Genomic DNA, 144,179 nt, shown 5'->3' with positions numbered 1-144,179 from the left:
GATGATGATGATGATGATGATGATGATGATGATGACGCTTGTTCAGATGACACCAAAAGCTGCAGGTCAGGCTATCTTTGAGAGTTCATTGCTAATGGTAGGTTTATAGAGTACACTTGGCAGTGCTATGTATTATTCAGCTAACTGTTAGTAAGTAATATAAGTTACTTAGCTGTTTAAATATTTAATATAGACTTCAAATTTTGTGGATTGTTTTTAAAATAAATGTGTCATGGTCCTTGTTTTTAACTCGATTGTCAGTAATCTAACAGGTGTCACTCTAAAAATGACTTTCTTTAAACAACTTATCTCAAAGGTTAGACTAATCTTATGTTGGGTGTAAACTGTACTGTTGTTGGTCACTTGTCCCGATGGCCTTGAAAGTCAAATTCAATGTTTTTGTTGATGATTTGATTTATTGTAGCCATTTATTGAATCCATTTTAATCTTCTCTACAGCAACACCAACTCAATTAACCAATCCAGTCAAATTAGGGACCGGATGGGAGATTCTACTCTCAAGTCTCTCCATAGAGGTAGTCAAGGGCAGATTCTCCAAAACCCCAACCTGTTATGAAACCTTGCACATCTCAGGGCATTTCAAAGATTACATGTGATATCCTGGCCTGTATTTACACTTAGCAGACAGGATTTGATCTTGTACAGAAGATGTTGCTGTAACCTTTTAAGTTTGTTAGCTGTTAAAACTGTTCAAGATGTGAATGTTTAAAGAGTTGTTGGCTGATTTGTTATACTTGTAAAAACTGAACTGTCACATAAGAGGGAGCACTTCACACAGCCTCTCCAGAACATGCACTTACTCTACCAAATTAACACACCTGATTAGTTAAGTCATATTGCTCAAGTATGCATGTTTTTGGCATATGTTTGACACATCTGAAGTCTAACATATTCCTGGTAAACAATCTCTCCACTCAAAGAAAGAGTTAAATGTGAACTTCACCGTACTCGTTTTATTTTCTCAGACTGTTACAGCTGAAGGGGATGAAAGTCTTTGCGGTATTGCAAAACATCTGTCAACCTCAGCTTTAATATAAAATTCTGGTGTACATGAAGTTATTTCCTTTAGGTGAATTAAAACAAATCAGAATATCAGAAAATACATACATACAAATGTGGCAATTAGAATAACTTTTGAAGGTGAAAAATTACTGCAATGTCACTAAAGGCAAATACTTTAAACCCCTTTATGAAATGCAGTTTTACTACAGGTTTATGTATTGAACAATCTAAATGTGTGATTTCATTTTTCCAATTTTCGTCCATAGTTATCATTTAGATGTTCTTAACAGGTGTTCTCACTTGGTTGAAAACAACACTAGTGTTCTTGCTTGTAACAATTTCTGAACAGCAGTGAAGCAGCCGTCCTGCTGTCCACTGGTTTCACTACTCTTCCTAATGTGGGGAAAAGTATCCATTGACTTTGTATTGCTGATGATTTTTGTCTCATTAGCAATTGTCTAACACTTTGCTGAGTTTCAAAGTTAGTCATTCTTATTCTCAGGTCAGTTTGTTCACAGAGAAACTATAAATATTGTAGCCAAAGGACTGAGACACATCTCTTAAAGTTGTCATCAGTCAGTGAGCATTATGTGTCTGGGACAAAGTTGCTGGAGAGGTCATCACAACGAAGTCCACTGTTTCCCCACACAATATCAGGAATGTCATACAATGTCCATAATCCATAACCATACTATTTAGTAATGTTATGCTGTATTAATTACTTGGATAGATAAACAGTAGGCACACTTTCAAATATATGCTGTTGGCTTCTAAATGAACTGATTAAACATGCGAACCACACTATTCATTAAAATCACATCATATTTGCATGTACCCTAGTGTTATCTGGTCCAGCCAGCACCCGTAGCTGGTTAGGGGTTATGACTGTAACCTTGGTTCTACAACAAAACTTATTTGAGAGAAACTAGAGGAACAGGATTTACTACAGGAAAAGCAGTAAATCCTTTTCCCTCTCCCTTTAGTAAAAATACCTTGAATATATATACAGATATATATATATATTATAAACATGTTCTACAACACATGAAATGACATATAACATGAAAACAAACAAAAAGGTGAGAGCAGCTTGTAGGACGTAGCTATACTGCAGTGCCATCTTGGCCAAGATCTTCCACAAATGAGTAACCCTAACATTAAAGTTGCAGTGTGTAGAATTTAATGGAATCTAGTGGAACAGACTTTGCAGAAATAATATTCATAAGTATGTTTTAAATTATGTATAATCACCTGAAAATAAGAATAGTTGTGTTTTTGTTACCTTATAAAGAACCCCTGTATATCTACATAAAGAGTAGGTCCTCTTCCATGGAGCCAGCCATGTTGCACCACCATGTTTCTACAGTAGCCCAGAACAGACAAACCCAACACTGGCTTAAGAGAGGGCCTTTCACCTTTTCTGTGTGTTTTTGCAGCCACTGTACGTTCTCCTACACATTTGGAAATTTAAACACTGGCAACACATGACCAATTGAGCATAGCTTGATTGGCTAGATGTTTGTTCGATTTGAGACATAATCCATTGCTTATCCCTGGTGAAAATGACTTATTGAAAATTGAATTAAAAGGCAAAAAATTCTGATAAATAATTTCAATGAAAAAAAATGAGCCATTGTATGTGTTCAATTGGCTATTTAAATGTCAATATCTGGCAGCTTTGCTTTCATACATTTGATAACACATGCACAAACAACAAAAAAAGGTTTTGTTTCTTGCTTTTGTTTTTAATATTTGCACCGGCAAATATGAAATAATTTCAAGCACAATTGGAGTCATGAGAATAATGGGCAATTAGGCAACGCTGAGAAGGTTTGTCATGTGCATTAATGTGAAAGTAATGTGAATTTGTGTTTAGGGCAGTGAAGCAAAGATAAACAACTAACAGTAACATAACGGGTTCACTCGTTCCAGCAGGACAGCCGTGCATTACATACAACAAACAGGAGACTGCCTACACAGCGTTATCCTGCATGTAGTATATACATCCAGCATGGTCACCCCATGTGTATTCATGCAGCGTGTTGTCTGATGGGATGGTGAGTGTTCACTGGTACAACTGCGCTTCGGTGACCACAGTTGTATCAAATTCATTTTCGATACAAAGAAAAAGAGTTTGTGCTGCAGGTTGGAATGAAAATTCAATAGTAGTGGTGTTCAGCAAACAAAGAGCTGCACATCTGAATGAATACAACACACACACCAACTTTTGTTGTGTTTCAAAAGCTTCTCGTGATCTCTCGCCTTAAACCCTTTGATAAAAAGAGTCGTCTTGATCTGTGTTGATGCAGCCGAGCTTTTCACTCAGTATGCTTTGGTTGTGACAAAATTCACTATTTGTGTGTGTGTGTGTGTGTGTGGGGGGGGGGGGGGGGGGGGGGGGGTTGATAATGATTCTTAGTATTGTATGGTTGTAGCTTAATAACTTTTTATGAGAGCTTGAAAAAAATACATGTAGTCTGTATTGTATATTACAGCTGAAATATAATCTGTATATTCAACACATAAATAGTATGTTCAGCTTCATCTCTCAGTAAGTTGAGGATTAAAATAACACTGATTGCAACAACACATCAAATCTTACACAGAGCAGTCTAACAAAGACTGTATATTAATGTTGTATGACTGAATATACCCTTAACAATGATAAATAGAAGAAAACATACATTCACAGGCTCCCAATAATGTGATTTCATCAACTTGTTGAGTCCTCATTCATTTGCTCTGTCATTCCCCTTTTTGTGAAGTATTCTTCACCTGAAGTACATCATGATTGAAAGCAGTTGAGCTAATTCTCAAACCAACTCCTTTTTCAAGTACCTTCTGCCTCTTTTCCCTGGAGGTCATTGTGTGATATTGGATCACTTGAAAAATGAAAATAGGGATTAGCAGTATTTCTGCTCCATATACTGTATCTCACTATAATGTTCCTTTTTTTTTCTTTTTTGTGGAAGAAAACACTAGAAAGACATTTTGTGTCACTTGGGCAGAGTACCCAGTGCAACAACTCAAAAAAAAGGATTTCTGTCTGTGAACCGACGCATGCTTCATCAAACTTTAATCACTCCCATGTGGCGTCTTCCTTTAATCGAACGCACTCAGTTCTCTCACTGAGGAGGTGGATGAAGTAGAAATGTGACAGTTTACTCTTACAGATGTGTTTTTATTTTTTATTGTAAAAATTTTAAATGACCTGACATGATCTGTAATATCCCCTCTGGCTCCTTTGTCATATAGTACGACACACTCTGTGCTTTCCCGTGATAAGCTTTCACCAACTAATGACAACGTTATACTCATGGTGCAAAAATCACCTTGAAAATGTGTCCTGGGAGACTGTGTATCTTACTGTGTGAGACGACCAAGAATGATAATAATAGCTAGGCTTATCTGCTGAATGAGACAAGTATTCATTATTTTCTGGTTTAATTTCCATTTACATTTGAAGTGCTGTACTGCAGAATTTTGTAGTATGTATTTTTGCTCATCCCTGACTCAGAAATTAATTAAAAATTACATTTAACTTCTTAACTGGAGCGTCTAGTGGCCTAGAGGTTAGGATGTATACCATTTAACTGTGGCTGGGGACCTTTGTTGGATGTCTTTGTCTACACTGCCTGCTTTTAAATAAAGGCAAAATATCTAAAAAATAAAAAAGTCTGACTGTTAGACTGTAAAAGTACACCAAGGCAAAAATGTTTAGAACAAGTTATTTTGACTGCATTGGTTGTTGCATTAGCACAGTGTTTAGCTCTGTCGCCTCACAGTAAGAACCCAAACCCAGCCAGCTGGGTCCTGTTTACATGTTCTCCTCAAGTATGCGTGGATTTCCTCAGGGTGCTCCTTTTTCCTCCTACACTCCCAAAACATGCAGGTCTTGTGAGTTGGAAAGTCTTAATAGCCTGTAGCGGGTGTCAATGTGAGTGTGAATGTGTTTGTCAGTACGTGTTAGCCCTGTGATAAACTGGTGACCTGTGCAGGGTATATAACACCTATAGGCTGCCGTCCCCCGAGACACTCGTGGATATAGAAGATAGATGGATGTTACATGTCAATGCGCATTGATTTGATGCATCAATGAGATCCTAGTGAAGGAGCAACTCCATCATGTTTATTGGAGTCAGATAAGTCAGACACATCAGATAAAAGCATAGTGTCAGTTGTGAGATAAATAGACAGAATGAATGTATATTTTGTGTTTATTACCTTTAAACTTGCATATGAAATATCACTCAAATGATCAGGTATGAATAGACTGTTGAAACTCACACAACATGAGAGCTAAAAGCAAATGATTCTGTCTCTAAGCACCTGTTGAATTCAGAAATGATTATAAAATTAAATCCAGAGGCTTTGGCACATAGAGGGTGTTCATGGAAACTACAGTGCAGCATGCAGTGAACTTAAATACAATTACAGAGCATTAGTAACAAAATGAGTATGAAAACTAGCATTACTTATAGTGTTAAGCAGAGTATATTCAAGAGTTAGATATATCTTATATACTGTTGACTATATTAAGTATATTGAATTCCATCATAATCATCACAATGTGGAGTTTTTCATGTGTTTTACATATAAAACTTTTACCTGCCAAGTAACTGTACAGCCATCACATAAATGTTGTGGAGTTGGAGCCTTGAAATCTTGGAAATACAGGGGAATAGAATATGCACAAAATTGAACTGCTCAAATAAAGCTGCAGCACAAATAATTACCTTCTACTTCTGGTAAAAAGTCATTTTTATCTTTGCTTACTCTATTTTGTATGAGTGGCCAAACCATCGAACTGTATTTGCAGGAAATTCTAATTCTGGCTAGCCTCTAAATCTCATTTTCAGGATAATTTGGGTGAAATGTAATTTTCAGGCAAATGTCTAGTTACAAAATTTATTATTGAAACAAACTGAATTTACATTATCAGGAGTTGTGGTGTTTCATTATAACGGCCTTCTTAGGAAAATACTGAAGTGTTTCCACATTTATGAGTGAATTCTAGTTAAACTGCATAAAAGTGGCTAATTTGCATTGGAGATATGCAACTGCAGTGCGGTCAGTGGGTTTCATGAGGCTTCTTGATCTAGAATGGCAATTAACAGCCATCTCTTTAGATGGCTGTTAATTGCAAATGGATGAGTGCTTTGGACACAAAGTGTCACACACATGTGTCCCCTTCCCCCCAAAAAAAACACTAAGCCCTGCTTCCTGCCACTCAGGCTACACCAGTTTAAAAAAAAAACCCAAATGGTCACTTGTGACCGTGTAGCGGTATCATACAATGTCAACAATCACGTCTGCATTATGCAAAAAGTGGGTAAACAACAGACTGAGGGACACAAATTGGCTCAACACCAGCTGTCTAATTAGCTTTGTGCTGATCTTGAAAAGCAAACAAACAGTGAAAGCGGAACGTCTGAAAGCCGGCCAGGCATCAGTTCTAAGAGTTCTGTCCCCCCCAAATCAGACGGGGCGCTCCAGTTCTGCTTGCATGGAAAGAGAGGGAGGTTTTAAATAAGACATACAGATTAGATCATACATTAAGTTCCCAGAAGATCTTCACTTGGTTTTTTTGGAAACACTGTAAAGACTCACAAGAGGCTTGGGTAGAATTTACATTTTAATGAAGCCGTAGCTGATTGCTATTATGCTGAGTCCCTCACAAACTGCTTAGTTTAAGGTTACGTGAAGCACAAAAGAAAGCATGTATTCTCTCTCTATCACACACACACACACACACACACACACACACACACACACACACACAATAACAGCCTGATGCACATGTGTCCACACAGACCCGCAGATACACACACGCCCCACTAATTTAACACACTCTTGCTGAGAGGTTGTTGCAGAAACAAATTGTCCTGTAAACATAGGGAGAGAGCAGGGAGGACACCCAGGGGTACATTACATCCTCTCCCAGCACAATGTGTCTGGAAAAAGCATTTGCAACAATTTTCCTGCATTAGAAAATGTACAAAATAGAGGCTTTTTGTATTACATAGGACACAGGGAAATCCAGTCTGACAAAAATAGGGAAACAGGGAATATGGTCTTCTTTTTTGTTGCAACATGACAGTGACAGGCACAGTGATGAGTAGCAGGAGCACCGTGACAAGTGGCACAGCGGCGAGTGTTGCTGACAAATTTTGCTCGGCGAAAGACAGTATGTATCATGTCAGATCAGAATCGTCAGGACTCGTCACTTCACTGTCATTCAGCAACAGCCTGTGTGGGAGTGTAGACAAATCCAAATCCTGCGTCGTTATCAGGCACACTGCAGTCGGAGGCGTGAGTAATGATTAGTCACATACAGTGGTGGCTGCTATTCAACAGCCATCACTGAAAAAAAAGATGGCAGTAATGGCAACTTGAAATTCCTGCCGTTAATGACATTTTTGGTGAGTAACATCAAGCACACTACAAAGGCTGTTTCATGCGGTGAAAAACAAATCCAGCTTGTGCTTTGGGACTCCTGCCAGTCCTAACGCTGCTTTAAAAATGATCAGTCCCCTCCCTTGCAAATGGCATGGGCTGCCATCCTGGCACACCCTAGAATAAGAGAAATCTTATCGGCAGCACCCTTCTTATCGCTCAGCCCCAGTGGAAACTATTGCCAGGTAGCAGGTTGTCATATGACACACAGAGGCTGTGACAAGCCAGAGCTCAACATAGTTTGCCACACCACTGCCAGCTCCCATGTGATAATACATAACACAACAGTACTGCAGGGTCTGAGATAGCACCGAGGGGAAATATGAACCCAGTGGTGATTTATATCTGCCTTATTAAAGAGCTGACCTTGACCGTGGGGAAAACTGGATTAGTCTGATTTTTAACAAAGAGGCGGGATGATGTTATGCTGTTGAAATGAAGAGCCTCTTCCTTTTCATGCTCTCTTCTTCTATCCCACCCCTCTTTCCCCCTACCCACCCCTCTCCTCCACCCCCTGCTGTCTGTCTTACTAACATCCAGTGTTCATTGTCCTGTTAAACAAAAGGAAGGGCTGATGCAACAGTCTGTGTCCAGGCGTCTCCCTGGCACAACATAAACACAGCAGACACTGACTCGCTGTGGGGTAACACAGCTCGAGCAAACAGCACGTACGCACACACACACACACACACACATCAGCTATGCTACCTCCATGACAGACAAAGCCTGATGAGAGGATCCTTGAGGTGATTGAAAGGATAAGTATATCCTGCAAGCTGCAGCTCATGGCAGGTATAAATCCATTTTTCCCCAATAGAAATACTTGAGCATGTAATTTCTGACTTTTTGAAGACTTGCACAAGAGAGCTTTCTGTCCAAGACTGTAATCATTTTGGATAGGCCTACATTTACTGACTTTGTGGGCCTTTCATAAACATAATTAAGCTTGTGAGAAAGAATCCCTATGGCTCTTTTTATCCAAGCATGTTGAGACACCTTCAGTATACAAAGAGCGAAGAGAGACGAACCCTGACTAGCAATAACCTTGGTGATGGTGACCTGGGGTTCGGTTAAAATCCATTTTGAGCACTGGTAATTGTAGAATGAGAACTGATAGTCTCAGAGGATGAAGGCCAGTTCTTGAATAAATGAATCGAGAGGTATTTACATCGCTGAATTGACTGTGGGGACATTGAATTGACCCTACATTATAGGGTCACTTCTCTCCTTTCTCTTCTCCCACATGGAACATTAGTGCTCCTTTTTTTCTTTTTCTTCTTCTCCTCTTTTACCCTCTTCATCTCCTCCTCTCCTCCCCTTTCCTTTCTCATTTTCTCCCCCCTGCTCTGGTTCCTCTACACAGCTCGCTCCTTTCCCTCACCGTTAGACGTTATCTCAAAGACCGGATCACCATGGCAACATTTAGTCACATCGTCATCGCCCACACTTGTATTTGATGGCTGTTTTTATTTTGGAGGGTTTGTCGATGCACCCGTACCTCACTGGCACATCGCCAAGTAACCTGTTCTGGTGAAGAAGGAACAATGTTGCCATCTGTTGGTTCCACATGTTTGTACACAGCGAGCGACACTGAGAAAAAAATAAAGCATCCGGCACGTCTGCTATGACTCATGACAGGCAATCACATGCCAATTAAGACTGTCGGCTACATCCAAGATCTGTATGGCTCAACAGTATTCCACAAGCTTGAAACACACCTAAGCCATATATATCCCCCACTGAAAAGGTCAACACGCACCATAGAATATCTTCCCCTTGAAAATAATAGAAATGGAAAGTAGGTATTGAAAACAAAGATGCTGCCTTCCTTTTTTTCCAATTTAAAAAAATGCAGCCATACACATAATGGTGGTATGATTCAAGTGCAGCTCAGTTCAAAGTAGAGTATGACTATCTTGATGGCATGTTGGTTTTTTAAATCTGAAAAATATTTGGGCGTACGACCAGGGCGTACATTTATTCAACACCTGCCTTATTGTATACCTCTAAATGAAAAGAGTGCACTCTTGCAGCAGGGTACCAACTAATGTGAGAGATAATATATTGGCTGAGATATTGGCTGAGTGTTACCCTTGAAATCTTGGATCTGTTTCTGCTCTCTGGAGGCGTTAATTAAGTTTGTTTTTTCCCCCCCTAAGTCTTACTGTTAAGTGATGTAATACTTCATAGTCACAAATAATTTTTCATGTGGGACGGATCATTGCTCTTATTATTCATTCTGCACACCGAAGTCCGTGCCAAAGAAAGGATGTTATAATGTTTACCTACATTATCAGGATTTCTTCCACAGATAGTGCAAAGAATGATATTCCTCAGTGCTGAGGTGCTGGAACAAAGCTGCTTCTTCCATCAGATAATGCAGTATTGCAGGTAAATAAAAATCTGCTCAGATCTGGTGGCAGATGCTGGAGGCATTTCTGCACTGGCACCATAGGTGGGGACCCCTGCTAAGGCACAAGCCCAGGGCTACATCTTAATTATTATTCTGCAGAGCTGTTTAGTGAGAAATCTAATTTAACATTTTTACAGTCTGATTTACAATATGGCTTGTCCTCCAAAGATAAATGACCATGTTGCACTGACCAGTCACTGGCACACAACTGTGTTTGCTTTCAGGTCCCCACCAAGAAAAGACAGCAGACTTCCAGCTCTTGGACTGTAAAGCTCTGCTATTGCTTGCCAGACACTGGGAAATAAAAGAGCCAATTGGCCTGCAAACGCTCAGTGGTCTTCTGTAAATTGAGTGAGTATTGTCTTCATGAGCCCTGCAGCAGCCGAGTGCCATATAGTGAATTTAAACAAAGCTGTCAGGTATGAATACAATGTTCATGTTGTTGTTTTTACAGTTGCAAATGTGTATCTGATTTAAATAAAGTATGTTTACTATAGATGGATTCAAAAGAATGAAGAATTGATTGAACATATTTCTTCAATATATATTTCTATCAACTGTTTCAATTTTTCCTCTTTGATTATATTTGGATTCAGCACAGAGCTTTTAAAAAATAAAAAAGATTGTGGAATATTTTCCATTTCATTTACTGTCAAGTACACTGCATTTTTAAAGTTTCCCCACCAAAGTGCTGCTATATTTGGCTGCATATTATAACACCCTGCCGTGAGGTAAATGATCCCCCCAAAACCATGGCTTAAAACTCTGAGAAATTGTCTGCATTTTATGCTTTGCAAATTAATGCAAGCACCTCGTTTCCTTTCATTATTTATTCATTGAGAGCAAATGTTTTTCTCTGTATCCTTGCAGAAGCTTCTTTTCCCTTCAGAGGACAAAGATAAAGTAACCCAGGTATTATTTTATGAAATAAAAAAGACCTAGAGAAATACAGTTTTCACATTTGCACTCCATATACCCTCCCTACTAATACCAGATGGAAAACATCATCTTGACACAAAGGGTTAAAAATAATAATTCTGACTTGTTTTTTTAATTATTACTGCATTTTCCATGAGGCAAAAAAACTATCCCTGTATTTTCAGGCAGATTTGCATACAATTTATGGAGATTACTAGTACAAGAAGACCTTGACTGTTGACCAGTCAGTGTGACTCAGGGATCAGACTCAGATATCTTCAAATATCCTCAGAATCACTAAAATATTATGTAACTGTAATGAAAGCCACATGAAGACTGCTTAGAGTTCATCCTGACTTAGGACCCCATTGGTTGCAAACATTCATTAAACTTTCTGTTTTTCAGAAAGTATTGAACTGAAATGATCTTTAGGAATACATTTTTAAAAAACTGTAATAACTATTGTTTATGTCCTCTTAATGAGCTCTTGGTTAAATTTGCATTCTTCAGAACAGCTGCTCACGCCAATAATAATCTACAGTAACTCATCACACCAGTCACCAGACCTTACACAACCCCATTTAATTAAGCTGGATTGAGATCCTAACATAGACAGACTGCACTCATTGTTAAAGCTTTTCCTGAAGCTTTAAATGTCTGTTGTACTAGGCGTCCTCGAGACTGCATTGATCCTTTCGGGTATGTTAACCTATCAATGCAGAAGGCTCTCTGCATTATGATTAAGCACATGGAAAACATCCTCGTTCCTCACTCAGAGGTCAGAGAGAGGCAGCTACAGTAAACCACAAAGCACAGCATGGAGCAAAACTATGACATTAATATTGATGAGACAGAGTTCTTGCTATGCCATATCTATCATGGAGCAAAGATGTGCTGATTAAGTGTGGCTGACAGTAACGTGAGGGCTATTAAGCCTATGGCACATCTGGACTATACACAGGGTCCGAGGTATTGATAGGGACACATGGTATATAAGGGAGGCGAGGGGAAGGGGAAATAGCCAACCGTTGAGGTGCAGTGTAATTAAAGTGCAATGGGCTCTTGTGGCACTGGCGGGCTCCTTGCCACGTTTCCCATTGACTTTCAACTGGACGAGGAAGGTCACCAGCAAGGTGTTTAGAGCAATCTCCACAAATTGTTGGACTGAGGCTTGATAATCTCCAAGGCTTTAATGGATCTCAGATCTGTTTACCAAGTGAGTGCACCTTACAAAGTCATTTGGCAATTGTTTTACCCTCTAACACAATAATAGAACTGGAATTGGCTTTTTGATCAATGACATCAGTGGTTAAGTTGATATATTCAATAAGCACGACAACCTTGAGCCTCATAGAATTACTTTTTGCGTTTATGTGTGTGTATGTGTTTATGTGTGTGAATTACAGTGAGAGGGAGGTGGACCGTTTGAACTGTACTTCTTAACTGTACAGAGCATTACCAGGAAATTATACTTCCACACTGAACTAACAGCGGTTTTACATTTCTCTTTAATATGTCATTAAATTGTTTTGTAGGTGTTTCTCTTCTGTTGTTTGACCAATAGAATATTTGTGAGTAAACAGCTATTTACATACATAAAGTGTATAATGAGTCTGTTCGGTGCTGGATGTTTATCCCAAACTCCCCAGACATTATTACATTGAAGTAACTATAATTAAAAAACTAAACTGCTGAGCATACAGTCGTTTAAAATAGTGAGGAGGAGGATATGGAGAGTGTGCTGTGCTGTCTTGTCATGTGTAAGAATTATTGAGTTTGGCTGGGCAAAGGGAGCAGTGAGTTCGAGGAGGAAAGGGACCCTGGTCTCTCTGCCTCAGAGTTGATCTAAGGGCTGTAATGTTTCCTCTGGTCTACTCTCAGGCATTAATGGTTGAATGGATAGGATTGGACATGCCTGAAGACTCAACCAGCCTCGAGATTCGCTCCCAGCAAATCTCAACAGCCTGCATCTTAAGCTCAAATAAGCACTGTGGTCACTGCCCTCCCAATAATTTGAACAACTCCCAAGTGTAAAACCCCTCTCTCATTTGTAGCTCATTTATCAGATAGTTATGCGGTTTGCTAAGACAGAGGCAAATTGAAAGAGAGAGGGAGACAGGGAGAGTGTGAGATGACTACCACACAACCAACTAAATAATTTCACGTCTACAGCAACAGCTCTAATATACACATTATTTGAGGAGTCAACAGCTAATAGTTACAAATGGTTATTGCCCATAAGAGTTCAGCCTTTCAGACTAACACAAGGAGAGGGGGAAGGAGGAATGAGCAATATGGTTTCATAAGTCTTTAACAAGAACTACTTATGACTTGTTACGCCGCATTGCAGCTCAGATACAGTTGTGAAATATCCACCCTTTGGAGCCTTTTAAGACAGGATTTTTTTTTTCCTGACATTTCTTTGTCATCTTAATTTCCCTGCTACAATATCCATAATTCACAGTGATTTTCCCGGCCTCCTTGTCTTTCCCATGTGAAAAAGTTGGGAGATGGATTCCCCCAAGTTTCATGAAAAAGTGTCAGATTCTCAGGCGAACAATGAGAACACTATTACAAGACTTGGCACAGAAAAGCCTCAAAGGCCTTGACACAAAAGCCTGTACAAATTGAGAAGATAGAAGTGCAAACTCATTAGCTTACCAGGTTTCCAATCACAGCATTTTTTATATGCTGGATGTCTCTGTCTGCAGAGCTCTCATCTTATGAGAGCCATTTTGCACAACTTCAAAGGATTCAGTTCTGCCTTAGAACTCGTGGATGATGTTTCCAGCACTGATATATTTTGTCAGAACACATATACGGCAAGATATGTTTCACCTTTAAAACCTCCTCTATTCTTGTTAATGAATTTGGCCCAAAACCTCCATCAGCAGAGCATGACATCCTCCCTTCTACTTCCATTTTAGTGAGCACAGAAAATGCAGCATTGTTATGTATGGCCACTCGCTGTTCCCAACCTATTTTGTGCTTTTGCTTCAGTGTGACAAACTTCCTTCACCACACTTTCTTCAAGCACTTTTAAGAGTGTGAATTTATCTGTGCCCATCCAATACAGAGCTAAAAGACAGCCAAGATATTTCCCAAATGGCATGCATTACAGCACAAAAACAATACTTTGCGTGTAGGGCAGAGGAGAATTGGAATCTTGGATGAAGCAGCCAGGTTGATCTTGCTTCAACATGCACTTACTGCATGGCAAATTTGAAAAGGCCAAATCTGAAACAGCCAAGTGATTCAGCATTGTAACAGGTAAGGAGTCCTTTGTATTTGACATCAGAATACCTATGAAATCACATGCCAGCACTATGCACAACAAAGCAGAGTTTGGTGACAAAAAGTCTCAAATCCCTCTGTTAAATGTGCTTTCTGTGATGCAAATAAAAACACATTTTTTGACATTTGCTCTCCTCCGTGTCTGCTCTCTATAAACTCAACTGAATGTCTCAGGTCATGCCGTATCGAGTCTGCAGTTTGAATATTATGATTGCACTAAATCCTGGATTCATTTACGGAAGTGACTGGATTCAAAACTGCAGCCATACGCACATACATTCATTGCATCCCAGCTATCAGTGTGCTCCACTTTTAATCGTCCCCCTGGGTACACCATATGGGAGATGCTGAAAGATATACTGCTGTCATTCCTGATTCTGTCTTTTTTTTAATGTGCTGCCTCGCACAATAATGGTGTAGGTAAGATATTACCCTATTATCCCATTAAGGTTCGTACCTCAGAATCTGCAGCGTTCATTTTCAGACAGCTCGTCTCCTGCACCATTTTCATCCTGCTCTGAGAGATGCTCCTCTGCAATGCTGCACTACCATCTGGTGGGAACCAACAGGCAGTCAGTCGCAGCAAATGTTGTACTCTCCTTCGCCCTCTCCCTCTCTGTAACGGAGATTGATTTCTCTGTCTGTCACTGATGACATTGTACGACTACTGTGTTTAAATTAGCAGCAGTCTGATAAAAGAATATAAATGAATCAAATCTCCCAGGAGTTAAAATCTTCTAATTCATTAACAGAATATATTGAAGTGCTGTAGCAGTTACAAAAGCTTCATTGATATGACTTAAAATTGACAATGACCTGTGATAGCTCCCATTTATGATTAAGCTGTTGTTTGGCAGTGTGCTAGAGGAGAGTGCTTGACTCTGTGCACAGCAGAGACAGCCAATAGCCACAGCTGTTTGACTCCTCTAAAAGACAGCACAACATATTATGTAATGCAATTTTGCATCAACATTAATAGCAGGCAATTGTGCAGGCAAACCAGCCAGCTGGGATGGGTTTATATAACTGCCAAAAATTGATAAATAAAAGAAAAATGGGCAGCCTTTCCTGTAAGGGGCAAATTTGCAGGGAAACATGCCTTCTTGCAGGCACACAAAACCCATAAGTTATCCTTCTGTGCACGTGGTCAGCCTTGAGACAGTTTAACAAATTGCTATGACATAATTGTAATATTGCTTCCAGTATGTCAGATTGTTAATCTGTATAGCTTGGCTTACATTCAAGTTCTGTATATTGAGTTCAATCATTGGTGAAAGCGCTCTCACACAGATTCATTGAATTAAACCTGCATACATAAAGAAGATGGAGAATAGCTTCAAGCACTTTGTATGTACAATTTGCATAATGCCTTTAATTTTAGTGCATCCTTTATTATACCCGAAGGATAGTTCGATCAGCAGACTATAGACATGCACACAGTATGTATAATGGATACAGTGGATAAAGGATTACTAAAGCAAATATGTTAACAACGAAAACTACATAATTTAACACACATTATCAAAAGCGTGGGTCTATTCTTAAGAGATATGAAAAGGTCACAGCTGGATTTGTTATGACAGACAGATACTAGCGTGTGTGATAGATAAACAAATTGAACACAAATCCTCTCCAGAGTTGTTAACAGGGTACATTATGAAAGTCATGTTGAGATTAGGTTAAAGTATGTATGATTAAAGCAGCCCAGGAATCTGTCTTATTCTTATTATTCTTATGTTTCTTGACTGTGAGATGAGAGGATCTTGAAGCATTCTGGATGTCAGTGCTAAACTTGCTGGTCTTACAGATACTAAGACACACATAAAGAGCTAGGAGTGGTTAAGGAGACGACAGCAGCATCCTGCTCTGTAATAACAGCTACACTCAAGCTCCGGTGAAGTGTCATATACAAGTAAATATTTCATTCGCTGCGTCAGTGGGTATACATTAACCTGAATCGATCCACGTATGTCCTGGGTTGATATGTACCATGGTTAGTGCTGTGAATAGTAATCACACTCTTTAAGAAGATAGACAGTCTCTGCTGCCACCTACAGGTGTTGAGGTCTACTCTGCTGGCTCACTCATTCTTAAAAATGTCATGAATGTTTTCTACTAGAGGACCTGCGGCAAGCAGCCTCCTCTCTTTTTCTTTCATACACTTCACGGCAGACTAAAGCATCTTTGTGCAATCTGATGTGGTAAATGTACCCAATCATTTCTGATTGTTTCAAAGAGGGAGTAAAACCTAGACTTGAATACGCAGGGTTTTATATTCACTCAGCTGCAGAAAGCAGATGCAGTGTGTACGCACTTGCCACGGGGAAATGACTTGCAATCTAAACAGCTGTAAATTTCAGCTGTAGCGCGGCCTCGGCCTGTGTCAAGATTTTATAACTCAGATTGATTGGGATTATCTGCTGTGACTGACTGACTCCACTCGATGGATCTGTAAAAGGAAAAGCATCATGCAGGAGCTCAGCTCATAAAGTGTCCATGATAGATAAAGCTGGGTTCACTGGTGGCTGAAAGGACCACGGCTAAGTCTTAGAGATCGTACTGTGCTAGTGATTTTGGAACTGCACACAAGCAGCATTTTATTTCCCAGAATATAACGCTTGAATCACCTTTATTGTTGGCCTGCTGGGCATGTTGAACCTGTACTTCACTGCTACAACAACTAATATTACTACTTCAGATACGCCCTGCTTCTTTAACAACCTGTGCAACTATCATCCTCTGCTGTGGGCCACTGGGCATATATTCTGTAAAAACTGGAAGTTAAGCAACAGTTATTATTCAATTTTCATGATTTTGATTTCAAATATACTACAGCTCAGGCCGAGAGTGATTTTCTTTTAAGTGTTGTGCCAGTTAATGTAGTGTAGTAAAAAAGGTATTTTGTTAAATGGATTGGAAAACTGAGTCACACTGGACCCTTATTAGCAGCAAACAGCATGCTCCTCTACCTCAAATAAGGTAAATCTGCTTTACAAAGTGGTGTTCATTAAGGCGCTGTTTACTGAAAGGAGTTTTCCACTGAGGGGAGCCAATCAGGACCACATCCAACTGTGATGTGTTTACTGGGATGACTGATTCTCATGAATCTGAACTTTTATCAAGTTGCAGAAACTTTAACCATTAAATCTGAAGTAATTGTAATTGCTTAGGCATCTTACAAACACGTCTATAATCATTACCTCTAAGGGTATGTTCAAGACAACTTGGAGAAGTCCAGCTTTTTACCTTATAGGACATTAGCAAGTTCACAGGAAATATAGGAAAGGAGAGCTGGAGTATGATGTGCAACAAAGGTGTCTGGAGACTGAGGAGATGGAGATTATCTGGTATGTGAGCTAAACCCTGAGGCTGCTAGGATGCCTCAGGGCAACTCCAATGGTGGTGTTGTTGATAAAGGTGTGGTGGAAACCATTTCAAATGGGATAAAATGGACAATCCCACATTGGTATCTTGATGTAATTTGATTTTTTTTTTATAGCTTTAGAACCATTTCAGAACATAACACATTTAGTGACATAATTAAAATAATAAAGACTCATTCGCATTATATTCATTATAGGTTTGGGAATTGTTTTAATTGTGAAAGCTACAAATTTCAACTTACATGTTGTTTTTGTTAAACTGATCATTTGATTTAGTGAATGATCAAACCAGCCTTCTTTCAACTAATTAAAGGTACAAGGTTAGAACTCTGGATTACATTTGTTAGAAAATGTTACCTAATTTGCTTGCAATATACCTCCTAGCATGCATTGCAGCTTCTTTCCAGTTTGAATAAAATTACAGGCTTGTTATGTGCCTTTTCCTGTAGGGATCTTAGCTGAGTCACAGGTCTTAGAACTTAATATCCATTTCAGCACGTACTCCCACATTGATTAGTCACCTCCTCCGCAGATGTGAAATCTACCTTTCATTACTAATATTGATCTGAATGTGGCTGTTAGCAAAAGATGCACTGGTTTGAATGTCGACACATAATAAACTAAACCTGAAAATTGCTCTTGGAAGAATGAATGTAACTGGAAAACAAGTCTGACCAGTCAATATAACTGACTGGTTGCTGTGTGGCAGTGGTGGAAGTTAAAGGTGAATTCTACTACTTTTACAAATTAAGTTCTTTTACTTGTCAAAGGGAATATTCTACTCTCTACTCAGCTTGTGGAACCAGTTGTATTTCATGTTGTATGATGTCGTTTGAGAGCCACAGAAGACACTATACAACAAAGAAGGACTGAGTGTTGCACATTTGAACCAGCCACACTGACCTGTTTTGGTCATTTTAGCAGCTGTGTCATTAGATTTGGCAATTTTTGAGATTCATTTAGCAAAGTTGTTTCAACAATGGAGCCTGATGAAAAATCTGCCCATTTTGTGGCCATACAATAGCTCCTCTCCTTTGAAGAGAGTCACATACACTTGATGAATCTGCAATCTCCTGCTGGCTGTGGTGTTGGCTCGACTGCATCCAGTGTTTGTGAAAGCATTGCACGTAAAGTCAACCACACAGCAGCCAGACCGACACAGGTAACTAACTGCAGAGTATCAGTGGCACAAGTGAAAACTGCACAGTCACCCAATGTATCTCTCAAAAGGGCTGGACTGGATATGTGTTTTAATACCAATCATAAGACCAGCATTGATCACAACTGAAAGCAGCTTATTCTTGCGTGTCCTTTGTTGAAATTAAAATGAAAAAGAAGGCACTAACATTACGGTTTAGTTATAATCTATTGGTAACATTATGTGTAATTTTGATGACGTTATTCAAAAAGTTCAAAAATTCACTGTTCACTGTAAACTCACTATATTCAGTACAAGCAAGATTGACTGTGGCCAATGAAATGACTGCATATTTACAGGATTAAAAGAAACAACAACAACTGATGTTCCTAAAGTGTAATGCACAGAATAGTACTAGTTAGACAGTTCTTCAAGTCTGAGCTTAGCATGTACATTTTGACAAAGAAATCTCCTTGATGAGGTTGAATTTAAAATGATTGTGTTGTAATAATTAATGACATGTATTTGGAAATGATTTGATTTTGTATTTGATTGGAGTATCCTGAAAAGCTGCAGAGTTTTACTTTATTTATAACTTTCTAACATTGGTAAAAAAAAAAAAAAAAAAAGTGAGTGGGGCTCGGATTGTCATTAAGAATATGTGGGGCTCGGACTTTGATTTAAAATATGGGTTTTTTTGGTTTTTTAAGATGAATGATGAATTCTAACAAAAGCTCAGGTGGAAGAACTGTATGTTTTCTAACCGAGGAGTGTCTCTGATCTTATTACACAACTGTGCGCTGTCACAAACAACTGTTCCATCTAGTCTTCTTTACCACAATTACAATTCCTCTAAACGCTGCTGTAAATACAAAATGGTCGCCATTATTACAAATGACCACAAGAGGGCAGGCGCGGCTTACAAGTACAGCAGCCAATGATGAAACAAGACTACTATAGGTTTGCGTTGATGGCAGTTCCTTAAAAGACAGCTGGATTCACTGTGAAGTTTTCTTCCACTGCTTTGATGGAGGATATCACTTCCTCTTTGTCTTGCACTTCATCTTGCAGGGCTGTGTAATATTGGCTCAAGCAGATCAGCACCACGGACAGAGACACACGTTCAGCACCCTGGAGAGCGCTTTACTCACTGATGAAGGCTGAGATGAGATGATTCTGTGGTAAGGCACGAATCACTCAAGGGAATGTCTGATGGAGTGAAAAAACAAGCTCATGATTTCTGTTTTACACTCTGCTGCTCCACAATGCCATAGGAACATAACACATACATGTTTCAGATAAATGAATACATGGGAGGTGAGTGTAATATTTTGGGCTGCTCCAGCACATAAAAGCTGCTTTATTCCTATGTTAAGACAACATTTATCTTCACGGTATTGTGCAGAGCAACAGGCTCCCTGCTCAAGCTCGCAGAGACCAGATGAGACGGGGCAGGATAATTCAAGGAGTGGTAGCTATCCGGGATTTCCTCAAACTGAAGGGGGAGATGGGGGGGGCGGGGTGGGATTTCGTAATCACTCGCCCACTACAACAAGGATGGCGTCACTACTCATACGTCAGACAGTCGTGGTGGTAGTGGAGGGTGGGGTTCAGGGGGCGTTGAAGAGTTGGTTTTTAACCCTTGGCTGAGGCTGTAAATCAGCTCAATGAAATGTGGGTAAATGTATAGTATCTAATCACAGCACAAATAACGCAAATTGGTGTGTGTGATGGTCTTCTCAGACTGTCGTTTAGTCATCCTTAAAGCATCGTGACCGGGAGGGGTGGTCGATATTCAAGTCGATGGAAATCGGGACTCGACCTATTCTGATTGGCTGAGACCTGTCAAATACACGCTAAACTCATGAATAGTGATAGTTTTCATTTATATAAACTAGCAGAAATCAACTAGTGTTTTAAAAGCTGCTCTGGAAGAATATTCTAATATTTATTTGCCCGTCTGGTTAGTAATAATTATAATTATTTAGCGTATCTTTTGCTGTAATGACTATATCGAACAACACAATGCGTGCTTTTATTTTCAAAGCATCAATTTACTCCTCCAGCTTGTAAAAATCAACTGTGCTAAATCGACACACCCCCATCTCTTCCACAAAATGGTATCACCCGTGGATCACGGTGATGTTTGGTTAATGCAGATCGTTGCATGTCAATATTGGCACCCCACTCATGACTCAGATGTCTTTAATGTCTCCAACCTCACGAGAATTAAGTCTATAAGGAGGCAAGGTTAATGAACTACTGGCCTACTGTAGCAGTTAAAAGTAAAGGCCCAATAAATTATGAGACATTCCGGTTATTACATCTACTCATAACTTAATGAGGTCCATGACAGTGATACCAGTTATTAGTCCAAATGCAGCAGCGACTTTTAATGCAGAATGGGGTCCAACAAGAATTAATGTGGTCACAGTCAAGTGGGTCAATAAATATTAAACAAACAAACAAACAAAAAACTCATAGCATCATTTTATTTATTCAAATTTCACAAACAGCGGAACCTATAGACACACTGACAAAATGATGAAAATTAATAAAGTGTTTATTATCATGTCATGCATACAACTGTTCCCAACGTGCAGTGGACACAGCACACTCATTTAAATCAGACCCATAGCGCTGCGTATTCATTTTCAAACAATTTATTGGTGCACAAAAAGTCCAAATATTAAACGATCTACTTTCGCAATCAAATCATCAGGATATAGTCTATACCAAAATCGATAACTCACTGACTTAAGCATGTACTGTATAACATATGAGAAATCATCATATTGAATACTAATTAAATATGTTTTAGGCTTTTGAGATCAAGTTAGCGTCAAAATTGATTAAAATAAAGTCCTCATTTTGATCATTTGAATATTTTCAGATTTTATGGAGACGTTTCATTCAAAAATGTAATTCTTCGATCATCACTGTGTGTTCAGTACAAAAGGAAAATGGCAGTTGCTTCCCACATGTGTACAATGTGTCCTCAAATTATTATTTATTATTTTGTCATGGACATTGGGTCTAAACTGTAGCAATAGTGAAGGAACAAAGTGACTGCTGTGGCTCTGTTAAACTCATTTTGCTGGATGTACCAGTTGACATCTGGAGTGATCAATAGTGGAGGGAGCCGGTGACGGTGAAGAGAGGGGAGGGGGGCGGAGTGGAGTGGAGTGGAGGGGGGGGGGGGTGTGGGGGGGTGTACGTGATAGTCTCAGCCGCGCTGTGAAGGGGGCCGTCCCTGTTTGTGGAGATCATCCCGAGGAAGGCCCACCTAGTGATCATTTGAAGATATCTCCTCATTTAGACGATACTTTGACTCGACTGAGCGACAGAATCATAAGGGGACAAGTCGAAGGCGATTTGTAAATAGGTAAGGACTCCTTTTTTTTCTTACATCCTTCAATAATGTTATTTTTTTTAAGCATATAGAGGTCACCACCACCATTTGAGGACCATGCATGTAAGCGTCGTCATCAGTAGATATTGGTTTGCTTTCAATAAGTTAAATCATTTTCACCCACGTTCATAGTAAATGCATCTCAGTTTATTGCCAGTTGGGATTATGTAGCAAAAGCTCAGAAATTCAACTAGGGATGGATGCAAACGTGAGAATCAATGTGTGTGTGTGTGTGTGTGTGTGTGTGTGTGTGTGTGTGTGTGTAATAACTAAAGGTTTGACCTGAAACATCCAGATTGGTACTCTGATGATGCTTTGGTGCCAAATACAAGAATGCCATCCGTGGTGTTGGGTTGCATCTGATGCTGATGTATGAAAATGCTGTTTGTGTGTGATCGGACAACCTCACATTACATCCACGTACATCTACGTTAAAACCGTGACGCGTGCAGATATGATAGTGAAGATCGTGCCTCCCTTCCCCCTCAGCAACGTTGTGTAGCTCTTGCAATAAATGCCACCTTCTAGTATATACTGTGTAGCCCCTTAAAAAAAAGGCCTGTGCTTTTTCTATTCCCAGGCGCAGTCCTGTCAGCCCGCTGCTACAGAGAGTAGCATTACAAGCGAGCAATAATTAATGAGTGCCTCCACAATTAACCATTTCATTCAAATCTTTTTCGCCTTTGAATATTTAATGTATTTGAGGTTGTGAAAAGGGGGTTGTATGCATGAGTGAACAGAGCGTTTGTACTACAGGCTGATGGCGGGACTGCAGCTGTCAAGGCTCTACCACAGGAGGCGGTACTGCCTTCTTTAACCAAAACGTATGGTCTCATGATATAATAAAAATCCATAAGTGTTTAAAGGAATATATAGAAACAATATGCTTAAAGCTGGATATTAATGATAGGAGGTATTTAATGACATCATCCCCTATAATTAAGCTAAAGTCCACATGTTGATACACAGTGACAGTAGTGAATGGTGACTGATAGTATATATGGTCCATGTCTCCACAGTAAGCTCGGCCAAGATGGATGTGTTTATGAAAGGTTTGTCTAAAGCAAAAGAAGGGATGGCTGTAGCTGCAGAGAAGACCAAGGAAGGAGTCGCAGTTGCAGCAGAAAAGACTAAAGAAGGCGTCATGTTTGTAGGTAAGATGATCACGAATCTCTGTTTGCACTTTATTCCCTGTTTATGCATATCTCAAGCCCATAGAGGTTGCCCGCTTCATGCAGGAGCAGAGAGAATATTTTATGACTTTGCTCATGCAGCATTCCCATATGTCCTGAAACAAATGGTTAAATTATACAATAACTTCCTTTAATGGCTGAATACATAGTAGCAGAACGCTGCTCATCTCATACATGAAAGAAACCAGCAGGCTGAAACGTTATCCTCTTTGTTCACTGTTATAATACAGTTAGGTGGCTATATTATAGCTGCATGGCTTCCTCTGTGTGACTACGTTTATTTTATTGGACTATGGTGTGCAGCTCACATTAAAATTACCAATATTTCACCATATATAGACCATAGCGCATAGCAACAGTAATCCCATTAATCAGTCAGACCCCCAGGTGATCAATATCTTTGTTTTACTTATGAATGCTGATGCAGCATATCATTAATTACATCTGCAGGTTTACCCATTAGATCAAATTTATAACCATTTAATACTATTAATATCAGTGGTTTAAATAACAATGCAGTTGGATAGGGAGTCATCTTTGATGTAGATGATGTGATTCGAGGCTCTGAATGTCCTTCTGCCCTGTCGCCTGACATGACTGGGTTACAGGCAGGAGATGAGAACAGGGTTGGGGGTGGGGCAGCAGGATGGTGAGAGCAGCTCTTGCCACATGTCCGTGCATTGGATGGCAGCAGATTGTAAAACAGCCTCGTCCCCGCAGTCACTTCCTAGAGACAAACAGACGAAAGGCCTCTGCTTTTGTCTTTTTCAGGGCAGCCTAATTTGTAACAGGCACCATTACAGATATCTGCACAGATTAGTGCGTCTGTCTCATAATTCTGAGTGCAGCTGTGAAGTAGACAGCCCAATTGATTGCTCTTGCTTTACTTCATTCAAGTCATTTAAATAAATCACACGTGAGACTTCTGTTAGCACTGAGGAAAACTGAAGGTAGACACCTGAAAAAATAGAAACTGGCAAAACACAGTGTCAGTCCCTTTGTGTTCATAACCTTAAACCAGACCAACTTCCACAGTTGTCAGAGCCAAGTTGAATATCAATTGTGCTTGTAAAGGAAGTGCTATACATAATTAATTATCTGTACTAGGGCTGGGCAGTTATTCAGGGTTATTCTTTAATGGTGTCAAATCAATGAAAATGTAATGTCATGATAACCAGTTCTATTGTCTAAATATTTGATACCAAGTTCAGTAAATTCAAATATTGAACAAAATTACCTGTACTGTGTTTTAGACACTATAACAATAACTCTAGGGCTGCAAAGAACAATTAATGTCATTGTCCTTTAATCTAGATAGTATCATCTTGATTTTTCATCATCTGGTCTGCAAACAACTGTCCAAAACCCAAAGATTTACTGTTTATTGTTACATAAGACAAAGAAAGCAGCAAATGCTCATAATTAAGTCTGAAACTATATAATGTTTGGTATTTTGCTTGGAAAATTACTTACACAATTCGCTAATGATCAAAATAGTTGTCAATTAATGATCTGTTAATGAACTAATCCAGACTAATTATGTCATGAACCATGCAGTCAAGTGTAATGAATATCACTTGGTCTGTTTGATTTCATATATTTCAACAACTCTATATTACAAACATCCCCATGATGGTTATGATAAATATGTTCTTCCATATCAGCCAGCTCTCCTTGTCAGGCTACAGTTGGTCTGTCAGGGGTGAGTGAGGGGGGAGGGCAGGGTGACTCAGGGGATGCAGTGCTTGACAGAGGCCCTGGAGCCTGCCAGGCATTACAGAGGGCCCATATTTCTGGTGACACCCCTGCCGGTTTGACAGTCACCAGCATGTACCATTGATTCAGTGACGGTGTGTTTTAGATTGATTCAAGAGATGTTGGGTGTTCCAGGAGGAGTTGTCAGACGTGTCTGCAGTGAGATCGAATACAATTACTCTACGTACAGTATTTATCACCGTGTTCCTGTCACTCATCAGCAGAACTGAACATGTCAGGCTACAGTCATAACACGTGCAGGCTCATTTCATCATCTCCATGCTATGTCTCAGCCTGTGTTGTGCCTATGGTACACAGAAAGGGAAAGGAGCATAACTGTAGCGTCTCTGTGCTTCTGTGTCCTGCTTGTTGAGCGTGGTTGTGCCCTAGAAAGCTGTATATGATTTGCTTGAAGGCCCCTCTTGGAGGAGGGGTAAGAGTCATCTGATAGGTCTGTGGCCCACCTTTTGACAGCTGCTGCTGCTGCAGCCCGCCCACCCAGCTGAGCTGAGCAGTCAGCCTGAGTGAGGCGAGAAGGAAAAAACCCTGCTGTGCAAGATGCCATTTATTGTCACAATTAATAATCTCATTCATACAGCGTCTACCCTATAATGACATGGTGGAGCGTTACAGTGTATACAGTATACATTGCTGCTTTAAAAGCAACAATTATTACTTTTGGTGAATCCTTGCACTCACACCATATCATACTCAGTTTAATTTATACAATTATACATTTTACTAACATTTGTCAAACATTATGACAATCTGCAGGTAATGTATTTCAGTTGTATCATTATCACTGATGCTAATGTATATTAACAATGTTCAGTTCACAATTATTTCATGCATGTAATAGAGGAAGTTATATTATAAATTAACTTCATTTTTTGTGTTGTGCATCATACTTTTTATGTTCATTTAAAAGCTGAAACTGCTAAAAGTGATAAATATCTCTGCTGTGCTCCTAGCAGGTGCAAGCTAGGCACCTAAGTAATTACATTTGAAAATGGAAAACTACCTAGATGACTTATATATTTTTTTTCTTACAAAGGGTTTAGCCTTTCACTCAACACTTACAAGAACCTGAAACAATTTTTTAAATTATCGTAAAATCCTGTGTTGATCGAAAATGTTGCAAACATTTCTCAATGGGAGTTATTGTAACTGTGGGAAATGGATATATGTATGGTGGCGGGTATATGTCTGTGGTATGTTTGGTCTTGTAACCTGTGAAAGTGTCTGTGTAATTTCTTGTGGCTGTACGGAATGTGAAAATGATTATCCTGGAAAGGACAATAAATCTATCTATCTATCTTATGATTCAATTCCTGGAAAACATAAAGCTTAAAAATAGAAACTGTTATTAGTAATTCATAATAATTTCCCTTCACAAAGATAACCATTAGTAGTACTGTAGTTATAGTTCATTTGCTGCACTTCACCAGTGAAGTAAAGCTCTCAAATGGATGCATCTCTCAGATGTATGTTTTTCTTTGAGAGTCGCCTTTTGTAGAGACAGTTCTGTACTTCATCATCATTTCGCCTCTCCTCAGTCTGCTTTTAAAGGCCCTGAGGGACCAATAAGGCATATGACTGCTGCACAGTAAAGAGGATGAACAGGCTTGAGTGACCAGGACCAGTGGGCACACAGTAGGTTGCCCCAATAGCTCAATGGTAAAGTGTAGGTCTGACTGAACAATGCTTGTAGTTTAAAGCAGCTGTAGAGTTTAATAACCCCTCTGTAGAGAAGTGGCACAAATCTCAAGTGCAGCAGACAAGATTGTTCTCTTGTGCTTGTAGTAAACTGAATATTTGACAAATATTACAAAAGGAAATAATAAGCACATTGTAAAGACATCATCTTACAGACATTACACAACCGCAGTGGTCAAGAGTTCACTTATACATGTGACACTTCAGATGATTTTCTTGGACATTACCGCTTCACTACTTACATATAAAACTAATTAGTCGTTAGTGACAGTGCAAAGTTAATGCTTTAAGTTATATTTCACTGTTTATCATGTGCACAGTTATACAGGATGTGCTGCAATTTAATACTTATATTTGATTCTATATTCAACTTTATCCTGCTTCACACAGTTTCTGCTCTATTTTGTGTCATCAGCATGTTTTAGTCTCACAGTTAACAGTTTCACATGAACACTAATCCCTGTTTAATGTCTTTACTTGGTTTTAATCATGTTAGGGATTTAACATACAATGCCATTTGAGGCCTGTGTGGAAATGGTGAGCAATTTAGATACGTTGTGCAGCTGATGAGCTCTGCATTAAGAGAATAATTTGTATATTTTCCGATAGTATTTTCTATAATAGAGATAACAGAGATGATGTCACTGGATCTGTTGTGGCAGGAAGATCTGGACGTTGTTAAGACAGAAAGTTACATTTCAGCCCCAACCCATTCAACCAACAGCATCACTATAAATTCACTTACAAAATGTCACAAACTGCAAGATCACTGCTCTAGTCATGTAATAAATGTTTTGACACAGAGTTTCAGCTCCTCATAGAAACACAGTCTGCTTCTAGTCTCCTCTCAGCATCAGGTGCTTAGTCCAGTGTGAGCAGCAGATTAATTAAAAAAACGAAATGTGAGCATTGCACATCAGCGTGACTTTTAAAAGAAGATGGCATCTGGAATTATTTACAAAGCATTCTTCCTTCTTTTTTCTCCAGCTACAGGCACCCTGGTAGACTGCCTAGCTTGCTTATGCCTAAAAACAGCCCTGTCAGTGTTGCTTTATTTTTAAATTACTCTGTTTTTCTTCATGTTGGCATACAATGTCATAAATTGTGCTGTTAGATAGATGATGTATGACGTGTCAGGTTGGAGAAAAAAAAAGAAGCAAATCGCTCAGAAATTGTGCATTTTAAGTAGAAGGCTGCCAAAAAATCAGGCTGCATTGATAGTAGTGTTTCAGTGGTTAAGTAGGACGTTTCTGTATCTACGCACATATGAAATAAGACGAATCTTAAAATGCAAAATGCAAAATGATTTTCACAAGAGCCTGTACCTTTTTCTAATGAATGTCTTTTTTGTCAACTCAGGTAACAAGGCCAAAGACAGCGTGGGTACAGGTGAGTTTTCTCTCTGTTTTTCTAAGCTAAACATCATTAGTTGCAGTAAGAAGCTCATTATCATTGCAGCAACAAGATGCTTATTGCTGACTGGATAATGGGAAATTAATTATGAGGGGTGGGGAGGTTGAGTGTGTGTTGTAGGGGGGCATGTGAAAGTGGTCATTATGAAAGATAATCAGTTGAGAAACAAAAGAGGGCTAACATATGCATGGTTTTAATCTGTCTGCAGAATTTGTGGAGATAATGTTACACGTGTGTGTGTGTACATGATGTTTGTGTGTGTCTCCGCAGTGGCTGAGAAGACCACTGGAGCCATGGGGAACATCGCTGCTGCCACTGGCCTGGTGAAGAAGGACGAGTTCCCTGCAGACATGAATGTATGTACGCCATTACAAACACCATCAGCTCCTGTTAGTTTACACCCTTTCTTTTTCTTCATCAGTCTGCTCCTGTTACCACATTAAGTATTAAGTGTGTTCACGCAGCAGCTGTTGGAATTGAGTCGCCTCTCAACAGTGAAGTCATGTTAGAAGTGTTTCATCTGTGTCGTCCTGAAAAACAGACTGAAAAAACTTAAATGCATGCAGAACCTCAATATAATCTGTGGTCATTTGAGTACATGCAACAAGGATTGCAATCATCATTAATCTATCAGTTGTTATTTTATGATTGTTAAGTCTATACAACTTTGAACAAAAGAAAAGAGAAAAAGAAAAATACACAAAACAAAAGTTAAATCTTGCTTGTTTTGTCAGATAAACTAAGATAATAAGTGTAAAACTATCCTGGCTTTTAGACCCTTGTATCACATACATTTCCCATAATGCAACTCATTAATGTCTTTCTTCAAGCCCTCCCTTCCTGGTCTAATCCTAACCTTAACCAATGTGACACATGTCAAGCCCCACACCTCCACTTAATAAAGCAGGCGTTCTGTAAAAAAATAAAAATAAAATAAAAGCCCAATCTGTGATAACCAATCAATATTTTATTATTACAAATATTCAATATATTGAAAGAACTTGATCTTTTTTTTTGAGAAAAGCTGAATAAATGTGCTCTCTTTCAAGAAGAAAACAGATCAGAGAGGGTAAATGTCTTGAACTTACTTATTTACTTATCCTCTTCCTCCTGGCTGGGACATTAGGCCTAAACCTAATGCCTTAAACACCCTGCTGTAAATCAGTGAACCGGTGAATCTTTTAAAATAGAAACTAATCATTATTAAGTGAAACTATACTGCAGCCTTGACTTGGCACACAGAGTTGTTTTCACTCTTTTAGGTCTATAAAAAGACCATTGTTGCTCTCTTCTGCGCACCACTATTTCATTATTGCACCCTTCCTCCCCAATGACCTCAGCTGTCTGTCTCTGCTCACATCAGTTTGCACATACAGGGACATGCGAGGAGAGAACTGAAGCTCATGGGTGAATGTTGGGTCTATGTAAATTAAAGAGTACAGACTAGACCTGCTCTATGTGAAATTACCCTCAGAGAACTCGTGTTGTGATTCGGTGCTATATAAATAAAAATAACTTGACTTAAATGACCTGACTGTTGCGCTGTCAACATGCTCACATTTCGTCTATCTGTGTCAGACTGTCAGTGAAGGGGGGAGGTCCTCGTCCCGTCTTAAGCCTTCATCCCTCAGAGTTGGACTCTTTTCACTGACTGGCGTATAGTTAATCTGACAGCCTGCTCTAACAAGCTTCTTAAATGCACTATCTGAGTAATAAGACTACTTATTTCAACACCCAGACAACAGACTGTTGAACTGCTGACATTGTTACTGAGTGTGTAGCACCATGTTTTCAGTTCTAACTCACGTATTCCCAAATATCCACCCATTGTAGCTGTATCCTGAAGATGTTTTAAAGAAGAAAATGTGTGTGTCTTGATAGCTAGACTGTGAATATTTAAAATAGCAATTGTTCATGCTCCAAACTAATATTTAAGTTAGAATACTTAAAAAATGTATCTGAAATTTAGATTTTATGGTTGAACATAGGTTTTTCTTGTATTTGAGTCCCAGCTGAATTTAAACTTAGGACCAGTCAGACACAGAACTTAAACTTCCCATTAGTTAAAACCAGGTTAACAGTCTTTCCCATGTTCGCTCTTTCTCAGACATTGATCCGTCCGATTAGGTGTGTCTTTGTGGTGGTTTCCCATTGTGCAGAGTTTAAGGCCATGCTAATCATGTTGGTGGGCTTACAACAATAACAGCAGCTCAATACAGCGAACAGGATTATGGTCTGCTCCTCTCTGACCTAATTGACTTGATTAGTGCTGGGTTTAAAAATAAATGTGTGGTGACCCACTGGCTTTGTTTTCAGGGCTTGTAGTAGCAGGTGCAGCAATGATGAGCGCTGCCTGCTTCAGAAAGCTCTCAGAAGGATGTAGAGTATATTTACGCCAACTGTGTCAAGATATCAAGTTATTAGATTTTCAGTGTTTTTCTCAAATATTGAAGGATAAGAGTGGTGTTTTTATATATTTTCTTATTGTCAATAAGTCCCATAAAAAGGCCCAAACCAACACTGAACTGAAGAACTAACAAGTATTGTCCTTGTGGCCAAAGCTTGATAGAGCTTAAAGGCCTTTTATCACAGTAGACATTGTAACTTGTCATTTTCAGGAAAGCACAGGTGTTACTAATAACATTAACGATGGCTCTGCTCTTTTGGAGTGTCCCAGTAAACCAGGAAAGTGTGACAGTGAGCCAGCATGCACAGTATCCAGAGCTCTGAAACTGAAGCAGCTAAATAGAATAAAGCCAACATTAATTTTATTATTTACACCTGTAATTCTGTGACATGTCAAACTGTCTTCTGTGCCTACTCATATGTGTGATAGACAACCCCGCCCACCACCCCTGCTGTCCAAAACCTATTATTTATACATCAATGAGCCCCCACACTGTTGCTCTCACTGTTGTGCTCCTTCATTGTGATGACCAGAAGTATTGCACTTTATTTTTCATTCAGTGATATATTGTATTTGATTTCTATCGTGGTAAATGTGTGTTAATCTTTTTTTTTTTTTTTTTTTTATCATTAAACCTTTTGACCTGTTTTTTTTAAAACATTTATATGTACAGTATGAACCAGTTGGCTTGGGGCTGAGTGCCACAGCCTGGGTAGGGAAGTCAGAAAATATCCAGAGAAAGGACAGATTATTAGTTTTGGTCTTTTTGTGGGATTAGTGTGAGTTATTTTAAAATATAGACTATAGCTATCCTCATCTGCCTATTTTTAAATCCTGTTTTACAACACATCTTTATTCCCTGGGCTTTTAACTCAGTATGCCTTTCTTTGCCCTTTTGTGTGTTAAACTGGTCTTACTGTTTTTATTGTGTTGTTTTATGGCTTCTGATTCTTTGATTGTACAGCACTTTGGTCAAAAATGCATATTATGAATGAATTTGATTTGACTTGAGGTGACTGCAAATGTGTGTGTGTGTGTGTGTGTGTGTGTGTGTGTGTGTGTGTGTGTGTGTGTGTGTGTGTGTGTGTGCTTCTGTTACTGTGCATATGATCTTTTTCATCTCTCTGTGTTTCTCCCTGTGTCTCTGTGCAGCCTGAGGAGTATGGGCAGGAGGCCATGGAGGGCCAGGGAGAGGGAATGCTGGAGCCAGAAGGGGAGACATATGATGAGACCCAGCAGGTAATCGGCCTGCACGACACAAAGCGCAACGGGTGTCTCACTATGTGAATTTAACAATATGTTTTATTCTTAACATCTTTTTCCATGTTTCTTTTAAAATTTAAAATTGTAACGCCTTGGACTGCAGTCAGAGATGAGTCCATTCATGTACAGTGGCTGTAGCCTCATCAGTATTCAGCAGCTCATACACATTTTAGCTGTATTGCATTTCAATAGCTCTGTACACTTGCCCTCCACTTCTGTCCCACACAAACACTACAGCTCACGCTGAAGTAATTCTTCTTTTCTCTCGAAATGAAAACAGAGGGGCTAACAAGCCAATTGCCACACAGCGCGTAGAGTGAATATAGCACCACCTACCTATACTGAGCATTGAGTGTGTGTGTCAGCGTGTGTGTGTCAGCGTGTGTGTGTCAACGTGTGTGTCAGTGTGTGTGTGTGTGTGTGTGTGTGTGTGTGTGTGTGTGTGCGCATCAAGGAAGGATGCAAGTCTGACACAGATGGGTATTTTGGGAATTTGGCTGTCAGGAGCGAGACCAACTGTGCAGAACGTTTCACTTTGGAAGCATATTTTAAATAGCGAATAGAAAATAAAGATATCACACATTAATGTTGAGGAGATAGATTTAGTTTTATATATAATTATTTAAAGCACTGCATCTCTTTAGCCAGATAGCTATTATGTTCACCTTAATTTTGTTCCTTGGTAAATATTAAAATATCCAGAATCATCTTCACTTGGAGGAAGATTTAAGATGAGGTTTTGCATCATCTCTATAAATGTTCAATATATTTTGTGTATTTGGCCAGATTTTCTTTTCATTCTCATTTCTCTGATTATTGCATTAATCATTTAAAGGAATGAAATAAAGGCATTCCTTAAGATGAAAATTAAAAGTGAATTTCTCAGAGGCAGTAGCTTGTTCCATGCATGTCCTCCTCCATCTCTCTCTCCTACTCCTCCGCATCTCTTTCCCCTCCCCCATCCTTTGCTACACTAGCGATGCACGAGCTCTCTCTATCTGAATGGGTGTGGTGATGACGCTCACTGCCGCCATGCATTATGGGTAATGTCAGGGTCTCCCTGCATTGCTGTAAATATGGAGTCTCAGTGCAGCGGTGTGAACAAGCCTTTTCATGGAAGATTTGGAGAGAAAAATCCCTCCCATCCAGTATCACTCCAGGTTTTTAGAATACATCACATGACCTGAGAGTATTGCACGTTCCTGAAGGCTGTGATATTTCTTTATGATCATGTGTGCGGAGGAGGCGTGTGCAGGGTTACAAGGATGCTGGGAATGTGCTCACGACATGTCCTTGAAGCTGTTGTAGGCTTGTGCTGCCCTCTGCAGGCTGGAAAGAGACACTGAACCAGCATGCAGCTGCGATGGAGTGACATCATTACTTTCAGCTGAAAGCTATCCTGTGTTACCATAAGCCTCTCACATATATGTTCTTAAACCGATTTAAGTATAATTGAATGAGATTAAGTTTTAATTAAAGTCTTACTGTTTAATTTAACCTGTGTTCTCTGTGCTGCAGATGTGATCTACCAGTCTCTTAATATCTGTTCTGTTTTTTCCCCCCAGGAGAGCCAGGACTACGAGCCAGAAGCATAAAAGCATCAGTCCAAGCCACCATCCAACCAGCAGCACAATAATATTTCTAACAATAAAAAGGACAAATGCTGAAACTATTACAATTATACCCCCGTTGCAAAAAACAACAAAAATTCAAGCATTCCCACTGAAAAATGTTCTTCCTTCAAGACAAATCTTTTATTATTATATATTGTAAATGTCATGTTATTAATGTAATGTGTTGGGTGTAGGTATTTATTGAGATGTAGGATTGTCCGCACAGTCTCATTTCCTTGATTCCCTCCCAATGAAATGAGACCAGAGCCAGGGCTTGTGACTTTGTACTTGTGTGTATCTGTATTTAGAAAATGTGCAATAGATGTTCATCATCTTCCAATGAGACGTTGGGAGTGGAAAAAATAAATATGTCCGGTTGCAAGCAGATATTAATACAATAATATCCTCTTAAGTGTCGACAATGCCTGTTTGTGGGTTTTTTTTTCTTTTTGCATTTCTTTTGAAACCATTTTTGAAGTAAGAGTTTTTTACATTGTATCTTTATAGTTGCTTGTGAAATCATTCCAGTAAACTATCTGTTAGAAATTGACAGAGTATACATGTTTGTGTGTGCGTGTGTTTGTGTGTACTGAGATTTTAACAAGTTAAAGTCAATATATTGCGTCTTGAAATCATAATGGTTGTCATATCAAAATGTGCTTTAAATTGCAGGACTTGTCAATATAAAGGTTTATGTGTTAAGCCAGACATACAAATCCTCTGTAAATAAAAAGTAAAAAAAGAAACCATTTGTTAGCGTTGTTTGATAATGTTTAAAATCACTTTTGGCATTGATCACTAAGATTTTCAACCACTTGTAACCACATTTGTTTGGGTTTTTTTTTTTTTTGCCCTGCCTGTTGGTCTAAATGAGTATCTATTATGCATGTTTCCCCTTTTTGCTCGCCCTTGTCTAGGGGTTTGATTGCAGGATGTGTAGAATCTGCTGAGCGAGCTCTGGCACTTGGCAGGACGCTGCCATAGTTGGGATGCCAGTCTGATGGGGCCTCTTTGGGCGGGTTTTGTTTGGATTAATCCGGCTGGAACGTGCAGGCTCGGTGCTGTCGGGCTCAAACAGAGGGTATTAAACAGCTGCTCCCGATGCTGTCGGCTCAGACGGATGTGTGGACACTGCAGGGACAAAGATAGGAGCCATGGCCTCGTTCAAGAAGTCCTTTGAGAGCCTGAAAGGCACGGGCCAATCGGCAGCAAAAGGAGTCACAGACACTGCAGGTACAGAACTAAACCTAGAAGAAGCCACAGGGCCTAATGTGTAATGTGGTAGATCCCCCAAATGATTGCAATTCTTAAATGCATAGCACTTTGAAATCCTAGAAGCTTAAAACATTCAGAAGAATTATTTATATTACAAGTCAAAATCTTCCAAAGCAAAATGTAAAGTGCAAGAGCTTTTTCCTCCCGAGGTTGTTCACTGTAAGCTGCTGTGGTGTGTTTTCAGTGCAGGCAGCTCAAGAAGCTGTGCAGCAGGTGGCAGACTCCTCCAAAGACACCGCCAACACAGGTACAGTGCACACTCTGCTGCCCAGAGAGGCTTCATGAGTATTTCTTTTCAACAGATAAGTGTTGAGACAAGCAGACAGAGGACGTAAATAACCTTGTTACCATATTAAACGTTTGACAGTTGATTAAAAAAAAGCTCCTAAAATGTAATATCTATAATATGAAGAAGTGATAGTAGATTTATTAGACTGGACGTGTTATAAAGCTGTTATTTGACTTACATAACATTATGTGTGATATTGGCTTTCAAAAATAAATTCGACTGAAAGAGACCTTAATGGAATCTGGTTTAAGAGACTGAATCCTCAAGATGTTACAGTAAAATAATAACGTACGCAAAATATACATTGAATATTTTAGATAAGAGCTGTTTTTTTAACAGATAGTTACTGAGGCTACAGTGCGTATGTGAGTTGATAATGAAAGGTTTTTAGTTTTGATGCTTGTCTTCCTGAATATTTCTTCTCTGTTTCACTCTTTGAAGCTGCTCAAGAAGCCAGCAAACAGACTCAAGCAGCCATAGGAAAAGCTGCAGACAAGGCCACGGACACCATCAAGGTGTTTGGACACAAACTGGAGACCAAATGATCCCTAAAATATAAAACTGTTCTGGCTAAAACTGAAGCCAACTTGTCTGGTTTAAGACAAGTAAATATGTTGGAATGGAAGCATGTTGGCATCCAGTCACCTGAAAAAGAAGATATATATCCAACATATATATATCCACACATTCCAAAGAAAAGCTCTATAAATTGTCTTTTTTTTTTCTTATTTTCCTCTCACCTTTTTCCACTTGTGTTCATGAATTATTATATATTTCATTACATGTGACTATTTTGGGAAATAAAAACATACACAAACTTGTTTCTCAGGTTTTAAAAATGTGATAACCTGCGACATAAAGTAGAGATAACATTGTTAGTAGCTGCTGAAGCCCTCTGTGTGTCATGCATCCTGTTTTGTTCTGTGGAGAGCGCTCATCAATGAATCACCACAGTCATTATTACCAACACATTGCTCAGAAGATGGCCTTTGGCAGCCTGATGGCTCCTGATGAGAATGTGATCAGAGCTGTCTACCTTGGCCCCCAACAGCACACCTCCCTCCATCACACTACGTGGTTGCTAGGCAACAGAACTCAGTGGCAGCCAGGGATTGGGGGAGGCCTTTGAATTAATGGTGAGAATACTTCTGTCAGTACACAATGTTCTGGCCAAGCTGCAGCCCACCGCTACATTACTGTACCAAGAAAGGGAAGATTCTCAAAATGAGAGAACTATAAACATCCTCGAGCCCACACAATTACTCGAGGCGAGCAGAATTACTGAGGCTCTAGAGAAATACATGTCGCAAAGCAGAAAGGTTGGAGGGAGGAAGGAGTATGAAAGATGTGGTGGTTCACAAGTGTGTGTTTGTGTGGGAGGTGTAGATCTGCCCCCTCCAGCAGGCTCCTTCAGCTGATATCCCCCGCTGTCTTTCATGCACTTTCACAGCTGCAGCAGAGCACTGTTTTTTTTAATATTTTACAAATTTCCTACACAAGACCTCATTTTACATTTTACCTTTTTACCTTGTCCTGCAATGTAGTGGTTCTCAAAGTGGAGTTCACACCCAATCTTGAAATTGTTCTGGGGGGTCTGCTGCAAAAGTAGTTTATTTTCAGTATTATTTAATCCCTAAGTAGCGCAATATTTTGGTCATGTGTTTCATACACATTCTGTAATAAAACACGTAAAAATCTTAGCCTTGCACAAAATCTCATCAAATTGGGGCTGTGGTCTAATTTGTGTCAGTTTAGGGGTTCTTGACTTGAATTGAGATCGACTGCTGTAATGAGCCTCTGATGTCCTGCCTCCACAAAAGGCATTTTGGTGTACAGGAGATACCTTGTTAAAAATGTTTTCTGCCTGCTTTACATTTGGTCCTTGTTTTTTTGTTTTTTTACAGTGAGAGTCACAGACACACCAATTGTATCTATTACTTAAAAGCAGGGATACATTATTAAGTGAGAAATCCCACCTTTGCATATTTCACCCTCCCTCCACAAGCCCTCATCCTGATTACCTGTAGAGACATGAAAGTTTTTATCACCAATTAATACCTCTTCTAAAATTTCTCATATCAATTCACATGTTATCTCTCTGCACACAGTAGCCATTGTGTTGCTATGAGAACCTGGAGTTAATTACTATGATTTACTGATGATGAGAGGGCTGAACAGAGATTTTGTCATTACATTACCACTCACTGCCAGAGCCCGACTGTGGTTTCCAGGGAAACTAGAAATCTGAAGCTTTTCAATAGACACAGCCACAGCTTAAAGAGCGAGGATTGCCTGAGATAGATTCTTCTAGAGACAAACCTTTGGGCACTGCAATAAGTATCAATAAACAGCGGGGATATAAGGACAGATAAGGGTCTCAATCAGCGGTGAGATTTACGATGTTTGACCTAAATCTGTGAGAGAGTTATGGAGAGACTTCCGTCTGACTTGGACTGCTGAGGTATGTCTGTGACTCGTGATCTCCCACAATTTGTATTATCTTGTTTGTTTTCATAGTTGACATTAGAGAGGGACACTGAATTCTTGTGCATGCTCTTAGTGATTGTGATTATGCTCAAAAACAGAAGTTAATTATATACTATGTGGATCTATTTTAGGGTAAAATGCAGAGAGAGAGATGATTACAATGTCAGATATAATCACACAGTAAAATGTTCGAAGTAATCTAAAATTTGACGTTTAAAATGCAGTTTAATCACGTGTTTGGTGCTTGTAACTATCCCAGTTTACAGCCATCTAATACACTTAATTCAGCATATGATTAGTAGTAGCAGTGACATAACAGTTGGTTACATATCAGTGTTTGGATACTTGACATCCATATCATATGAGAGAATATTTTTATCACAAAAACAGTAGTTGCTGATTACAAATTGCACAAACGGTGTGTCAGTGCTGTGTTGTTCCCTGCAGGTACGTCTACCACTTTAATGCAGAAACAGAATGGGAAGTCTTAAGGATGAGATAAGAGGTCTCAGCGAGGACCACCAGTCTTGCGAAAAGACAGATGATAGAGAGCATCCAGGCAGCTCAGATGGCACCGCTGTGCCCGAGGCACCTCAGATAAACACCAGTCAAGATTCAACAACTCTAGAGGACTATCAGCCAAAACTACACATGAATACCTGCTATGTTGAGGAGAGTGGTGGAGATCCAATGTCCAAAGATCAGGTGCTTTCAGGAGGGGTTTGTGACCAATCAGACTCTATACGAGTTACAGACTGTACACAGGCTGATGGCATCACTCTGACACAACAACCTGAGGCTGATAAAACAACATCACAACACAATGAGACTACAGTGTCTAATAAGTTCCTGCGTGATGGAGATGCCAAAATTCAGAGGGAAAAGTCTACGGAAAAGAACATGGATCAGGAGAGAGAAAAGGTGGCAAAAAATGAGAATATCTCAGTGCCTGTGCCATCAACTCCAGACCCCTCTGACCCATATTCTCCTGCACCTTTCGGGCAGCACCACATGCGCACGCAGGTCAGCCTGGAAGTGGTCCAGTGTTGCTCTGCAGCCACTAGCCCCATGACGCCTCCTGAAGGTGGACATTCCTTCTTCTTCCCCAGCTCTTTTGGGAAATCTGAACCTGTGGGTACAGATTCTAAAGATGCTGAGCTACAGGTGGGTCAGCATGTGGAGTTCTGCTCTGTCGCCACGTCCCCTATGACTCCAAAGACGCCCTCAACCACAGCTTTCCCAGAGCTTATCGGCAGAGAAACAGTGCAGAAGGAGGAGAAAGTGAAAAAGATTGAGGGGCAGGGTGGGAGCGACCGACAAGAGAGTTTCCCTATCACAAAAAGTTCAGCAGCGGCTGAGTCAGAGATAAGTGGAGCTTTGAAATTTACCACATCAAAGGAGCTGACTGAAGTCTTCAGCTGCCCTGCTGCTGGGTTAACAGAGTCAAAAGTACATCTTAAGGATAGTAATCACCAGTGTAAGCAGCAGAGGATGGGAAGCATGGACCAAGATATTACTATCCTGGTGACCCACTATGGCAACACTGAGGAAGAGGAGGGAGAGAAGACTGAATCATCTTTTTATACCATTGAGCCAGAGATGGTCAAGATAGATGAATTTGAGGAACTTGGAGAAAACAACAGTGATTTAAAGACAGAGGATGCAAAGGAAATGATCTCAGCAGAAACTGTTGAACCTGATCAGATACAGGACACCTCAGAAAAAATAAAAACTGAAGAAAACTCTGTTTCTGCTGGTGACCAACCAAAAACAGATGCCAAATCTGAAAATTTAGAGGTCAAAGAAGAGAAGGATGCATGTGATGAGTTGAAAGACATTTCAGTGACAAAGTGTCCTGTGCCTGAATCTCCAGCTCCCTTTGGTTGCCACAACATCCGCACTCAGGTGAGCCTGGAGGTGGTGCAGTGTCAGTCTGTAGCAACCAGCCCCATGACCCCTCCTGAGGGGGACCATGCTTTCTACTTCCCAAGCTCTGTTGGGAGATGTGGGGGTGTAGGTGCAGAGACTAAAGATGCTGAGCTGCAGGTGGGTCAGCAGGTGGAGTTTCGTTCTGTTGCAACAGCGCCCATGACCCCAAGAACACCCACGACTATGACTTTTCCTGAGATCAGAAAGGAAGCTAGCATAGAGGAGAAGATAGTGGAGGTGGAGGAGGACAAAAAGGAGCAAGTGGACACAGAGAAAGCTGAGGAAAAAGAGAAAGCTGAGGAAAAAGAGGAAGCACTTAAAGAGGATGAGAAAGTAACTGAAGAGAAAAAGGTGGACGCAGCTGTGGAGGAAAACAGTGAGGAAAGAAATGGTAAGGAGAAAGATGAGGAGAAAGATGAGGAGAAAGATGAGGAGAAAGATGAGGAGCCAGTGCAGGAGGTGACCTGGGATGAGAAAGGGATGACATGGGAGGTATATGGGGCAGTGGTGGAAGTGGCTGTGCTGGGTTCCGCCATCCAGAAACACCTGGAGAAGCAGGTGAAGAAAAAGAAGGAGCAGCCTTCCTTGCCTCCCCCACCTCCTCTCAACCCCGCTGCCATACCCCTCATCCCCGAGCCCACCCAGGGGTGTTCAGGTTCAGGTAAAGGACGGGCAGGGAAGAGGGCGGAGCAGGATGGGAAGGTGAGCCGACGCAGAAGAAACCCCTTCCGCCTACTGATGGAGAACGTGCAGCAGCCACATTGTTGCTCCAGAGCTCATACCACTGAGTGACATGTAAATCGTGTCAGAAGGTAACAAGTGGCTGACTTAGGGAGAAAAATCTGTGCTGGAAAATCACATGATGATTACATCTGATCTACAGTACCCTGTAATTCAGTGTTTTCACTGGCATACTGGACTTGAAAGTGTGAGATCACCACCTCACTCAAGACAGAGTAAGAAGACAAAAGTTGTTTCTTTTTTTCTTGCATCAATCTGTTCAACAAATTTCCTGTGACTTCTTGCCACACAGACTAATAGATTAACAAGAGTCCGCATTTGGAAATATGAGGGTGATATATTAATGTCATCATTCTTCTCCATTCAGTTATCCCCTGAGTCATTTTAGATGTTGATGCTTTTTTTATGCACCTCAGAAAATATGAAGCCATGGCAACGAGCTATCCCCCTGCTGGTTGCTTACGAGCTTAACGCAGCTCGGGCAGAGAAAGATGATAATGGGGTTATAGTTTTTATTTAGATTTATGACTTTGCGGTCAGATATTTTGTTGCAGGTCATTTTGTGTAAGATGTGTGGGAATTTAAATTGATCTAAATGTTTTCTTGATTTGTGTGTGAAAGGAGTGACTATCATTAGTGCAGGTGTTTGTATGTCTCTCTGCTTTTAGATTTGAGACAATGCTTTGACTTGTTTGTATTGTGAAAAGTATAAAAATGTACTATGACAAGAGCACAATCATGATCATTCGAGAGTCATTCCTAGTTATTGTAATTTAATGCCATGATTAGTGATTTTGTTGTAAATTACTTGATACAAATCATTTTTAATGTGTTTTAATCCAGAGGTTGTTACAGTTTCAGTGACGTTAGTGTTCACACATTGATTTCATAAAATTGAGATAAAATCCACATTTTAAATTTAGTTTATTTACAGATTGCACTTGTGATACATTCATTTAGATGTCAATATGTTTTCAATCTGATTCTTATACAGGCTCAATAACTGACACTGCATGAGGTTTGATTTCAGAAACAAGTATGTCAAACCCAAAGCAAACACTGGCAAATGCAACATGCTTTTTGGTAGTCATTAGAATTAAGGATTTCATTCACTGACAATACTCTTTTCTTCTTGATTTTTTAAATAGTCACAGAGGCTGCATTTTTAATCGGCATTGTATGTTCACTTAACTTATAATACAGTTTATTTCAAAGCAAACCAAACAGTTTTTAAACCATTGCTTCGTATGTTAATAAAAAATAAAGTGATTCATGTGTCCAACAAAACTATGTTTTGCTTGTTTTTTTAATTGTTTTTATAATTTTGATTAACTTTATGTGAGGACTGTTTGAAACTTTGGGAAACATGTTTATTTGCTTTCTTGCCAAGAATTAAATGAGAAGATCAATTCTACTCTTATGTTTCTGCACTAAATATAAAGCAACATCCAGAAGGCAATTAGCTTAGCTTAAATACAGGAAATAGGTGGAAACATTTATAGCCTGCCTGATTTTTAAAAATGTTAAAACAGTCTTCACACTTGTTAAGCTACACTAATTGTATCATGTCTATAGCTTCATATTTAGCATGCAAACTTGAGCATGGTTTCCATTTTTTCATCTAACTCTCAGCAAGTGGAAAGGCAGTATTTGCCAAAAGCTTCCCTTTAATTGTTTAACAAACAAAACAGTTCTCAATCAATACATCATTACATTGCTTTTATCACAGAGTAACACCTCACATTTTGGTTGTCCTTTTAGTTTAAACTTGAACAGAATCTTTAGACTATTCATCATTTTATATGCCGTGAATCTTGTGCATAATCCATACTACAATCTAAATAACACATTGGTACAGAGCAGAAGGCTTTTTGAAAACACAAGGTCTTCATCCAACAACATTTACATGTTTGACTGGCAATTTGGTTAACCTGATTAAGGAGAAGTGATATTTGTCCATCTGAGGTCTAAGATCAGTGTCTTCATTTGATTTCACAGATGTCAATCACAGATCTGTAGTGCTGAATGCAGGGTTAACAAAACCCACATGAACATTGCCGGCATTCTTCTGGCCCCGTTGGGCCAGCGCTGCACTCAGAGGTTCAGCGTATTCTACTGACTCATCTTCCTCTTCCTCCTCCTGGATCATAATGAGGAGCAGACCAGTTTTAAAATTAGACCACATTCTAATATTCATAAGTACAAATGAAGATGAGTTGTAATGTAGCCTCACCATGATGGTTAGTGGATCCTTTACAGGCATGGAAATGTCATCACTGTAGTCCAGGGAATTGAGGCTTCAATGGGAAAGGGATCAAAGTAAATACATTTTGTACCAATTAATCATTTGAGAAAAGGAGTGTTCAGGTTTTTCATTTGGATAAATGTCTGTCACAACTTGCTATAGAGAGCACACTGTGACAAAACTTTCAAGTTTATTAACCAGCACTGATAGAGTCAGTCACCAGAATTTCTATCAACAGATGGAGGTGATAGTCAGGGAGAGGTTTTCTTTACCTGACTTTGTCTACATCTGAGCTCTCTTCATCTAAGTCCAGGACCATGGCTGTGTCGTACATGAGGTTGAGTACAGGGTTAGCCCTAGAGCGTAACACAGAGAGAAAAACAAGTCCTGTTATTCATTCATTTTTATTTTAATTGTTTATTCTTAATGGAAATGCTGTTGTCTCCTCACCCCTCCATGGTGTACTTGTTGGTTCCAGGCACCACAGGACCACTTTTCTGGTTGTCATCAGGATGAGATGCAGAGTTCATGGCTTTAGCTGCCTTTAGTTTCCTCCTGTAGCTGTAGGGTGAAGTGAGTTGATAAGTAAAACAGACACTGTACCTCTCATAAATGTTTTTATATTAATATCCAAATGCGTTTCTTACTTTCTGCGAGTGCACACCAGTGAAGTGGTGAGGACAACCAGCACGATGATGAGGCCTCCCACCATCCCAAGCAGAGCGAACAGCTCAACGTCCACTTCTGAACTCTCCGGAGTAGTATCCCCCTGAAACACAAGAAAGAAATATTAAAAAATGTTTTTATCTTTATTCGTGTATGAACAATTTGATCATATTTCAAACATGAAGACAGTTGAAGACCAACACCTTGCTACTCTGTAACTCCACCTGCCCACAAATTCTGATTCTTATTAAAAGGACAATATGATTACTTTGTGCCAATAAACTTAAACATGCTTTGACAGACTAACAATTTTTATTTAAGTTATGAATTAGGTGCAGCTAGGATTCACTACACAAGAAAGACCAAAGCTTTCAGAAAATAAAACTGCTCATACTTACAACGTACGCAAGACCCAACTGTTTCAGTATAGGAGAATGTTTAGGATCATTAAGCATCTTTTCCACTTCATTATAGGCGAGAGCAGTCCCATTGGGAAAGACAAAATATGACAACATGATGCAGCCCGTAGACCTGAGAGAGGGACACAAATTACTTACATACTTCAAAAAATGAAGCTAAATTAACAATTTCAACATTTTAAACAATTATCATCTACTATTATCAGTACATATTTCACCCTCAACAATTTGATTGTTTAGAGCAACACTAGCACCACCTAGTGAACAAAAACAGTCAATGTGTTCAGGTGAAAACAGCAACTTTTTCTTTCATTTTTATTTATTTCTATTGTTCTATTTTATGTTTTTATTCTTATTTTTTATTATGAATGAAGGATGCACTGACTGGTGAGCACTTTAAAATGTTATTGTACTTGTGACAATGACAATAAAGATATATTCTATTCTATTCATCCAATAATGTATGATCTGTACTTGTGTTTATAAACTGTCATTGAAATGTAGAGATAATCTCATAAATTACTTGCCTGGATTCATCAGTATCAGTTTCGGAATCAATTGAAACAACTTCAACAGAAGCCTGGGTGGCAAGAGAAAGTGCCCTGGAAATGTAGAAATGAGAGAAAGTACCATGTTAGTTTTAACTAAACACAAGTTAGAAAAACATTTTGTCTTCTGTCATCAGACAAAAAATCTCAGAAATTGAACCAGATTATTAAAATAATTATATTTTATAATTATAGCATGATGATATGTACCTGATGATGTTAGCCCGGTCGCTTTCAACTTCAGCTTTGGTTCTTAGAAATCGAAGTTCAACTTGATATGATTTGTCAACTGTGAAAATCTGCAATATAGAGAGAACAGAAATGTTGACACAAGCTGCATCTTACTGTCTGCCTGCTGTTCGCAGTCGCATGATTTCAGTCACTGACCTCCAGTAAGATGCTGGTGGAGAGGCCGCCGGAATCAACTGCCTTTATTCCTACCAAATACTTCCCTTTCAGTGTCATGCCAAGCGCTACGGTAGTTCTGCATGAATGTGGAGAAATCATGAGTGTGGCTGTAAATGCCAGAGTTTGTGATGAAACCCAAACATGTGTTTAGACCAGAATGAATTATGGAAGCATGATGCTGATGAATGACTTTGTACTCACTGAATCATCCCAATGTAATCATCCTTTTGCTGTATGGTGACAGCCTCAAACACCCTCCCCTCATCAGTTGTGTGGTTGTTGAGGTTTTCAAAATGGACTGATGTTACTTCAAACTCAATCTGTCTATTTACTCCCGAATCACGATCTGTAGCCTGAGAAGAACAAGAGACACAAGCAGAATGTCCACACAGATATCACTGACAAACTGAAATCATGTAAGGTATTTGAATTGCAATCATACTCACAGTGACTTTTGCAACTGAAGTCCCCTTGCTTGCAGTTTCTGACACCACAACTAAAGTCCAAAGAAGGAAAATCATTATTAAAATGTAAATGCAGTGGAATAAATCTTAGATTATTGTGTTCTCAAAACACTCAAAATGACAAAAATGGCCAAATTCAGCCCTAAAGATGGCTGGCTCTGAAGACTTGCAAATTTAGCCAGTGGTTCCCAAAATAAGGGTTGGGGCCCTACCAAGATAAATATGAGGGATCACCAGACAATTTACAGTTGTGACGAAAAATTATTAGCCCCCCCTTATGAAATTAGACAAAACTCTTGATTTCTCCATGGAAATGGAAAAACGTGTTTATTATTTTGGAAACGAATACACTACAAAGACAAAAGTTGACAAGTTTGATTAGGATATTTTATTGATACAATGAGTTGAAATAAAAAAGGGCAAAAATGAGAAATCCAAAATTATTAGCCCCCTGGCCATTAATAGTCAATAGCGTACCCTTTCTGAGCCACAACTGACAACAACCTCTTAGAGTAGTTCTTTACTAGGTTGGCACAGGTCTCCTAAGGGATTTTGGCCCATTCTTACATTGCAAATTGTTCCAGCTGGTCCAAATTGCATGGTTTCCGAGCATGGACATTCACCTGTAGCACCCGCCACAGATTGTCCGGGGATTCTTGCTGACATCTCTGACAATTTTCCTCTCTAGAGTTCTTGAAATCTTGAGTTTACAACCACACCCAGGTTTGTTTCTTACAGAATTTGTCTCCTAGTACTTGGCAATGATGCAACGTACAGCAGTTCTAGACACTGTGAAAGGCTTGAAAATGGCAGTATAGCCTTCCCCCTTATCATGAGCCTCCACTATCTTCTTTCTGAGCTCAAAACTGATTTCCTTTGTCTTTGGCATGGTGAGTAAAAGTAGTCCCTCTCAATAATGTGTTCAAATGCCCTGTTCCTTGAAGTCATTTTATGCTGGTTGAATGTTCAGGTGTTGTTAGGAAGCCAATTGACTGCACAGGTGTGGTTTGAAAGTTGAATGGTTAATTAGGTGTGTTTTTGAAGGCAAGAATTCACATGGGGGGAAATATTATTGACCACCCCATTATGGGGGCTAATATTTTTTGACATCCCCATTTTTCTCTATATTTAATATAAAGCAAGCCTAAAATGTTATTTTATATACCAAAATGTACCAAAAGCTACTAAAAAGCACTGGTGAATGTTTGATTATATCGAGTTTTATCAATGCCACAATCATTAGGAAGAATTTTAGGAAAATGTTCCATAATTCCTGGGGGGCTAATCATTTTGGTCACAACTGTATAGGATGGGGGCTAAGATCCTCTAATTAGTTTTGTTGTTGTTATTGTTGTTGATTTTGTCATAAAACAAAATAGTATTAAAATCAAATATGAGATATATGTGAGTTCAAGGTGTCATATAGGTTGGTAACTGAAAAAAAAAGTTACTTACAATAAACAGAATTTGTGAAGATGAATTCTGGGGCGTTGTCGTTGATGTCTTCGATGTTGATCACCATTACTTCTGAAATGATCCCAAGAAAAACACAGTGAAGCGACTTGTGTGTGGGATGGTGTGTTGATTCTCTTATGCTTTTGTTACCCAGTGCTGACCTGTTAGGACACTGCTATTCTCTCCTTTCTGTGTGTTCTCGTCCACCACCCGAGCCTCCACCAGCACCTGCTTACATAGTTCATAATCCAGCGTTTTCTCTGGGTTGAGTCTCACTTCCCCATTTGGATCCAGGATAACGTAGTCACAAGGAGTCAGGGAGTTGTTACAATTGCATTTGATGGATACCAGCTCATAGATCAGTGAGTGATCTCCGTCCAAGTCCTCCGCTGTGAAATTCCCAATAGCCCCACTGATGGTGGTGTTCTCTTTCACTGTCACAGGCTCAGTCGGATTGAACACGGGCCTTTCATCATTCACATCCTCCACATCCACCTCTACCTTTACTGTAGCTTTTTCCTGCTCCAGATCTGCAGCTTCCACCGTCAGGGTAAATTTCTTGCGTGCACTCTCGTAGTCCAGCTCGATGTCCGGGTCCACGGTGATGTTCCCCCTGTAACCCGACCCCTCTTGGTAGGTGCGAATGATAAAACTGCCAAAATTTCCATCAGTGATACTAAAGGAGATGCGGTTAAAGTCTTTGCTTTGGTCCAAATCCTCAGCGAAGACAGAACCCACAAATGCACCTGATTGTATAGAAAAATAAAATGAATACCTTAACAACAGCTTTGAAGACTTGAAAGCTCTTTTCAAAGTGAAATACTGACCTTTTTCTCCTTCTTTAACTTTGAATTTGTAAGAGGACTCTTGAAATATTGGCTTGTTGTCATTGATGTCCTGTGATGCAACAGAAGTAAACATCAGTCACGTGCATTAGTAGCATCACAGCACCAATATTTGGTTACAAGACTTACCTCTACATTGATGGTAACATTGACCACGTTGGACAAGGGGGGAGTACCCTTGTCTGTAACATCAATTTGGAGCTTGATCTTTCCGTTCAGCTCTGGGTTCAAGGCTTCACGGTCCAGTTCACCCTTGTTTCTCAACACTCCAGTGTCAGTGTCAATAGTGAAGTTATCACTGTACTCGCTTGGCACAATCTTAAACATGATTTTGCTGTTGTCTGTATCAGGGTCATCAGCATCAGTAGCCTATCCAAATAAGACAAGGTGTAAGAAGATAGGAAAAGATAGGTATTTATATATATATATATATATATATATAGGTCAGTCAAGATCTTCCACACCAAACAACTGTTAGCACAATGTTGAAAGAACGTTATTGTCTAAAATATCACTGTATGCTTGTTGGATAAACAAAATGTGTTTAATTGGAACTACCAAACCATTAAAAAAGTGGCAGCTTTTAATATTTCCATCTACCAAAAAAAACAAGAAAATAAGATGTTACCTCTATCTTAAGTTCAAAAGGTTGACCCTCCATAACATATTCCACATAAGAGGCTCTGATGGGGACAGGCTTGTTGTCATTGATGTCAATGATGGTGATCTCCAGCACTGTGGTACCGGGTTTTCCATCCGTGTCAGTGGCCTGCAGAGTTGCTGAATACAGAGATCTGACCTCGCGATCCAACAGGCTTGTCACATAAACTTCGCCTGTACGTGGATTCACGTCAAAATATCTAAGTCTGAAAGGCAGATACAACCTATTCAGTGGTGTGTCTATGCATTCAAGTAACCAGAATAACTGCTTGGTTTAAGTGTAGACATACATGCTCTCTGGTAGAAGACTGTAGGTGAGGTTGCCTTGGTCCATTGTGTCAGGATCCTCAGCCTATGAAAAACAACAACAACAATGTTTAGGGTTTTTTTGCATGCAATTCCAAAGTGTCTAAGTAAAACTTTGGGCAGTTAAAGACCTACAGTGATGGTGGCCAATTCTGTCCCAACAGGAGAGTTCTCAGTCACATTCAACTTGTATGTATTTTGGAGGAATTTGGGGCTGTTGTCATTGGTGTCCTTGATCTGAATAGTAACTGTGGCAGTGGTGCGGAACTCAGTTTTTTCTTGATCTGTAGCAATCACCTGCACCATAAGACAGAACACACCTCAGACTGGTCAAACACAAATGTAATAATGAAAAAGATAAAAGAAGTTACTAATATTATTATCACAGTACCTGTAAAACCATTTCCTGTATTTTTTCAAAATCCAGTTCTTGAGGCTTCTTGACCACAAGCTGAACAATGCTTTTTGTTGTGGCTAATTGAGGCTCCACAGAAAACACATCCTTGTAAGCTCCACCCAGGGTTAGTTCAGTACGTACATTCTATGAAAAGCCAAGACAGAGTTTTAGCACTTATTATACATACATTACAGAGAAAATGTATCTTAATTAAAGAATGTTCCCAATTGTTGGAGTTTCATTTGTACCTTATCCAGATCTATGACGGTCATGTTGATGGGAATAGACCCCAGCGAGTGCTCCAAGACCTCTCCTGTGAAATCACACGCAAGCACACAGGAATCGTCTTCTGAGCTTGTGCACTTGTAAAACTTTGGTGCATTGTCATTGATGTCAACGATGGTGATCTGTACTTTTGTAGTGGCACTGGCCAGGATCCCATCAATGTTTGGTGTGGACTCAGTTGCCTAGAATAGAAGAATTTCAACATAACTCATTTCCTGTATTCCTTTTTTTCCTCATCTTGTTTTTTTTTCAGTAAATGTTTTGTCATAAATGCTTTGAATTAAACAATATCTACATGTTTTGAGGTCTTCAATGAGTACAGCAATTTCAGGATATTAATTTAAATCTCCAGAAGGGATTTTGCTTTGGTTTGTCTGTTAGTGGGACTGGGACCTCTAACCTAATTTAAATTGTTATAACTTAGGTTCAATAACAAAGACCACACCTTATTCAGTGTCTAAACCTGCTTTGTCTTAGCTCATATAACCCTTTTACACAAACATTGTCTGTACTCTATACCCACTAAGGCACAACCTTACACACATTATACAAGATGGACAAAAAACAGAGTGGGACAAATTAAAATTAGAACAGTTAGTTAAATTTAGAAATTAGATCAAGTGAAAATTGTTGTAGAACAAAAAAAATCTACCTTCACAGTCAGAGTAACAGTGTCACCAACAACTTCTCTGTCAATTGCGGCCTTCACATTGATGACACCCTCATTTGAGATTGTAAACAGGTCACCTGGGGCTGAGGAATCTGTGAAGCAATGGGAAGAAAACAAAAACCTTTCTTACTCACTGTCTGCAAACATTTTTTTAAAAATCATTATTATTATTATTATTGAGGCTCACTTTCAATGCTATAGGTCATAGCATCATTGATTCCGATGTCCTGGTCAATGGCGGTAACTTTCCCCACAGACGTGCCCTGCCAAACAGAAAGCACATTTTCTGAAATCAGATGAATGTGTTGAGTCTCCTTATTTACACATAAACATTATAGCGACTCAAAGCAGCAATACTGTCTGTAGATTATAAAGCAAAACATGAATTTCAGTTCACACTTTGAATATTAATATGAATCCAGTTAAGTATCTTTTCCACTAATTAAAATCCATCAACACTCACCAAAGGAGAATGCTCCTCAACTTCCTCATTGTAGGGAAGATTGATGAACATTGGGTCACGGTTTGGAACATCCTCGACATTAATAAAGGCAAAGACCGTATTTGTCAGGAATACAAGATCAGGTTCAGCACATTTGCCTCCAGAATCCTGTTGTGAGACACACAATGTTGTTGAAATTCAAAAATCTTGTCCTGCTTGTACAAGGGGATCTTGCTTGCTTGCTCAGTTAAGATAAAATGACTGACATTACTCATAGATATATTTCTAATTAATTTAATGAAATGTAACTGAACTGAAAAACATGCATGACAGCTCTTAATTTGGTGGTAGTGAGTAAAAACAGATTGAACTTTGACATTAGTTAGTTTTTTAACTGTATCAATTGCATAACTAATATCAAATACATCACTTGTAGGATTAGTTTTTCTTTACATTCACAAGAGGACACATTAAAGCCCCATCCATTTTTGATATTAATATTGTGGTAAATGTTTACCAGCTCACAGACCAAAATGTTTTGCTGTAGATGTTATAGCATGCTCCTCGGTCTACTTTGAAATGTATTAATTATTATGAATCCATGTTTACTTAAGTGAACCGTTTCATGTGGAATAGCTCAACATTTAAATACACTTTTTAAACTGTATTGTCAAGTGTCAGAAAGATGATTGATACCACTCTTCTGGTAGTTGGTTAGCTTATCAGAGAGGGTGAAACAGCAAGTCTGGCTCTGTCCAAAGGTAACAAAAGCTCACTAAAGCTCAGCCAAATAATTCATTATGATATCCTGTTTGCTTCATTGTGGTTTTACAGGAGGATATGTGTTTGGCCAGTACATCCTCCAAGCTGACGTTGCTGACCAGACCTTAGAAAGTGCCATGCTAGTTGTTCCCCCCTCAGTATTTGCTTATGTTAATTTAAAGGTATGTTGGCTACTGTATAGTTTCATATTTGATGAACATACTTCAGGTGTCTTATTAATCTTCTTATCTAATTCTTGACAAGAAAGCAAGCAAAATGTTGAACTTACTCATTTGACAGATGCTTTTGTTCAAAATGACGTACAAATGAGGTAGAACTTCTGCTTAAAGAAATGCTATTACATTGATATTGCTTTACAACTATTGCTTTAAAGATTTAAGGGTCCCTGACATTGTGTTTTAGGGTCGATAATCAAGGCATCTTTGCCAGTAGTTCCACTATTCTTGCTTGTGTAATTATCTTAAAACTTGAATATGATTTAAAAAAAAGAAAATGTGGAGATGCTGCTTACAGTTGCGTCAATTTTCAACCGATAGAAAGTGCTCTTTTCACTAAAATCTAGAGCTCCAGTCAATGTGACAATCCCATTTATCTGTCCAATAGCAAACAGACTCAGTCCCTCAGATGGAGTAGCCTAGAAAACCACATGTAAAAGATAATGTTAGTAACATCCATGGGAGATCAGAATGTAATATTGAGTTACATGATTTACAAAAGAAACTTACTTCAGCAATGCTATATTTAACCACACCGGCATTTCCAGTGTCTGCATCTGTTGCCTGCACCCTAAACAGAGTAGTACCTATCAGGGTATTCTGAAAAATTGGATAGGAAGAAAAACAACAGGAAATTAAACACAACATTACCTGTCTGTATTAACAACTGTTTTGTTGTAATTTAGATATTACAATGAATGATTTTCCCTAACAGACATACACACTTCAACACACACACACACACGCACACATACACACGCAAAAAGGTCACAAGAATCAAGCAATGAAGGAACTTAAAGATGTTTCACTCACTTCTGGGACTTGTGTATCGTATGAAGCCTCTGTAAATTGGGGTCTGTTGTCATTGGCATCGTTTACTATTATCGTTATTGTTTTTTCTGCCTGAAAGACAATGCATGATGCACTCTGTGAATATAATGAACAAACCGATGTGGGATGGATGATAATAGCAGTCTCAAGTGTTACTCACAATATTGGGACCATCAGAGACTCTAACTCCAAGGTCTATTGTTTGGGTGGCCTAGAATAATAATGATAATGTTAATGATAATAATAAAAGATAAAACACACACACAACCAACATTAAGTTATGACAATTGAAAGGTCTCTCCACATCACACCATACCTCTCTATCTAGATGCTTAGCGACCAGTACGGTCCCAGTAGATGGATCAACAGTGAACAATGCCGCATTGGGCCCAGTGAGTGAATAAGTTAGTGTGTCACCTTCTTTATCTCTTGCAACAATAGTAAACGCATATTGACCTATGAAAACAACATCAGTGGAACATAAATGTTTGCTGTATAAGTTGAATCATAATAATGTAAATCTGAAATAAAAGCTGTTTTCAATATTTTACACTTAGATACCTATTCCGGTGTCTTCACACACTGTCTCAACAGCAGTGTCGATTACAGGGCTGGTATTTGCTGTAGAAAAATACAATTTATAAATTTAAGAAATTTAAGAAGTAATGTAAAGACATAATGACAAAGTTATGAGAAAAAATAACAATATACACTCACCGTTAGCAAAGCTGATAAGACACAACAGTAGTATGCTTCCTGTGATCCCCTCCATGTCTGCACCAGAAAATACCAAGATATTTTTATAACAATTAGTTGACCATGATTGTCTGTAATATTTGATGTTATTGAGATATTTCAGTGTGAACCAAAGTGGTGGACTGAGCAACGCTGCCATGTGACTCATACAGCTAAAAATTATAATCGTCTCTTAAGTGCCAACTTCTCACATATGAGGCTTTGCTGCTTCTCTGTTACTGTAAGTGTAATACTTTTGGTTGGACAAAAGAAGTCATATTGGGTTGTGAGAAATTGTGATGGGCAATTTTTATAACATTTAACAAACTAAAACATTAATTGAAACAATACATTGATTATGAATGAAATGAATCATTAATTGCAGCACTAATTAAAAGGTTAAAAAAAACCTGCTGTTATTATAAGAGAATCTAGAAATTGACATTTTTTAAGCTTATTTAGACAATGTGGTTAAATATACCAACACTGATAATAATAATGATAATTCCAAAATATTTCAGCTTTAGATCACAACCAACAAATAACACTGTGAATGTTGTTTATATATAGGGTAGCAATGAAGTACTTACTAGGTACCTACTGGTATGTAAAAGGGAAAAAGCATGGGGAATAAGGCGGTAACAGATACTGTGTTTAGAAGGGACCTGGGAGTAACACTGCTAACATCATTAAGAGTAATTTCAATGTTACCTCCTTGAAGTTGCTTGAAGGGAATCGCACAGGGTGAAAAATACATAATATTTCTTTGATTTCTGTGGGTTGAAATCTAACTCAAATCAGAAGTATGATTGCAGGTGTTCTGCCCCTGGTGAAAACACCTGCTGTGACATCACTGAGTAGGGTGGGGCAAAGAGGTGTTGTAACATGCTGGAAAGTCTCAGTACAGATAGAAACTGCGTCATTTATCTGCCCAACAAGATTAAGTGTTGATTTCCCCTTTGATACTCATAAAGCTACAGGTTTGATACAGGAGAAGCAGGCATGATTAGATTGAGACCTGCATGAATTAAAATGGTGTTAAATCTGGCTACATCATGTTTTCCAATGTGAGCACAGAGAAAGAAGCAAAGAAACCTCTCAATGAAACATGTGGGCAACATTTGATATTCTGAGGAAAGTTTTTGAATTTTGCCTTCCTTTCACTAGGACAACAAGAGAACCCCCTTAAATGTCACACTATAATGAAATCACTTGTAGAGGTAAAAACAACTGAAACAACTGAATCAACAAACCAAAATCAAATCACACATTTCACAGTGAGCACCTCAGTCTTATTTTACATTCATGATTCATGATTCAATTTGAAGTTTTTCAATTTAACTTTTCACCTTTTAGGATTTAAGGAACCTTGAATCTATATGAATGAGTTTTTGTATGAATGTTTTAAAGTTTTTTAAGGGTTTTGTCACTAGTCCTACCATTTGTACTTAGAGACAAATTTGAAATAGAACGTTTGAATCTGGCTTTTGGTTGCTTTTCGATTTTAATATGAATCTATTAAAAGTATAGGCTATGTATGTATCTTACAGCCATACAGATATTTTACCACGTCACATCGAAGAGATCAGTGCGTATATTTCCTATATCTTGTGTTATTATCATATTTAAGCACACATGTTTCGAAGAGACCTGGATTTGTTCTTTTTAAGATAATCATTACACAATTAAACACCATACTAACACTTTAAAAAGGTAAATCTTATTTAAAAAGCAGCACTCAGACTTACCTGACGACATTCACAGAGGGTGTCTGATGTCTGGATGAGACCTTTGACTCTTGTTCCTCCTAGTGATTATCGTTTCAAAGCTGTAAACATAAATGATTAACACATGGAAGAATCACTCAGCTAATAAAACGTCAGTGTCGTCCTGTGTTTCTAGTGTAGCTCCCCAAAGAAACCCAAAGGCATCTTAATAATTGTAAAAAGTGCAGTAGATCAACTTCACAAAATGTAAAATATTCAAATGTTTGCTCTCACACATGGCGACCTTTCAGTTGTGTCGTAGTGAAAGACAAAGTCCTCACTCCATGATTGGTTGGCCAGCTCTGTCACCAGGACTGTGTGGCACCGTGCCATACTGGGTCACTAATGTCCATACCAGAACCCCAAGAGAATCTGAATTGCTCTTTTGTTTGAATGGGTGCTCCTGTCGTCATGGTAATAACAACAGCAGCTTTGCGTGAGTAGAGGCCTTTCAGAAACGTGTCTCAACAGAACCAATCAGTGGACCGATGCCTTTTTTTTCAGAAAGCACAGATCCATGTACCTCCCTAATGAGCTCTTCCCAATAAAGCCCTCCTCCCCTTTCAGCCTTCCGTCCTAATTACAGGCTTTACACAAACAATGATCTTCTCTGGTGCCCACCGGCTTCATTCACAAACAAGCCCTTTTGCCTCAAAACAAAAGCACAGCACTCCACCTCAGACAGAAAACATTTGTCAGTATATTTCATTCAATTTCCACAGTTTCAAATGTGGTCTGACTCATGAAAACACACTTGGAAATCTTATATGTAAGTCACAAACAGAGCAGTTATTATACAGACCTTTGGATTTTGAGAAGAATAACTTTTGATGCCCAAACAATTTATTATTTCTGTTATAAAAAACAAGTATTTTTACTCATTGAAAAATACTCAACCATTATACCAACTGTCCTAAAGACTGTCCTAACATTTTAGAGCGGACCAGAGTGTACAATGAGAGCTAAACATCAGCAGTGTTAATACTGATGGGGATGTGGTGTTGCAGGTATTTGCCCAAACACTTTAATATTGGAGAAATTAATATCTTTTGAACTGATAATGGTAAAAAGTCAGGGGATCATGAAAGCTACAGCAATATTTCCTGAGTTTGACTTTTCTAGTGTGTCCTAGTGACATTCCTGTGTTGTTAGCATGGTAACAAAAATAGGTTTGTTTGATTAAATAAGCAACAGAAGCAAAAAAGAGAGGAAATGATTTGCCCCAGTTTTGACCAGAACTGACATCTTCATCAACACAAGGATTTCTCCCAAATGATTTACTGTCCCCCCCCAAAGGAGAACACTATGATTTGCTTAATGTGGTCCTTTTAAAAATATCAAATAACAACTGATAAACGGATGTAGTTCTTTATAATCTGCAACATTTAAAACTTGAGCAGTCTAATCCAACTACATTAGTGGCAGAGAATAAAACCATGAACTAGTGTTGTGCCTGTTTTTGTGTATAAAAACAGGATTATGATGCTAATGTGTTCACTTGGCCTTTTAATGTGTCACATGTCCAAAAAAAAAAAGTATCAAAGTGGGTCAGAGTGGTGAACAGAAGGGTCCGGATTTATGAGGAATTATTGAGTTAGCTGAACAGAATACGTTCATTTTTCATGAAGAGGTAAACAACATAATAAACAACAGGGATATAATCATTTACATTTGATAAAAAAATAAAATCAGTGTGGAAATTAATGACAGACATTCCAGGCATCTGCTCCTATAATCTTATCCAACTAGACTTTGGTTTACAATTTACAGTTTGAACACAGCACTGCCACTCCTGATCTAGCAATAGAAACATATCATGGGTGTATGCCTAGGAAAGTATAATAAAAACACACTAAAGCAGTTCCAGTAAACTGAAACCTATGTGTATGTAATAAAGCCTCAATCAAGGTGTTGTCTTCCCAAAACCAGGGTGACAAAGTAAATCCTGATAAGTAACGACACAGACTCACTAAGCAATTGAAAAAACATGCACTTGGCAACATTGTCCGGATACAGACCTTTGAATCCACCTGCTCCAGCAAGTTTGACATCAGGCCAGTGCCAACACATCATCATGTTGGAAGGATCTTTTATTGCCTTACTTTTTAGGGTTATGAGATCTTTTATTGCCTTACTTTTTAGGATTAGGAGCTCCTACATTTCACACATGTTTGCCTCTAGTTTTTCCCCTTTTTGCTCACTTCATTATTATTTATGTATTTGTTTTGTCTTTCAGTAATCATGAGCATTATCTTTTTGTTTTGGGAGAATTTCATTTGTACTAATGTATGTTTTATTCCTCATGACTGAAGAGTCATGTCTTTGTGGCTTTTTTGGAAGGGAACTATTATGTCTTAGGGTCAGAAAGAAGAAAAACCCTTAAAAATGTAACATCAGATCAAACACTGCACACTAAAGGCTCTAGCTGCTGGGCAGGGCTGAACAAAAGGGTGTCTCATGTACATGTACAAGTAAACAAAATGTTTCTGTAAGGTTCCTCTTTTCTTATCAGCATAGATCATAAACTGAGTTAATATTTATTTATTTTAATGTGCCTGTATAATATTTTCCAGTTGAATATAAAATGATCTTTTTCCAAGAGATGCTAATTTGACTCCTCATATTAATCCTGCTAGATGTCTATTAAGTCAACATAATACACAGACATTACTGAAGAACAGATGTGGAAAATTAAATTACTCAAACCTGTTATGAGGGGGCAATTTTGGAATATTTGTACTTATAATTACTTTTATCTCTGGGTACTTTATATTTCTATTCTACTAAATCCACGAGGGAAATGTCATACTTTATATGGTGCTACATTTATCTGATTGCTTTGTAGATTGAGATATTACAAAATCAAATATGACATATTAAACTTCATATCAACTTGTTGATTAGTCCAGTCTGTACTTTTGATAAGTGATAATGTAATAAGTTCTGTATTTTTGTAGTATTTTGAATGCAGGACTTGTACTTGTATCTTAGTATTTCTACACAGTTGAACATCCTGAGTAGTTCATCCACCACTGTTGAGTTTTTTCCCCTCCTCTTTTCAATAAATTCCCACATTACGAATGAACGCTTTTCATGGGCGACCCTGAACTTTCAAGGCAGACTGTCACTTTTTTTCTGTCCATTACGGTAAAAATGGCAGCATGGAGTGTGCTCTCTGCTCTGGAAATACGCAGAAATGGGGGGTGTAACAGGCAACCGCAGAAACCCAAAACAACCGTGGGGCCGGGTTGCCATTTCCAAAACGAAAAAGTGGCGAGTACGGAAATAATCTGGGGGGTTTGAAAGCCATAAACCCGCTAAACAAACACACAGGGTGCGCTCATACCGTAAGGATTTGATGTTTAGCACCTTTTTTTACAGCAGTGGTGAAATCCACGGAATGTTCCACACGGGAACAGCTGACCAGAGGATGCCGCACTTAGCCTAACGAGATGTGAACATTACAAGGGAAATAATGAGTGATCAGATGTTTGCATATTTAACAATCAGGTAACACCACTGCTCCTCTTGCTGTGTCTCTGTTGATTTTGGGAGATTTGCGATGCATGTTTACGGGAGATGCTTAGACGGGTTATTAGGGCTGTCATCTAGCTCATCCTCCAGCCCCTCCTTGTTTTGATGTTACCGAGTGCGATGTTGTAATGTTTACATTTAGCCTATGTTGCATACCACTGCTCTTCTCCTTGGTCAGCTTTTCATTAGGTGCACAGTTTTGGATGTATTCAGTGTGCTCTCTCGCTTTGCAGTGAAGCATTCACACCCGGCGAATACATAATTTATTAACTCTTACAGGACAAATTGGGCCTGAGAGGGATATATACTGTATATATTTATATAAAACCTAAACTTGATTCATAACCAGTCTAGTGGAACATCGCAGGAAGCTTTTACAGCTGCATTTAAAAAACATAGCTGAAGAATTTCATATAACAGCTGATGAAGGATGTTTGCTCACTTGATCATGCAAGTGCAACATTACATAACCGGCTGGGTAGTCTACTGTAGGACAGTGTGGCCTCCAGTGAGAGAGAGAGAGGAGAAAAAACAACACAGACTCTGGCTCACAGTGGAGTTAAGGAACTAAACAGTGTGCACTGCTAAATAAACATTTACTGTATGTTTTCACTGGAGTGGATCTAATTGATTCAAATGCAGTTGTTCGAAAATTGAAAAATTGATAATATTTGTGTTTTTGTAGGGAGCCAGTTTGAAACAGGAGAGATGCTTTAGTTGGGAAATTCTCAAAGTGTTCAGGTCGGTGATGCATGCTTTAATGTAAGTATTACACCACAGTCCTCATTAGGAAATCTCTGTTCACAAGATTATTTAAAGTGACTGTCTGTGGCGGAAGAATTCTTACAGTGTTTAGGCTACTTAACTAAAAGTAGCAACCCCATGATATAGAAGCCCTCCTCTGTAAGGATTACCAAATGTAATGATGCTGAAAGGCCCAATTCATGTTATCATGTGGAGTATTATCAATAATAATATGCAGTGTTTTAATGCTTTATTAGCTTGGAGTGGAGACACATTTACTACTTTATATTAATGTACATATCATCATATTTATTAACTGATCTTTATGTTTAGTTAAACTTAGTAACTATAGTTTTTACTGTAGTGTGTTTTAGCACTAAAGATATTTATTGGCATCCCAGTTATGCAAGTACAATAGTGTGAAATACTTTGGCTGGGAGGCTCCATTACAGTTGAAACAATAAATAAATATGTATAAATATGCATATAAAATAAATATAACATATATAATAAAATATACCAATTTTTGAAAAATACATAATATACAGAATCAGTGAATGTAAACTCTATAGAAATTATAGAAATTGAACTAAAGTACAGTGCATGAGTAAATGAACATGGTTATGTTCCACCATTGATGACTGACTATTACCGTCTATGAGCAGGATTTGTGACAGCACAAATAGTTTGGAAACAAATTGTGGCCCAATATTCAGCTTACATAAACATATATGAAGCCTGCTTTGCACATACCCTGAGAATAGACTTTACAGTGAAGTAGGAGATATCTTTTTTAAGGAGGCAACTGAACTTTTTTTGTGGGAAAAAAAGACAGAATTAGACACACATTATTGTTCCAAGAAGAGTATTTTAATACATGTCTGTAGGGTATCTTTATAATTATGTTTTTGGACCTCTCAGGAAGCTTTTTGTTTAGAAACTACAAGTAACAAGCTGCTTGTTTTGATACATTGTAGTCATTGTCTGGCTGTCTGCTGTCTATGTTTGCTGCGCGCTGATTGGCTGCTCTGAGACGGGGGCGGGGCTTCGTCATAACAATGCATTTCAAGGAACATACACGCGCCAAGGAATGTGTTCTATTGCTGGTTGCTAACGTTACCATTCTACATGTTTAACGGCATAACCTGCTCCGGTAAACGTCGCCGTTAACGGACAGGTCCGCTCAGCAGCCTCTGGAAGAGCCTCGTTGGTCCTATGCACCAGCTGGAAGCGTGTGTTAGCTGGCTAGCGTTAGCAGGCTAACAGCAGCTCTGTCGGGGACATTGTGCGAAATCTGTCGGGAGGAAACAGCAGTCGGTTGATTGTCAGGTAACGTTAGTTTGTGTCGGGCGGCGGCGGTCGCTTACGTGCGAGGATCACTCGATGGGACACAGCATTTCGGAAGCTCAAACACCGAGCAAGCAAACTAGCTAAGAAAGTAAGCTGTGGGCTATGTTGTTGTTGGCCAACTCACACTTGCGAGCTAAACCTGTCCACACATTGCGTGTCTCTGCCTCAGTTAGCATGTGAGCTGCGTGCTTTGAATATTTTGCCATTATTCAGCAAATGTCTCGACTGTGTATCAACACGACGGCTCGCTAACAGCGTCTGTCTGCAGCTGTGGAGTCCTGCTCTGTTGGACAAAGCGTTAGCGTAGCGTGGCTAAATGTAGCTGCTCTCCTTCAACAGCAGACGTTGATTTAGCCCTAACAACAAGCGGCTACTACCACGATACTGTTTCTCAGGCTTGCAGTGATGTGTTCAGGGCTTTGCATAAGGTTAATAAGAAACAACATTAGGGCACAGAGGCCTCCTGAGTTGTATGGTAACGAGAGGTCCTGCTTGCCTGCAACATCTTTTGTTGTTGCTTTGTCTTTTGAGCACATGGCTTTCCATGTTTTTGTTCAGGCAGGCTACAGCGACCCCTATTTATGCTGTCCTTTACCATACACTGCATTAATTACATTGCCACTCAAACACTTTTGAGTACACTGTGTTTGAGTATTTTGGTTAAACTGTACACACGTATTTTATAACCTAAAACTAAAATATAACTAAGGAATATACATGAGTTAACTAGAATACGTTCGTGACTTTTCACTTAATTAGAAATAACATGAATCTTATAAGAAGATGCCAAGATGTTAATTAGTCACCTGTAGCAGACAACATATTGCTATGTCTAACAGTTGTGTATTTTAACCATGTACACAGACTTTTCTTGTGTATTTTCTATTTATTATCACAATCACTTTATTATCATTGTACAAGTACAAAGAAATTGGGGTAGTACAAATAAAGTAGGAAGGTTCTGCATAAAGTTAAGTAGCTGAACTATAAACAAATTTTACAAAAATGTACACTATGGACAGGATATGTACATTCAACCAGTATATTGCACAGAGGTCAACTATGGTACATAAAGAACTAATGAAAGTATCTTTAAGCACTTAGCTTAGTTAGTGTAGTTTTCATCATTTGAAATACATTTAGTCAATTGGTCCTTCAGACCTACACCATGTTCGAAACACAGACAAAGTAATTTACCAGAGGAGGAAGGTTAGTGAAACAGAAATACTGTGTTTTGACATAAATTATTCTGTGAACAAACAATACCCGATATCTGTTTGTTATGCTCCGTTAAAATATAAAGTCACAGACGTTTCTGAAATCATTTTTTAGTTTTAGTGAATATACAGCATTGTTTATCTATAAAATTGACAGGGTGAGATTTAACCTAAACTGTAAACTAAAGGAGTTGTTACCCAAGTTTTGTCTGCAAACCTAGAGTGCTCATCAGAAATGACCAAAACTTTAATGTTGTCATTACTTCAAACCCAATTTCATCAGTTAATAGTACATAATTCTGTCTTATATCTAGTTTCATTTGGGTGTGTGGTGTATCACATGTGATGAGGGAATCAGGTAGATCATTTTTGGAAAGAGATAGTAGAACTAGTTACTGTGATTTTTATTTTTTTACCTCTTGACTTTCCATAAAGGCTAGATTGTGTGCTCATTTTGATAGACAAAATATTAGAAGCATGATTCTTAATTGGTCAATTTTTGTGTCTTTGCAGGGTTAAGACAATCAGAGGCAACATATAAGTGCCTCCGCTGTACGGTTTCCTTTCCCAGAGTGTGACTCGTCTGCACGACGTCACCAATGCGACCATGGGAAATAGCAGTAAATAGGCTGCCACCAACAGCCCCCTTAAACCCGAGGAGGTTTCTTGGAGAGCCCTGTAACGCTCCAGTGCATCTCAGGAGAAGGTAAAAACTCTTTTCTGACTTTCCTTAAATCGTTTAGAGATAGCTTTGGATAATTTTACACTGTAGATCATTTTTAAAAGTATTCTAATTAAGCGTTGGATGCTTTCAACATCAAACAAATGTCATCATTGTGTGTGACTCATGTTGCCTTACCCACAGGCCAAAAAAAATCTCACACTTTTTCTCTCAATTTTTTTTTCCTGAAACTAAATTAAAAAAGAAAAAGCTTGTTACAACTGACAGATGAACAGTTACACATACATATTTTCTTGCTTGCGAATGTGACATGTATTATAACTATATTTTGACAGGATCATAGACCACCACAGATTTTAAACAAACACTGATAATACATTAACAGTACAGCATTAAGCTGAGCACCCCAGGACAGTTTATACATTTACCAGAATGATTTATCTGTACTGTTAAGAGGACAATAATTGTGTTACTGAGCAGTTGTTGTGATTTTAATCAGTTTGTAAGTGCTAATTGACTAAACTGACCACAGGAATGTTTAGCTAAATACATTTAAATGAGCTATGTGGAAAGGCAGTCGTACACCTGCGCCTTCTATTGAATAATTCATACCACATAAAGGCCTGTTAATGTAGGATAATTTATTGAAATATATGTGACAAATATATATTTTATGCACTTCCAGCCCACCAGTGAGACGCCAGTGGGGGAGACGAGACAGACCTGTACTGCACACTTCTCTGGTCCAGGATGAGAACTTCCATCATCTGCTTTTCTCGCAACATCACCAACAGGTTCCTTTAGATGAGTCCAGACAATACAGCCACACCAGCACACCACCACGCATGCTTCACCCTGCTGCTCACCTGCCTCAGCAGAGCCCCATCATGGTGGATCTACATGACCAGGTAACAGTATAACAACAACTCGACATGTTCAAGTGAAGCTATAACATTTATTAAGTCTGATTTATTTGTTCTTCCCAAATGTAAATAACACATAACTTTATTATGATACATGCAGGGTGGTGTGTTAGCGCTGTATGATGAGTAGTATTTGGCAGACAGGCTAATGTTTGAGGCAGATTGTAGAGTCACCCCATCTCCCCCTACTTCTCTTCTCAAAAGATGCACCAGGGATCGGTTCCAATATCATACACTGTTACGACGGTGACGACCCACGGATTTCCTATCCACACCGGGCAGCCCCTGCCAGGGTGCAACACTCAGCAGCTCCCAGCATGCTCGGTAATGTTCAGCGGACAGCTCTCTCTGCTCTGCTGCCTTCCTCCTCCTGTGAGTTTGAAAAGGAAGAGCCCAAATGTCAGTGGCATCCATGTAGCACACCATACCAGCCATGCAATCTGTCACTGTTCATGACTAACAAATAAGCTGCTGCTGTTACTGTCTTGATGGTAGCACACTTCATATGATTCTGTTGTACATTTTAGTTCATTTGTGGAGTTAAATAGACTTCAGATTGATGTGTGATGTTGCTGGAACATATCTGACAATTGTTTTATTAAGTCTGGTGTTGTGCCAATAATGTTAGTGCTGTTTCATGTAATGCATCGCTTCTGTTCACATGCTTACAACATGCTTTAATTATAACTGGCTTACTGTGAACATGAGGAGCAAATGTGCTTTGGTTAGGCAGAGGCTGCTTCAAAGTGAGTTTGAAAGCAACACTGACTTATTTAAATATGTGTCTCTTTCTGTCCTTCTTCTCTTCTCAGCTTATACAGGCATGTACCATGCAGCATATGCCAGTGTCTTATCAAGCCTTTCCACCCCTGATCTCCAGCGAACATTTTGTATTGCACCCAACCCCATCTGTACCCCCCCACCAGCCGCCGCACCTTACTCCTTTGAGCCAGTTTGTCCCTTTACAGCCTCAGCACCCACGCATGGTTAGTAGTCTACAGTTTCTACATGCTTATCAATGAAAACACACCATAGAGTAGGGCTGGGCGATATGGGCAGAATCAAATGTCACAATGTTTTTGACCAAGTACCTCTACCGATATTGAGACAGTACTATACGGTTGACTACTGGTGCTTTCACAAAATATTTACACATTGAGATTTTTGATAAATAATCATCAGTAATATGGTTATAATGACTAAGTGGATAAAGGCAGATCATAAAACAGTTGGTTAATCTCAGAAAATCACACATTTACTGTAATTCATCCTTTAAGAGCAGGAAAAGACAACATAGTAACCATATTACAATATTCAAAATCTAAGACAATGTCTATAAAATATCACGGTATCAATATAATATCGATTTATTGCCCAGCCTTACCACAGAGGATGCAAAATGTAATCACTAGTTTGTCTGTTTTCACACACACACACACACACACACACACACACACACACACACACACACACACACACACACACACACACACACACACACACACACACACACACACACACGTCTAGTCAAATAGCAACCTTTTTCTTTCTCCTCTCAGCCTCTACAGAGGGTAGAGAATGAAGTTGACCTAAGAGGGGACCAGCACCCATTAGGGACTTTCTCCTACCCTCCCTCTCATCACCCACCAGCGCTGCCTCCTTCTTTGCCCCTACAGTATCTTCCTCAAGAGCCTCTGCATCAGGAGCTTTCCTTCGGAGTGGTAAGACAGCCTCTGAGACAAAAACCTTTTATCTCCCAGAGAAAATAAAACTGCATGTGTGACTTATTTATTTGTTTGATCATGACATGTAGGACTGGACAATATGGACAAAATCAAATATCACAATATTTTTGACCAAATGCCTCTATCAGTATTTTGACAATATTGTAGGAATGAGTATTGGTGCTTTTGTAAAATATTTACACAATGGGATTTTTGATAAATAATCAGTAATGTGGATATAATGGAAAAGTGGGTAAAGGCAAATAATAGAACAAAATAATAGAACAGTCCAGTAAGTTCAGAAAATTAAATGTCTTTACTTTAATGCAGCCTTTAAAACCAGGAAAAGAAACTTCTGCTGATCAAAATCTAATATGATATCTAGTATATTGATATAATATTGATATATTGTCCAGCCCTAACGACATGATGATAATACTAATAATAATAATCATAATGATAATAACTAAATGTATTTATATAGCACTTTTAACAGACGGAGGTCACAAAGTGCTTTACAGTATCCCAGAGTTTTGGTGCTACAGCCTCAAAAGCTGCATCACCACACGTCCTGAGGCGGGTGTGTGATCCAGTAGCTCAGAAACTGGTGGCCACTGTTAGGGGGTAAAATACTGAGAAAACTTTAAAAAAAAAAAAAAAAAAAAGAAAAGTAGTTAAATAGATCTTTTCACAATGGAAATGTGTACCTGTCAAACACCAATAACATTAATTGCTGCGTTGCTGTATTGACTTGACTGGATCATTAATGTTGTTATTATGTCCACCTGTGCTTTTCCTTCCATGACTAGTTGAAATGTCTGTTATTTAAAAGGTGTATAACTATAATTACTTTTGGAACAATAAAGAAACGTGTGTATAAAGAAAAGTGTTCGGACTAAATTTGACAGTAGTGTCATATTACTGAAAAACACTTTTTGCACATGCTTGTTTTTTGTTTGTTTGTGTTTTACTTTTCTAGCTTATCCTTATTTCCTAAAGCTGTGACACATTTCAACAAAATAAGATAGTAAACTGTAATCATAGACTTTACATGATTCCATGCTTTTTGTTTTGTTCCTCTTCAGCCATATCCCCACATGCTGCCCCGGCGAGTGAGTGGACAAAGATACCGGTTACAGCAACCTCTCCCCCCTCCTCCGCCCCCTCCATCTTACTACCCAGGCTTCCTCCCTTACTTCCTGTGAGTACATGCAGCACGTTCATTGCCAGTCAGTTCTGATAGCTGCAGAGCCTTTGCTGCTAATGAGCACAGTGACGTTGCAGTGATTGTATTTAAGTTTTCTCTCTCTGCTTAGGTCAATGCTTCCTGTGCCTCCAACAGCAGTGGGCCCAGCCATCAGTCTAGACCTGGATGTGGATGATGTGGAGATGGAGAACTATGAGGTCAGTGGAAAAAAGTACTAGGTGTATTGTAAATAAAAATCTTTTTAATTTGATCTTTTTTAATTTTTCATTTTGACTATATCTCCATGATCGCAGAGTCGAGCTGCTCAATTGATGAATTATTATTTTCTCAAGCTTGACATAAAGAATGATTTGCCTGTCGAATGCCAACCAGTGTACACACACACACTTAGGGCTGGGCGATTATGGCAAAAATTATAATGATTTTTGCGATTATGTTTTTTTTTTGGTCAGTAGCGCAATCGCTTTCCTCTGCCTCAAAATAACAACACGCCACCAATGCGCCTGACCACACCTCATTTTGAGACCAACACAGACTGGTGCAAGTGTATTTGCTATTTAGACAACGTGGGCGCAGGGCGAGAAAATGACAACTGCACCAGGGGAAACTAACAAAGACACATGCGCCACGTGCACCAACCGCAAGATGGGGCCCTTAATGTTTATATTGACTGTTGGAGTCTGTGTGTTTTATCTGTCCAGTTTATCCTGCAGCAGTTTCTGAGGACTCGTCTAACATGTTTTTCTGCAACTGAACTGAGTGAAAACGAGTCCAAAGCCTCCTCTGATGTCTTAACTGCAGAAACAGAATATGTCAAGCTGCCAGATAGCACTGTGACAGATGATAAGGAGCTCAAAAAGACAAACGGCCAGTCTTATGAATGCTAACTGCTGGAGAAAGTTGTTTTTCGACCATTTTCAAGGGTCTGATAACAGAGTGTGTGAGTGTATAACTATACTACTAAAAGTATTTTTCCTAAAACAGGTGTTGTAAAAAGGGGGGGGGGGTCATCTTATATTTAGGCCAATAAGGTATTGAGGAGGTATTTTATAACTATATCTAAGGTTTAAATAATTTGTTATGGTAGTTACAGTGTTTGAATGGCTCATTTCAGTTCTCATTTAACAAAAAAAAGTGGCCAGAAATGAAATGTCCAAGTGGAACTAAAACATCATCAACTGTGTCCTGTCTCCCACTCTCTCTGTAGGCATTATTGAATCTGGCAGAGAGGTTGGGTGAAGCAAAACCCCGTGGACTCACTAAGGCTGATATAGAGCAACTTCCGTCCTATAGATTCAACTCAGAGAATCATCTATCTGAACAAACGCTGTGAGCCTTTACCTTCACTTTACCACACATATTCCTTCCATATAGATGTATCTACATCCTGGTAACTCCTTCTTTTCTTCTCCTCAGGTGTGTTGTGTGCTTTAGTGACTTTGAGTGTAGGCAGCTACTTCGGGTATTACCTTGTAACCACGAATTCCACGCTAAGTGTGTGGATAAATGGTTAAAGGTAAGTTGATGCAAGTTTTAACAGTGACGTCACCACCGAGCAATTTAATACATGATGCTTAATGTCTTTATACTTAAAGTGTTGTTTCCGCTTGACTTCCAGACCAATCGCACTTGTCCTATCTGCCGAGCCGATGCCTCGGATGTACACCGGGAGGTGGAGTGAGAACTGTCTCTAAGTGCTAACTGGAAAGCTGCACACACCAGAGTTTGTCCCAAAGCTGGGGACACCTGCCACCTAACCTGCGTCCTCCAGTAAATATAGCTTACCAACCCACTACTCCTGCCCCTTCCTAAATAATAAGCAATCCAGGATTTGTTTCTGGAGCCTGTTGTACCTCTGCTGTGCTTCATTGTCCGAGTACCATGAAACCCACTGCCTATTGCAGCCTATAGCCAGAGTTCTGGGATCGCCAGCCAGTTCTTTCTCTGCCCCCTCGTCGCAGATTCCAAAGATTTTCCCTACAATGCATTATTTGCTGCTTTTGTTTACAGGGTTTCATTTTTATTTAGTGGATTTGGTTGTGGTGTTCATGACTAGTGGGAGTCCTGCATTGGAAGAAGTGAGTCAGGAGCCTGGAGGATGATAGGCTGGACACCTTGTGCAATTAGCAGAAAAATAATAGGAATACTTCAACATGGGTATCTGTGTTTGGAGGCGACGCCTGACCATCATAGATGCATGTTTGTGTAGGTGTTGGGCAAACTGACTTGTTAATAATGTATGTTCTGCAATAATGTATTGATCATTTCAACAGTTTTATCCCTTATTTGTTTTAGATTTGCCAATGCTATTGTGAAAGTGTGACTTGCTGTGGTTAAATGCAGATTCTGTTAAGCCTGAGGTTATGGACTGCAAGTGATGGGACATGCAACTGCGGGGTATCCTCAACCCCAGATAATCCACTCTGGAACACACATCTGTAAAAAAGCAGTCTTGGATTAATGGACTGCATCCTTTTTGAGGTCATCCGGCATAACTGCACAAGTGCTACATCCATCCTCCACGTGAGCATTGTTCCTCTGGCAAGTGTGTACGCGTGTGTGCATATTGAGTGTGTGTGTGTGCGTGTGTGTGTGTGCGCGTGTGCGTGTGTTTGTCCTGTTCACAGAGCCAATGCATTGTGTAACCACTGGATACAGGGCAGCATGCTAGAATTTGCATGAACTGTTGATTCAGTTGATTCAGCAATATTTTAATCAAGCATTGCCACCAAAATTATCACATTTAAGAAAAAGAAGAAACAAAGAAGCATACTAAAAGAACTGCTTGCTTATTCAGAAAGCACCGTGAGGGAAGACTAGCATGTGGTTCCATCCCGACTGCGTTAAAGGAATGGAGTCCTCGTCGGAAATCTATGCTGCTGTCATAGAGCTCTGGAGGCCTGTGCAGAAAGCAATATGTGCAGTGAGTGGCGAGTTTTAAACGAACATTTTCTTCCCCTTTTAGGAAGACTGGGCTTTTTATTTCTTTGTTTGTGAGCCAAATCCAATATACAGATATAGCCTACTGTTCAAGATTTCAGATCTGCCTTCTTATGACCTTGACAAGCACAAACCTATTACTAATCCTGAAAATACTTTGTCATTTTCACTTGTTTTAAAAGTATACCATTTTTAAAAGGTTTATTTATTGGTTTTATCTTCTAGAGAAAATACATTGAAGGAAACAGTCGGAGCACTAACAATGTTTGTGTATGGTATGTGTTATATTCTGGTAACTTGGTCAGGTCACCGTCTTAGGCCATGGTAATGGTGTTGTAAAAGAGCAACTGTATGTATAGCTTCAGTGTGAATGCTTTTAGAACGTTTGAAGACAGAAGAATGTTGAAAACCCTCGTAGAAGTCACTGGTGTCACTCCGCTACGTTACGCCAGCTGTCTGTATCCCAAAGTGATCAGGACGGGGTTCAAATGACACAGAGCGGGAGTGTTCAGTAGTATAGAAACACTGTTAGACTTCTAGTTCCCTGCTTGTGTTCACACACACAGAAAAAAAGAGAAAAATACATTTGGGGTGGGAGGGAAAAGAGCGACTAATGAAGTTTTGCTTTGAATTCACTCTTGTCTCTTAACTGCCCCAGTAAGCACTAACTGGCAGTTGTAACCTTTGCTTTTATGTGTAAAGGGATCTTGCCTTTTTCTTTACTTTTGTGTCTTAAGTAAATGTGAGTCTTTGACGTGTGTGCCACCTTCAAGAGAAAAAAAGAAGCCATTTAATGAGTTAAACCCACAGCTTTGAGAATTAACCTATGTGTATACATATCTATTCGCTGGCATATATTGTAAGTTTAAAAAAAAAATCACTCAGGGCCTCTCAGTATATAAAAATAAAGGACAACAGTCCAGTTCAAATGGAAAGGATGCCATGAAAAGGGTATATCTGAATTTAGTTTGGTCGTTTTCCTCAGACCATAAATGATTTAATGTAATCAATTATAATATTCTGTTTTGTCTGAAATAGTAGATATTACATCATTTAAAGACAGGCATGCAAGAAAAAAATCACTAAATATGTTATTCACTGAAAAGAGGCAATGTACACTGCAACTCATTACAAAGTGTATTATTCCAACCTGTTTGACTTTTGTTCTTGTACTCAAACTATATGTTCAGACATAGCGGTTCATTTCTAAATGTGCCACGGTGCACACTATCCCACCTAATTCCAATTCTACTTCAAAAGGTGTTTGCATGACTTTAAAAAAAAAAAAAAAAAAGTAAAACCAGTGTGTTATAGTGGAGGATTACTCAAAAATCTGGTGGGGACCTATTTAACGGTGCACAATATGCATGCTTGTCAACCAGATCCCAACTGATTTTAGCTCTAGTTGGCTTTGGGTTCTGGGGGTTTGGATCTTAACGCTCAGCTGATAACTGCCATGCATTGTACTGCACACATTTGTAATAGAACTGAATGACTACAAGATTTTATTGCGCTAACTTCATTTTATAGAAGAGAAAAAAAAAACTGGTCTTGAATCCAGAAATTCTTACATACATTGTGTTACTGTTATTGCCCTAACGACTGAAAATTACATGCTCCGAGACTACTGTAGTTTATCAAAAGCCATAGTGAAAAGGTGCTAGATGTTCTGCTTTTAGGTATGAAAACTCACATGCGTGAATGCAATAGTTTGTCATGGATCCCATGTATTCTTAAAGCATGTTATACTAATACCCCTGAACAATGTCAGTGAAAATCAATATAGTTTAAGGGATTTTAAAAAATGAAAGTGTTGTCATACTTATTTCAGTGTAGTACTGTACCTGCCTATCAGGCTCTTGCTCTGTGTATCAATTTCTTAAAATGTATTGTTCACATATAGATACCTTTAATTCATGTTAATGTTAGCACTATTCTTTTTCTAGTAAATATTTAATTGACAATATCCAGCTACCCTATTAAATAAAAAGAGAACCTCCCATTAAGGCATAGGTAATGAGGTAATTTTATAAAGACAACTGAGAATAGAGTCTTGTAGTCTTTCTGTTAAGAGTTATTAAATAATCTCACAGCTTGTGTGGTGCAAAAATGTGTTCCAATAAGCAGCTAAAATTTATTTAGGATTTGTGATTGATTGCTCCGTAGATGCCATTTATTGTTTACCAATGATTTTTGCTGTGGTGGGATAGTGGTTTACTGTTCTTACTCTCCCTGGCCTCGAGGGGTCTTTGCCTGAACACCAGACTACCCACCCGCCAACAGAGCCAGGGGCATGTGTTCTGTGTTAGGCAGATATTTTGCTTTGGTACTTGCACATTTACAGTTACCTCATTTTTTCCATGTTTGTATTGGGGAGGGTGGGGGGAGAAAACAACTAATATATATTATATATAGGAAATGGTTCTTATTAATGTTATAATTTTTCATTCCATTGGAATCATATTGTTTGTAGCATTTAACATAACTAGTTAGTGTATTATATATACATCTGTATACTGTTTGAAATTTTTAAGATTTGTACTTTTTTTAAATGAAAGTTGCTAGTTATGCTTTACCAAGTAGTGCAATCATATTTTTTTTTAATTGTTGTGGCTGATTTGAGAGGGTTGTTCACTAATAAATGTATGATGTATACCAATACCACACTCGTCTTAAATCTATAGCCACTGAAAGGTTAAAAATGCAGTGCTTAAAATAATGACACATCAACTCAGCACAGAAAACAGCAGCTTCTGACACACCTTGTTAGCACAGGAAAGTGTTATACATTCTCAGTGAACTCACGTTTTTAAAATGTTTTTAATTTATAGTTGGAAAATTACATCTTTACATGAGCCCATTTAGATGTTACAGGCAGAACAGTCATCTATGAGTAACCACAGGCACACTATGAGCAGACTCGTACTATACTAGATTAAGCCACATGTAAAAGCTGTGGCCAGTGTTAAATATTGTTTTTTCTTCTTTTTTTTTAATTTCATGAGCTTGAGGCAGTCTGCTTTACATAGTAACCAACCTGCATTTGGTCATTTAATGACAGATGAGTCAAAAAACAGAAAAAAAGTATGGTAAATTTGGGTTTTTAAATATCTAACTTATGTACAGGTCATGGCTCATTTAAAACAGGGTTCCCATATTTCCTTTATGTCCAAATCCACCAACCTGCTCCCTGAAGTAGTACATTTGCTCTCCACGCAACATGGATTAACAATCACAGCAGTACCAAACCAAACTTAGACCAGCAGTTCTGTGCTTGTCAGTCACTGTGGAGAAAGCACGTGTAAACTTAAGGCAAAAAGTGCTGAATTAGGACAAATGGATCAAACATGAAGTCTCTGACATTACAGTTTTTAAAAAATGGCCAAGGCATTCACACAAACATAGAAATCCATACTTATCCATGCTGCATCCTGTGTGTATCAGTAGGTATTAATACAACCTGCCTTCCTCAGTTGCCCAGACATGAATTTGGGATATGATTCTGGTTTAGCACAAAGCTATGCTACCGTTTCAGGACATTTCAGTTGATTAAATCAATGCTTCAGCAGTTACTGGTGATAACAGACATGAACTGACTGGTAAATAGTACAGAGATAATGGAAAACAAACTTCATTGTCTGCATGGATACAAATATGAGTTCAAGGAAGGACTATATGTGATAACATTCAAGACTTTCCAGGCTATTGGGAACCCTGTAAACACAACCAAACAAGGACTGGATGCAGGATGGTTTAAACTTTTCCAGGTTAGGATTTATTTCAATGATCCCTTGTGCATAATGGCCATTTAACAAAAGAAGAAAAAGGGGAAGGGAAGTGGTGTGGGTGGGCATCGAAGGAAAATGTTTCCACATAGAGGAGGTATGTCATCTATTAATCGTCCGTAAGATCCTGAACAAAAAGGACCTCGGAGCGGCTGAGTCCCGCCTCTTTCAGTGTGGGAGGGTTGGGCTGCTCTTCAGTCGGAAGGCAGGGCAAGACTCGGCGAGGGAAGTTTGTAACTATCTCAAACTTCTCTGGGGTTTCTTTCAAAGAGAAAAGGAAGTCGTATATTACCTGTGAAAGAAGAATGAGGCATGTGAATGAGCAAATACCTACAAGTGGAATTTTAAAAGATACAGAGAACACACCATGGTGGTTCGACTGGTGCTGGGACAATCATAAGATGTGCACGGTTCGACATCCGTGGATTAAAATGAGTTTTAATTTTTAAACCACTGGATCAGATTATCACCAGGGGTGTACTCACCGTCAGAGACTGCCCGAAGAGGAATCGTCTCTCTACTCGTGTATCATTAGGCAGCTTAAACACTATTTTGACACTTTCTGGATCATCTGAAGGCGGCTCTGGGGGAAGACATTCTGACTTCCTCTCCTTCTCCTCCTCGAGTGTCTGGAGTAACACAACAACAAAAAGCGTCACGAAAAGAACTGATAAATGAAGGTGTCTGTGTGAAGACTGTCATGAATTCGATGGACAACACAACTCACTCGTCGTCTCCGCTCCTCAGCGAGAGCGCTCTGTCTGACTTTCTCCTCTTCTTGCCTCCGCTGCTCCTGCTCCTCTCTTTTCTTTCGCTCCTTCTCCTGGTCAGCACGGAGGGAGGCCAGGTAAGCCTCATCCTGCTGCTGTCTTAGCACTTGGGTCTGGCTCCTCTCCTCCCTGAAACAAAAGCATTCATCAGTACTTACAACATGAAACTAATTGGGTATCAGAGTGTGGCTTTACTTGAGAACATTTACACACGTATCTCCTTTAAATGAGTAAGGATGAGACCTATGATTTGGAAACTAGTCTGCATAAAGACGCGTTGTTTCAACACCAACTGACTAAATTTGGATCTAAAACACTGCTGACCTGTCGCTGTAGAGATTCAGTGACCTCTTTAGCAGAGCCAGACTTTATTCAGCAATGCCTTTTGTATTAAAGTAAAATAACAAGTCAACCTTTTTAACACCAACATAAGAGTATGACAAGCGAAATTACTATGTACACCAAGTAAAAGATACTGAAAAGGGACATTTTTCATCTCCTTTAAAAATATTTCCAGGCAAATCATGATCATCCTAAAAAACATTAATATGATGAATTACTAGTACTCTCAAATTCATGTTGCAGAGGTTCTAGTAAAATTTCAGTGACAGAGAAGAAGCAATTTTCTGCAGTCTAAGGCCTTGGGTCTCATTGAGACATGTTTGAAACTGAAAATTGACTGAACTGCCTCATAAACAAACTCCAGGCTGTCACTCTTTGAGCCTCCGTACCGTTCAAGGCGCTCTGACATCAGATATGTTTGGTTGGCATCCATGATGAAGGTGAGCTGATTGATGAAGTCTTCTGGCTGAATGAGACCTTCAAGCCTGCCCACCACTGTCATCTTGCGGTCCTTCAGCATTATCATGGCCAGGAATGGGTAGGTGTTCTCCCGCAATGCTTGGGACACTGAAACACACCCAAATATTACACAGTCAAATGTCACGGTGTCAACAATGTTGCTGTTATAGATGTTTACAGATTGTAGTTAGAACGTCAGTTCACTCAAAAAGCACACAAAACAAACCATGACCATGTTTGTTTTCCATTGAGACTTTTATTGCCACCCCAACAAACAACGGAGGTGAATATCATTTTGTTTCTGACATTTATCAGAAGATCACATTAAGAAAAACTCAACATGGATGATGTTTCTGGTTACTGAAGACAAACCACAGAACTCGCTGTCAGTTAAAAAATTTTTATGCTTTTGAAAAAAATTAATTAATTCAACTCCTCTGTATTAAGGTGGCAATATAAGTCTCAACAGACTCTACAAATATAAAACCAAAACTACCTCCATGGCTAAATATTTACCTCTTCTATGCCCATATAATGTGATCATGATAACAACCCATTTTTACTGATTAACATGGTGGGTAAAATAAGAATAAATCTGCATACCTCTGTAGCCCTCAGGCTTGCTGGTTGAGCATGCCCAAAAGAGCATTCGTGTGTTGAGGAAGGCTATGACCTCTTCTGTACATAACGTGGAGCTATAAAGTAACAGAACAAAACAAACCACTTAACCAGGATCACCTTTAACATGTAGTACATAGAAAGTCATATAAACTGGAGCTTATGTTCAAAGATCAAGCAGTCAAAACTATTTCAAGCAACTACATGACACACTGCAACAACGGACACTATATAACTCACTCTGAGGACTGACACTCAGGTGATGGAGCAATGAAATCATGTTACATACCGGCAAAACTCATCAGTGTCTTGATGATCCTCCCCATGAAGGTACACTAATAGGTAGCGGAGCTCCCGTTTGGCATCATTCAGTGCCTACGTGAAACAGACAAAAACAATGCAACTTACTTCAGGTTTAACGTATTAAAAGGATGTGATGACCTTCTGGCAGAGATAAGAAGATCGATCCCACTCTTATATTTTACATCAACTAAAAAGCCACAGTTAGAGCTTGATTAGCTTAGCTGAGAACAAAGAACGGAACGTAGCTTTGTTTTAATTCAAAGCTCACATATTATGCAAGATGCACTTTCATGTTTTTTTCAACTTAATGTGTCCCCACTGTGTGTACAGACCCCCCAAAACTATGAGAAAAGACTATTGTCTCTCTTTTTCTCATGTTCTATCTTTCAATGGATGTGTGCACAATGTGTCTTCCTTTATAACGTCATGAAGGGATTGTTGACCATCCTTGCCCATTGAGAGCTACTCAATCAAGTTTTGAAATCAATCAAAGTTGTTGTTGGCTGCAACGAACACAGCAGTCTTTATGTTCTCCCATCATCAAAGGAATGGAAGATATGATGAGTGCACCTCATTTTTGATTAAAATGTCCCCACAACGACTGGAAACCTGTTTCTTTGTGTGTGTGTGTTTGATGGATTGATACTGGCTCTGGGTGACCCGCCCTTAAACTTGGAAGCATCAAGTTTTGTCCCGTTTTCTGCTGTTTTACTGTTTAACTTGGTGTTAGCATGTCGTGCAGCTGTCACAAGTAGTGATGCTAGACTAATGTAATATTGAGGGACAGTCAAGTGATACTGTGTAAACATTAAGGCTCATTGAAAGCCAACTAAATAACGAAAGTAGTGAGTTGGATGGTGGTAACTGTATTCCGTGCTGCTTTTTGAACTGCAGCGATAGCTTAGCTAACTCTGTTGTTACACGTTAGCCTGCTCCGTGATTCTCACCAGTTTGAGTGTGTTGCTGCTGTAATGTGATGTATTTATTTGATAGACATGTTATGAAAGTAGCAATACACGTGTGAAAAAGAAATAGTCAAACTGCAGGAATTCATTTGCTTGCCAACACTGTAGCATTGATTAGCAGTCAGCAGCTTACTTGATCAGACCATAAAGCTGTAGCGGCCCTCTGTGGCAGTGTGTAAAGTCAAGCCAAGGCTAATGCATCCATTCTGGTCCATAGATTCACTAAGCGTTACTGTTATACTAGTATTAGTGAAGCTACTGCAGCTCCGTTGCGCTTTTAATAATTATGAATATGAATACTGTCAACAGCCCTCGTCTCTCCTGTCCATGAGGATCAGCAGCTCTCATTTGCAGACACAGAAACAGCCCATCAACAGCGGTACAGAAGTATGCAAGTAAGCATATTCTCAGTGGCATTTTCAGAAAAAAACTTAAGAGACATGTTTTGGGGACCTCAGAATCTATTTTAGAAGTAGTAGAATATATTATTGAGAGTATAATATGCCAACGTTCACAGATTCAAGAGCAGTATCAATCTTCTCATTTAACATAAGGAAAATAAGGAAAAGTATATCCCAAAGTTAAAAACTTACTTTAAAACCAAGATGAAACCATTTTAGACCACAGTATATTTCCATATTGTGCACCTAATTAAGTATATGCCAAATATAATCATATTTTAAAGAAATGACATTTGAGTATGTATTTTGATCCACACAATTTCAACAAATTATATGACATCCTCCCATCAATCAATCTCTTAGTGGCACAAAGCTGAGATTCATTATGACATGCACAAGGCCTGAATTTCAGCGCGGGATTGCGGGTATTGTGCACAATTTAATTGATTCCCGCAAATCCAACACTTATAATGCAGGAAATTCCCACACACATTCACAGCGACGTATATTAATGTTCAACCAACATCTGCAGCGGTGCTTACTGCAGGACGACTGGCCGGAATCGCTGTGTCCAACTGTCTGACTTCGACCCTGAACACACCTGTAGCTCTCTGTACCTCCCGCTAGCATAAGCACAGACAAGCTAACAGTGATATTTAGTTTAAGGGAACAAACACAGACCGCTGGTTAAAACATAAATCTACATCATCTGAGGCTGAACCTGCACAGAAAAAAACAGCGGAGCCTGAAAGACTAATGAAAACAGCAACATGTGATGTTAACGACGCAATGTGTAAAATGCAGATTCAACAAAAACATGATACTACTGAAGTTGAATATCACTACTTAACTGTATAATGCTATATAACTTGTAATTACTATAAAATATAGTTCAGAGAGTAAATTAACTATATAAGATAGACTCACTGGCTTAACCTGTGCAATCTAATTCAATCCAATACAGCAGCTCTGCTATGAATTCTACATTTATGAAGCTTATACATTTTTTGACGAAGGTCAAAACAAATGTTCATTAAAGTAGAATTATCACTTTTTTGACAATGTCAACAAAAACTGAAAATGTATAAACTTCAAACAAAGCAGAATTTATAGCAGAGCTGTTGGATTGGATTGGATTGTGTTCCTAATGAAGTTGCAGGTGACTGTAGTTCAGAGAATAAAACTACTAAAGTGTATACTAAATAACTAATTACTATAAAAGATAGTTCAGAGAATACCTTAAAATGAAGGAAAGTGACAAAATACAATCTGTGGTAAGAATAGGAAAAGGTGTGGCCTATAGTCCCCCCCAACAAAGTAAACTCCCCCCTATATGAAGCATTTAAGGGGGGGAATTCCCCCAATTTTAAAAAATGAATTTCAGGCCCTGCATGCACACTTGTCAACGTTCAAATTAAAAATCCCGACACTATGTACTGCCGGTCTTTCCTGTTTCACTCTCAAAATGCTTTTCATCTGGACTTTTAATGACTGAATTTGATTCAGAGCCAAAACAAACAAACACGTTTTCAAACTCAGTATCTCTAGACTTACCTGGCTGTATGTTCCCTGGTAAAACACAGGGTGTGACCGTCCATACTTCTCCTCAAAACTATGAATGAAGGACACAACATCTCCAACAGGGTCTGTCACACGACCACGGGGATCTGGCCTGATGAACCGCAGGGCGAACCTTGAATAAAAACACATTGTGGGGATTAGTTACTGTCCTCTATCTAGCAGCTGCAAGTGTAACTCAATGTGCTTCAATTACCTGAATATGTCCAGAAGTGTGTAATATGTAAATCTGAAAGGTAGCATTATCAAGTAGTAACTCCATCCTATTAAACCCTGAAAAACAAAGCAGACACAGTAAATCCCCATGTATAAAAAACAGACAACATAAACTCAAGATATGAGGGACGTTTTTTATGTTTTGCATAATCAAAGTGCATTGAAAAGTGAGGGAAAATCAAATAACAAATGTATTATGTCAGAACAATAAGCAAACTACACAATGAACAGAAATATAGTTAAACTAGAATATGGCAGTGAGTCAAGCATTAATAATAGTACTGGAGAACACTGTAACAGGAACTCCATAACCTCTGCTGTGCAGGGACAGTATTCAACAATACCATCCTAAAGCACATACATGAAAGCCTGCAGACCTACCCTGGGTTGTGGCCTGGAGACGATGTAACTATATACTCTATGGTCTGCTGTATTGACTTGTAATGGTCTGGATGGTGGAGGGTTAAACACACTGGGCACTCCTTCCTGCTCATTAAGTCTGTCTTGTACTGCAGCCTGAAACAAATACATTTAATCCCAGACTCAGGTCTTTTAATTAACCAAAACATAACAGGTGAAGCAATGCAATCAAGTTCACAGAATGTGTATAGGTATTTTAAAAAAGTAAACATAAAAAAGCAGATATCGAGTCCTGTGTGACTGCTGTAATATGTGCAGTAACTTTACCTCTATGTTCCAATTATGCTGCTCTAATGTGCGACGACATTGGTCCATTGACTCCAAACCAGTCAGGTCCTGTGAGACATGAAAAGAAATCACAATGAAGGCCTAAAAAACATAGATACATTTTTTAAAACATCGGCTATCTTACAGGCAGACATTACTTTGCCCTGTCAAGTCCTTCATAAGCAATATAAACCCTCATAATGATGTAAAACTACACAAGCTTGACTGACAACTAGTATGAAATCATTAAATAAATTGATAAGCGACCATTTAAATGTAAAAGTAGTATACAGCTATCAAACTCAACATTAACACGCACACAAAAAAGCCCGTTAACATGAAGCAGGATGACGGTAAAGGTTAGCCGGTTAGCTCTCGAAAATACCGTCCGATTCTTACGGTTAGATCAATTATTTGTTACTAAAGGTGGACTAGGACAACTGAAGCAGACGACAGATTTAAAAGGGGGAGAGTTAGAAGCATTTTCTTATCATAAAACTAATAATTAGTTCGATACAGAGCTGTCGAAACTTCAGTGACAGCTCGGCTAACATGAACTGTTAATCTGATGTTAGCTACGTTTAAGTAAAGTCAGTATTCACATGGAAAATCCACCACAAACGATGACGATTAGCAAAGCGGGATAATGTGTATGCCTTTGAATTACATACAAATGACGGTAAAACATATACAAATCCACCCATGGCCCTAAAGAGTCTGCTAACTTGTTAGCTGGCTCAGCTAACGTTAGCTAGCTGTGCTAACGCTAGCTGTGACTCAAGTTGACGGGAAACGTTACCGGAGTTGACTGTGCAGAAAGGGTTTAAACACGTCCTGCTCTGCCTGTGAGCGGTCATTCAGCATCAACTATACCGCATTAACACAAGATGTTTCAAAAGAAAGCGTGTTAGTGTTTATGTTGGGCTGTCTACCTGGAATTGGAGGAGTTTTTCAGTCTGCGCCTGAGATAATTCTGGTTCCTCTGGCGCCGCCATCTTACCTCGCCAATCATCTAGCAAGGCGTAGCAACGTCAACCGTCTGTTCCTGATGCCTGCTGAGGTCGCTCCTCTGAGGGCTGCTCTGTGCGCTGCTGCCGCCTGGTGGTCTGGAAGCATCACAACAGGAACTACAGTTCACCAGTCTGAGTTACTATAACCATGGTCCGCATGCATTCGTGTTATTTGCATGGAATTCCAGGGATTGATTACTGTAACTGAGATGTACAAAGAACATTGATGGAGATGAATGTATTATTGGTACATTAGAGCAGGGACGTCACTAGAGTATACAACAGGCACAAATTAAACAAAGCAAAGGTATTAAGTCAAGGAACACTCTCCTTTCTCTTAGATAAATTGCAGGTCGTAAGTATATGATTCATACACAGGTTGAGTATAAAACTGCATCATTAACACAATGTGACCTTTCACTGATATGTTTTTTCGTCATATATCTGGGTACATGACATGCAGTATTTGGATTACTTAAATGTCAAGGAAGGAAGGAATGATATAGGCCTATAGGCCTATATAGTATACACACACACATATCTGACAGTTTAAGTCACTAGTTACTTTTACAATTTAAGAATACACACAGAAACCCAACTGAACACTTTAAGTTCAGGTCATTGGATGAAATTTACATGGAATAATATGATTAGATTTTTCACCCTTAAAATAAAACAACTTCAGAAAGATTAGCCCAGAACAAAAAGGTGGGTATCTAAAAAGCCCCCAACAAAAGGGGAATGGAATGGAATCATAATACATAACATGGAAAAGCTATCTTTCTCCCTGAATCAATGTATGGACAAATGTTCCAGTTACTGGAGAAAATGGACAACTCATTTTGACACAGTGGCTCCTCAACATGACAACGTGTAATTAATGAAAATGTATGGGTGTAAGTAAGAAGGTGTGGATGTATATATGTGTACATGTATGTGTATGTATACATGTATATTTTTGGAGAACAACAGCCCCCACTAGTGAGCACAGAGGATATCAACAAACAGACGGTAGGTGACTGTTTTGTATCTGTAATGCACTCTCAATGCTCACTGTATGGTCCCACAAGAGGAACAATTTTCTTATATATAAAGATACAAACTGATCTCACAGAAAAAAATCATAAAAGAAACATAAACCAACTGGAGTCAACAACTTCTGAATTTGTAATTGTATAATTGTACAAAATTATACCAATGTGACTCATTGACCATTTGTTATATTTTTTGACTGATTTATGTTTCTATGTTTTCTGTATTCTATAATATACACACAAAGCATATGATGAGTTTATATGATGTGATACAATGTCAGCGATTAAATAGTCCAACAGTCTATAAAATAGATCAAATTAGCTATGGCTCAACCACCTATAATAAAAATGCATAAGATTACACATTGATCCACATCAGCTAATATATTTATAATATTACATGTTAGCCATTTTCTGCATTTACAATACTTCAGATCAATTTAGATCATGAAGGACATTTGCTTTTAAAAACGTTTTCATGGTGCAGTATTGCTACTTTTACTGAAGTACATGGATATGAAACATCCTACACCAATACAATATGTGCTTGTGTGGAAACTAAAATATTCTGAGGATGTTTTAGAAATCTGTGAGATACATTATGAACAGAGATACATAGGTCTATGTGTGTGACAGTAATCAGTTGCCCAAATGAACATTGAAGCTTGTTTTTCTTGCTGTAATCATTCTTCCTGTTCATACTGGCCATTAGAAAATCCTTTCATAATGCACTTACAATGTAAATGATAGAGGACAAAACAGTCATCCATGATAAATAATGTGACATATATCCACTTGATATGATACTAACTCACACTGCTGAAGCCTCATATAAATCAATAACAGCTAATTGTAACTCATCATCCCCAGAATACAGTATAAATAACAAGTACATCTGTAATTTATATTTACACATGTGGAGTTTTGGTTTTGCAGTTATTAAAATTATGGGTTACATTTGTGGAATTTCAGAAAAATAATATACCACTGTAATTTAAGATAACACCTTCCCTTCACATAGGCCTAATGAGGTCAATATCAATGCCATTTCTTAACTGAAAAAGAAAATCCAGTGAATTATGTGAATGCAAAAAGTTCTCTTCAGGTTGACTTGTCAGAGTGATATAGTGTACATTCAACAAAGACAAAGCTGACAGTATTCCTCACCAGGATCATTTAATTTCCTTATTGTTAAACATTCAGCAAAATATAAAGCAAACATTGCATTGTGGGAGTAAAATCAGGAAATCATCAGTCTCAGAATAAAACAGAAGTAGGAGTTGAATGTCCTTATTTCAAGTGTGGAGCCGCTCCTTGTCACTTTTTCCCCTCCACCATAATGATGTGGTACCCAAATTTGGTCTTGACGGGAGGGTCTGTGTAAACAGGTTTATCCATGGTACTGTTAGGCAAAGCAAATGCTGCATCCTGAAATGGTCCGACCATCGACCCTCGTGTCATCCAGCCCAGATCACCCTGTTATGAACACAACAGTCAAATAACATAGTATGCACCTAAAATTGATACGTAGTCAGAAGCAAGTGAGTGAACATGAGAAGAAAAAAAGCTCGGCTATATTCCAAATACAGAAAGAACATAAAACAAAACCTATGAGCAACACAGGAACTTACAAACACTTACTTTCACAGCTTCAGTTACCGGGCAGTAGGTCACAGATATGAGAAACTTTGTGGGTAAATAAACCAACAACTCAAGTATTAGGGGATGTCCCTGAATAACATCAAAGAAGTTTCCCAGTAGCTGAGAATATAGCAGTGTAAGACGCAGATATGAATAATATAAAGAGGCGTGCAGATATCATCAACCGTAGAGGCCCGTTTATCATCAATCTGGGATTTATCACCCATGCACATTCTGAGGTACAGGCATATAGGTCATATCTATATTTACCACTTCCTGTATCTGTTCCATATTTATCACTGTATATTCAACTGTGCACCATCATAAAAAGCCCCCTGCTTTAAAGTGTTACGTGACAGTAAAGTGATCTTCTTTAGTTTGTGGACTGTTGTTAAATTAAAAAAACATTCTTAAAAGTAGTTTCTGACATTACAGAGACAATTAAACAAGAGAATATTCAGCAGATCAATCGGTAATGAAACTAAAATGGTGCTAATTAGGGCTGGGCAATTCATCAAAAAATAATGGAAACCGACATTTAGAAACTCTAATTGACTTAATCTTGCTCATGTCAATTAATGGTGGTGTTCACTGTTGCCATGACAGTAAAGGTTGCATATCTTTAAGGAATTTGAAAAGTTGTCTCCAGTGATCATTTCATTTTCCAAACCATGATCTTTACATAGTTCTAATCAAGTAAACTAGACATTAACCACAGCGTCACACCTTAAAACATCATTATTTTCACTCTCTAAAAGTTACTACACAAAACAAACTGTGAAAATACATAATTGTTAATCAAGGGTGGAGATAATAGTTCATTAATCGTAATCGAGGTTAAAAGTTCAATTCATCGTGATTTTGATTTTTGCCATAATCACCCAGCCCTAGTGCTAATTACTAGAAATAAAATGCTGACCTAAACCATACAGTTAGTATTATGGGATGATTTGAATGTGTAATGTAGTTGAAAATGACTTGAATGAATGTTCTTACTCCTTGTCTAGCTTTGTCTTCACTGTACTGTGAGGCGACTTCACTGAAACGGACTCCAGCCTTCAGTTTCTCCATTGCCTCCATACATTTCCCATGTTTTTCACAGAGGATATGTCGGACCTGGGGACAACACAGATCAAAAAAAGCAAAGTGAAGACTACTTGGAACAAACAATGGTTCAGATGCAAACTAGAACTACTTAGCATGATTCTGGATTCCTTATGCTTAACAAACACAGATAAAGCATACCAATAGCAGATTAAACCTCCCGCATCCAACAGCTTGAAATGCTTCCTACAAAAATATTGTCAGAATTCAAGAAGAAAAGGAGCAATATTTGTTAAAAAAAAATAAAATAAAATTAAGCTCGTAATAAAGACCATCTCTAGATTTAATAATTTCAAATGCTGTACACTGAAGGTTGTAGTAGATGGAAACTAAACCTCCTTTTAGATGGCTTATCTCTCATTTATAATGATTAATTCTATTATATGACGTACGGGTTTCGACAACTGTGGTAATGATGATTAATAATAATACACACATGGTAATATCAAGTATAAATAATCAGACACCTCTTAACTCATTTCCACCCCCACATACACAGCATGGTTTTTGTACTTTTTTGCCGTTATGGTTATAGAATCTCTTCATCTCCCTACATTTGTATTTAGAGTGTAATTCATTTGCCAGAATAGACAAAGTGAAAGATGATCTAACTGATACCATTATTGTTCCCCCACATTTCCCATAGATATTGAGATAACATTAATATCGTGAACTCTTATGCCACACAAACACATCCAGCTCTTTCTCTTCTCCTTCAAACTGACTCTGTGATATTAGATGAGGAGGAGAGCAGTAGTCGTTTGGCATTAATAGAAAGTGAAATGCCAACACCAGGGTTTTAGTGTACTGTGTACCTTGACAGCAGTGCCTCCTTTAGGTGCTTTTTCTTTCTTGTCAGCGTCTGCACCTCCTGAAGCACCTCCTAAACGCAGCAACACATTCAAGCACAGGCACAACAGTCGTGAGGCCAATAAGAGCAGCAGTCACATTGTAACAAACAATATAAAGTTAAACCATGAGAGCAAACATCATGAAGCATGGTGATGAAGTGATCTGGCAGCTGTATGCTACTAGCTAGTAAATGTGGCTTTTAAGGTAAAAGTACACACAACACACCACTGCCAGTAAGTAACTAATAAACCACTGACCTTTACCACCCTTACCACCTTTTCCCTTTGGTGGCATTTTAGATCAAAGTATAGTAGCCTATAGTTAGTGAAATTCAAGCAACAACGAATATGATAAGCAAAGCAAAAGTGTGCTAGTCTTCTTCTTTGTGGTATGCAGCGTACATCCTTATCGTTGCATTACTGCCACCTACCGGTCAACCGATCAACTACTGCATTGTCTGGTTTGTCAGATTATTCCCATGGATGAGTATAAAAATGATAAAAATATATGAATCAATCAACTTCAAATTCACATAGAGAAATAATAGTCAGTGCATAACTTTGATATCACGAATGTCGTCTTGAAATTGAAATGGCCAAACTCTTTTATTAAGAATAGATACTTGTTTTGGTTTATTCCCATCCCTTTTTAATATGTTGTGACTTTGATTCTAGCTAATTACCGTTTACATTTTCTGCTTTCCATGAGCAAACTCTATTGGAAATTACTAAACAATTTTACACTACACAGCATACCAGTGTTTAACAATAGGTACTTTGGGCTTCTAACCCCTACAATTTCATCAAATAAATTGTCACAACTGTCATATTAAATTCACACTAAAAAAAATTACATTTACATCAAATCTGCACTTGAATACGTTCAATTTTACAACTATGACATCCTGTAACCAGCTGTTTATTGCCTTCGTACCATTTAAGTTTAGCTATTCCATTTTAATGGTTAACATCGTACTTAGTCGAATAACTACAGTAAATTAAAAATATTTAACCTATTTTTTGCTGTGACACATAACAAGTGTCATTTTCCATTGGCCCATTGGCTGCCTATATAAGAAAGCATTTTCCTCTGTCCAGTGTTATGGCGTCGCTGGTTACCATGGCACCGGGAGCCAACACAAACGGTAGCTACGCCGTTTGCAGTCTACTCCCGGGACATTTTGCCCTCCAGCTCCGAACACAGGATGGAGAAGTACCAGCAGGTGTTGTGTTTGGGCAGAGGAGGAGCAGCGGACGTGTTCCTGATGAGACACAAGGAGCACGGCAGCTTGCACGCAGTCAAGAGGATCAATGTTGCGGACACAAGGACAGCAAAGACACAGAGGGCCGTCCTTCATGAGGCAGAGATCATAAGGAAGCTGAAGCACCCTCATATAGTGAAGTGTAGCGATGCTTTTGTGAACTCTCGCGACGGATTCATTTACATTGTGATGAACTACTGTGATGGTGGGACACTAGATGACAAGGTTAAAGAGAGAAAACCAGAGGAGTTTTTCCCAGAGAGTACTGTAATGGAGTGGTTTGTACAGGTCACCATGGCTGTTCATCACATACACATGGCTAAAGTACTTCACAGAGACATCAAAACCTCAAATGTACTGCTAACGAAGAAAGGTGTGGTGAAATTAGGGGATTTTGGGATATCCAAGGTAATGACAAACACCACTGACATGGCTTCCACATGTATTGGGACGCCCAGCTACCTCAGCCCTGAACTTTGTCAGGATGTCCCATACAGCTGGGAAACTGACATCTGGGCTCTTGGTTGTCTGCTGTATGAGATCTGCGCTCTCAGACCTCCGTTTGCAGCTACAAACCTCCTGAGCCTGTTCTACAAGATCACCAAAGGAGAGTATGATCCTGTGCCTAACATGTATTCGGAAAACATCTCCTCTTTGATCCAGAGAATGCTCTGCTTAGAACCTGAAAACAGGCCAAGTGCTGCCTGTGTACTCAGCAGTGCCTACATGCAAGATCAGCTGGAGTATATCAAACACAGAGAGACACAGACTGACTGTGTTTCTGTGACTGAACCTGAAGGAGAGATCTGTTTCAGGCCACATGTTCTCAGTCAGTCCCACTCATGGGAAGAAAAAGAGAACGATGCGGAGGCCGGTTCCCATGATGAGGAAGAGGAAGAGGAAGATGCACACAGTAAGGGTGGACAGAGCCACTGCGACTGCCACTACCCTGAGGACTTTGACGAAGATGAGGGTTCGTCCACTCTGGAGGAACAGAGTGAACACTCATCTTCACCAATGAGGAGCAGTTCTGCTGACCCTATCGGTAAAGGAGGAGTGAAACTGTAAAGTGAAACATCTTCATATTAGTGTTTGAAGTGCTCAGATTCTTTACGCAAGTTAATGCCCTAATGTCACACTGTTAAAATAATCAATAAACTCAAAATTCTACCCAAGTAAAAATCAGCAAAATGCACTTGGAAGTGCTCATCTTGCAAAAAACACCTTGAGTGTTATTTTATTACATTATTAGATCATTATTGCTGATGAGTTCTGCTACACACTATATTAATTTTTAGAACTTTTCCTCGTTCTTAGTTTTTTTGGGGGATTTTTGTGACATATTGGATCATTTTACCTCTCTGAGCTTCAAACACTTGTTTAAATAAAGCTTTGGGTGATGTGTGACATTAATCATGTAAAATCTTTATCTGGAAACGCAGCTAGGGACTGTACCTTTCAAATATATGTCATGTAAGACAGTATCGTAATTATCTGTGAAATGTGACTTTAAAATACATAAGTTGCATCAAAATGAAATACTTGAGTAAAGTTCCTCAGAATTGCACTTGATTAATTGTACTTCCCACTAGAGCTCCTTGTACAGTGTGAGTATTTCAGGTTACTGCTAATAGATGCCTCAAATTGTTCTACCTAACCACAAGAGACTTGTTTAATATTGCACTCACAATTTGAGATTGAAAATATTGCAAAAATTATCAATATTATCAGAAATGATCAGATCTAGTATACATTTGAGTTTGGTCCATCAGAGGCAAATGGCTCAGAAGATTTTTTTTCTCTCTTATTTCCAGAAGCTCCAAACGTTTCAGATCAGGTTGAGTATCCAGATGACTTCGAGGAAGATGAAGAGAAGGAAGATTATGAGGATGTAGCAGATTTAGTTCACACTGTTGCTCTTCAGCAGCCTCACGATGAGGCACTGGAGGAGTTTAAGCTCTGTGATGCTGGAGGACTGACCATCACTCTGAAGGCACTGAAAGAAAAGGGGTAAAACTTTTGCCTCCTCAAAAACCACACATTGCAGTGGACCATGGCGTGAAATAAAAGGACCTTAATAGTTGGAACGGTAACATATCTGTCAAGTGCCCCGAGTGTTTTATATGCATTTGTCACTAAAAAGGAGATCATATTTTGAGAAGCTCAGATGATCCTTTGTGAAAGGCCTTAAGAAACATTTTTTACTACAGTTCAAGCACAACGAGCAAACAGACCAGCTGCAAATCTGCTGTCTTACATTTCATATGGACCTGTGAGAAACACTGTGTGGCTTGTTTTACTGCTTGATGACAAAACACTGAGTGGGGCTAGAGAGAGTGAAATGTACTGTTCAGTTTAATTTAATTTTATACCTTTCATTCATGCTTTATATCTGTGAAAGGTGCAGTGTGTAGGATTTAGTGTCATATAGCGGTGAGGTTGCAGATTGCAAATAAATTGAATACCCCCCTTCCTTCCCTTGCAAGTGTGTAGTAGAAACTATGGTGGCCATGAAACAAAAAGTCCTGTGTAGCGCCATTGTTTGATTAGTCCGTTTTGAGCTACTGTAGAATCATGACGGGCTCTGTTGAAGAAGACCCGGTCCCTGAGTAGATATAAAGGGCTCATTCTAAAGTAATTTTGAGATTAAGATTAAGCACTGATTAAAACATATTTGCGAATATTATATTCTATTTCTGCCACATCCGTTCCACTAGATGTTTGTTCTCAGTGTTTTGGTATGACACAACATTGCAACATGGTTTATCTTTACCTCAAATCAAGATAAAAGGCTCAATATTGCATGCAAAAAGCATATGTCAGATAGGGACATACCACAAAGATGTTATGATAACGAATGCCCTAATGATGAATAATAATGAAACTACAATGGAAAGAGAATCACAAGTTAGATGCAAGCTTGAAAATTTTGAAATAAAACAAAAAATTAAACTAAAAGTATATCTGACCTACAGTAAAACAGATTTGTCTAATAGTAAAATGAACAAAATGAAATAAATACAATTTATTTATTTTTGGCCTCAGATGCTGCATTTTTGTTCTTGTTTTGTATTCCATCCATTCATTTTCTGCTGTTTATCCTTGGCCAGGGCGGTGGCATCAGGCTAAGCCATGTGACCCAGACATCTTTCTCCCCAGCTCCTCCTGGAGGATTCCGAGGCATTCCCAGGCCAGAAGGGATAGCCTATATAATCCCTCCAGTGTATTCTGGGTCTACCCTGGGGGCCCCTCCCAGTCGGACGTACATGGAACACCTCCAAAGGCAGGCGCCCAGGAGGCATCCTGATCAGATGCCCAAACCACCTCAGCTGGCTCCTTTTTTTTAAGATTTTGTTGGCATAGACGCCTTTTATTAAGCAGTAGACAGATAGGAAACATGGGAGGGGGGCGGGGGGGTGACATGCAGCAAAGGACCTCCTGACCCTATCTCTAAGGCTGAGCCCAGACACTCTCTGGAGGAAACTCATTTCAGCCGCTTGCATCTGCAATGTCATTCTTTCGGTCACTACCCAAAGCTGGTGACCATTGATGAGGGTTGGAACGTAGATTGACCAGTAAATCAAGAGCTTCACCTTCAGGCTCAGCTCCTTCTTTACCAGGACAGTCCAGTGCAATGCCTGCATCACTGCTGCTGTGAATCGTCACCTTATCGTCAAGGCCGCTTTAATGCACGGGCTTACCTGGGCTGAAGCCCAGGGGCCTTCCATCTTCAGGGTCATGATGAGCTGAAAAGGTCATATTGTTTTGTAACGTGTCAGGTTTTCTGTCAATCACTCTAATCACACATTACGTGGCTGCTGATTGATCCAAAATAGGGGTGACCCACGTGGCCCTATAACCAATGGCCCGTGGGCTTACCTATCAAAGTTTTGGGGTAGCTGGAAAGGAACAGGGGACCGCCCACAGTAGTGGAAGGGAGGAGGAGGGGGGGGGGGGGGGAGCACACGAGGAAAGTTCTGGCTGTCATTCACACCTTCCCGTCAACTGTAGTTTCAGGAGATGACGATAAAGTGGAGCCGCAGAAATGAAAGATTATTTGGTAATTTCTATACAAAAACATAATTTCACAAGACTTTAACTAGAAGACAATAAGAGGATAAAGCAGTTTAAACTGGACTGGCTTCAGCAGCAGCAGGTGATGGAGGATGAGCTGAGACCCGGAGCTTCTCCCGCTGCTGTAATGATAAACGGAGCTGGCTAGCTGGATGAAGTGTGTGTTATTCCTTTTCTTGCTTTATCTGTTTGCTCATTTAAAGTGTCAGCACTGAAACATTGTGGACAACGACAGGGGAACGAGACCTAAAACATCTCTCTGAAAAAATGCAAACACTAAAGTAGCTGCAGCCATCAAGACAATAGCATGGAGCTAAGTTGTTTTTAGCAGGCTTAGCATTGCTGTGCTCTTTCTGCAGCTGGCCACATGTGGACCTCCGCTATGCCAAGCTCCAGAAGAGAAACATAGATTCAGTCCATAACAGTGGCTGCATCCAGCAGCTCCAACAGGACATACTAAAGATCAGGTAGTAGCTGCATCCCTATTATTAATATTGTAAACAGTTAAAAAGACATAACTATGAAGTGCAGAAAATTAAAATGCATAAAGGCAGTTTAAGAAATGATGGAAGTAATTTTGACTATTACAGTTGATTTGAGGTACATTTCATTACTATAATAAGAAGTTAAATAAGTTATGCTTCATCACAGAAGTGTAAAGTGCTTAATGCGCCATCTATTGTCATGTTTAGGTATTGCAACAACTAACATATTACAGTGAAATCAGGACTGAAGACACAATAACTAAAATATAGGTGGTGATGTCTCTTTTTAAGCATTTTACCTTATTGGTACCTCTGCTTTAACTGCTGGTAACTTTAGGTGATGTGAGTGAAATGGACATTTTATCATGTCTATTTAATTAGTCTATATAATTTTTTATTCCTCTCTCTGTGGGTCAGAGGTACTATACTGGGACAAACCAGGGAACATTATAGTGTGTTGTGTTGTTTTTAAATTGGTTTTCCTTTCTTATTTTTATTTTTTTGCGAAGTGGTGCTACGGTTTGTTTGACACTAACCCTAGGACCACCAACCCCCCCCCCCCCCCCAACATTTTAGTCACCAGCCACCACTGGATGGCTCTATAAATCGAGGGGATGGAGGGCCTACAAAACCTCTCAGCCCCAGGGCCTAACATTAGGTTAAGGCGGCCCTGCTTATCGTGGTGGAGGGGTTTGCGTGTCCCAGTGACCCTGGGAGCTGTGTTGTCGGGGGCATTAGCACCTGGTAGGGTCTCCCAAGGCAAATTGGTCCCAGGTGAGGGGCCAGACTAAGAACGATTCAAATAACCTCAGATGATGCAGCAACACAGGGCAGGAACCTCGTCCGGAAAAGGGAAAACGGGGCACCCTCCTGGAGCCAGACCTGAAAGGGGAGCTCTGGTGGCTGGGCCTTCCACTCGCTCCCAGCCCAAAGAAGCAGCGTGGAGCGGCCACCCTGCTGGCCCACTAACTGCAGGGATGAAGTCTGGGGTCGAGTAAAATGCCAACCGGGCATTGGGCAGAGGCATTGGGCAGAGGCATGGTCCTAGGCATGTGGATTGTTTCGTATTGTTTCTGATTACTTCAATCAAGGTTTCAAAGGTAATTTAAAAAGTATTTCCGACTGTTATTGAGCATTTCAATTTCATTTATCTCTTTAAACCAGGAGAACTGCCACAACTTGAATCATGACAGGAGCACTCCATAAATTCTATATTAGAGACCTAAATTTTGTAGGTGATGGGTAATGTCCAGAACTGGAATCTGATCATGGGCCCCTGGGCACAATCCAGGTTTAGATTGGCTACTGAGAGAAACAGCTGTTATTTTTCTCATTTTGTTGGCATCCAACAACAGCTTATCCCACAAGTCTAGCTGATGGTGTGCTTTCAAAGCCTCATGGGAGCTGTAGTAAGCAAGCAAGGTAACACCATGTGGCTTTCACTTCTATTTCTCCATAAAAGGACGCCTCGTTCATCGTGCATCATCAATTACCAAATGCACTTAAAGTTTGCCTCACACCATTATGAAACTATTCTTTTACCACTGTTGACCTTGCCCCTTAACCATCACAACTAAATGAAAATTGGATCAAAGATAGAAAGACACACACAAACACACAGACACACACACACACACACACACACACACACACACACACACACACACACACGCACACGCACACACATACCAATCATTGGTTTGTCAGTGACAGTATATTGACATCAAAGTATTCATACCTTTAATAACACTTGCAATGACACAGCAGATTAGATGTGAAGCAGACCTTACAGGAATCATGTTTTTGCTTATGTGCTGTTCTAGACTTTCAGGTCTTTAAGATGCAGAAATCAAAAGAACAAGTTAGTTGGTAGCAACCTCAAGATTAAATGTTCTCTCAACGGAAATGTAAGATTCATGTTTTATCAATCACCATCTTTCATGACTTGACCAAACTTTCCGCACTCCAACTCAGCAGTCTCAGCTTCACCCACTTGCAAAACTATAATGTATAGGTTATTCACATTCATTTTTCCATGAGCTTGCACTGAGCTAATTATTGCAAATTTAACCACCTTTGGACTTTTCTAACGCACATGGGAGAAGTGCGTGAAACATTTCCATATGAGCAGAACATCTACTGGCATCATCATCATCATCATCATCATCATCATCATCATCATCATCATAGTCGTTATCATCATCATCATCATCATTGTCAGTTTGTAACAGCTGGTCAGTCACTTGTTATCGTTAACTAGCATTGTGTAAGCATTATAGTTAGTTTACATCTGTTGCTATGAATGGATAACTGAACAGGCCTCAAAGGTTAAGGGCTCTGAAACCAGTGCCTGTGTGCAATATGCCTATTTTCTGCCAGAGAGTAAAAAGCTTTAATCAAAAGTCTTTCTGCAAAACATCTTCACTTTGATGTCATAACGTCTTCATCAATTGTGCCTATCTAGGATAGGGGGCCCCAGGGGTCCATCATCTTATCTGTCCACAATTAATTTAAGGCTGATATTTCTGACCAGCTGGCTTACACGTTATAAAGTCTGAGAGTGGACTATCAACTAATGATACAACATAAAAACACATGCATGTGCATATTTGACATTTTCGCATTTCCACTGTTAGTGCTTATTCCGCATACAAAGATTCCCCTGCTGTGCAGAGAAGAGTTCAGTCTCTTCCTCTCAGTCTGCACACTCATCTGCTTCCACTTCATTCACTGATGGTGTTAAGACAACAGAACCACAGTAGCTTTCCTTGATGACATTCTCTAACTGTGTGCAACTTCATTCCACATGAAAGGCAGTATGAGTCATCAAGGAAGTACAGCTAAACTAAAAAGACACTATAGGTAACATGAATTTAGTATATTACTGCAGGCAACTTGTCTTTTTATGTATTTACCTTAATCTTCCACAGCAACAAGTAGTTGCTTATTTCCATAGAAAGTAAATACGAGTATGTCATATACTGTCTTGAATGTCAAAATTAATTTAAACTAATTCACAAGTTATTCATGTTAATAAATTAAATTGGTCAGGGTTAGGGTTAGCCTGCCAACATCTGGGCTGTCTTTATCAGATATAACTGGTTTAGCCTGGTTACCAACAATATTCACTAATTAGGATCAGCTACACTGGTTACGTACAGTGAGACAAAGCAAATCAGGTTGAGTGGTTCATAGAGGCTAACTTGGTGGTGGTTTTACTGAAAAAAAGATAAGAGATATGTTGACATGTTGTTTAAGTGTTGTCCATGAGGCATTTTGAGGTTTACGTCAACTTCCTTTTCAACTTCCTCATTGTAACTTCCTTTTCCCATCCCTAGATGGTGGTCTGAAATACTGCCACGAAAGTCTTGACCAGGTCCTCTAAAAGGTCTCATGTATCACCAATTGTGAATGCTCTTCACTGCCTCCCAAATTCAGAGCTGCCTGTCTACATTAGAGATCTACTGCAGCCCTACTGTATGTCATCAGCAGGGTTCTGATCAGGGTATGCTGGTTGCTCCGTAAACTAGGCTTGAAACTAAAGGAGATTTTGCTTTTGGGGTTTTGGCTACTAAACATCTCTACCCAGAACTTCAGATCTATGGACACCTTTAAAAAACAGCGTAAGACCAATTTATTTAGACATGCCTTTGCGTAATTTAAAAAAAAGCTATTTATGTCTGTGTGTTTATGCTTTACTTCTCTTGTGAAGCACTTTGTGACATCTCTGCTCTTGAAAGGTGCTATATAAAGTTACTCACTGTGATATGTGACCATATCCTTTAAGCTATTCTGGCCAAGTTGCAGTATGCTATTGCTTGTGTTCAGCTGGGGTTTTATGTGGCAGCCATATGACACTGAAGTCCAGCACATATCAGACAGGAATTATGTGGAGGCTGAGGCCCTATCCAGAAGCTGAGATAATTACATGTCAAGGAGAATATCATGGTCACATGGTTGTCATTCTCCTTTACATTGTTTGTCAAGTTCCGGTCTTATCTAACATGACCCTGTCAGAGACAAATACTAGGAAGACAGACATACAAACAACAAAAATGGCACACAGCAGAGTAGCAACAGGCTTCTTTTGATGAGATTATGATAATGGCTTCATACCTAAAGTAGTTTCTGTTTAGTTTCAGGATTCACTGAGGCTCAGGTAAAGCCCATCATCCTCATCCATCAATTGATGGCACTATGTGTATGTCATGCCCTGTGATTAGCTGGTATAGAATTAAGTTTAGGTGTGAATTGAATTCTGTCAACGTAACAACAGATCAACTTGAGTCCTACCTGCTCTTTGTACATTATCACCACAACTCTTATCTTGATGTTGACCTGTGATTATGATAAAATACAGAACATGTCAAACAAACAAGTTACAATGTATGCTGTAGTACATTTAAAAAAAACATTATAAATGATTAAATATATTCATTCATACAATCATTGTTGATCGGACATTGAGCATATTGTTTCCCAATTAAACATCCAATATTAATTATACTGTTGTGTTATTACAGGCAACCAGTCTGTCGAGGATCTCCTCAAATCTCCCTTCTACTCCACGTCTTTAGAAACTATGTTGTGAAAATAAACAAAAAAAGTACAAAATGAATCATCAGTGCAATTAATTCACTGGCCATGGCCAAAATTACATTGAAACTATGACTGTACAAAAAATAGTGCTGTAATATGATAATTAGTGACTATTTTTGTCTGCCAAAATTTTTTGTAGTGGTGTAGCGGGCTTTCCTTCAAGAACATACTTCCTTTTAATCGAAGTTCCTCTGGTCTAAGACACGTCACACTTGACTTTTTTCACAGTTGAAATGTGGACGGGTGTCATTAGTGATCTTTATATTATCCATAAAATAAAAATGATTGGAATATTTGCAGTAAGATCTCCCAGTGTTATTATTGGGATCACCTCTGGCTCTAACTGGTGAACAAGAAAGCAAGTATAGCAACCTTTTGAGAGATCTGAACCGCTCATATGTTCATTTATTCTTATTTAAATCATTTATTCACAGGAAATGTACTGTACTATACAATATAACACAATAGAATACTGCTAAACCTGACCTTGAAAACTCAACAATATAAACGGCAAAATGGCAAGATGCGGCTATTGTATTGAATTGCCTTTTAATTTACAGGTTTAATAATTACAATAATACATTTAGACATTTTTACACTTTTCATTCATAGTGACACTCAAAACATGAACACACAACATGAAGAAAATAATAATAACAGTTAAGATGAAAAGGCCTTCCTGAACAGAAAGGTTTTTAGACCTTTTTCCAAAGAGTCAGGGTTAGTGTTAGGGTGTGGTATGAACAGTTCCTGCACATAGGGAGGCGTATGTCCATTGATGGATTTGTACGTGAGTAACTTTGTAGTCTATCCTGAAGTACTGACTCACATTCAGGCTAGTGACTCAGGAGAAGAGGATGTCCAGGCTCTAGGTGGGCATGCCTTGGAGTAGAGGGAGAGAGAGAGAAAGGGAGAAGAGGGAGAGAGGAAAGAGAGGCACAGTGATAAAACAATCAATCAACATTGAAAATAATAAGAATGTTGACTGCAGTCAGGAGCTCCGGGGAGGAAGTTTTAATGAGTGAATGTATTAATAGAGAGGAAAGAGTTGATCAGTGCAATCAGTGCATGACGGGAAGTCGACCGGGCCCCAAAGTTTTATCAAAAGGAACTGAATTTGAATTGTTCCACAAGAGCCTGATCGGGGAGGGGCGAGGGGGGGGGGATTGCCTACTTATCTACTTTAGCAGACTTTAGGCACCACAAGAACGACATTCTGCGACTGCAGTGTGCAAATAGGTTGAGGTCTGAGGTCTTTAAGGTATAATGGAGCCTGACCCAACAAGGGATTTTAAATACTATTCTGGATGTTACAGGAAGCCAATGCAGCAAAGCTACAAGTGCGGATGCATTCTGAACCAGCTGGTGAGTTTTTAAAGATATTAATATTAATTTCAAGAATCCAGCTTAGAAGTAACAAATTCATGGTCAAGTTTTTCAGCATCATTTTGAGACAGGAAGTGTCTGATTTTTTTGTAATATTGAGTAGGTGTAGCAATCCTTGAAATGTGTTAAATGTGGGAGTTAATGGACATATCCTGATCAAATATAACTCCTAGATTTCATATGTTAGTGCAGCATAATGCGTTCAGTACACAGGCAGATGGGTTGAGTTTTGAATTGAATCATTTTACATTTGCAGCCATTACGTATCTTGAAGTGTATTTTCGGTAAGGTTGATTTATATTTTTGATTATATTATGATTTAGCTTGAGTAACAATAAGTAGTAGTTTGGGTTTAGCACACAATTTTATGACATATATTCCTATAGTATTCTCAATGTATTCTGAATTTAATATGTACTGATTTATACATAACTGCACAACGCAAGCAAGTGCTTTTTGTGCGTTTTGCCATCACATTTATAACTGATTATTTTATGTTAATCATATGTATCTTTGTCTAACCATTGCACACGGAACACCATGGTCACCCAATGAGAGAGAGGAGCCATAATTAAAGGGGGCCGTGAGGTTCTTTCCCAGCAAGTTAACAAGTGAAATATTGTTTAATGTGAATTGATGATGGCTTGACTGGGTTTTCACACTTACGTGCAATGGTTGGTTAATAGTTGCTGTTCAAACCCCCAGAAGGGGGATTATATAGTATTGCAGAGGTCAATTAGCAAAGGTCATTTTCTGTGAAAGAGTTAGAGGCAGAGAGTATGTGCAGAGAGTCAGCTAAAGAGCAAGAATGTGGTGTGAGGGTGCAGGAGACCAAGGACAAGTTTTGGGAGTAGAGTATGATAAGGGAGAATGAGGTGACAAGCAAGTTGAGGTTGTGGAAAACAACAGACCCTGGTGTGTGTTTTGACTTCTGTAGCTCTGCTTATGTTTATATATAACGTTCACTTGGGTGTGTGCAAGTCAGTCTCTTTTATTCTGTGCAGAATAAACGACTTCTCTTCCATAAGTCACAAAACTGTCAATTGTCTTTTTTGGCATGAGCTAGACACGGTATAGATATAGTTCCTACAACACAAGATGTTAAAGTAAATAAATAAAATGTTTAAAATGTTTAAAAAGGATAACAATAAAGTGTTTAAGATATTTTAAAAATGTTTAAAAAGGATAAAAATAAAATGTTTAAGATATTTTAAAGGAGTTTTAAAAAGTATACAAATAAAGATGTTTGTTTTAAAAACAACATAAAGATCATTTCAATATTTTAAAAAGACATTAAAAATATATATGCGTGTGATTCTATGTGTAAGCAATATGACGCATGGACAACCCCCAGCCTCAAAAATTCAAAAAGATGCTGTAATGGAAGTTACGTAATGACATTTTCCTGTCTAACTTGTATATAAACCTATAAGCAGATAGTGATCACATCAGTTGTCACACTTAAGAAAACAAAACGAAGCTCTAAAGGAAGTGAGAAAGACAGTTGCTGCAGTATGGTTAAAATCGCGTTTGCCCTTGTAGCTCTTGTTGCTCTGCACGTCTGCTCTAGTAACAAACCCTTTACCTTGAACAAGGAGCTGATAGAAGACCTGCACAGTCTCCACGGACTCTACCAAGAACAAAAACTCAATGTTACAGCTGTAAGTATAAGGCACTTATTTCACATTATTTGGTGGCTCTGTGTTGAGGCCAAAGGAAGTATTTCAACTTTGGGGTCAATTCAGGATTTTATTGATCCTTTGCAAAATGCAGGAAAACGAATACATGATGGAGACATAATAACTTTGCATGTTCTGTAGGTGTTTTATTATTTTTGTTCAACTGTGTTGGGCATGAAGTTCTGAAAATCATGTATGATGTATATTCAAAAACACAGGTCATCTCATGCAGCTATGGACTGTCAGGACTACGTGCTCCAACTAGAACAGAGACATTATCAGTTTCAGTACAGATAGAGCACAAAACTCTCCTGCTGTTCAGGTTTCTTGACAAGACATCAGCCTGTTATCTGCAGACTACTGGTTATCTACTGTTAGTAACCCGTAAGTCCAGATTAGTATTTGTTGACTTTTGTCATACTGTAGATTCAACAGGTATAAATTTTGTAACTATTCATGTCACACTTTACAGGACTGTTGTAACTGAAGACAGCTCATGTTGCGAGCTATAATCTTTTGCATGTTGTAAAATTTACAATGCAGACATTTCACACTTTGTGGAGAAATAAAATGTTTAATTGATCAAATAAGTATGATGATATGTCTCTGAGGCCTACTCTCAGTGGCTGTTAATATCATAATCTCAGTCAAAAAAGTCTTTCTGTGCTTAATACATTAATTACATAATTCTTCTGTCCTTATAGGGGTTCTCATTGTACATACCAAAGCAGTATATGTTGAGAAATACAGTAAGTATTGCATCTTTTCACCATTGACATTTGAACAGTTCGGTTGAGCCGATGACAGCTTTGTGTTTGATGCAGAAGGCTAACAAGGCCCTGTCCCCTTTCCATTGCAGTCTGTCTGTGTGGATGTCTTTACCAAGTACCTGATGCACCTTCTGGACAATGTGACTGTACATGAAGGCAGCAAGTATATCCTCAAGCAACTTAAGGACAACCTTAAGGATCTCAAATATGATCATAAACAGGTGAGCCGACATATGTGACATCTTAACACATACTTAGTTCTTGCTGTTAACTACATGACTGCTGCATCAGTAGTAGATATCCAGATACCTAAACTCACTTTGTTCCTCTTCTAGAAGGACCACGAACACTGCATGACCAACGATTCCCGTAGGACGAGGGGACCATTTTTCCCATACATTAATTACCTCAAGAAACTAAACACAAAGAAAAGATGAAGAATATAACCTGTTTTCAGTTTTATGCAAATGTTACAACTAGTGGAGATAATATTTGTGTATTTGTGTATCTATTTATTTCATTTTTTCATGTATTTATTTATTTATGTATTTATTTAAGTTATATTCAAATGTTCATTCAGTTGACAATAATTGACTCCCAAATTCAAATAAATTAACAACTTTCATAATTTTCTTGAGCTTTTGTCATTTCCTCTTTAGCTGTTACTGCTTAACAGCTAAAACGTTTATATCACAGCAATTAAGAATGTATTCACATGATTTCAACCCCGTTGTGCTGTGTCTGACAGACACACACACACACACACGCACACGCACACACACACACACACACACACACACACACACACACCGTAGTGAAAAAAGAAGATGCTAATAATACATTGGACTACAAAGCTGTAGTGGGTGGTAACATTTGAGGAAGAAGTGGGACAAAATGAGAATGGCCCAAAGTTCCCCACCCCCTGTTTGACCTAAAAAGTGTAAAGTGCACTGTGAAAGCATGACGCTGTTTAAAAAGCAAGAGACAAAAAAGACGCGCTGAGCAAGAGAAGGCTAAAGAGTGTGACTCTCTTATCTATTCTACCCATCTGGAGAGCAGAAAGAGGTGGCATGTTTGTATGCCAGAGCAAAAATACACATAGACTCACATGACCTATGCGTGACTGAAACATGCACAGCTATGTATTCACATACAAACATGAAGCAGACAGAGGGCAGAGGTTTTCAAACATTTTGATTCATAAAACAGCCAGTTTTGCTCTCGGCTGCCTTACTCATAGCACTAGTGTGTTTTGCGGGTGGCTTGGTACCTGTCACACTACATCAAATAAAAACACCAATGAGTTTTGTCAGTAGATCTTAGAAAAATTAAAGACATATAAGTCTTCACAAGAATATGTGGTTGGCAAATTATGTGGAAAATGTCTGCACAGGAGGATTATTTTATCTTCTCTCACAATCTGATTAACAGCTCTTCGATGTCTTTAATTGCCCTCGTCACTTCTTTCAGAAGACAGAAAATTGCTCAGTGACTCTGTACACTGTTAGAAAAAGATAAGAATAAGATTTAGAGGATTTGACAATTAGCTTTTTGGGAATACCTAACCTGCTGTGATTCAGTACATGCAGCAGTGGCCTCTGTGTTGCATGAGAGCTTTTGAACTACATGGAACATGAGTTAGAGGAGCAGCAGCTGCACTTTTGAACAGAGGAATCTAGCAGAGCAGGAGGCAGGTGGGGAGAGACACTCTGATGTAGGCCCACAGTGCATCTCCACTCACTCGTCTACCCTGGTCTCACCTCTGACCTCTTGACCCTGCCCGGCTGCTGTGTCTTTGATGTCCTGGCAGCAAGGCAACACTCTAAGGCTGAGTTACAGAGAAAGACCAGAGAAAGGAGATGAACATACAATCTCCTCCTGGAAACACTCTCATGTCTGTGAGTGAAATATGAAGTTACAAATCCTTTATCTTAGCTTAGCATAAAGACTATGAACATGAGAACCAGTCTAAAGATTCCACTTTCATATTCCATGTTATATAATTTGCAGAAAAATACACACTTTCGAGATGCTGGTAGGCTTATTCTTTTCAAATCAGAGTCAGGCTAGCTCTGTTTATAGTTTTTGTATAGCCTCACAGTCTTATATTAAGCAGACATATGAGAGTAGTATCGATATGCTGATCTTATTCTTGGCAATAAAGTATATGACTGTATTTCTCAAAGTGTCTGGAGATGGTAAAGTCCCCATCTGCATCCATCCATGGTAACATGAGTGGTTCATTAACTGCTCTCTCTCTGTACTTTATTATGAGCCTGATATCTTGATGTCTGATACCTTTTTGATTAAAAATTGTACACGTTTCGGTAATACTGTCCTGTGAACTACAGCTTTACTGTGATATTTGCAATCTGTGATTTTGCCAAAAAAAATGGTCCTTTTGTACCACAAAAAACAATTATCTTCATTATAGTTCAATCCTCAGGTAATTTTTTCAAGGAATATGTTGTTTTCTATATAACGCCATACAATTATTACTTTATTATAAAATGTACGGTAAAATTTCCTCAAAAATTGTCTCAAAATATTTAGTTTTTTTTAAGATATTCAAATTACTGTCAAATATGACAAATAAAAAAAGAGAAGCACATTTGAGAGGCTGAAGTCAAAGTAGATTTTTGCTATATAATTTGTATTAAGGACTAAAAAACTGAGTGACAGATAATATATGGCACATGGCAAACAGTATGTGACAGTATGTTTATTCTTATGTTGTTCACTTATTTGCATCACTCCTTGGGACTTGAGGCTTTAACCTATTTATTAATGTACTTCTACTGTGAATGTGTGTGTGGGAAAAGGGTAAAAGCTGTTCCTTCTCCTCCTGTCAGAAGTACTTACATCACTGTAAGATGACGGCTGGCATGTCACGACTGTTTCTGCATCCCATGATGCTCTGCATGCAAGATACCAGCTTGAACTGAATAAAACAACTGGGTGCTAGTGGTATTCTGACAGATATCTTTTTGCTTTTACAAGCATTGCACAATTTATCAGTCAGAGCAGACAGAAATGATGACTGTGGCTGAAGGTGACATTGGTATACACATGAAAATTGTGGCATGGGTGGATGAAGAATGTGTGTTTGTGATCTAATCTCCTGTCTGGACATTAAACTGTCATTCTGAAAATCTCTCTTTCATTTATTAAAACCCTTTACAGTAGTAAAATCCTTTATCTCCATCTACAGATGCAGTTGTTTTCTTTCCCCATTAGGTGGCCTCAGTGACCCGTTTAGCCTAGTGTCCTGATTGAGTTTTATAACCTGCATCTTCCTTTAGATCAACTATACCACAGTGTAGACTTAACAAGGTCAAATTAAGAGAAGGTACTGGGTATTTAAATGCAGATTTGGGTTGGTTTATTTGGAACTGTGATGCTTTTAACCATTAGTTATTTAATTTCTGCATAAATTATTTCTTTTCTGCATAAGAGGCCACTCTAGACAAGTGTAGCGTTACCTGCTGTATCAGGGTTAGGGTTAGGGTTAGGCTACTGTACATAAGGTAGTATAGGATGGTTACCAAAGGTCACAGTCACGTGCTTAAATTCCTACTTCACTTACTCTTGAATGGGACAACGTCAGAGCGCCGATGTGAAACTGATCCGCCAGAGCGCACAGAAGCAGAGATTTGGCCACAGACGCGCACAGAAGCTGCAGTAGGACGCAGCTAGAGCAGTGATGGTGATGATAATGTTGTGTATTATTTAATCGTGAACAACACCCATCTATGTCGAGCTACCGAGGATACAATCGAAGCATTTGTTTTGTTTTTATCTGACATGGAGACCGGGTGCCGTTTGGACGGACTTTGCGCACTGAAGTTTTTATGGAAGCGATGGGAAATATATTTTAAAAAACAACAACACACAATATCAAGCCAAAGCTGACCGCGTCTCTGTAAGTAAAATAATGATGCTTAAGATACAATAGAACATTTGGTCATGTACGTGGGAAGGTATGACTCTTGATTGGAGTCATACTTTAGTAATTACAATGCACTCATGGGGAAAATCCGGGTTTGACAGTAATAACCTAAGAGGCATGCGTGTGAAAATCGGATTATTAGACACACATAATAGGACATTCACAGGTAGGCTATGTATAATCAGAGTTTACATAATGAATATAAAAAATAAAAATGTAAACAATGTTGCACTTTGATGATAGGAACTATTACCTAAATTAATATCCAATGCTGTTAATTAATTTCTTTAATCCACAGGGTTGTTGAAGACTGAGCAGACAGAGGATTCATGAAATTGCAGAGAGACATCCAGCCACTCCACTGAGAAAATTAAATCACCACTACCTCTTCAGCACTGCTGCTCAAATGATGTCAAATCCAATTTATAAAGTCAGGGGGCTAATGTCTGGCCCAGGGAGGGTTTGCCTTCAAAAACCCATCTTTCATCATTTATCAGAAGATACAATGATGGAGATTTCTTGCATTCCTGGAGAACAGAAGCTTCCTAGATTGTAATCCTGTGGATATAATGTAGGACTCAGTATGACTTAAATGAATGCCCCCCCTCCCACATGTTCAGGGATGGATCTCATGAACTTTACAACTGTCATCGACAATGGGTTTTTGGATGAGGCTCCATCAAGCCGTGTCCTAACTGGCTGTTTCCTCTCTCTGCTGATCCTCACGACCTTGCTGGGAAACATGCTTGTTTGTGCTGCTGTGACCAAGTTCCGCCATCTGCGCTCCAAAGTAACCAACTTTTTTGTGATCTCGCTAGCAGTGTCAGACCTCTTGGTTGCCATCTTGGTGATGCCATGGAAGGCGGTGACAGAGATTACAGGGTTCTGGCCGTTCGGATCCTTCTGCAACACCTGGGTGGCCTTTGATATTATGTGCTCCACGGCATCCATTTTGAACCTTTGTGTGATAAGCCTGGACCGTTACTGGGCCATCTCCAGCCCATTTCGCTATGAGAGGAAAATGACACCCAGAGTAGCCTATGTGATGATCAGTGTGGCCTGGACGCTATCTGTCCTGATTTCCTTTATCCCGGTGCAACTCAACTGGCACAAGGCCCAAACAAAAACATCTCTCCTCCCTCTCACTGGGTCTTCCGGCTCTGTGGAATCAAATACTACATCTTACCAAAGCCCAGAGAACTGTGACTCAAGTCTAAACAGGACCTACGCCATTTCCACCTCTCTCATAAGCTTTTACATCCCGGTGGCCATCATGGTGGCCACCTACACCCAGATCTACCGCATTGCCCACAGACAAATCAGAAGGATCTCTGCCCTGGAACGAGCGGCTGAAAGCGCCAAGAACAGACATGACAGTATGGGTGGAAGTTCCAGCATCGCAGAGTCGGAGAGCTCTTTCAAAATGACATTCAAGAGGGAGACCAAGGTGCTGAAGACACTTTCTGTGATCATGGGGGTGTTTGTGTGCTGTTGGCTGCCATTCTTCATACTCAACTGCATGGTGCCCTTCTGCGAGCAGTCAAGCGGAGGGGAGGCTTTCCCTTGCATCAGCCCTACCACGTTTGACGTGTTTGTGTGGTTCGGCTGGGCTAATTCTTCCCTCAACCCCATCATCTATGCCTTCAATGCAGATTTCCGCAAGGCCTTTTCCATCCTGCTGGGCTGCCACAGACTGTATCCAGTAGGCCACAACATAGAGACGGTCAGTCTAAACAAGAAATGACTCATGACTCTCTCACAGTACTGACTCATCCTTAATGCTAAGAGTCCAAGTGTTCCTGCTGAGGCCGGTCTGATCGACTTCAAACATGGACGCTGCTCTCTGTGCTAACTCTTAATGTGACTGAAGGATATGATGACCCTACATGTACCCATGTTTGTACTGGACGAGTGGCCTGGCTATGTGCAGTCTGTCAGAGTGAGCGTGCCATGCTCAATGTGGCCGATTCACTGTCTTCAGATGGAGGAAGCGCCTAGATGAGGAGAGAGGATTTGGGGATTGAGATTAAGACTCTCTGCTGTTGTGCCAGGGAGCTGGGAGCACAACGGTGCTGACACACCCATGGGTTAGATAATCCCATGACTGGGCAACACACACCCTAATGCCGTCAGACACCGCTCTCTTCAATACCATCACACACACGTACGCAAACACAAACACTGTCATAACATGCTCCTGCAAATACAGTGTAACTGCAGCACACAGCATGCACACTACAAAATGGAAACATGTTGCATTACGAAATTACGTTAACATCCTGCACTCTGCAAGGATTCCAGCAGTAAAGCGTCAAACCAAATCATGTTTCTACCTTGATGAGCATGTAGGTAAAATACATCCACAAGTGACTTAATATTGAAGCTTAAACCATTGGTGTGATTTTAAAAGAAGCAAGACACTTAAAAATGTGATCTGAATTTCTGATGAAAGTAAAGGTGTAGGGACATTTAAAGTGCAGGTTGTCAAACAGCAGATTGTATCTTATTATTGATATTGGTTTGGAAATATTATTTTACAACCCAACCCCATTAATTATTTTTCTGCTTTACTACTTGAGGTGGTGACATGGATGAGCATCTCATATTATTTTGTTTGTCCTGTATTCATAAACAAGCTAACCGACCTCTTTTGAAAAGGCAAAGACCTAAACAAAGGTTTAGCTTGACTTTTGGTGTCTTTGACTATTGTGCGTATTGATGGGATGATATGGGTTTATAATTAGTTGTGTATTAATTTTCTCTTTAAACTGGATAATTAAAGGACAATTCTGGTTTACAAAAACGTTGGTGTTATTTTCATTGTTTTAGACATCATTTATATTGGTGACAAAAACATTGAACTAATCAGGGTAACTGCTGAGATCTGGGAAAACAGTGTCATCACTGAAATTAAGTCTGACAGAGCAAGAAACACGAGTGTTCAGACGATGAGAGCCATTGTAAATAAACTAACAGTTGGTTAGGTAACTAATGTAAATAATGTGAACACAAGAAAACTGTTCACACACAAGGTCTGTCACTAAAAAAAGTGATCACACTGATTAGAATTAACACGTAACTTTGTAAATAATTCAAACCTAGTCCAATCTTAAAATGTGTTGTAGAAAACACATTTTTCCATTTACTCATGGTGCCTCTGCTTCCTTGCTTGAGTTACAAGCTAACATTACTGTAGTTCAGTTGAATTTTACAGACAGGAGACAACCTAACCCCAGTCCATGATTTTTTAATCCAAAATGCTTTCTCACATTACCTCTCAGATGGTGCAGTCACATAATTAACCATTCAACACCGCTTCTTAGTTTTCTCCACTTAGTCTTGCTTACTGATAAAAACAACAGCTAGCACACAATGAGGTCAGACGGAAAGGGCATTTTAGGAATACCAATCACTGGAGTGCAAAGTTGGCCTCCAGACTTGTGCTCTTATGCACTGAAATTTAAACAGATAATTACAGATCAAATATCCCAATATTATTTCCCACGTATATATAAATTGTACACATTTCGAATTCTTGGTAGGGAAAGAGATTTGAATGTGGAAATTCGTCTGTAATAAACTGTGATGGATGTTTACATAAGACAGTTTGGGTGACTGTGCTGTGATCTGATCAGTCAGTCAGATCTAATTTTTCTAGTCCCATCAAGCTTACCAGATCTCAGCAGTTGAAATTGTTCAACATTTTGGGAAATACACTTTCTGATCTGACAGCCTGGCGTGCCTGGCACCCTCATAGTGATGACAACACTCCAGGTAGTCACTGCGCTTGAACAAGAAATAGTCCCTCATAGCCAAGCAAAAAACCCTCCTTTAACCTGTGAATACAATATTATCTTTATATCATAAGTGATAACCAAATCTATAAAAATAAGAATCAGTTGCAAACAACTTTAAAATGACGCATTGTCTGGGGGAATCATCATCAACAGTTACTCTAATTTGGTGTACTGTACTTATTTATGTACTAACTTGGGTCAAGTTAGATATAGGTGCATGTACTCGGCTAAAAGAAGATCTTTTTAGAATATACAGACATCATTGAAGGTTGATATGAGGTTCATTCATAACGGAATAAACCATCAGATCCAACAGTTGTGAAGTGTGTGCTTCAGCCATGTGGGAACATCTCACACAATACCGACATATTTTGCAGGTATTGTTGCACAATGACTCCCCTCCCCACATAGAACAGTTTCTGAAGGTCGGGGAGATGGATAAGCTCAGGATATATATTATTTATTTTGCCAAAGAAAACCTCTCATTTTTTCACAGTACAATAAGAAGTGACATTCTGTCTCTGCATCTCTTTGGCAAAGAGAGGTGTGGCGATTGGCTGCACAGCTTTGACCTCGACACATCAAACTTCCTGAAGCGCATTTCACACCAGATTCTGATGGTCAAAACCTACTGGGACCAGCTGTGTCTCACATCCAAAATTTCACTCTCACATTACCCTGGTGGTTATGTGTCACTTCAGTCTGGTGATGTATTGCCATCATTAGTAAAGTGAAAGGCCCAATCTGGTGTAGTGAATAGCCTGGAATATAGCAGAGCACCCACTGTGGCACCCCGTTACCCCTACTATCAACTTTCATTCATTCTGTCTTTCATTCATTGTAATAAAGTTGTTTTTCGCCCTAAAATAACTGATTGACTACAACAACAGGTAAAAACCTTTTTTTTGTGAAATTATGAGTGTTGAGTTATAAGAGTAGGAGATTGAGGTGAATTTTTATTTTTCAGTGGTTTAATAAATGTGTTTGTTAAGAATACACCTGAAAGAATTTACAATCCCTCATATTTCAGATGGGGAGTAGGGGGGAATCAAGGCAGTTGGAGTGTGAAGGGAGAGCAGAGCGGTGACAAGGACATGAGATTTGAACAGAGCCAGATCTGCCTCAGCACACAGGCTACTTCTTAAATGATAAATTCATCCACAATCTAAGTTGATTTGGTATTAAGATTTTGTTCATTAAAGCTATTGCGTATCTCCGTAGATGTGCCTGGTCTTTCATAACCATGAAAATCAGAATTAGATGAATCCCAGTATTAGTTGCAGTGTGCTGTCCGATGAGCATTTTAAAGAGATGATGTGATGAAATTTTGAATAATGTCTCTCATTAAACGGCAGCTCTCAAAAGATTGAGAGGACAGATCCTTTAATCAAATTAAGTTCATGCTGATTAGAAATATGAAAAATTGTAAATACTGTGATGATAACTTTTTCTTTCTCTCTTTCCTATAAATGCCCATGCACACACCCACTTACACACACACACACACACACACAGAGAGTTGTCCTTTAAAGCCTGCTTTCTCTGGGCCCAGGACTGTCCTTGCCTCTGTGAAACCTCCTCAAGCGTGCCACGGGAAGGGAACAGCAATTAATTTGACTGACATCATTCAGAGTGATGGCTGAGGTGGCAACAAGACAGGGCGTGTGTTCTTGTGTGTGCGTGTGTGTGCGTGAGTGTATGATTGCAGTGCAGTGCTACTATCACCTGCTCCAACTCCCATCACAGTCACTGTAATGTCAAACACAGAGAATTTGTTTCAATTTGTTATCTTTGTCTTTTTCCCAGTGGAGCTTGTGAGATTCTCAAAGCGATAGTGTCTTTTTAGATTGGCAGATCAGAGTAGTGATGTTAGACGTGGCAACTTCAGATGATGCTAATGACTGGCCCTGAGGAAATCATTTACGGAGACAGGGAGAGCAAAAGAAAGGGGCAAGGAGAGAGACAGCATCTTATGTAAGTATCAAGCAATGGCAACTTAAAAAAAAAAAAAAGACTTGAAGGATGCTCTGTAAATATGAGATAACCCACATGTATCACCAAAGTCTAACTGCTGGTACATCGATAATAAAGTATCTCCCATGGTCCCTTGTTGTTGTTAGCTTATAGACAGGCACACCTGACCATTTGAATGTTAACAACATTTTTAATGTAGTTAATGATTTCCTTGACAGCCTCTCTGTTCAGGCAGCATCTTAGGGAATTAAAATGCAATTAGACAGTTTGCAATAACCTGTATTACTCTCTATTAAGTATGTATTATTCACAACTAGCAGAGCCATCATAATTGCGCTGGAGCCTAATGCATTTTTAATACTTCACACGACACCAAGATAAGCATAATTGAGAGCGAGCGTGTTGGTGACTCTAACCAAAATGCGTCAACACAGTCACATGCTGACAGACATGAATGCATTCTGCATGTTGAAAATTGCTGCCATTCTGTTTCATGGTGTCTGGTCTCCTTGGTGAGGTCAACAGATGCTACGTATACATTTTGGACTGATAGACCGGGAGGCAATCAACAAAAGGAGGACACACACTACAGCAACACACACACACACACTCATCTAGAAGAAATGTGTTCATTTCACGGTTGAAAGAGGCAATCTTTGTCGACTGTGGAATACATTTTGAAAGTATGTAAACACAGATAAGAATATTTCATCCAGCAACAAAAACATACTAAAGCTTCCGTGGGAGATCGCCTACGCATCTTTTGACCTTTAGTGTACATTTGTGGCAAGCTCCTCCATTCCTCTCCCTTGTTTGGTCTTGCTCTCCATTTTCCTTTCTTATAACACCCCTCTGCTCTCTTCCTCCATCATCACTCTGTTTACTGATTGTGCTGTAAGCCGCTGGCAGTGCCGTGTTGCCATTTGTCACTCTGACTAGCTCCAGAGAGGACAGGCCCTCTGACCCCACCACTGGGAAAGGAGCAAGGGAACATGCAGAAATGGGACATTCACAGAGGGTTCCTCAGAGAGAGAGAGAGAGAGAGAGAGAGAGAGAGAGAGAGAGAGAGAGAGAGAGAGAGAGAGAGAGAGAGGACGGAATAGAGGAGAATTATTACAGTGGGAGAGGAGGGGGAGGACACAACTACGGACTCCGTGACTCTCAGTTCATTTTCCACATGTAAAAATATAAATGTGACAGATTAAAGAAAAAATCAAGACAAAGTGTTTAAGTAAATCTGAGTTGCCAGATCAGTTTCAATGTCTCTGAAACTCTTCTAGATGGATGATCACCAGTCTTCAGTTGACATTTGGTGTTTTCACGGTTGTGGTGAAAAGCACTAACATGTAGCTCCCAAATCTCCAATAGGTGTTCACATGGGTCGAGATGACTGAAGGCAACAGCATTTGATACACATGGTTTTTCATACTCAGCAAACCGTTGAGTGACCACTTTGTCCTGTATGGATTCATCTGCATTCATTATGTTGTTTTACTTATTTAATTGTGTTTTCCTTTAATATCTCAGCCTTCAGGGCAGAGGCAGAAGGTACAGTAAGAATGAGCTGCAGGAAGAAATCATGCTATTCTACTTTTTTTAAATCTCTGTCCTCTGTTGTTTTTTTGTTCTTTTTCAAAATCTCAGAGTACCTGTTTTGTTGCCAAAATCAGCTGAACTAAATATCAGAGAATATAATCCTTCATAAACAGATACAATTTGCAGTGTCATACTGTGTCATGGAGTGACCTCTGCTGGAGATATATCGAATAGGGCGATAAATTGACCTCTGCTTGTGCTAAATTCAACCCGATCAAATTCACTAGAGATACAAAGACAGATTTGATATATTGGCCACATAATTGTTCATATCCCCCTCATCTCTGGCCACCGCAGATTGTCAGTGAGGCAGAGCAGAAAACGTCACTGAAGCATGTTAAATAAGTACTAAGATAGAGTCAGTGTCGCAGATCAAATTATACAATGAATAATAAGCCGGGTGCAAATGAGGCTTGCTGATGAATAGTATTTTCAGCAGGGGTGATGTCCACTCCAGCAGCTTAGCTTAAGAGAGGTGCTGTCTGGCAGGGACAGCTCTGAGTAGAGATCATGCTATTAATGATGCCAATGTTAATGCTTATGCTGGTAGGATGCCCCATGGGTGAATTGTGACGATGCTAATGCTAATCAGCTAGCTTGCGGGGGAGAGCAGATGTGTCTCATCTCTTTAAGAGCACAACTTCAGCAGCAGGAACTGACAGAGATGGAGCAACAGAGTGATTACTGACACAGCCATGCAGGGAGATAGTTGTCCCTTCCAACTGGGCTGATGGTAGGTGATGGGTGCTGACTGTCTGGCCTGAGTGTAATACTAAACAGTGCTGACCACGAGTGGACTGGGACCTGATGGCCATATTCGCCATGTCATATCAATTCAGTATACATGGAGATTTCTTTTTTCTATATTTTTCTTATTTTCCAATGAAAAGACCAAAACCAAACCAAACCAAGCAAATCTTTAAGAACAGTACACAAACAAATAGTTTCATTTTAAAAAAGGGGCTCAACTAAACACTGTACACTTTTTTTTAGCAAATAGCAGTAGCATAAAGCAGTAAAAGGTGTTTACTGGGGACTATACTCAGTTGCACTGGTATTTCAAGCCCCAGGCAGATGTACATGAGACTGATTTGAAACCACAGTGCTCATTGTGACAATAAAGTAACATGTAGCTGTATGACAGAAAGGAATAATATATATATAGTATCAGGCTTTGGCCACTTGGCCAGAGGCCCTATTTGTCAGATGATCAATCCATTGTTTGTCTTTTTGTAGGATTCATTGACTTTAAGAAAAAATTATTTCTGTAGCGTTCTCCTTTAAAATGTTAGATACTATGTACTTCTGTCAACTTCTAATATTCAAAACCATTTGATAAAAAAACAGTAATTGTATAATTGTACAAATAATGCATGTTTGGGTCTCTCATGGCCTAATTTGCACAGCACCTAGTACTGGTAATGCGTAGCACAGTTTCATTTTTCAGTGGAATTCCCACATGTGGTGATGATTCATGCAATTTCATAAATATGCGTCAGCTCTGGTTTCATTCACTTTACTGTAATCTTATATAGCCACACCTCCATCTTTACAAGCTCATTGATGTCTGGAGGAATTATCATCAAAACACAACAGACCCTGGAGATGAAAACATCTGGTTGCCAATTCAGTACAAAAGGTTAGCTTTCTAGAAACACTACATCTTGCATACGAAAATCTTGTATTTGTTTGACACAATGACAACCCAGTGTGTGTCTGCTCTATTCAGACAAACTTTTAAATATATGCATGTTGACACTGAAAAGAGACAGAATTAAAGGGGAATGCCACCAATTTTACACACATTAAGTTTAGCTGTGCATATTTGGTACTACACAGCATATGAAAGAACATGGAGGCTCAGACTTAGTTTGAACAGAAAGCTTGTGTTACAATCTTGGGATGTGGAGTTTGAAAGACTTCAGGAAGGGTCTAATGAAAGACGCCGTGGAATACCAATTCTTAGTTGACCATTCTTTTAAAGAGATGTCTTTTGTGATTTCCCAAACTTTATAGAAGTGCAATAATAAATAGCTGGATTGATACTTTCACCCTTACACACTGTTTGTGTCAAATTTGACCCATTTTGATATTTGAAAGCAACCTAAATTACATTCTCTAAACCTGAAATTTTAATTTTCCTAATGTTCTAATGTCTAATGTGGAAATATTTCAGAATTATTATTGAATTCGTTTTGTGCAGCAAATATATATATATATATATATTTGTACATAGAGCCTGTTCCGGGTCAAATTTGAGGCGGTCAAAAGTAAAGGCTGGTTACGTGGAATCTTCAAACAGTGAAACTATGAATTTGCAAGACTGTGGCAAGACAGTCTCAAGGGGGACCTTGACACTGTCATGAGTCCTGCCCATATTCCCAATATATTGTTACACTTGACAAGGTTCCCGTCCAGGTGGGCATCTGCATCTACAAACAATCCTATACAAAGTTATAAATCAAACCCATCAATTTCCACTCAACCAACATATTGGTTTCCAAACAAAGTCCTCCCTATAGTGGAGGGCAGCTTTCATGGGACCAAAGAAGTTGGTGGAAGGAGTGATCTGGTGGTCTGTTATTCCAAGTGGAAAAAGGTGACAGTAAATTGAAGAGAATATATTAGATTAGAGCATAGGAAATGCAGGAAAAGTCCTTGTGACTTCTCTCATGCAAAGTCGACACCACCACCCCACACACTTTCCACTGCAGCACAATAGTACAAATCGTGTCCTAATTAGTCTGCAGTCAGTTGGCACAATGAGATAAAAGAGAGTGACCCAACTTCTGCAAAACAAAAGAGACTGTCAAAGTAACCTTTTGCAGGCTTTGAAATTTGCAAATCAATTTGTTGTTTTTTGTTTTGTAACTAATACACTAAACAAACCTCTCTGAAACAAGAAATGATTAATCTATTGTGTATTAATGACTGATAAGGTACATGGATTCAAAATACATTGCTGGTCAAACTTTGGTATAGGGATTAATTATAAGGGGATACGTGAGCTGGGTCAAAAATGAACTGCTTCATACTATGAAAGGTCAGGATATGAACTGTATGTAAAGGTTGAGTAAATTCAGTTGTGTTAGCATGTGCTTGTCAATGTGTGCTTCACATACTTTTGCTCCACCTTGCACTGCACAAAGGAAATTGAGGAGCTTATTTAAACTGAGCCTAATTCTTGCCCTTATTTACACTGAATTTACGAATATTAGGTTAAATTTAGCATGATCACAGCATAATATGAATGATCAAACTCCCTTTTTTGTGGATGGTTAAAAATGTAATTATGTGGTTAATCCCAGATTAGGATGTGTCTGGGAGGAACAGGAGAACAGACAAGACAGGGTGAGCAAAAACGAGAGCCACAAGCAGAATATAAAGGCCAGGCATATTTTTTAGATTCTGCTCTGTGCATCTGAAAAGGGGATTAACAGAGCGGATGGATAGTACAGAGGACCACTCAGCAACAGACATCCCATCGAGTGATGGCACAGTGACAAGCTGAACAAACATCCCCAACAGAGACGGAAAGAGCTAGAAAGACTAGACGGGAGGGAGATAACGTCAGAGTAGGGAGACAGTATTGCAGGGTTTGGGAAGAAAAAGAGGGCAGATAGTGACAAAGTGTATGATAAGAAACTTTAAAGGAGTTGCAGTCCACTCTCCCCTAGCCCTAGTGAATGAGCACTGAAGCTGAGAAAAACAATGAAAATTAACATTGTTTACACCAATTTCCTTACACTATGGTGACCTAAAAATGCGTGAGAAGTACGAGTGACACTCAACCAGAGGTGAGTTCATGTTCTTTAACTTTAACTGGATGACCAATCGAGCTTCAAACAAAACCAACACTAATTAAAGTTGTGAAAGTTTGGTTTAACAGTGATGTTAAAGGCCCTATATGTAGAAATCAGAAATTCCTTCTCATTCACAACACCTGTGAACATTAAGTATGCTCGCATGCCTGTTCGTAACGTGAGACTATTGCAGGTGATGTACACTTAGCCTCAGGATACCACTGTTCGTTTCCTGTTTCTAACCACGAGTCATATTTTTAACCCTAAGTCGGGAACATTTAGTGGAACCTCACCATAGCTTGTCCCCTAACCTTAACCATGTGGTTATTTTTGTAGCTTCAACAACAAAGGTCACCTGACTTTAAGAAAGTAGTGACAATAATCCACACCACAAGTTTCTCTGACCTTAACAACGTGAACATTTTAATCCAAACCATGACCTTTCCCTAACCCTTACTAGAACTGGACCACAGCGTTGTCACATCTTTGTAACAGTTTTGAAGAGAACAAACAAATGATGTCCTGCTGATTACTGTCAACAAGGGTTGGAATTTGTAGGAAAAAAGGATTTCTTTTAAAAATTGATTAAATAAAAAAAGTAAAGGACAAGTGTTGTATGAAGAACAAAGTATGATCTTCTTTTAAGAGGAGAACAAACTCAAAGAACTTGTGGATTCAAGGTTAATGGGTTCCATTTCACAAAAACTATGTACACTAGCATTAGGTGCTTTTATTACTTTCAGGTTTCAGGTCAATTAGAAATTGAAAATCAACTGGAAATGCTATTTGAAGCTATAAATGACTCACTACTCCAGTGATAAAAGTAAACAGAGGACAAGATGTGACAAAAGAGGAGAGTCAGGGTCACAGCAGAGAAGGAGACAGTTTCATTTAGAGGGGCCAAGAATAGAATCAACTCTGACATTAATTATTGCAGCAGGATGGCACTGTGGCTGTGCATTTGTGCTGTTTTTTCAATTCCATAGGAGGGAAGCAGACAGCAAACAGTTTGGTCTATTTTAGGAAAGGACTTGTCAAACAGCAGCACAGCAGGAGCTTCTTTACCCTCTGGAAAGTTCAGATGGGACCACAAGAGCACGAGCAGATGCGCACACACACACGGACACAGCTGGGGAACTGTGGAAACAAGGATTTTGGATCTCTCATTTGGTCGTAGTGAGGGAACCAAAACAAGAAAGGCGCAGTTACTTGATTTTATTTTAGTTTAAAGTTGTTTAGTTTAAATTACCATCAACAGACTAAGGGAAGAACCTTGTTTATACAAGCATCTTCTGCACATATATAGCAGCTACATGAAAGGAAATAAAGCAGTGACCTAACCCATGTAACCTGCTCTGAGCCACTTTGAGCTTACTGTGCATGTAACAATATAATATTACTCCCATGAGAAAAATCTCTTTTCCTTGCTGCTTCTCCACACAGAGGTCAAAGGTGGGGTTCGGATACAGAACACTCTCCCTTGGGCTGGTAGGGATCCAGTGTGTTGCTCAAGGACACAACAGTGAAGTGGATGCTTGAGGGCTTCAAACCAGGTCTTCATACTCTTAACACTGTGCTGCCATATAATCCCTGTGTGACAGCTCTAGTGCATGACAAGAGGAAAAAAGTGAGGATTGTCCTACAGAGTCTGTGGATCAGGCAGGAAGACAATTCATCCTATGATTAAAACGCTTACTTCAACTAATCTGAAGATGTGCTTACATGCTTTATCGCTGTTCTTTTTACACTGGCAGTGCATGAAGATTATAAAAAATCTTGGATTAGCTCAGATTTACCATTTAATATGCTTACATCATCCTTAGATGTATCAAGTTATCGAAGCATAATGTGGCACAAGAGGAACAGACTCACTAGGATTCATTGTTTGCGCACAAAATTTCATGGCAAACCATCCAATAGTTGTTGGGATATTTCAATATGGACCAGGCAACCAATTGATCCACTGACTAAACGAACAATGTTGTCATCAGCTACAGAGCTAGACTGACAAGAACCAAAAACACATTCAACTGTATCCCTCTATTTAAACAAGGAATTTGTATTCAGGGGGTTTCATCAACATTATGGAGTCAGAGTGCAAGAGAGGAAGTGGAGATGGATGGTTTTTCTGAGGACTATGTTAATCTTCCTTAATTGTCCCATCTGGAAGTCTGCTCCCCTGCTTAGCTCACCTTCTGTATATCAATATATAGCTTGCTTTGCTTAATAATAGTTTCTCAAAAAAAATGGACACATGCTGATAGGTAAACAGAAGCCTTTCCAAAGTTAGCACGCAGTCGCTCTTTCCCATATTTACAGTAACTCAGATTTCAGTGCTCAGAACATCTGTGGAATTTAATCTCCATGGCATGTGTCTGTGAGGATAAGTCTTTTTCTGTGTATCTGAGTGAATATCTCATGTCAGCGAGTGTGTTATTAAGTTACAAGAAAGTGTTGGAGGGCTAGGTCTCCTTCAGTACAATAGAGGCCATGGGGGAGATTGATGACTCACAGGATCTCAGGAAACAGAGCGGACGCACAGATCTGTGAGGAGATACGGACAATGGCGAAAGCTACAGATGGCACTGCTCTGAAAAGGCTCGTATGGGGGGTATAAACCTCCCACAGGGCAATGTATGGATGTCATTGTGAGACACTAATTGAGTTGACATTGGTGTATCCCATCTCAAAGTCACTTGAGAACATAAAAAAGATATCTAATCTTAAAGGTATGGTACTTTGCAGATTTACACTGACTCTAATCTGGAGGAAAGGACAGTATGTACTGTATATACAGTGCCTTAAATAGTAGTCCTAACATGTAACTTCCTACAGCCCTTTAGTCTCAGGTCAACAGTGAAGTTGAGCCAAGATTTGTTCATATGAGGCTTTCAAAGACTATCATGGTACCACAGGACTAGACATACCATCAAGTCAATGCTAGTCGGCTGCCGCTTTGCGGGGGGTGAGAACAGTTTTCCTTACAATAACACCCTGAGAAATACAAAAAGTCCACAGGGGTTGAGAATCAGTGAAAGAGACAGCAAAGCACACAGGATGACAGGGGGAAAAAATGTGTGTTTCAAGCCATTGAACGTTAGTACAAATAAATAAAAAAAAACATCCTGGAGTGTGTTGTCCTTATTTTTTTGATGACTTCTTCCCTTTCTTGCCATCATTGCTCCAGATCTTCAAAAAAACAAAAATAAAGAAAAAACAGCCATAACCCCAGAGGAGGCTCTCTGTCTTATAACCTCAAAGCCAAAGCTTTTAGGTGTGTCTTTATGTTTAAATAGGTCATGTTTGACTGACCCGATGGAGAGAAATGTCTCTTGAAAACCAGTTCAAAGAACTAAACAAAAGACAGAAACTGCTCCTAGCATAGAGGACAAGGTCCGCCTCTGTGTTTGAGCATGCGTGTTCCAGTTAAGATCAAGTTCCCCTGCAAACTGTAGCATGGCACTACACTGACTTAACAGCAGTGATGAAGATTAACGTAATCGTTAGCAAGTACTTCTAACCTTTTCATGTAACATGATATAAGGACTCAGATTGGAAAAAAGGCATCCAGAGATACAGAACCTGACAATCTAGCAAAGATGGAGGATAGAGAAGGGATTGTTCTGGGGAAACACCTGTTCCACAGCTTTGAAGACAAGATGAAAGCACACACTTCGAACATCACAAATGTCAATAGTTTTACTCCTTTGGTCTTCGAGGTGTGTGAGAGTAAAAATCTACTCACTCTCTCTGGCTATTCTTTTCTTTAAACACAATGGCCCTGCCTGCTTTGTTTTGCCTTAAACACATTCTAACAGATTAAACTGCTTCATTCATGTTTAATGAGATACCAGTAAGTAATTAGACAGCTGCTTTGTAGTGAATATTTGTATTTATCATAATAAATGAGAGATCTACTTATTCTCAATCAGTTTCAATCTTATTCTCAATCTGAGCATAATTGATGCAGTGCTGCTTTGCAATGATGCATTTATAAAGGACCCAAATGCTTCCAGCCTGCAACACTGAACTCTAGAAATCCCAATACCCAAACTCGTGCCATTTAGCATTGGCACACAATGGAACAATGTGGAACAGTCTCATGTTTTATTAACTCAGGCACTCATGATGAATTAAACAGACATTATCTAAGAGCCTGTAAGTCACAAGTTAGATAACATGTAAATTTCAATCTAAGATGATATGTTGTTACCAAAAGTGTTCTGAAATGTCTTTTAAATGCCAAGAATAAGTCCATTAATATGAGAGTAGTCAGGACTATTATAAGGCCTTGCTGAAATCAGTGAGCTGTAACAGATGGGAAGCTGCTACACCTAGTGGATGTTCGACTGAATTGCAAGACGATTATGTGAAGACCAAGGCTTCAAGTTAATAAATATAAAATGTAGGGTTATCTCATACTATATAATGATGAACATACATGCTAAAGACTTTTAAGCTGCTGTGAGCGCTTTCTGCCCTCTTTACTTGAGGATATAAAGATTGCATGACATGGATCCTCCTTGAATATGTGACCTGAGAAGCTCAGATTGGTTTTGTCAGTATTTAAATAACTTTATAAAGTAAATTTGAATTTTATATGAGTGCACCAATTAATCATTAGAGGATATCTGCTCCACTTAAGGTTGTGATCATTTCCCCCACTATGGTTTCACATCGAAAACATCTGAAATTGGAGACTGGGGTTATTGGGCAATCAGAGCCATTAAAGACTTCACTATCAACTTAATGCTGGGTTTAATTCTAAAATGGAAGGGAGCAAATGGACTGTGAAATATGTGCTAATGGTAACAAGCTTTCTCCAAGTTTACAGGAGAGAGAAAGGGAGAGAGACACAATTTACTGCCCTGTTCTGTTATCACTGAGTCTACACATATAATTTCACAGAGTTTTAGAGTCAGAATTCAGGGACAAGGACAATTAAACCAGGGACTGCAAACGGACGGGCTGGTAAAACATTGTGTTAAAGTTCACAGATTGAGTTCATTTGAAGTATACAGCTCACATCAAACAAATAAATCTCAACCTCAGTGATATCCAAGAGCAATATGAAAACATATGTTTGCAATTACGCCAACATGAGATATGCTATTTGCAGAAAATATTCTTTTTTGCAAGCATAATTCCACATCTTTAGGGTGAATTTGGCAGGATACATATTTATTAAAGAGTGCTACACCTCTCACTTGGGCCACCCAGTTGAACATCCACCAATACAACAGTGAGGTGCAGACGGTCATATAGTATAGCAGATTAGTAAACTAAGTAGTTCAGCAGTTTGACTAACATGTTTTAGTCCATCACACACAGCTTCCTTACTTAAAAAAGGTTCCACATTAATGAATGCAGAAAATCAACAAAGTCTCAAAAGGATATCATATTTTGACTTCAACACCCAGTTGAGACTTTTTTGGTTTAAAAAAGGTGGCCTTGGTACATGTTTGTTTAAACTCATTGTCATTTAATACATACCAGGCATTTCCGACTGATATACAGTTGCTAAACAATGGACACGAATGATTTACTGTCATAAAATGGACTACTATCAGTGGCAGAAAAGAGGACCCTGAGCAAGCTGCTGTCAGTAATGGACTGTGATTGCCACCCCCTACACAGCACTTTAACTGGACAAAGGAGTATTTTCAGCGGCAGACTTCTGTCGCTGTCATGCTCAACGGACAGGTTGAGGAGGTCCTTTGTCCCCAGGGCCATCCAGCTATATAACTCCACACTGTAGGAGACTGACTTTTCTTCTGTTTTTGGACTGACTGACTGTGCGACCTGACTTAATATGGGCTACTGAATGCCTTAATTTCCTTCGGGATTAATAAAGTATCTATCTATCTATCTATCTATCTACTACCCAGTTTACATAGTGTAATACAAATAGATTTTTTATGAATTTGTAGGACTCAACAGAAGCTCTAATTTATTTAGTTAATGCAATGTTGAATATTTTAGAAATAAATCCCAACTAATGCAGGGGAGGCATAAAATTAACTAATCTGCAGAGAAGTCATTTGTTCAAGGAGCAGCTCAAAATCAAGTATGTTGTATTGCAGACAGAAATATCATGGCAAACAAGTGATGTTTAGAGGAACCTGTATTTCCCAAAGATAATACATAGCTAACATAATCTATCCTTGAGGAAAAAGTGTAAAATGCCTACTCCAGGACTGCAGAGACAACAAATCTTAAGTTTGACCATCATCCATAGAGGCTTCCTGGTACCATCAGCATGGCAATTACTACCTGCTCTGAGCATTTGAGGAAAAAACATGGTTCACAGAAAGAGACAGATAGCCTTCTAGGGGGAGCTTCTTGCTGAATGTGGAGTGCACAAGAGGAGGCAATTTGAGGTCAGAGGTGTATGGGCCAACATGTTCCATTGGAGCGCTGAAACACCACAGAGTTTTGAAACACTCATTAAAGGCTGTATATTACTGGACGACACTTGCACCTGAGCAAGGCTATAGTTATCTCACTGTGAGGAAATCAATCACTCTGCACCACAAACAAGCAAAGAGCAAAACAGAAGAATACTTAAAAGCTTTAATTTAATGAAAAAATGTATATGCTCATGAAATATATGAATTTAAGGGCTATCATCAATAAATATGTGTCACTTGGGAATAATCTGGCTTTCAAGTAAGCATGCACTTCACCTAAATAAAATGTAATTGTCCAATTGTAGCCTCTTACTGGTCTAAGGAGTATAATATATCCCTGCATATTTAATATTAACAAGTGAAAAATTATATTGCAGATGCTGTAATCATCCAGGAAATACAAGAAGAGTAGAAAATACAAATAAAAAGACAAGACAATAAATGCAATCCGGTGTTCAGAACAACAAGCACATACACGCAGGCCGATCAATTTTCCACTCATTATCAGTGACCCATTAATGAATCACTGGCAAACAGCAAAGACGGATGGGATGCTGTATTGTTGTCCCTCCACACACAAAGTAAAAAGGATATTTTATAACTTCTCCTTATAACTCAAGACCAGTGAAGATCATGAAGCTTTAACACCACTTCAGGCTCTTGATCAAGTCTTTAAAAAAATTTTAAAAAGGCATTTGTCTTCACTCTTGTCCATTCTCTTTCTCACACACACACACACACACACCACACACACACACACACACACACACATCTATATCCCCAAAGTTCTGTCTGTGTAAAGCTGCTTCCTCTCAGGAGAGGTGGAACACGCTGTAGCCGACCGGAGTGGTGTACATGGCCAGATGTGCAGCACGGAGTATGGGGCTGCGACTGTATGAGCCCAGTCCATAGAGCGATGCTGATCCAGCCTGCATGTTAACACCGAAGGGGAAACCTAAGGATGAGAAGCCAGGGTGAAATAGAGCTTTGGGCCCCACGCCAGCTGCTATTTTAAGTTTTTCCACCTCAGCCTCCTGAAGCCTCTTCGCTTTAGCTCGTCGGTTTTGGAACCAGATCTTGACCTGGGTCTCTGACAGTGATAAGGAGGAGGAGAACTCAGCCCGTTCCGCAATGGACAGATACTGCTTCTGCCGAAACTTTCTCTCCAGGGCCAGGAGCTGCGTGGTGGTGAACGGGGTGCGGGGCTTGCGGTTGGTTTTGTGCTTCCTCAAGGAGCACACTGCTGGACTGAGCTGCCCTAGAAGACAGGCAAAAAGTGTAATATACTGTTTCACTGGTTTAATATCCAAATAACTCATACAGGGCTGAAACAATTTGTCAATTTAGCAATTAAATTAGATAGAAAAATAATCATCAACAAAATTTATAATTAGCCCAAGTCATTTATCAAGAAAAAACATCTTTTAGCTCTTAGGACTGTTGGTCAGGCAAGTTATTAAATTATTAAGACCATCTTAGGCTCTAGGGCAAGGGACTATTTTTGACAAACTAAATGATTGAACAATTCATTATGAAAAGAAAAAAAAATCTAATCTGAGATAGCACTAATCTTAATTCTCTAATAGCACAATTAAACACCCCAAAAAACGAGAATCAAAAAAATAAATTATATATATACATACATACGCACGCACACTTCTTTTTTAAAAATATTGTGTGGAATGGTATTATTTCGTTACACCCCCTGAGATGAGCAATCTTGTTTTCAATGGGGCTGTATATTGATTTATGGCCTGCTGTAGTTATTCCAATCTCGACTATTCTTTATCGCATTTACAAAACCTAAAATCAGTCGTGAACCGCGAGTTACCATTCAAACTGTCATGTCTAAAAATATGTAACTTAAGACTGGATTTATTAGGCAATTTATAACAAAGCCAAATAGCTACTCTATGTTACACACCATTATTTAACAGTGACCCCGTATTGATCATTATCTGACAATTCCCCTGATCACTTACTGGGTGGTGTGGAGAGCTTAATAGGGCCGGATATCCATGAAGAACAGTCTCCTTGTTCCGATGGCTCTGACTTGATCGATACTAATTGTTGGGATATCTCATCCAGCCTCTGCGCCTGATCATTGTTTAAAGAGTTATTTCCGTTTGGTCTGTCTGTCGCAGCCAGCGGCCTCGTGTCCGACATGAGCGCCTCTACACTAAAGGGCAGGCAGGACACCTGAGCCGTGCGCCTCTTCAGCCGCGGACCCTGCACATCCTCGTCTGTTGAACACTCATCTCTGCAGTCTCCAGGGGAAGACATGCTTCGTTTTGGGGGGCAGCGATCGATATCTAATTCCAGTCCAGAAAACACATCACTTCTTTTCCACGAAGTGCAAACATGCAGCGTCCACAGAGGAGAGAACTTCAGAGTAACAAGTAGTCACAAAGTTGACAACTTTCTCGCTGGCAAAACTTTGGGAGGTACTTGGACTTTCAGCCAATGATCCCGTGCGCGGAGGAAGACGATTGGATCTCTGTAGGTGCCACACCCACGACTAGGCGACTACACAGCCGCACATCAGCCTCATTTACAGGTAATTACTCTGGGAAAAGGTTGTTTCGTGAAAATTACTCACGTTTTTTAATCTTAATTACTGACAGTAATAGACCTTATTTTATTCATTCTGCAAACATTTGTTTGACAGTGAGAGCAACAAAAAATAGTCCTGCTTGATGAGCTGATTTAATGCACAGGAAGTTTAGATGAGACTAAGAGACTAAGGCTTGGAGAGGGAGACGGGGGGGGGGTTGATGACATGTTAATCAATACCGTGTCTGCTAAACTCTTCTCCATCTTGCAATTAGCCCACTGGATTGGTCTGACTGTCTCAGAGCATCAGCAGCACAGGATGAAAAACATCCAGTGTGACATCTGAAGTGCAGCATTTCCACTTAACAAAAGCTGACAGAGCTCCTAATTCAAGCCCCAACACGCAGGACCTGACGCACCACTTGTGGGGGTAATCACAATGGTAATCAATAAGAAAGACGGTGCTTTTAAATTTCAGACATCACTATACAGTAACCACACACTTGAATGTGAGAGTCAGTGCAGGGATGGATTATGGTTTTGGGCAGGCTTTAAAATGACTGTCATTACATTGTTATAACACCTTGTAATTAGGTCTGTGGAATCCGGTTCTTTTAAGCAGGATTTAACAGTAATGATGGAAAATTGCTACCTTCCTGAGGTGTGTGGCGCCCGCTGCGATTAGTCCCAGTCTCTGCTCTGTCGGTGGAGACAGAGGCGTCTCGTGCCTGTTTGAAGCTCATACCTGTAGGGCTCGAGAGTATTAGGAAACATCATGAAAAGTACAGCAGCGGCTCTAGTCTTTCTAAACACTGCCTCTAACCACTCTCTTTCAGGACAAGGCCATGCCTTATTCTGAAAACAAGCCAAAAAGTGCATGGATGCTAAAACTGACATTCTGTGCCCTATAGTCTGTTCCCAGTTTACTCTTTGACTCTCACATTATTTGTCACTCTCATATACAGATGTTGACATGTACAAAGGCCACCTGTGAAGTGACTGGAGTGTGTTGGCCAGAGCTCTGTGATCAGCCCTCAGAGGGACCCTGTACTCCCTAATCAACAGGATTACAGTGGCATCAGGGGCTCAACTCCCCAGCGCCATCATTAGGCTGCATTCACACCAAAGCCAGTGCTGCAACGCAAGGTGCTACAGTGGTAGGGGCGTGTTGTTTTTGGGACCAGTGAGACAGTGAAATGTTATTCATGAAGTTGAGTTGGAGCTAAAGATTAATGCATTTAAGGACAGATTTTGTAAAACTTAAAGACAGGATTTTACAATTCTTAAGTTTTAATCACGCTAAACAGTTGTATCTTTTGTCTAAATGGTCATGTGATAAACAGCTGAATACGGTGTTCACGTCACAAAGTAATCCGTCAGGAATGTGCGCTGCATGCATGTGATTGGCCACTGCAGCGTGACATCAAGCTGCATTTTAACTAAAGTTAAGTCTTGCTGGTTGGCTGCAGAAGTTTTTTGCTGAGGCCTATGCGGTGGCCCATTAAGTCAAACTACTTGCCGAGGTGATCTGGGACACATTTGATCACATAACTTTAGTGTCAAAGCTAATGCACCCTGATGCATTAGCAAGTACATCAATACAGGACGTGGCAGCTAGTGCCACGTTTTTGTTAAAATAATTGGGATGAGCATAGATTTATGTGGTTTGAGTAATCAGAACAGTTGGAATAGCCCGTACACGTTTTAGTTCTTGAAACATCTCACCTTTTAAACCCAACAACTAATCTGGCACTGGTGGTCAAACTGACATAACTGACTTCTTGCGGAAGTGATGTTGGCAGCAGAAAAAATATAAGTACATATCGGACACGAAGGGCCAATTCAAGATGTATAATACTGACACGTGTGAACAGCAATGTGTCTCAGTTGTCCACTTGTGATTAGATCACTCAAGACACATGTTAATGCCAGGTGTAAACAGGGCGTTGATCTCTGTTTGAGGCAAAGTGCTCACACAGCATGAGCTCACTCTCCTGAAAACACATGCAAATCAATTAAAAGGCCCCTCTGTCATTTCAGTGTGCTTTCTACTGGAGGGTTTATGGACAGGGGTGTGAGTATATGTGCACGCGCAAAACAAAATCCCTACTGAATGCGTGCTGTGATGACAACTTACTACATCACAAAATGCCACAGTTCGTCCACATCACAAGTGGTCTGTTTATTTGACCATTTCATGCATAAATGATAATTTAGCAAAATTGGGAGCTCTCACAAACACTGCAGTGATTTCTTTTTTTCAATTATTGCAATCGTAAAATCGCAATTTCCTGGATGTCCCTTTTAAGACCATATCATGTTGAAGATGTGAAAACTAACTATATAAAACATTTCATATTAGCAAAAATGTGTGACTTATTTTAAAACAGAACGTCCTACTTTTATCACTCAGTACTGGGGATAAGATGAGGAAAAACATTACAGAAAATAAAATGATAGAAATATTCTCATGAGGTCAATGGTTGTGCTGCTGTGAACATACATAAATGTCTACTATAGGTGGACCACAGAACCTCAACAACATTCACATAAAGTCACTTATGTGCAGGTGGACAAGTATGATCAAATTATAGGCAGTAGCTGAAGGAGGCTGAAGCAGTAAAAGTATTTTAAAAAATGAAATAGTCATAGAGGAAGTGGTAGCAGCTGATGTAGGTATTATTACAGTAGCTGCACTTGAGTAGTAGAAGTAGCAGTAGTTGCAGTGTTGCTTAGACTTATTAAAGGCAATCATCAATAGAATAGCACTGACATGTTTGAGCATAATTAGCTCATCTAGTACATTTGCAAATGACCAGATGTAGCCTGATTTTTAAATAATTTCAGGGATATCCAGTAGTGCATAAAATCCCCCTACAATCCATCTCTAGTCTTTCTTCCAGTAACCAGGCCCAATTAGCTTGTTGCTGTCCACTGGTTCCAGCACTGAGAGACTTCCTGCTGGGTCTGCCTCCCATTGTAGGGAAAGACATGGGGGTAGTTGGTTACTGCCAGTTCTGGTGCAACCTGATCATACAAGCAAAGGTTGCAGAGTCAAGAGTCTCTGTTTGAGGCAGAGCAGCGACAGACCAGAAAGCTAATGTCCTCGGCTCACATTGATCGCCCCAAACACCAATTAGCACTGCCTCGCTTCACCTGCATTTGTTGTGCTGGCAACAGTGTGGTGTAGGCACACAAACCGTACATCTGTGCACACTCAGCTCAATGTCTTGCCTTTAAGATTGTTGTTATTGTCAAAATGAATACAAGTGCACTTTACAAACATCAAACGTCTAAATCAGGGAGGAAGCTTGCTTGACTCACTCTATTCTCTTTCCAGGATGCAGTATATTCAATATTTAAAGTCGTGCTGATTATTCCAAACATGATATATATTCTTCATTATAAAATCTTGGTCTCCACTGCTTAGAATATGGTCATATGTCCTTACACAACTTTAGGAAGTGAGGTTTGGGTCCAACGTACCCATGGTGGTGTTTCCAGGATATGCAGTATCATGTTGAAAGCTGGGTTAAACACTAACTACAGCTACACACAACAACCCACATGTATTTTTTCTTCCACTGCAGCCATCTTGAGCCAATCAAGACTGAATCAATATTTCATCTGGAGACAGTCAAAATAAACTACGCAAAAAAAAAAAGAAAGGCACAACCGCAGACAACTTCAAGATAACTGATGTTTAATGTTGTTATAAGTATAGGGTAGGCTGGATTACAGCTAAAAGTAAAATAAGCTCTTAAGATGTTTATCCCAAATCTAAGGAAAGTATTTATTTGGGGCGCATTTTGGCCTGCAAGCCTTCAGATTAGTCCTGTGTTATAAAGCTGACACCCACCACTCCCAAAACTGTTTATTTACTGAAACACAGTGGTTATGAGTGTACTTTCTTAAACTACAGTCCTGTTCTACATATAATGTATTCTGTTCTCTACTTTGCCTGAACACATCTCAAGTATAACAGTCAAAGCACAGAGAAAAAGGTTAATCTTCCCTCGTTCCCAATGAGGATGATTTATAAAGGTTTCATCAAAATAATGGTTTTAGATTACCATGAAAATTAAAATGGGGAATTGATAAAGATTTGAAGTAATTCTGTAAGGCCATGTCATGCAAATATAATCTAATATTTTGGGAGGACAAAAGGGAATTTTAATCTGAGTTTATTATTATCTCCCGGGGCACTGGAGGTGTTCTCATTATTGCTTCTTGAGGCCCTTCAGTCGGTGAAATCATCACCTCATGGTTAGATGATGGATCCTTCAGAAGCTATAGTGTGTATCTTCACTCTGTTGTGTAGCAAGTTAGATAATAATTTTTTAGATGCTGAAACAAATTAAGTCCCAACTGATAAAAGCATTGCAGCAGCAGTAAACTCCCGTGTCACCACAACAAAATTATGGTTGTGCAAATGTACACTGTGCGTGACACAGTATCTGAGTCTGGAACTGCGTCAAACTTTTGTTTGCCCCACATTTACTACAGTGCATAGCGCAAACCACCAACCATTCATTCACTAATACTGTAAGATCTCCCTTTCAAAACCTGTTCCCGCAAATGAGCTGCAGACCCATGCTGCACCTTCAGAACAGGGATCAGTCAAATGATTAAGATCGCAAGCGCTCAGCCTAAATACTGGATCGCCTCAGGGCTGTGTGCTGAGCCCCCTACCCTACACCCACGACTGCACCCCCGTCCACTCCAGAAATAGCATCATCAAGTTCGCTGATGATACTACTATGGTGGGGCTCATCTCTGGGGGGGATGAGTCTGTAGATCGGGACAAGATGGAGCAGTTGTCAGTGTGGTGCAAAGAAAACAACATGGCACTGAACACTACCAAGACTAAGGAGCTGGTCATAGACTACAGGAGAAATAAAACAGACACTCCGCCCCTGTTCATCGGCGGGAACTGTGTAGAGAGGGTCACAGACTTCCGGTTTCTGGGCGTTCATATAGAGGATGACCTGACCTGGAGCATCAACACCACTGCTGTCATTAAGAGAGCACAGCAGAGATTGTCCTTGTCCTTTTACCGTTGCTCCATAGAGATCATTTTGACCTACTGCATGTGTGTGTGGTTCTACATCTGCACAGCTGCGGAGAGGATAGCACTTCAGAGGGTCATCACCACAGCCCAGAAGATTATTGGCTGCCCCCTCCCCTCCCTGAAAGATCTGTACAGTTCTCGCTGTTTCAGGAAAGCTCACCATATCCTCAGGGACCCATCTCACCCAGGACACTGGGCTGCTTGAGCTGCTGCCCTCAGGCAAACGCTACAGGACATTAAGAGTAAGCACAAACAGATTACACAATAGCTTTTACGCTAAAGCCATAAATGCACTTAACTGCATTAAATGGTAATTATTTATTTATTTTTCGTTTCTTCACTTTAAAGATGGCATCTCGAATTTCGTTGTGCTTTGTACAATGACAATAAAGACTTTATATTCTATTCTATTCTATATAAGTGTTAAACACCAAAGCACAAAAAGTGAGCATATTATAAGCTACGAGGAAGTAACGACAATTTCATGCTACAGAAGTGTCAGTAGTAGTAAGGGTACTGAAACATGTAAAGAACAAAGTAAACCAAGTCCTTAGTTTGGTTTCTTCTGAGTCTATCTCTCAACGCTTGTACACACAAACACAATCAGAGAGTGAGAGTGGCGCCACCCGACTGGCTGTGCCGGGCAGGGTGATTACACTGTAGTGTAGTGACAACCAGTTCTGCACGTAAAACATTACTTTTTATTTGTCATGGTCTCTGGAGACAACTTCACAAGTGAGTATTAGAATATAGGCAACCTTCTGTGGTTATAAAATGTTAAAATGTGTCTATGCATCACAAGAAAAACTTTAAACTTCTAAATTTTGCAGCAAAGAGAAACTGACACATCCTACTACTATAATTGGAGAGCAGCATGTTTGTCGTTCCGTCTGTCTGTTCACCTCTCGCCAACCCCCTGACGTATATGCGTAGAGACGCCGTACGTAGGTGTGAATAATGGGAGGAAAGAGACAATGAGAGACATTTATCCACGGTCACAGACATTTTCAACATGCCTAACAAGCAAATCACTGTTGGAAAATACTCACGATGCCGCCAAACGCCGCATGACATTAAGGCAAGGTGGCGAAACTCCAGAGAAGTCAGGTAAGAAACCACAAAACACAATCCACACAGTAGCTAATGCTAATGTTACAGCTACAGCTACAGTTTGTTAGCCTTCCAACCATGTAATTATCCTTCCACGACATGAATTCACACATTATGTTCCTCTTTGTCTCAGGGTTTAGATCCATTTTGTTCCAGAGTTAGATATTAACTCGCCTAACAAAAACTTTGGTTTATGAATGAGGGTCCGGGATTATGTCACCACGAATAAACGCGCAGCAGATAAACACACACACATACACATACACATATACTCTCACACACACTTCTGGTGTTCTGGTAGTATTTTTTTGGTAGTTGGATAATGCTGGAAGTACAATTATTGTTGATCTTCATTTTTTACGAGAGGCTGCATTCATGTTGGTTAATAATCATCATGCATTATCTCATTTAAACAAACTGTCTTGACTTTTCAGCAGTGCGCTGTGAGGACAATTGCCACAGAATGAGACAGCAGAGGTCATCGGAGCCACCTGAGGCTACAGGTACTCATACCTTCTGATTAACCATGTCATGCCTATATATGCATATATTTCAATTAATATACAAATAAACATAAACATATTGCTTCTTCACTTTCTTACCTACCTGCTAGCATTACAATGCTAATTAAATACTTACCTATCTAACTAATTCATCCCACAGTAACAACATTAACAATGATCATTTACATACACCATCTCATTCACACATGGCCTAACATGTCCTTGGTCCTTGGTTATGTGGATCTAATTTCAAATAACTATCTTACGCAACAACACTCATGGATTATAATTTACTCTACAGCATAAAAAACGTATTTGAAATATTCAGCTGAGCACCATCATTAGCGAAAGAGACTGAAGAAGACGTTGGAGCCACCTCAGGTTACAGGTACTCATACTTTCTGATTAGCCAACTACTACACTCATAAATTATCATTTAGTCAACTGCATAAAAGCCATATTTGAAATATTTACTTTTCAGCTGAGCACCTTGAGGACAGTCAGCAGCAAATGAGACTGAAGAGATCATTGGAGACACCTGCAGCTACAGGTACTCATACTTTCCAATTAACCCTTTAAGACATTTGCCCGTAACCAACATGTGGCTCCTGGTTATGTATAACTCATTTCAGCGAACAATCTGACTTTTAAGGTCAACGACGAATGGCAGCTCAGCTGTGGAAAACAACAGACTAAAGAGGAATCATAACTTCAGAAGAGCATGGACAGCTCCACACCAAGTCACACATGCAGTTCCATTTGATACACCTCACATGGGTTTAGTCTGCATTTCCTGCACTGTTGTTATGTTTCCTTGGGAGACATTGAACTGCTGGAGGAAGTCTAGAGTTTATCCAGAGAGCACCCTGTACCAAATGTCATGGGAATCCATCCAGTGCTGGTATAAACAATGGTGACAACATGGATCACCAGAGTCATTACGATTCATCCTCTAAGAACCACAAGTGTCTGATGTGAAAATGTGCAACAGCTAGTAGATGAGACATTTCACGAAAGTGAATACACTGATCTTCTAGTGGGAGTAGATGAAAGTCAGGGGACCACTGATTCATCAGGACCCATTCTCTGAACAGTATCTGTAAAAACTGTAATTGAAGTATCAAGTATCAGTATTTGTTAAATTTTCAGGTGTGGAGAAGAGCCTAGTTGTCTTATTTATGTACAGATGCTAGCCACCACACAGTGCTAAAGGACACATGAGTCAAACACTTCAGAGCAGCGCACTCTTGGCTTGAAAAGAAATGCTGCCTGTGTGACAGTGTGACAGTTGTGATCAAAGTGTGACAGTTTTTATTTTCCAGCAAATCTCAACACCTTGAACTCACACTGGTTCAAAAAATTGTCATTGTGATAATTCTTTGGGGGGGGGAGGGTTGTTCTTACAGGAATGCAAAAAAGCAAAGAGTGCTAACACTGTGTCAAACCACATACTGTATAAAATGATGTGCACTTTAGTGGAGGAGGTTGACTTGAAAGGTTAATGGTAGGGCTACTGGGTACAGCTGCTTCTCTAAACTGACAGAGATGGAGAAGGTCACTGTGTTGGTCTGAATGGAATACTATCATACCAGCAGAGTGCAGAAACATATTCACAGCATACTTTGACAGTTCAATACGCACACTCATATGCAATTGCAGATCAAGTCAGTGTGTGCACGCGATCTGATTTGTTCTGTGATAGAAGTTGGATCAAGATCAGTTATTAAAAAGGTTGAAGAAAAAGGTTAAATACAGGTTGAGACTCTGGATGTTCTCTGGACTGCGACTATTTGTTTCTATGGAGATTTGAGTACTCACAAGTGAAAAAGTTCAACCCAAATAAGACTTTTTGTGTTGATAAAAGGTGTGACTGAGGAAAAAGGTGATAAAGTACAGTACGAGCTGGATCACAGGTTCTAAGATGACCATGGTTGGCGATCTGTTTAAGTCCAGCCAGTGTGCAGCTAACGACACAACTCTCCAATCTGCTGGTTTTACCAGGTACTGTTTCTCAGTGAGCTACTGCAGTCAGGATGTGGTTCAGTAGGTGTTATAATGAATCACCAGATACCATCAGAAACAGCATCACCATTCTACTGTCTGCATCTATGACGACAACATTCAAAACAAACCCAACACTCACATCAACCAAAGAAAGTTAGTTAAAGTTCAAACAGACACTTTGACTGAGCTGCAACAGCACAAGACAACTTTAAGTAAAACATGAATTTACAGCTGAGCCCAAACAATACTTATTATAATAAACGTTTTTTATTGCTTTACATCAAACCATTCCTATTGCTTTAAGTTACATTTTACTGCTCAGTGCCTCTTTGGCCTCCTCTCCAGCATATCAACACATTATAATCTGAATTGGTCCTGCACAACAAAACCAGCTTGTTACAAAACTGCACAACATCCAGAAGCCTCTGTCCATGTAAACAACGCAACAAACTGCTGGTCAACAGGCATGGCAGTGTGGTCGAGAGGTACATCTGCCACAGTCTGCCAGTCTCCTTGCAGACCGCAGCTCTGATTAAAAGGCCTGTTTAACTGCTAATCACCCCACCAACTGCCATTTATCCTCACTGCTGTAAAAACACTCTCAATAAACTGCCTGTTTACTGGCTAAAACCACCGGCTGTGTTTGCTGCAGAACACTGTTCATCAAGTCTTTTCTGCAAAGGAGTTGAAGCATCTTCAGTTTTCTGTGTTCGCACATGCTGAATCTAACATGGTATTATTAAAATACCATGTACTTCCAAGCTGCTTCAAGTTGTATCACATAAAAGGGAACAGACATTTTAAAAATGTGTTTCAAACGTACTGTGCAGCTTCTGCTACAGGAACATTTAGAAAATAATTCATCTACATGTGCTCCTGTCAAGCTCTTTTAAATGACAGACTGCAAATGCTGGTGAAACATGTTGAGGTGGTTAACATATGAGAAAAATAATCAGTGACCTCAGGTATGCCAGGACAACACATCACTGACCTGGGGTGCCTGTTACCTCAGTTTAATCTTAAAACATTAAAAAGCTCCCGGAATTGTCATTTTAGTAAGTTTGTTGTAAATACTCACAAAAATCCTACACTATGCAACTACATTAAAGACTACACATGCTTTATATTATAGCACACTGTATTTTCAATCGCAATACTCCTCTGAACTTTGGTGAGAACTCCGATAAGGCAGCCATGTTGTGTTCAGGGCAGAAAAGGGTAAAACAACTAACCTCTAAACACAGAGGCAATGAGGCTCATCAATCAAAACACTAAGAAACAGAACAATTTAAAGTAAATTGTCCATGCTTTAACAGCAATTATTTTACAGTTAGAATAATCATAGCCATATGCTGCTCTCAAGTTGATTTACTAATATAAATACAAGAAATAAACATAAAACCTCCAGTGACAAATTTATCACTGCAACCTTTAGTGAACAAGTTCAGGTCACTAACACTAACAATTATCTCATTTTTCAACAATCTTTTTCATTAATGAAAAGTGCTTATTGAACAATGTGAATACAATGAGCAGTTTTATCCTGTACTATAAAAGTCATATTTACTTATTGTAATATAAAATCTGCCCAAAATCTCCTGCTTATCAGTTTTCAAAATCATCAGTGCTTTTAAAACCTAATCAGTAACAGCAGTTGACTAGTAGTCTGCATTCACACAAACTGGAAAATTAGGTTGGTTTTAATTAAAAAAGAAATATTCTTCTAAGCACAAGCCAGTATTTGAAATATAACAAGGATATTTAAAATATTTTTTAATGAAAAGTAATAAAGTACAACATGTATACAATAGTGAAGATCAAACTTTTAAATTATATTTGCTTGTGAAATTCCTGAGAGTATGTTGAGGAATGGAGTGAATCTGCAGTAGTACAGAGAGTGCTGTTGTGGAACGAATAACTGACATCTGCTAGAGAGGACATTTATTACAAAGGGGGTGGCGACCTCTGGTGGACAATTATAAAAGCTTTCTCAAAGAGTAATTCCTGTAAAATGCTGCACAATTTAATTCTGATAGATTTGGTGGAAGCTGTTTGTAGTATTAAAATATTCAGATGAACAAATAGTTTGTCCACCAATTGAAGTTTATGGGGACAAAATTGATATGCTTCTGGCTCACTGTGCTGGTCTGCATTAACCTCTACTAGCTAAACACTACAACAACAAAACAATAGAACAAGTACAGAAACTCTGAATATGGCCCCTATTAATAAAATAACCTTATAATATATATAATATAATATATCCATATTTATTTTTTAGTATACATATTTTTAATGCAGATTGGATCACCAGTTACAACATATAAAAATGAACCACAGTTGTGCAATGTTGTGAAACTGGGATCAACAATTTATACTTAATGAACTAAATGACTCCATTCAATAAAACTGTGGAATATGTTGCAGATACAGCAACAGACATGCAATATACAGTCAGTGCAGCCTCAAGTGGCCTGGCTGAGGGAGGCCAGTCTATTTCTGATAAGCTGGTTCTCCTCCAGCATCTTGGAGATGGTCCTGAGAACAGCAAGCCTGGCCTATCCGTGACAGGAGACACATTCCCAGGAAAAGAAAGAAGCAGTATTAAGAGCTTTGCACGTGTGTCAGCTTGATGGATGAGGAGGTGATTCAACAAACATTTTGACTTGTCATACTGGGAAAAACACAGGTGTTATTAATTACGTCAATGATGGTGAGCCAACATGCACAATACCAGCAATCGTTAACTTGATTATTCACACCTGTGCTTTTCCATGACATGTTCAAATGTCTTCTGGTAAAAACATCCACGCTGCCAAACTTTTTATCGGAACACACACTCACTTTCATTGTATTGAAAAGTATTCAAGTAATAGTTTGGATGTCAGTTAAGTTAGTAATGATGTAATGTTATCAAAACAAATATTTTCAAATAATTATATATCACATACATACTGTATCATTTTCACATGTCAATAATAAGTGGGCTAGATAGTTTTTGAATTTAGTGGTTAAACTTCAACTGATTCACATATAACTCAAAATTGTAGCATGTATGATAAAACGTCCAAGATGCTGTAATAAACAGTACAGCTGAAGATACGGTGAGCGCCTGTTATAATTGGCATTTTTCGCAGAGGGTTAAATTAAAACACTAAAAACATTAATGATGATTGGATTCCTTTCAATTTCAGGTTCTTGGAATTGTGCATGGTGACTTCTACTGGATGGTAGACTTGAATATAACCCGTGCTCTTTATTACAATCACAAGTCCAAATATCTGCTGTGAAAAAGGATGTTACAGTGATGACACAACTTGTATTGTAGTTTAGACTGCACAATAAGAACTTTAACAAATGTATTCACCATTAATGCTCCTCTCTTCTAACACATCTGCTCAGTCAACCGAGCATGATATGCTTTAACCCTTTAAAAATGCATGAAATTGTCTTTTATATATCTTATGCCTCAGGTCACCTTTTAACTCCAGGCAACACAACTTCACTTTGTAGTTATGACCTCTGTTGCCAGAACCGCTACATTACAATTTGTGTGAACCCGCAAACCTCCAAAACCTTAAAATAAAATCAATTATAGAAGGATGAAATACCAATATTATTTACTTTGTCCCAATTTAAATATCAGTTTGTGTAACCATTTGGTACTGTTTGCTGTAGGTGTCATACCGCTCATATTTGACTTTGAAGTTTCTGCTTTTAATAAGATAGTAGTACTTCTTATCTCCACTGCCATAGTGAAAACTGAAACAAACTACTCATCTTAATAATCTTACATCTTTAACCCAATTAAATAATAAAATGTTTCTGAGTGCATTTTTTTCCATTTGTTCAATGTCTTCTCCGACAACTCTTTGTCACTGATCAAAACATATAGTGTACTTTGCATAGGGCCTACCTTTCCCTTCTCTTCTGTTGCTGTGCTGTTGGGTCTTTGTGAGAAAAGGAAAACATCTTCACCAACGGAGTCAGAATCAGTTACAGCATCTGGCAACACAAATACTACATGTGAATATGAGGTTTGTCTTGCTCGATAAAGCTGACAATTTAGATTAGTTGTTGTTTGTAAGAAGCATGACCATGTTCATTATTTAATTGTCTCGGTGGCCACATTTTTTGTTAACATAGTTTAATCCATGATCACTTTTGAGACTTTGATCTTTGAAAACCCTTCTGAAAAGACTGTTGTGATATTTAAGAAGCAGATCTACATCTGTGTGGAGATAGACACAATAAAAGTGCAATAGAACTACTACAAACAACAAAAATTTCTAATACAATCCAAACAATACCAATATAGTGTGGGATACTGTATTGGGTTGCCATAGATCAGTTAGTTCAAGTTAGTGACTGGGTTATACTCATTTCAGTGACTGCCATTGTCTTGTGTGAGGGACTGTTAGAGGCAGACAGAGCTTGATATATTTTTTCAAGACTAGACAGAGAGCAAAACTTTGTTGTAAAAAAAAAAAAAAAAAAAAAAAAAGCATTATTATTATTTTTAGAAAAAAAAATATATTATAGCCTAAGCATTGCTCTAAATGTGCGTTGTGGCAAAAGGCTCATTTTCAACTGCTGCCTCCTAACTAAATCTTTCAGGGTTTTTAATCTTTATAATCTTGTAACCACACAGGTTTTGTTGCCTTTGTGTATTTATTGTGTCACCCGAAATAAACTAGCGCTCACTTGGCTGTTTACTGTTGTCCATATTCAAACATACCCGCTACCTAGCAACACCTAAGCTAACTAGCAGCTAGGTATGCTAGCTTCATGTTAAGTTACATTCATAGACTGTATATAAGAAAGGTTACATTACAGGGTTCTCCTCGGCCGACGGTGGACTTGGATTTAGTTGTTGTAGGCTCTGACGTCCATCTTCTCGGCGCCGTGTCCCCATTTTTCGCCGTGTGGTTGCTGACAGTAGGTACCTTTACTTTTAAGACGGACTGAGTTTTTTCACCTCTGGCCCGCTTCTTCCCGCGCTTGGCCATCTGTGCCCGAGCTACATTACATGCGGAAAGGTTGCTCTGCTTCACTTGTGGTTCATCTATTTGACTGGAGCCGAGCTGTGAGCCAACTTGAGGCACATACACAGTCTTACCCGGCATATTTCCCACTTCTAGTCTATACAAAGATAAACCCAATGGGAGGAAGACGAACTGCTTTTCCCCTGCTCTGTCTGTTTGCAGTGTAGTGGCTATACTGTTGTTGGCCAGCAGGTGGCATTACGCGGATAGTCTGGGTACAAATGTGCAGTTTACTATATGCTCGAAAAGCAAATAATACTCATTACCTGTGTAAAAGTAAATCATAAAGTTAACTGAGGCAAGGCAAAGCATTATATAGCAAATTCCAGCAAAAGTTCAAACTGCTTTAAATAAAACATTTAAAGCAACCGAGGTTAAATGCAAGTCTGCAATACAGCAGATGTCCCAAGAACTACTCACTGAAAACATTATCCATGTCTGTTATGTTGTAAGAGGATTGAGGACAGAATCTATGCTATTTATAAGTATTTGTCATGAAACGTTTCCATGAAACAACCACTGCAGTTAATCTGTGAAAACCCCTATATCAGTGGTACAAGCTCTAAATGTACAATGGTACTACTGCATGTTGCCTGTGTGTTTTTTATTCACTATTAAGAAAAACACATGCTTTTATTAGACTACAAAAAGGCTGAGACATGAGGTTTACATGAGCTAAATAGCTCTCAGTAAGGCCTGAAATAAGCCTCGGCCTATAAATACCTCTGACCTGATTCAACCTAACTCACCAGATGTGCCAAAAAAAAGTGCTGTCACACAACAGCAGCATTAGTTAAGAGATTTCCATTTACTCGAAAGAAAAGCATTTTATTACAAGCTTCTTAGAAAAAGAAAATCTTAGGCAGGCATAATTCTTCCTCACAGCTGTTTTATTCGTTCAACATCTCACATTACAAATACTTCAAATGTATGCATACAGTTACAAACAGTTGGCAGCAAATGAATATATGACATTAGATCTTTGTTTTACTTCAATACTACAAACCAACTATAAAAACTGACGTCTGTATTGTAGCGTAAATTAATCAGGAAGAAAATATAAAAATTTGAACTTACGTATAAATGTGAAATGACTTAATAAAAATCAAAATGATATCAGGTAAAAAAAAAAAAAAAGTTAATAAATATAACCTTCCCAGCATACAATTAAAAACTATTGAAATTTTTTTTCAATCAAGTAATACTAACAGACATAATCAATATTCTTTTCATCTGAAAATGTGGAGCACAATACAGCAATTAGAAAAACTAGACACATCAACGAGTTTAACACATCACCCCAAAAAATATAACAAAAATCTGATCAAAATGATAGTTATACATTTCAATTGAAAATATAGCAAATGCTAAATACATTATCGACCTAGTATATACAATGTTTTCAATCACAGTAGCATGGTAGTAGCAAAATAAGTAAATAAGCACAAAACTAATGTTTAAAAATAAATTCAGGTATAAATTAGTTTTTTTTTTCTTGCAGACATCAGCATGAACAATAGGAAACAAATAATGTGTAAATGACTGCATGGTTTATATGGATTAAATGACTTACACTGCGGAGACTTGTTTCTGGAAAGAATAAGTATTGCACATAATGGCTCAAAGTTAACTTGCAACATTAAATCACATTCAGGTTATGTCCCAAAGCATGCCACATCACAAAGGGGGTCAAGTGATCAAGTCTTCTCACCTATGTCCTACCTCTACATTACAAAACGCATCCAAAGTGTTGTCACTGTGTAGATTGCATAAACATCATGTCTGTGTAAGGAAGGCAGACTCCATCATGTAAAGAGAGGCTACAAGAGAGGTGATCTCAAAGAGATAAGGAAAAGAAAGTTAAAAAGCAAAGAGGAGATCTAGTGCATTACATTAGGTCCTGCATTAACACTAGCCATGTTATTTCTGTATTACATTATGCATGCCAAGAATAAGTAGAACTTACAGGCAGTCCAAGAAAGAGGATCTAAATATTCAAACAGCTGATATCCACTCCGGTGATAGAAGGGAAGATTTCACATTGACCAAAGCCAAAACATTTACCCTATAGATAATCTTATTGTCTATACTTAGGAGCGAAATATCAGAATATATTTTCAAGACTATCAAAATCATTTTAGAAAGGTCTTGTCATGCCTTAGGATCCTGTAATTATGTTAATTAGGACAGAGGAGAATCCATATATGACTGGCTAATGATAGCCTTAGTTGTTGTTTTTTTTTTTATCTACAGAATCACACCAATGCACCAGACAATTTTCAGATTTACCAGCACTTAAATATATAAAAGCTAATTGAAAATTATATTAATATCATTCATTTTCTTTTTTAAATTAAGTTTACCATAAATGCAGATCTCTTAGTAACAAAGGTACAAAATTATTTTTCACCAAGTGAAAAAAATGAGGTATTGCAAAAGGAGTTCTCCCATCTGTGAAAAATGTGCCTAAAATGACTATTGAAAAAAATATTTAGAAAAGTAGTGCATAATAAATGTATATATGTTCATGACAAAATAATCAGCTATAAAACACTGTACAAAAATCAGCAGGCCATGTATAAAATAATATCTTTATCTCTGTGACAGCAAATTCTAGCTACTACCATATCCAACCACAACACTTGTGATAGAAGCTCCAGTCATGGTAGAGCGTGCAGTGGTACACCATGAGGACAGCTCAGGGAGACTGGACTGTGCATTCCCATTAGTTTGTACTACATTAGCATGTTAGCTTCCAGTGCTAATATCCCTGACAATATAAAGTGAGCAAATACTACTGCCAATACCTGAGCCCTGAGGGCTGTGTCTTTATTAGCTGAAACCCACAAACTGAAACTCCAGACAACTCCAGCCTTCCTCCGCCATGCGGCGAGAGGAGACACCATTCTCCTGACAACCCTCAGATCAACATCTGCTTTTGATGATGCGTTTTAGGCCAATCTTTGGTTTGCCCTTTCTGGTTACAAAGTGTCGACTTCTAAACCAAGACCTAAAAACTCATGCCAGCGACTGCCAACAATCTAGACACATGTGCCAGACTGAGGGGAGATTTTGTTTTGTGACGTAGCCAGGTTCTATACACTGAGCTGCTTGAAAAAAAACTCAATCATTGTCCGACCATCTGAAACGGTGTTCCTCCTCTGTTCAACCCAACCATTTGCACTCAACCTTTGGTAAATGGTACAGTTGTTCTCTAATCCTGCAAGCAAAAAGTAAGAAAATGCACCCTTCTTAAAAACGCAACTTCCATAGTTAGTATACTGATTTAGGTATGATGAACCTCACTTAAATTTTATGTTACTCTTGACAACAAATGTAAGCAGCTTTGCCAGCTAACACCAAAAGAAAGTACAGTCAAGTCAGAAAACATCTAAATCCAAATCTAATGCATCCATATGCTCATGCACACTTAAAGTCAAAACATAAATGGGATTTCACTCTCTTCATAGCATTTAATTCTTTTAGAGGGCCCAATTTAAAAAAATAATAATAAATTAAGGTTTGTTTGTTTTTTGTTTTTTTTTACTTAAAAGAAAAGTGCATTTATTTTTCATATCATAGCCCGTACCCCTTCCCTAATTACCCCTTTCTCTCAATCCCTCCCCAATCCTGCATTCTCTCCCTCCCTTGCCCTCTCGCCTTAGTTCCAGCGGAAGGAGATGTGTCGTGGTCGGTCCCCGCCCTCCTTCACCAGTGGCTTATGGAACTCACGACCGGCCCGGGAGTGGATGGCTGCCCAGCAGTACTCACAGTAGTATTGCAGACAGGTCACATTGGCGCAGAAGAAAGGAGCAAACTTCCCCCCACAGCGGGTGCCCTGACACTCATCACACAGCTGGTCGTCCAGAACATATGGCTTCACTTCCACCTGAGAAGAGAGATGAAATGAAGGACAAAAAATGTGTGTCAAAATGGAGGTTGGGATGAATCTGAACACATGCACCGCAGCATGCTGGACAGGTGCAAGTTAATATTTTATGAACATGCACTCTTCATTTTAAGACCTGGACAAGCTGCTGCTAACATCAGACTTACTCACCCGTTTATCAATCTCCCCGTGCTGCAGTTGAACAAATCGGGCACTAATGGCTGCAATGTAGCTTTGCTGATTGGAGAAGGCCACTCGCCCCGCCCCTTTTGGATACTTGAGCTCAGGGTCTGTGTCAATCCCAGCGTAACACACTCCACCGTACAGACGGTCCATGATCATGGCAAGCTCCACTGGAATGACAATATGTTATTCAAGTTAATGAGACAGCTCCAGTTGCAGGAATGCAATGCATCTGGGCATCAAAAAACGACATGTACCTGCGCGAAGGGGACGAGGGACACCTCCTACAAAGATGGTCTTTCTTGGATCCAATGGCTGAGACCCGTCCATAACAAAGTCACTGTCATTTAGGTTCCAGGGTCGAATCTGGACCTACAAAAAGATTTGTTTTTAAGAAAAAAAATCGTGAATTCTGTGTGTGAAAATGAAATCGTCTTGCTGCTTATGTAATTTGGAATAAAACTTCAGCTCAATTCGGCTGCCATTGCAGGATGTTATCAGTTGAGGGATTGGGGTGTTTTGATTTTTTTTTTTTGCCAAACAGGAAGCCTTGAAATGATGGCGAAATAATGTAGGTTTAACAATGACGTCAGAAGTTACATTAGTCACTTTGTGTGCTACGGGTAAATATAAACAGTACCCACAAGTAGATACATACTTAAAAACTAACCAAATTAACATTACCACAGAAAGCTGTTCATTTTTTAAAATCAAGATTTCAACTAACGACCTGATGGATTATCACAATAAAGCCCTTATTTGGACAAAAACAAATCTAACTACTGTTAGTTTGCTGCCACACAGACCAACACACTCACAGGCTTGTCTTTGATGGTGGGGCTGGAAACACACAGGTAAAGCTTGCCATCTTCTTGAATGCAAGCATCAATCAGAGCCTGAACAGAGCTCTCATCTTGAAACAGCAGGAACGCATATCCTAGGGAGGTTGGACATACAGAACGATGAGTGCACACACATAACAAGCAAATACACATCACCGCAATACTGTAGAGTCCACCCGCTGGTACAAATATAATGTCACATTGGTTCAACTCACCTTTTGGTGGAAAATAGGACTTGCTCTCTGCTTTGTGAGGCCAGTCCACAAACAAGTGACCGAAACGACGGAAACTGGCAGTGATCTCATCTGAAACAGGGAACTCTGTTAGCAAATTCATCAGTTATTTAACCAATAATGTCATTTAGTTCCAACATAAAACCAAATCATTTCGAATGGATTGAAAGAATAGAAAAATGCTTGATAATGGTAGTTGGAGGCAACAGAGTTGTAAACATGATCAAATCTATGATTCCACATAAAAACCAACACATTTAAATGTAACAACGTATGGTCTACAACAAGGTAAATTAGAAAACTGGGGCTAGTGCGATCATCTCTTTACCTTCATCTATATCTGGGGGCAGCCCACCAACAAACACTTTGCGAGAATATCGCTCCACACGTTCACCATTGAGATGAGGGAAACAGTGGGCTGAACCAAGGCCAGCAAGCCCCTGGTCACCTGATTCGTCCTCTCCAAAAGAGCGCTCATCCTCCATGGGGAACAGAGAGGAATGACCTACAGGGGGAAATGATCTTGATTACATTTTATGGCTCACTGCTACTGAGGTCAAGCCAGAATTATTGCTATTTTGAATATAAATTAATATTGCAATGAGCAGGGGAATTTTGATTAGGTGTATATAAATAATGTCAAGGAATACAAACAAAAGCAGCCATGATTGCTATTTTACACCCTGCAGCAAAGGGGCTTAATCTCACAACATTCAAGGCAGAACAGTCACTGACACTGAAGGATCAAGCAGACAAACACAGGCCAAACCACAAAGTCATCATTTCAGGGTCATTGCTGATTTCTAACGAGCATTAAAACAAATCAAGACACATTCACAAGCTTTACCTCGTCTTCTGCCATAACTTCTCGCTGCATGTAAAACAACACAAAACACTCTTGAAATGCCTTTTTTTTAAAGACACATAATAAAAAACAACAACATGCAAGAACACTGACAGGGCTTGAAATTTTTTTTTTAGATCACTAGTCAAAATGGCTGCTACCTTTAACAGTAACAACCACTCTGAACTTCCTCCCATCAAAAAGCCAGCATGCATACATTTAAACTTTTAGCATAATAAATCTACTGCAATCAGTTTCACCTGTATCCATAAACTGTACCTGACATCACACTGGTATAAATAAATCTACAACAGTGTAAACTAGTGTGGGAAGAAAAAAATTATTCATCAAATAATATGGCATGTAATCATATGATTATGATGTGCATCACTGTGCATGGAAAAAGAAATGTGGAGACACTGAAAATCCAGTCAGCAAACATCAAGTCAAAAACAAAAGGCACATTATTTGCCATTGGCAGCATGTTTGCTCTTTGCTGACTCTGAACCTCCCTGACAGCAATTTTATTTTCCTACTTCCTACTCGGAAAAGCCGATCTGGTTTTTTGTCTCCATTTGTTTAGCTATTTTGGTAACGTATGAACGTTACTAGCAGTACAGAAAGGTGTAAAACAAGTCGTGTGACTATGTCTACTTTGTTTTTACAACTTGTTTTGGGTTTCGGTGTGGTTATGTGATGTCCTACGGTCCATGTTTTGTTTTTGTTTTATAAGTAAATCCTCCTTGACTCACACTCTTAAAAATGGCCAGAATTCAGTTATACATTTGCATTTGGGAGGCATTAATTTCAAGCCCTGATCATGGCTACATTGCAACTTTGTATGCATGTGCAGTCATTTACACACCATTCATAGGTAGAGGCCCGTCTCCACCCTGGTGGGAGAAGCTGTAGCGTCCTATATGACATGGAAAAAAACAAAAAACAGGAAAGGCTCAGAACACGACATCATCATATAGTCCCCAACTGGAGTAATACTTACATTAATCCATTTCCATTAAGTAACATTGTGTTGGAATGGTTTCTGGTAATGTGTACAATGATTGCATATTGGAAGTATACAAATCGAATATTACCTCAACTCTACTGATAGTTCTTACATGTGAACAGAAGTGCATGTTAAGTCTATTATCACATGCAAAAAAAGTTACAATCATGCAAATGATTAGTACATGTCTGATAACTGGGGAAGCCAACTTGTAAATTAAGAGATGGCAAACACTCTTATGTCGAGAAGTTTAAAGACAGAAAGAACTACGTACATCAGCTGGCTTAAATCAGCATAATAGTCTTCCAGTAAAGCCTGACAGCTTCACACTGACGTAAAAAATGTTAAGATAGATTATAACAAAACTGAGATGAAATGTTTTATTAATGAGAGCTTTAGTTGAGCTCAAAGAGGCTCCAAAGCAAATAAGGCTGCAGGTGATTGTTGCATTGAGTTTGAGGTTGAGTTACAAAGACTGAGACAGAAATATGCTATAATGTAAGAAATGTAAGTAAGAAGAAATGTTCATACGCCGAATATGATCTTAACGTGTGTGTGTGTGTGTGTGTGTGTGTGTGTGTGTGTGTGTGTGTGTGTGTGTGTACAGAGCATACTACAGCTGGACATTTTACGACAAAGCCAGGCAATCAAACTTGTGATTAATGTGAAATATGTCTAAATACAAGCAGCTAAGCATGAATTCAACTTTGATACACATTTTGAATTGAAATTTTAAGCAATAAAATTTCAATTTAGGATCAGGAACAGTT

At 39.2% G+C, this 144,179-nt stretch overlaps 9 protein-coding genes across 16 annotated transcripts in view; 4 read left to right on the top strand and 5 right to left on the bottom strand.

Moving 5' to 3' along the window:
• The first annotated feature begins 23,069 nt into the window (after nucleotides 1-23,069).
• sncb (synuclein, beta) lies at nucleotides 23,070-33,378 on the top strand. Its single transcript, XM_053324118.1, has 5 exons — nucleotides 23,070-23,190; nucleotides 28,060-28,089; nucleotides 28,384-28,469; nucleotides 31,673-31,759; nucleotides 33,349-33,378. Exons 1-5 carry the CDS (start codon nucleotides 23,070-23,072, stop codon nucleotides 33,376-33,378), a joined length of 354 nt encoding a protein of 117 aa, XP_053180093.1.
• An 8,744-nt stretch (nucleotides 33,379-42,122) lies between these two features.
• Nucleotides 42,123-52,528, bottom strand: cdhr2 (cadherin related family member 2). Its single transcript, XM_053323545.1, has 29 exons — nucleotides 52,474-52,528; nucleotides 52,318-52,377; nucleotides 52,073-52,212; nucleotides 51,739-51,828; nucleotides 51,436-51,525; nucleotides 51,222-51,344; nucleotides 49,949-50,095; nucleotides 49,673-49,748; nucleotides 49,468-49,577; nucleotides 48,779-48,997; nucleotides 48,525-48,674; nucleotides 48,269-48,430; nucleotides 48,118-48,179; nucleotides 47,796-48,033; nucleotides 47,297-47,536; nucleotides 47,150-47,219; nucleotides 46,484-47,068; nucleotides 46,323-46,394; nucleotides 44,850-44,899; nucleotides 44,605-44,756; nucleotides 44,383-44,479; nucleotides 44,206-44,294; nucleotides 43,975-44,049; nucleotides 43,427-43,559; nucleotides 43,010-43,131; nucleotides 42,813-42,923; nucleotides 42,635-42,718; nucleotides 42,321-42,414; nucleotides 42,123-42,257 (listed from the first exon to the last, which is right to left on the bottom strand). Exons 1-29 carry the CDS (start codon nucleotides 52,526-52,528, stop codon nucleotides 42,123-42,125), a joined length of 3,831 nt encoding a protein of 1,276 aa, XP_053179520.1.
• Nucleotides 52,529-59,586: 7,058 nt separating this feature from the next.
• Nucleotides 59,587-69,153, top strand: rnf44 (ring finger protein 44). 3 transcript variants are annotated; one of them, XR_008321644.1, is made up of 12 exons: nucleotides 59,587-59,864; nucleotides 61,616-61,808; nucleotides 62,470-62,692; nucleotides 62,912-63,079; nucleotides 63,520-63,693; nucleotides 64,267-64,428; nucleotides 65,517-65,632; nucleotides 65,748-65,835; nucleotides 66,846-66,967; nucleotides 67,055-67,154; nucleotides 67,257-68,161; nucleotides 68,436-69,153. XR_008321644.1 is itself a non-coding variant. In XM_053323760.1 (11 exons), exons 2-11 carry the CDS (start codon nucleotides 61,702-61,704, stop codon nucleotides 67,317-67,319), a joined length of 1,275 nt encoding a protein of 424 aa, XP_053179735.1. In that variant the 5' UTR covers nucleotides 59,587-59,864; nucleotides 61,616-61,701; the 3' UTR covers nucleotides 67,320-69,153. The 3 variants fall into 3 exon arrangements, 2 of the variants coding, with proteins under 2 accessions (XP_053179735.1, XP_053179734.1); XM_053323760.1 differs by having other exon boundaries at nucleotides 62,912-63,031; nucleotides 67,257-69,153; XM_053323759.1 differs by having other exon boundaries at nucleotides 67,257-69,153.
• Nucleotides 69,154-71,385: 2,232 nt separating this feature from the next.
• faf2 (Fas associated factor family member 2) lies at nucleotides 71,386-79,743 on the bottom strand. Its single transcript, XM_053324193.1, has 11 exons — nucleotides 79,635-79,743; nucleotides 78,703-78,771; nucleotides 78,397-78,531; nucleotides 77,996-78,072; nucleotides 77,776-77,914; nucleotides 74,842-74,927; nucleotides 74,538-74,629; nucleotides 73,865-74,042; nucleotides 73,091-73,262; nucleotides 72,849-72,992; nucleotides 71,386-72,655 (listed from the first exon to the last, which is right to left on the bottom strand). The coding sequence occupies exons 1-11, from the start codon at nucleotides 79,695-79,697 to the stop codon at nucleotides 72,473-72,475; spliced, it is 1,338 nt and encodes a 445-aa protein (XP_053180168.1). The 5' UTR covers nucleotides 79,698-79,743; the 3' UTR covers nucleotides 71,386-72,472.
• A 2,162-nt stretch (nucleotides 79,744-81,905) lies between these two features.
• pin4 (protein (peptidylprolyl cis/trans isomerase) NIMA-interacting, 4 (parvulin)) lies at nucleotides 81,906-84,731 on the bottom strand. The gene is made up of 4 exons (XM_053323927.1): nucleotides 84,601-84,731; nucleotides 84,307-84,374; nucleotides 83,384-83,503; nucleotides 81,906-82,222 (listed from the first exon to the last, which is right to left on the bottom strand). Exons 1-4 carry the CDS (start codon nucleotides 84,635-84,637, stop codon nucleotides 82,064-82,066), a joined length of 384 nt encoding a protein of 127 aa, XP_053179902.1. The 5' UTR covers nucleotides 84,638-84,731; the 3' UTR covers nucleotides 81,906-82,063.
• Nucleotides 84,732-85,547: 816 nt separating this feature from the next.
• Nucleotides 85,548-90,149, top strand: nek12 (NIMA-related kinase 12). The gene is made up of 3 exons (XM_053323543.1): nucleotides 85,548-86,649; nucleotides 87,419-87,614; nucleotides 90,038-90,149. The coding sequence occupies exons 1-3, from the start codon at nucleotides 85,548-85,550 to the stop codon at nucleotides 90,147-90,149; spliced, it is 1,410 nt and encodes a 469-aa protein (XP_053179518.1).
• Nucleotides 90,150-103,168: 13,019 nt separating this feature from the next.
• On the top strand, nucleotides 103,169-104,290 carry drd1a (dopamine receptor D1a). Its single transcript, XM_053323929.1, has one exon. The coding sequence runs from the start codon at nucleotides 103,169-103,171 to the stop codon at nucleotides 104,288-104,290; it is 1,122 nt and encodes a 373-aa protein (XP_053179904.1).
• Nucleotides 104,291-120,938: 16,648 nt separating this feature from the next.
• On the bottom strand, nucleotides 120,939-122,409 carry LOC128362696 (homeobox protein MSX-2-like). Its single transcript, XM_053323542.1, has 2 exons — nucleotides 122,109-122,409; nucleotides 120,939-121,384 (listed from the first exon to the last, which is right to left on the bottom strand). Exons 1-2 carry the CDS (start codon nucleotides 122,407-122,409, stop codon nucleotides 120,939-120,941), a joined length of 747 nt encoding a protein of 248 aa, XP_053179517.1.
• A 14,874-nt stretch (nucleotides 122,410-137,283) lies between these two features.
• The window catches only part of LOC128362887 (cytoplasmic polyadenylation element-binding protein 4-like), an 11,006-nt gene continuing 4,110 nt past the window's right edge, over nucleotides 137,284-144,179 (bottom strand). For 4 of the 6 annotated variants that reach the window (XM_053323743.1, XM_053323742.1, XM_053323745.1 and 1 more), the window contains exons 5-12: nucleotides 143,269-143,319; nucleotides 142,407-142,430; nucleotides 141,888-142,064; nucleotides 141,542-141,631; nucleotides 141,303-141,421; nucleotides 140,742-140,856; nucleotides 140,473-140,654; nucleotides 137,284-140,301 (exon numbers count right to left, since the gene is read on the bottom strand). In XM_053323743.1, the coding sequence (XP_053179718.1) occupies nucleotides 140,074-140,301; nucleotides 140,473-140,654; nucleotides 140,742-140,856; nucleotides 141,303-141,421; nucleotides 141,542-141,631; nucleotides 141,888-142,064; nucleotides 142,407-142,430; nucleotides 143,269-143,319 (986 nt within the window). In that variant the 3' untranslated portion in view covers nucleotides 137,284-140,073. The remainder of the gene's footprint in view (nucleotides 140,302-140,472; nucleotides 140,655-140,741; nucleotides 140,857-141,302; nucleotides 141,422-141,541; nucleotides 141,632-141,887; nucleotides 142,065-142,406; nucleotides 142,431-143,268; nucleotides 143,320-144,179) is intronic. The other 2 variants (XM_053323746.1, XM_053323747.1) reach the window with 1 other exon arrangement.

Source organism: Scomber japonicus, chromosome 8, assembly GCF_027409825.1.
Source record: "Scomber japonicus isolate fScoJap1 chromosome 8, fScoJap1.pri, whole genome shotgun sequence".
Lineage (NCBI taxonomy): Eukaryota > Metazoa > Chordata > Actinopteri > Scombriformes > Scombridae > Scomber > Scomber japonicus.
Note: the sequence above shows the minus strand (reverse complement) of the source record. Positions and strands in the feature narration are given on the sequence as shown.

Coding starts and splice junctions, on each gene's coding strand:
- sncb (XM_053324118.1), top strand. CDS start 23,070: ATGGATGTGTTTATGAAAGGTTTGTCTAAAGCAAAAGAAGGGATGGCT. Junction 28,090..28,383: donor CAAAGACAGCGTGGGTACAG/GTGAGTTTTCTC, acceptor GTGTCTCCGCAG/TGGCTGAGAAGACCACTGGA. Junction 31,760..33,348: donor CATATGATGAGACCCAGCAG/GTAATCGGCCTG, acceptor TTTTCCCCCCAG/GAGAGCCAGGACTACGAGCC.
- rnf44 (XM_053323759.1), top strand. CDS start 61,702: ATGCGACCATGGGAAATAGCAGTAAATAGGCTGCCACCAACAGCCCCC. Junction 64,429..65,516: donor AGGAGCTTTCCTTCGGAGTG/GTAAGACAGCCT, acceptor GTTCCTCTTCAG/CCATATCCCCACATGCTGCC. Junction 65,633..65,747: donor GGCTTCCTCCCTTACTTCCT/GTGAGTACATGC, acceptor CTCTCTGCTTAG/GTCAATGCTTCCTGTGCCTC.
- LOC128362696 (XM_053323542.1), bottom strand. CDS start 122,409: ATGTCTTCCCCTGGAGACTGCAGAGATGAGTGTTCAACAGACGAGGAT. Junction 121,385..122,108: donor TAAGCTCTCCACACCACCCA/GTAAGTGATCAG, acceptor CCTGTCTTCTAG/GGCAGCTCAGTCCAGCAGTG.
- cdhr2 (XM_053323545.1), bottom strand. CDS start 52,528: ATGGAGGGGATCACAGGAAGCATACTACTGTTGTGTCTTATCAGCTTT. Junction 48,431..48,524: donor TACAGGAAATGGTTTTACAG/GTACTGTGATAA, acceptor CTTATGGTGCAG/GTGATTGCTACAGATCAAGA. Junction 48,180..48,268: donor CAGAATTGGCCACCATCACT/GTAGGTCTTTAA, acceptor TGTTTTTCATAG/GCTGAGGATCCTGACACAAT.
- pin4 (XM_053323927.1), bottom strand. CDS start 84,637: ATGCCACCAAAGGGAAAAGGTGGTAAGGGTGGTAAAG. Junction 83,504..84,306: donor AAGGAGGCACTGCTGTCAAG/GTACACAGTACA, acceptor TGTTGTCCCCAG/GTCCGACATATCCTCTGTGA. Junction 82,223..83,383: donor AAGACAAAGCTAGACAAGGA/GTAAGAACATTC, acceptor TGTTCATAACAG/GGTGATCTGGGCTGGATGAC.
- drd1a (XM_053323929.1), top strand. CDS start 103,169: ATGGATCTCATGAACTTTACAACTGTCATCGACAATGGGTTTTTGGAT.
- nek12 (XM_053323543.1), top strand. CDS start 85,548: ATGGAGAAGTACCAGCAGGTGTTGTGTTTGGGCAGAGGAGGAGCAGCG. Junction 86,650..87,418: donor CAGTTCTGCTGACCCTATCG/GTAAAGGAGGAG, acceptor TCTTATTTCCAG/AAGCTCCAAACGTTTCAGAT. Junction 87,615..90,037: donor AAGGCACTGAAAGAAAAGGG/GTAAAACTTTTG, acceptor CTCTTTCTGCAG/CTGGCCACATGTGGACCTCC.
- faf2 (XM_053324193.1), bottom strand. CDS start 79,697: ATGGCGGCGCCAGAGGAACCAGAATTATCTCAGGCGCAGACTGAAAAA. Junction 77,915..77,995: donor ACACTTCTGGACATATTCAG/GTAATTGAAGCA, acceptor TTTTTATTCAAG/GTTCGCCCTGCGGTTCATCA. Junction 72,656..72,848: donor TCTTCGGGCAGTCTCTGACG/GTGAGTACACCC, acceptor CTTCTTTCACAG/GTAATATACGACTTCCTTTT.